This window comes from Sinohyriopsis cumingii, chromosome 10 (assembly GCF_028554795.1).
Source record: "Sinohyriopsis cumingii isolate HCF-2022 chromosome 10, ASM2855479v2, whole genome shotgun sequence".
In the NCBI taxonomy this organism is placed as follows: domain Eukaryota; kingdom Metazoa; phylum Mollusca; class Bivalvia; order Unionida; family Unionidae; genus Sinohyriopsis; species Sinohyriopsis cumingii.
This window is the reverse complement of record NC_142970.1, coordinates 50,569,046-50,713,224: the sequence shown is the minus strand read 5'-3', so window position 1 is coordinate 50,713,224 and position 144,179 is coordinate 50,569,046. Positions and strand designations below refer to the sequence as shown.

Below are 144,179 nucleotides of genomic sequence, written 5' to 3'. Positions count from 1 at the left end.
TGTTGAACTTGTATTTTCCAATGAATGGATAGCTTATATCTCGCACCCGTTTGTTTTTTTTTTTCGTTAAGCCCAATGTAAAAATATTGATGCGTTATGTACTTTGTTGCCATACGAAAACTATGCATGCTTGACTACATGGGTCATAGTCGGACTTTGATGAATTCCCAGAAACAATGTTGTCAGGAAGAGAAGAGCATGCGCATGTTACACGAGTACTGGAATAACGTGATGAGCTATAAATAATATATTTTAAATATTTTTTATTAAAGATGAAAATACTGCAGGTATTTTGAGTTGTTTCAAAATAGAAGAGAAAATACATTTTGAAGCGAATTTGAAATGACATAGTTATATTAAGTAGACTGGATCACAGATCCATGAAAGACTGAAAACTGAAAAGACAGCATCCCAGTTTTGAAAGAGACATAGATTGTTTCTGACGACCTAATTTTGTTTTTGTGTATGTCGCTGGTTTGAAAATGTACATCAAAGAATGCAACATAATACCTTCGTCAGTTCTGCACCGGAATTCCAAAAGTTTTTCATATATTTTGTAACTAAAGCTAAAATAACAACACACTCGGTAACCTTAAAGCATCATTTAAGAGTTTCAGGTATTCCTGAGTCATTGTAATGTTGACGACTTCACGTCTGTGTGGTCCTCTTTGTAAATGTTTACACAAATTGTGTTGTACCAGTCTGTTTTATTTACACAGGGGCGGATTAAAGTCGTCTGCTTGCTTACAATATGAAGGTTATTTTAGCATTCCTAAAATATTGATCGAAATCAAATTCGTCTGGTTGCTTGACTTCGTATGTCACTTGTTTCACATGACCTGGTTATGACAAATCAACAGCGTTATACTCTTGAGGAGCCTTGCTATCAAATGACAGATCTAAACTTCGTTTACTAACCTTGTAATATAAGTGAATAGATTTTATTGATAAGTCTTAATGGGAATTAGCAGTAAAAATTCTTTACACGAGAAATACAAATCCTTATTTTTATTTTTCTCCTTTCTCTCATCTGAAGAAACGTCCGGCGAATTTAAGAAAATACATTTATGCAAATGCCATTTCTTTGTAGCTGGCTGCAATTTACAAATAGTAAAAGTTCATTTATAATCCAATAATACGCAGACTTAATGATTCAGATGTACATCAGGTGTTTAGCAGCGTTAATTAAGCAATTGCTACATTACTTATCCATTGTTCCTATACAATGTTGTCTCGTATTTTGTAAATCATATAGTGTGAAATGCTATATCGGACAAGATTTGGTGCAAGCATTAGCCTACTTTCTCCTGATCCGTGTGCGAAAATGACGCATCCGTTGAAAGATTGACACGCTACAGTAGTGCTAATGATTCACGAAAGATTATAATATGATGAGTTGGATTTAGATATTTAACGTAGCTTTAACAAAATTTCAGTCACATCGTTACGATGTCTGCAGTGTGGCAGTTAATACTGATGTCAAGCGCTGGTGCATCATGCCGCAGACATGTAGCATGATGCCCCACCCAGTCACATTATCCTGACACCAGGCAGACCATTCTTAACACTAACCTCTTAAATGCTGAGCGCTAAGCGAAGCAGCTGTTGGTACCATTTTTATAAGAATTCGGTATGACTCGGTCGGGGTTCTAACCGCGACCTTCCGCATCCGAGGCGGACGCTCTAACCACAAGGCCACCGGAGTGGTATAAGAAAAGTAATTTAAATGAAATTAGAGAACTTGAAATGACTAATGCTGTTGCATATCACACACACACACACACACACACACATAAATTTATACTTTTATTTTTGTGGCTAACAAAATATATGTATATATATGTATATGTACTTTTATTTATATATAATTTGCGATGATAATGTGTGAAATGCTTCAGCTCGATCTTTGTGTGTATAGAACACACTTTGTAAGTTTATTTTGTTAGCCACAAAAATAAAAGTCCTGATTAACAAAACTAAAATTAAATTAAAAAATAATCAATTTCATCAAAACCAATTTGCCATGTATGTATGTATGTATGTATGTATGTATGTATGTCTCTCTCTCCCTCTGTGTGTATATGTATATATATATATATATATATATATATATATATATATATATATATATATATATATATATATATATATATATATATATATATATATATATATAAATAAAGTACCACTTATGCTGAAAAATATGTATCTGTGTATTGAATATTGTTCATATTTGTATGTTTCCAAGTGTTGTCACACATAGTCGTTCATGTTAAATGTGTATGAATCAGTGTGTGACGATACCCGGTTATGTGCATAGTCTTGTATTTTTGTTCTTGTGTATTTTTATATATTATTTTAACATAGCCGATTACAAAATCTGAGGACCCCATGGCTGATGGGTCAACAATGGCCTAATGTGTTATCCTCGTTAACTATAGTTTATTGTTATTATTATTATTATTATTATTATTAGTATTTAGTTTTTTTAATAATGTTTCGGCATTGTCTTCATGATATATGATATTGGTTGCTTGTACATGTCTTGACATATAAAAATTCTGTTTTGAGCTTTTATATTATGCCCTTTTATTTTATCTAGACATATCATTCCTGTTTTATTTCGTTTCTTTTGTTTTTGTTTTCTTCCCGATTTTATTCTCAAAGATAAAAAGACTGCAGGTATTTTGAGTTCAAGCTAAGTAAGGCTTCATTTGATGTCTGGTTCTATGTTTGGATTACTACCCAATGTTAGCCACAATCGGATTGCTTTTGACAAACCTTTCAGTGACAAGAACTCCTGATGCTACTTTCCAGTCAACCAAAGTTTAATTGCTTGATCCATAATTTCAACGTCGTTACTTGTCCATAAGATAAGAAAAAGTTAAAGAGACCATTTCCCCATTCTTGCCCGCAAGTTTTGATCATATGCAACACATATAAATCGCTATTTCCATCAGAATTAAATTCATTTATTACCCTTTTACAGTAATGGATAGTCAGCCAAGTCATAATCAACAGAAGCAAGACAGTCGTTAATTTGGACTAGGTCGCTCTACACCGACTATGGAGCTAAATGTCTTCAATTCGGTGGGAATAAAATGTGTAGGAAAAATACATTTTTTTAACTTACACATACCTGTCCACGAAATTCTTAACAAAATACGGTGCATATGTATACAAAGTTTTTTTTTTCTTAAATAAAATATGTGCCACATTATTGACAGAATTAATAGTAACCTGCAAAGCGTTTTAAAACTTTTATCTTTCAGATAGAAAACAAACGGTTACTTATGATTGTTTCTTCAGGTTGTGAAAACCCTAACTGCCGGTGTATCGCAAGGTTAATGACTTTTCCATTTATCATTAATATTAGCAATATCATCAATAAAATTAGCAATGTATAACTATTTTGTTAACGACACATCACTATATGATTTTGATAATAATTTTAGGATTGTAGCTTATATTGTTTTAATAATAATCTTAGATTGCTATCTTTCAGGGCTAGGGTACGGTGTATCGACAACGCTTCAAAAAGTGTTATTATTCACAAAAAAAACCACCCTTATTATTGTGTTACGAGGATTTTTAAATTGCAGTTTCACATAATTATGAATAGTATTTGCATATTTTCCCCGTTTGTTTGTAAACCCCCTCCCACCGATTTAAAAATCTTACGGACAAAACTTAGTGATTGCATTCATCAATTTACAGTTTTTAACGTGATTGTCGTCATGGTGTCACATACACTGTCAACATTTTCGAATCAAGCGGGAATTTCTTTAGTAATACGTTTACCATATTTGCAAGAGCAGGTATATGTTTCCAAGGAACATATATTTTGTAGTTCATCGTCTTTGACAATTTGAATACTAACGTACAATTCAGTGTTTAAAATTTATGCTGGATTCGTAGGTCATGAGCCTGAATATGCGAGGATATTTTGAACAGTCTTTTCCTGAATATGAAATCGATTTCTTAGCCGAGACTGAGATAATTACGATGAGGTACACCATACCTATTTTATATAATGAACGGGTACCTTGATAGTTGAAGGGTCTAAAGAGCTCGCCGTTACCGATCACTACAAAATTACATCTTTCTGCCTGGGTTCGAGACTCTGGATCGGCTAATGTCAATCTGTGAGAACGTTTTGGTTTTCCCGTATTCTTCCTCCACCAGCTATGCTGTGTTGATTAATGGCGTTAAACACAGACAAACGATCTCTAATTTAAGTAGGTACCACTAGCAATATGTAGGGAAAATTATGAGCTCATGTTAATGTCAGAAGCATTGCATGGCGATGCGCAGGATTATCGACGCATCATGTTTGTTGACATTAACAACAACAACAATCCACCTAATACAATACATGGTAATTTAAACTCTCCAGTGCCCTTCCACTACTGAAACTGTACAATGCCATATGAGAAGAGTTTTCTCCCTTTGTACTCTCAAACTCTGGAATATGAACAATGGCTATGGCAGTACCATTTTATATTTGCATTGCTTTAGACGGGTACGCCAGCAAAACGTAACTAAATTAAAGACAATATTATCTTTGAAAACTAAAAATGCATAGTATTTTTTGTGAGAAGAGAATTGCAAATGGTATTCTTACCTAGGCCATTTTCAGTGATTTTTCGACTAACCTCAAATAGCTTACACAGTGATACAGTCATTGCTAGTTTCAGTGCATAACTGAGTGCACGCCAGAGAGACATTATTTAGAGCATTGCAACTAAATGGATTAGGGGGACTTCAACTTACGAATGTGCTGAATGGCATCAATACTACAAGTGTATTTAAAAATACAGATATTTGCCAGGCTGTCAAATTTATATTCGATTAACGCTGCTTCTCATAACGGTTAAACTTACAGGTAATTGATAATCGATTGGCAACTGATCATCAATCTGATTAAAATCAGACTTCCACTGTCCTAAGTAAAGATCTGACAGCGACCGCTTTGGGGCCATGTTCTGGTGACCTACTTTCTTACTATAATCACTAAATATATCAGCCCGTACGATGAAGTCTTATACCTTCGCGTTTGGGAGACTGAATATTGGTTAACTAAAAGGTCACCAGGACATGACCCCTAAACGGTTGCTGTCAGATCTTCACGTAGGACAGTGGTCATTGATTTTAATCAGATTAATTGATCATCATACTGTCGTTCTACAAATGGTTTTCATATTGCTCAACATTTTCAGTTTCTACTCTCATACCCAGGTGAGTCTCTCTTTCTATCGCCACCGTTCCACCTCTCTTTGGTAATCTCATTTAAATTTATTATGTGATATATCATCTTAGCCTTTATTTTTCCCAGTACAGTACACGAGAAATATAAGATTTATCACACATTTGATTTTCATATTAAATAAACTGTGATTTAGTATTGCGTCTAAGCGTTCATTCTATCATTTAAACGTGAATAATCTCCGAAATAATAAAAACCAACCCCTCCCTAGTTTAATAAATCAGTCCCACAAACCTGTGTAGGTACTGATGGACGATGTTGTGGGTGTGATGTCACCTGTTCATTTAAAATGTGCAATTTTGCTGCATGCAAATCATTCCGGAACAAACCCGCGTACACTTTAGACACATATCGGTAATTGGTAACAGCCATATCAAGCGCGAAATTCAAAATGGCAACAGGACAGATGGTTGTGCTATTCCAGGCGGATTTACAAGTAACCAAACACATGATTTGCTCAGGAAATATAATCTACATATCACCAAAAGAACCCTTTCAGCCAACGGTAGCTGCACAGATATGAGAAATACCGGTAAGTGTATAAAATATACACCGATGTGTGAAGAAAGAATCTGGATGCAGATAATTGCAGCTTTTAATGAATAGGTGATATCAGCCCTTCACCCGAAAATGAATATCATCACGGGTGAAGTGCTGATTCATCGGCCGAACCCCACCCCAACAAATGTAACCTGTATTTTCTATCATTTATACAAAAACAAAATTTATTTTTTGTGAACATTTTCATACAGTCAGAATACCTTAACAAACAATGCGATGGTCTGTCCATAAACGGACAAACAAGACAGTGTCCTTTGTCACAGGGATGTTGCCCTAAAGCTTTCCAATTGTTACACAATTTTATTTTATCTCGAAACTGTCTTTCAGACAAACGTATCAAATATGTATTTTGACATAGTTCAATTGTAATGGTGTTACCAATATGGAGTAAGAAAGTTGTTGTTGTCTTTATAACTTACAACACAAGATGGGTAACAGTGCCAGATACAGAGAATCACCATCATCACCGTGTGCAATAAATGAATCCAATGCGTTCACTACATTTAACAACAATTAGAAAAAGGACAGATTTACAAGTTCGCGCAATACATATCAATTCTAGACTATATAATTGTCAACAGAAGAATGCTAGATTGGGTTCTTCAAACCATGATACGTGCATAGCCTCAGATCGTCGTGTTGTGTACAGTATTCTTACTATTGCGGGTGCAAAGTATTGTAATGCTCGTTTTTCCACATGTCCACCTCCATGTTGATCTACATGTGGAGCCGAGAAGTAAAAAGCCTAAGAGCTTGAAGTAGAAAAGACTATTAAAATCAGATTGTGAATCTCTCCCCAAATGTTCTCAATAAACAGGAAAAAAAAAATCATAGAAAATTAATTTCTGTAATGAGGGATTTAGCTTTTCAGGCTTTACCATAATAAAAAAAAAAACCGATAATCCTCGCACAGAACCCTAATGGTCACCTGAAGTTAAGAACGGTCATAATGAAGCTCGATGCTTTAGGAAAAAGTGGATAGAAAATTGAAGCCCGATAGGATTTGCCACTGAGTCTTACAAATAATATAAAACTGCCAAAATAGTTTAGAAGCACTCAAGAATTTGTATTTCATGCGATTGGAAAGTATAATTAATTGTTCCAATATGTAAAGGTGGAAGGAAATATAAAACTAACTCTAACAATGATTCAGTTATTTCCCTGTTGCCTGTTTTATACAAACTGTTTGAAAATGCTTATTCGATTGATCGACGAGATGGTGTAGTATTATTATATATAACTTCCCTAATACCGAACAACAGGGGTTTCAAAAGGGACTGAGTATAACAGCATCCTTCAATGTGCACAATTTTTTTTTTTATCCACTTTAGAACTAGGGTAAAGAGCTTTTGCTTTTTTCGTAGATAGTCAAAAGGCATTGGACGCTATGAATCAAGCGGGACGTTTCCTCAAACTCGGAAAACAGGGCATCATCAAAGGAAAGATGTTACCTGTAATTTAAGAATCGTACTCAAACAAAGCATTAACCTGATGAACGAATAAAAAGTCCGAACCTTTTCCAATTGAACGGGGCATTCGACAGACAGGTGTTTTATCATTATTCTTATACCTTGTTTACATTAGTAACTTTCTACAAGACTTACATGAGCCAATATTAGGGCTACTTATTGAGTCCACTCCATCTGGAAATCCGGCACTAGCCGATGATATAGCTCTGCTTGCAAACACACCATTTGAATTGCAAAAGATGCTTGATATATGTAACAGATACTTCCTGAAATGGAACTTCACCTTCATTGTTTAGATAATCTGTGTATTACGTTTTATCCAGAATAGACAAACAGCTCTTGAGATGTTTAAGGGTTAAAAAGGCGACCATACTATACCCATTTTAAACGAAATAGATCATGTTGGGATCCTAGTTTGCTCCAATATGAAATGTTTGACAAAAGATGACATTGCTTGTACAAAAGGAGGAACGTTTTGTTATTCTCCTGTAAGGATTGGCCACAGGAAGTTAGAGCCAATCCTCTTACCTAGGTCATTTTATGTAAATCAGTTGCCATACCATCAGCCTTTTATGGCTGTGAAGCTGTTCGAATATCAGACACAAAGACTTAAGGAAAACGCAGTGTATTTCATCATTGTTGCATCAAAGTTCTACAAGGATTTACTCAAATCACACGGGCAGGAATGGGCGAACGTTTACTTGGGATAACGAGAAATGTATCGGAAATCGAGTCAAGGAAAGAAAACGTTTTTGGTCTGTTGTGCAATCGTCCAGAAAATGCAACATCGAAAAGAATATATTATTAGATAATACCTAAATCTATATAGAAAAGAAGTTAGAGAACCGAAAGGTTTTATTCCCGAAATAAAAAAAGTTTTGCATAAATATGATATTTATGAAATTATTGAAAGTTTTGTTAGAGACAATGATAATTCCTGCAAACAATACAATGGAAACACATTATTAAACAGGCTATCCATAAGTATGAAAGCGAGCTCTTTACAAAAAAATGTACCACACTCAAATTTCCTCAAAAGATTAAAAAATGTACCACACTCAAATTTCCTCAAAAGATTAAAAAATGTACCACACTCAAATTTCCTCAAAAGATTAAAAAATGTACCACACTCAAATTTCCTCAAAAGATTAAATAATGTACCACACTCAAATTTCCTCAAAAGATTAAAAAATGTACCACACTCAAATTTCCTCAAAAGATTAAAAAATGTTAATACTTCTCTAAAACCATCAATTGTCGGGCAAACTCTCAAAACAATAAGAGAATTAGAGTTAATTCCCTTGCAAACATTCTGATTATTGTTCCTACTAATACCACACAAGTTTGTAAGTACTGCAGCTATTTTTGCATAGATGTAAGAATCCATGTAGTTATTTGCTGTCAAGGTACTGTGCAACAAAGATAAATTTTCAAGACACATAAATAATTTTGACATTGTTCTTGGTGGGTTCCTTCATAATGGATCAGATGAGGAGTTTATTCAGCATCCCCAGGGTGGGGAATATCCCAACGGTATCGGCTTAGACAGGCCCGAAATACTAAGAAATTGTTTAATTTCTGCTTCAGTGGTATGTGCATCTGTAATGCAAGGATATCTTTTATTTTAATAATAAGATCGATCTTCAAAATTATCAAGATTTTGAAGACATCTATGATCGTAGAAAATTGATAGTCATTTCTTCTTGAACGCTATTTGTGACATAACAGATACTATTAATTACTATGAGCATTAATAATGCCGTGTACAATAATTAAGTATTAGTTTCAGCAGGATTACGCCTTAGCTTACATTGAAAATAGTACTCTCATATGAGAATGCTCAAAAGGATGATGCTCATCTAAAAGACTCTTTTTCACGTTGACCTATGACAGCTATATGTAGGTAATGCATTTGGTTTACTTCCTTAGTTTTCCTTATATTTGTATCCATGTTTCTACGCTTGTATCATTGACTACGAACAGAGGGCTTAAAGACTGCTGCTGCTGCTAACGAACACCATCATCATGAAGACAGAATTAAAAATAACAATAACAAAAGCAATGTCTAAATGAAAGATTTTTATATCTTCTCTGTTTCTCATGGCTGTTAAAATGCGTGTTTAATCCTTTGATTGATGGGTTTAATGTTGAATACGTTTTGTTTCCCACCAAGAAAATACGTGCAAAAGTGTGGATGCCAGGGAAGAGCGGGTCATCGATACTTCCTTATCACGTGAAGTCGCGTTTTTGGACGTTTCGGCAGCCATTTTTCGAGTTTGTCCAAGATATATAACAACTTCAAATAAACGAAAAAATTTCACAGTTTAATTTTTATAACACTTTTTACCTATTGCTGATGTCAATGACCTGTACTAAGCGACAGATACAATTCGAGAGGTACGTCTTAACAGAGGATATCCTGCTTGACAGAAATTATTTAAAAGACAAAATGTTTCGATAAATGCTCGAGGTACGTTGTAACATAGGCTGTCATGTTTGACATGAACTATTTAAAAGACAAAAGGTTTCGATAAATGCTAGAGGTACGTTGTAACAGAGGCTGTCCAATTTGACATAATTTACTTACAAGACAAAAGGTGTCGGTAAATGATAGAGGTACGTTGTAAAAGAGGCTGTCATGTTTGACATGAACTCCTTCAAAAACAGAAGGTGACGATAAATACTAGAGGTACGTTGTAACAGAGGCTGTCCTCTTTGACATAAATTACTTACAAGACAAGAAGTGTCGATAAATGCTAGAGGCACGTTGTAAAGGAGGCTGTCATATTTGACATGAACTCCTTCAAAGGCAAAAGGTGTCGATACATGCTAAAGGTACGTTGTGACAGAGGCTGTCCTGTTTGACAGAAATTACTCGAAAGATAAAAGGTGCCTCTAACTACACTACCCTGCATGTGCTTAGATGTACGGTATCGGGCTAAAGTTTCACATAACATTACCACAGTGAGAGGGTCCGAACACGAAAGGGTAAGCAATTAAAAAGCTTATCATGATTACTGATCTACAACGATCTATGCACACAATTTAGAGCTCTAAAAAGATCACGTTTTTGTTTAGTAAATGTATAATTTTCCTACCACATGCAGAGATATACCTGTCAGATATAGCACAAAATCTTCCATAATATGTTCAACTATTTGGCAATAGAGAGTGACATGCAGAACGTAAAGTAAACCAACCCCCCCCAAAAAAAAAAAATAATAATAAAATTTGATTATATTACACCTGTCGAAAGAGAGCACAGCGGTTTTGTGTATATGTAGTTAAGACTAAAATATCTATCTCACTTTTATTTTGTACTGTGAAATGGACACATATATTAGTTATTATAGTCTGTAGAAAATCAATTGATGAGCTATTAACAGCAATGTTTCTTGTTTTGCACTACCTGTATAAAATTAAATAGAAAATAAAGCGAACAAAGTGCATACCAATCAATTTATTATATCTTTGATTTTAGCTCAAATGAGATTCAACAAAGTGTAAAAAATATTAATACAACTTTACTCGTGAAATTAGGACTAGAATGCGTTGAGTTGTTAAACGAACGTGACACTCCAACATAGATATTCATTCAAACTATTTAATCGATCTTATTCATTGTGAACCAAATGAGTACTTTGATGACATGTTAATACACTGTGAACCAAATGAGTACTTTGATGTCATATGTTAATAAACGTTGAACCAAATGAATACTTTGATGACATATGTTAATACACTGTGAACCAAATGAGTACTTTGATGACATATGGTAACACACTGTGAACCAAATGAGTACTTTGATGACATATGTTAATACACAGTGAACCAAATGAGCACTTCGATGAGATACGGTTATGCGTAGTGTGAACGTAACGAGCACTTTGAGAACTAATTGGATACCTTGCTGTGTTTAAAGTTCTGAATATTGGTGCACTGTAGAACAATATTTCTTATTAATGCATTAAAAAACGTTAGTGCATCTTCTCTAATATCCCACAAGGAACCTCTACACACGTTTTCAGTCGTATCCTTCAATTTAAAAAATGCGAATTTGTATTCAATTTTAGGTATTTTGTTCGTACACTGGAAAATTGCACCTCCAACCACATAGCGGCTTTCATATTGTTGGCCATTCAACGAATCCTTGATTACGGGATTCAGTGAGAAATCACATTGACCGAAATTAAAGGATATGGAAAGTCTGGATGCTGGGATCCTTCAAGAAGTATTTCAAGATGGCGGATTTATAAGCCGCTTTTGTCGCAGTGTGTATCAATACTTCGGTTTCTGGTGCTCAGACGCGTAGTTCAGAACTGTTCCACAACTTTTCATCAGTCGTTGTCGTCACAGCAGCTACTTCTCGCATCCAATGGATCATATTTAAAAGGAAGAAACTGCATCAAATGGTAGGATATGACAAAACACTGCATCCGTAAACTTTGTCCCAGTCGGCCGGGATATCAGTCAGAGAGTAAGCTATGAGAGCCTTGATTTTACGGTTTGTTCTTAGCTCATCAGTAGAATTAATCTCCTTCGCCGCCATATTTTAGATCAGTCATTAACCTATCTTACATTATACACATATACCTTTTCAAATATCCCGAGGTAAAATATTTATAGAAATTATTCACAACTTTTAAAATACCCCTAGGGGTATTTCAGATTATGGAATACTACCGTGCACCTGTTCTCCAGGTATCCATCTACTCAAGATAATGCACCGACAGATAAATCCGCCGTCGTATCAGACTTTGTAAAGATGCACAGCATCCGAACTCCGCCGCATCGCCTATACTACTCCGATTTATCGCCTAGTCAATGTTCGGTTGAATCCAGCTAAAAAAAAATTCGCCGAGGAGCATTTGTACAAAGCACGAATATTCAGAACATTTTAAATACCCTTCCTTCATATATTGTAAGATGGAGAGCTTTGTTCATATGAGTGTCTACTGTGTGCTTGGAGGATTATCCGTACATTTGGGTAAATTTGTTACATGTTTTTTTTTTTTTTTATGCGGGATATATGTGAATCTCCAGTCTATTTGATTCCATTTCGTCCTTCACCTTCAACTAACGGTAAAATGGGATTCAGTTCAATGCAACAATTAGAGAGCTTCTATCCATCCTCGTAAACACCATATTGTAAGAGTTTCATATGTTCCCGATAATTGCAAGAAAACTGCAGATCAGCCAAGACTGGTTCTCCTCACACAGAAACACAAAAAAGCCATTTCTGCATTCTCTGCCAGTTACAACGCCTAATGCCCGTTTGTAGGATGCAGACATTTTTCTGAAAATATCTGTTAAAATTAAGCTTCATGCGTACGTTAGGGGCACCCTTTTCGAACATAAGACATTTCAAGCGTCCTTTCCGTGGGTGGAAATCGACGGTAGAATTGTTCTTGTTCTCGTTTACGTCATTTCCGGCACACGAAAGGTTTTACATGGCGACCAGTATTACTGGTGGAGAAAGAACACGGGAAAATCCTAATAAGAACAATTGACCCACGGGAAGTTACTTGCACATTTTCTTACATACTAACACTGGCCGAGCCCGAGACTTTAACACACTAGGGGCCTCCAATGGTAGAGTAAAACTATGTCTAATTATATCTTACTAAGCGCGGAAATAGTCAAAGTAGACAGTCGTACCTAAAGAATTTGCCCTTGTGCGGTTCCACATGTGCAAATGTTGAGGAACATCTTTCATATATCTCTAAATATATATATTTTTTCTGGTTCATGGACAGGTCACATGATTTGTCTTATTACGTCATTTATTCTATGAACCAGTAGTGGAAATAAAATTTTACATTTACCAGTACATGGCAGAGTTTGAAGACTGTGATTGGGAATGAAAAGTAAAAAATAAATTAAAAAAAAAAAATTAAATTAAATATAACATATTATATATTATACGTTGTAATATAAACGGATATTGCGACTCGTTTCTACTGACAGAGGCACTGGTAATTGCAATAACACCGAGAACAAATTCTAAAAAATAAACAAGGAAACAAAAGAAAAGCGAAAATAAAAGGAAGTCAAAATAACTCCTCCATGTAAATAAATATACTTCTTTTGTCGCGCAAACAATTACATCAGTTTATGGTGTTGCAAGTCTATGATAACAAGCACAATGCTTCATTTCCGCGATAATATCGTTCTATGCTTCATTTCCGCGATAATATCGTTCTATGCTACATTTTCGTCATAACATAAATCTTTACAACACGTTAATGCTTTTTAAATACTTAATCAATGCGAACTAACGCAGTCAGTGCGTCAATGTAAATGAAACACACTTTAAACGAGCACCATAGTGCGAGATTTCCCTTTGCCACTATTTTGTGTGACGCACGTAGTTTAAAACTTTTGATATGTTGCTAGCATACTATACACAAACTTTGTACCATCGGCCACATAACGTTACATTAATTTAACCCTTTAAGTTGCAAACAACGAGGGCCAGGTGTTTATTCGGAACATTCTAAACTTCTGGACTTGTTATAGAACATTTAGGATTATTTATGATTTACTTCACAATACTGTACGTTCTTCTTAAAGTTTCACTTTGTAACTTAGAGAAGTAAATTATTTGTTAATTTTAGAAATTTGACTAAGCTAATTGTTTTTGTATTATATATATATATATATATATATATATATATATATATATATATATATATATATATATATATATATATATATATATATATATACAAACACACACACGCCCTTTAAGACCATGTTTACCGTATTTCCAAGCATCTAAAGACAACATTCGTTGTCAACCTTCGGACTCTTAAATGTGCAAATGTCACAAGAACGTTTTCTAATCATCTAATGGCTACACTTCACGAAACTTGAATAATGTCCCACTTGCATGGTTTTGTCTTGTTTCACATTTGTATGACTCATCAGCAAATCTTTGAAAGGCTATTATGACACTATGCAATACAAAAGACGACCCAAACACCCACTAAAATCAAATTAGTGAAAAGTTATCTCTCAACATATATATGTTAAGAAATTAGGGAGGGTCAATTTTACGAAACTAATTCGTAATGTCGTAAAGTCTCGTGTCTTGTATATTTCATCCTTATATTTCATGTCTGTCGATTCATGCGTCGATTTGTTTACCAGCCTTTTTATGTATATTTACTGATCTATCCATTGGTTGACGATCTACATCCGAATACCTACATGAAACAGTCTGTCGCAATAGTGGACTGGTAAGAAGATACAACAAAACGGGTTGACTAACACAAACATACTCAACGTAGCACCTAATTACAGCTTTAAGGTGATTCATTAATTGTACCGTTCACATCACCTGGTATATAAAACAACCGTAAGTGTATTCTAGTAAGTAAAAATACTCCAGGGGAATCAGACGTGGCATTCTTTCTTTTTTTAGGATTTCATAATGCAATAAAAATAAAAATACATTTCTGTTATACACGATATGATATAGTTGATTGACAGGAACATGAATTACTAACAATTAAATTACCAAATAACTACACGCACGCACGCATGCACGCACGCACATACAGACATTCACACACATGTATATAAATTGTGCAATGTCTATCTTCTTTAAACATAGATGAAAACTGCAAGGTTTGCGGGGTAGTCCTTGATTTGTGTTGGATTAATATACATATGACTGCCTGTTACGTATAGAACAAAACGAACATGACAGTAAACCCATGTCATGACGATATTTCACTATAGGCCAATATATTTGTTTATTTTTATATTTTATATAGAGGTAACAACGTGTCACTCGAAACAAAACCGCCAGACTTCTGTCGACGATTAATTGAACGTCTATTGACTGAACATCCGCCAACAGATAGTGAAACTAGTTTCTCGTCTGAGGTTAGTGCGGATTAAGGTACACATTTTATCCACGCCCGACCAGTTATCATCGCAACGGCCACGGAAATGTGTATTTACCGCCATGTTTTTATATATACATTTTTCCACTTTATCTTTTGTATCAGTTGAGATACATCCATTTGGCCAAACAAAGACCAGTTTAAATGGGCGTAACGTAAGATACATGTTGCTAATCGATACTGGCTTTTCAAATTTTGGGTGATATGAATCTCTACCTATTTTGAAAAACACGAATAAAGAAGGAGAAACCTAAATACCGAAACAAATGATAAGACTCTATATATATATATATATATATATATATATATATATATATATATATATATATATATATATATATATATATATATATATATATATATATATATATATATATATAATAATAATAATAATAATAATAAAACAGAAAATATAAAATATTTGAAATTGTTTTTCTTCTTTAAATAACAAACGATGCTATCTTCAGAAGTAGTGTTCAAGGTGCAGTATAAATGAATAACCCCAAAAAGGTAATCGATAAATTGTTTTGAAGCTTATAGACTATAGCATAGACGTATTTATTTCTAAAAGTGTTCTCGTATTAGTTTTTGCTGGTCTTTAAGCAGATGGCAAAAGTCCAACAGATATAATGTGTAATTAATAATACTGGTTGTGTGATTATTAAATGTTAAGATCTTAAATTGTTTACATTTGCGGTATTATTGACGAACACGGCATAAATGTTCAATATGTTCTGAAGAAAAATGACAATTTAAAAATCAAAGAATTATAACTTATTATGAAAGAAAATTTAGCATACAAATAACGGTAAACAAAAACGTATAATTTTAAGGACAATAAAGTAAAGTGAAACAGGCACCAGTAATACTTTTTAAAGGCGTATAAAAAGCAATATATGAAGACATTATTGATATCACATCTTTAATACACAATAAGCACTGTTCGTTTGATATATTATACAAATATTTATTCTAAATTTTGTCTGGGGGTTGTTTCCTAATTAGTTCTTCAATAATATTCAAAACTACGTTTCCCCTGTTTTCAACAGGTAAGTGTGTGTTTCACGTATGTAAGAAATATGGTTCATCAAATGATCTCTGTTTAGTATTAGTCATAATAAACCAAATCGCTCTCTGTTATAAGACACACACATTGCGTCAGTTGTCAAAGTAGAAGATAACCTTTTTATTGTATTTTTAATGATCTAAATATAGTCAAATCCCCTTATTAATATAAGAGTTGGAGTATCGCCCTGAAGAATGATGTACTCATTTAACAACCTTCTCATATTTCGCTGTACATTTAATATAAGGGAATCAAACTATGCTAGTGTTATTTCTCTCCTTTGCAAGCTTCCGCAGATTTTTCTTTCCTTTGTCAGGTTATCTTGCCTGTATTTTTATTTCAAGTTATAAAACCCCTTTCCTTTTACCTGTATATTTCAGCAATACAAATCTGCATCACCCCAAATTCGCTAAGAACATGCTCTAATGATGTAGAAGAAGCAAGGGATTCCTGGAAATAGCAGAACATATTAAAATGATACGATATAAATAGTGCTTCGAAGAAAACAAATTCAAATCTTCTACGCACACACACACACACACACACAGAGAGAGAGAGAGAGAGAGAGAGAGAGAGAGAGAGAGAGTTCTTGGCTACACAAACGTACCGATGATGAAAAGTCAAGAACCTGATGGCAGGACAAGTCAAAATTGTAATTGCAGATCATTTTGTTCATTCTTTTAATTTTGATTTCGATAACGGCGAACTTGTTAATTTACAAAATGTGAGAATAATATCTTTAATACAAACACACGTTTGCCTAATTGGAACCAAATAATTTTGATCAGGATTCTAGCAAATAAAATCAATAGAGTTCTCACAAAATTACCCACAAGAGCCAAACGGAATATAATTAATAGAGGGAAGATATAAAGTTGGATTACGATTTTTCGAAAAAGGGGAAAATGCAAATAAACTAGCATTGCAACTTGTTCAGATTTCGAAACAGTTTTCGAATGCCATAAAAACATAATTAAGGTACTGAATTCTGCACGTTTTTGCTCGAATCTACGCAATTTTTGTTTTATTTATTTAAAAAACCCAAACAAACAAGAAAATTGGAGGGACTTGTACATCGAAGAATTTGCTGGCAAGGTTTTCCGTTATCTCCCTTTTTTAAAATTTGTTATCAGTGGAACTATATTAACGTAAAGAAAATCGCCAACTTCGACCGAACGTAAGACATTCTGATGTGAACTCATTTAAGTACCACTCAAAACAATCTTGAATTTTTTTTAAAGAATGAGTTTTTAAAAACAAACATCCTGATACCATAATTTAGAGATTTTCTACATCTTTTGTTCAATATAACCTTTTCAGATTTTAACATTTGACTATTTTTCTATGACCAAATGATTACGCTCATTTGGAAGGGTTTGTTTTGCAATATTTACCTATGTTTGTGGTTTTAAAAATAAGTTGTTTGTTTCACTCACCGAAAGATATTACTAAGGTGCTGCTTAACCCTTATAGATGTATGCGTATATAATTCGATCTGAAAGAAATATTATGCTGAACACACACACACACACACACACACACACACACACACACACATATATATATATATATATATATATATATATATATATATATATATATATATATATATCCATCTTAAGGAACTCGTCATAAAAAAATTCCAATTTGTATGCACCTGTTTCAGTTTACAAACCCTGTCTATAGACATATGGTTCTTTAAGAAAAATTCTCTAAAATAAATTTATTAAGTCGATCAATAAAAGTATATATACAAACGAATCGTGTTAATATATCTTGATTCTCTTTGTATGTTTATTTTTTTAACAATATAGCAGCAGGGAAGTTCTATACAGACCAGGTGGCACAGACGAAATTAACCCTTCTAGACAAATAATTTCCGTAGAAGCCTCAGAATTCAAAAATAAAGCCTCCTACGCGAAATAATCCGAAAAATTCCCCCCTAATTTGCATTTTTGGACATAAAAAAAATGGCGGCTTTTTTGGGGGGGGATATTGTAAAATTTATTTGCTGTAATTGACCATAATTTCATTATGGGGGTTGCAATTTTATGAGTAAATCTGATCAAGACCGATTCGATACCTACTACGCGGATCATGAAGATTAATCGTGACAAATCCGTGCGGTGTTGCCTGAGCGTGACTAAAGAAAATTTTAAACTTATTTATGTCCATATCGCCATTGCACCAAGTTTGATGGATATTTCTTAGCGTGTGAGTATCAACGCCATTAAATACCGATAAAATATTACAATTATCTCTAATAACCTTCGGAATTTGCGTATATCGCTGCGTCACGTAAATCACATCGGTGTTCTTGTGTCGGCCGCGCGAGAATATCCTGGCCGGATTAGTTTGCTTATCCAGCATCACATCGTCGAAAACAACAAGATTATTAGTATCGCCATCTAAACTTTCTACTGATGGAGTTTCATTGATATCCGTTATAAATTCTATTGTGCCATCCTCAGTATTATCGCTAAATTCCTTTAGTACCTTATAACATCGCTGATCATCTACGGACGGCGCAACTAAATACAATTTGTCCCATTTTAGCCATCTCATTATCAAATTTAGCAATAACTGAGTTTTTCCAGAACCGGATGGTCCGATGATTATCATTCTAATCGAATTCGGTAGTGCGTCGACGTGTTTTACTTGCTCGCGTTTTTTCGTGGCTGAAAAATCAATTACATTCATGTTATTAGAATATTATGGATTCATATTGTGTTAAGTGTCGCACTCGAACTGCCACGCTAAATCCAATCGAAGTCGTTACGCGCAACAACAGGAATGCAATCAGAGGAGAATGTGCTGTTTGCGGAACAAGTAAATTTAGATTCGTTAAAAAAAAGATAGAACCGGAGGAGACATCACCGCCTCCATTAAAAATCTACCAGGATTGCCTTGGGCGAAATATCCCGGAGAGAAACATTTGCCAGGATACAACTACTGCGGACCCGGTACAAGATTAGATATAAGACTTGACAGTAATAATCAACCAAATCCCGGCGAAGAACCAGTAAACGCTATCGATAACGCATGCTACTATCACGATCTCGCATATCGCAGCGGAGATTTACAACAACGGCATCTCGCTGATATTAAATTAATTCACGCAATAGACGCCGTTCCTAATAAAAATTTCAAAGAGAAATTAGCAACCTGGTTGATAAAGGGAGCAATGAAAGGTAAATTAGTTTTAGGTGCTGGTTAATTTATAATGGAGCAAATATATTATTCTCCGCGAGGATTTTGGAAAGGAAAATCAGCAATTGCCAAACTTGCCAAGGTTGCAAAAGTAAAACAATCCACCGCTGAATCATGGTTATCAAAACAAGCTATTTGGCAAATTTATCTTCCTCCGCCTAAGAAAATACCATATGCGAGTTTCTCCGTCAGTGTCCCTAATGAAGTTCATCAAGCTGATTTAATGTTTCTTCCTCACGATACCGTTAATGGAATCACATACAAATATGTGCTAACTGTTGTTGATATTGCTAGCAGATATAAAGAAGCGGAACCGCTATCAAATAAAACAGCAACGGAAATAGCAAATGCATTTGAGAGAATTTATTCACGATCTCCATTGACATGGCCGAATCTTCTCCAGATTGATCCAGGACGAGAATTTCTTGGTGCAGTTACTGCGTTAATGAAAAAGAATAACGTTAAAATCCGTCGCGGTATTGTAGGTGTTCATCGCAATCAGGCCATCGTTGAAAGATTCAACAAAACACTAGCTGAACGATTATTCGGGTATCAATACGCGAGGGAATTTATCCAAGATAAACGATCTCACGATTGGGTAACAAGATTACCTCACGTGATTAACGCACTAAATAACGAGGTAACACGAACGATATCAATGAAACCCGCAATTGCAATTACAAAAACAAAAATACCACTAAAGCGAAGTTCAATAATTTCGCCTGTGCTGGGTAGCGTCACGGTTAGATATTTATATAAAGAAGGAGAAGCCGAGGGTGGCAGAAAAAGAGCAACCGATCCAAACTGGAGCGTTACAACGCATAAAATATCGGCAGTAACAAGATCATCAGGAAGACCAGCAATTTATTTTCTAGATTCATTAGCACCGCAACGAGGATTTACCAAAGAGGAACTACAAGTAATTCCAAAAGATACTCAATTACCACCATCTTCGTTAATGTGAAATTTAATCCTACCCAACTGAGATAATTTTCTTACTCGAGAAACAGCTAGATAAACTAAATTTGACCAGGAAATTCTATCATCAACAATCCAAACTTGACTATCTACTGTTAATCCCTGTGACGAGTGAATCGTTGCTGCGTATCCGAGTTTCCACGGTGATCTTTCTGCGTTTATCGCATCATTAACAAGATTAATATCAACGAAAATAATATCATTTAAAACCATTATTTTTTCTTCTCCGCACGGTAAAGTAACATTAATATTTTGTTTTCTAGTATCAGCTGGCCTATAGCACAACGGAACCTGCAACGTTGGAAATTTATCACAATGAAGTTTGAATAATATTTCCTGAATAACATCGCGAATAATTTTCCTACTAGCAACAATCAAATGATCAGGACGCCACAAATTTAGAAAATTATCCATCGAAGTTTCATCTATTATTTTTCTCATCACATCACATTGAATTTTATTAGGTTGCAACCGAATTAGTTTTTTAAACTCAGTTAGTAAATTATCATTGGATCTATAATCAGCGTCAATTTCTTCATAATAATCTACAAAATTTCTAAGCCATCCATGAGGAGATTCACCATCAATAGGATCAGGCTGCCCATGATCGCCGCACATTATTACTGCGGTATTTTTTTCTTCTAGCCAACTTAGGAATGATTTTAATAAAACTAAATTTACTGTGCAAATTTCATCAAATATTATAATCTTGTTGATATATTTGTTTCCCATTCGAGCTGGATTCCACAATCCACCGCTGTATTTGAAATAGCTGTGATAAGTACAAGAATTAACGCCACGTTGTTTTATTTCTCGCGCTAATCTGTGAGTTGGAGTTAACACGATCATATCAGAATTTGAAAATAAATTTATTGCTCTTGTTGTTTTACCACTACCGCCAGGACCATTAAGATAAACAAATTTATTTCGTGAAATCGGATCAAATGCAGATGCTGCCGTTGATACTTCATCGTATTGATCTTTGTGAAATTTATCGCAATCTTCGACATCGGCGTCTTCACAATAATCTAGAATATCCTCGTTTTTTATTCTCCAAGTTCCCCAAGACCCATTAGCGATTAAATTTTCTAATCTGCACTGATATTTCTTATCGATATAAAATGAATCAGTTGCAACCCTAACCGCGATATCAGCAAATTTATTTATCATTGACAACAAATTAATACTCACATAAGCGAGCATCGATGATCTTAAATGAGTATACTGCGCTGATTCTCCATCGAGATAAGTAATCACGGTTCCTAATTTTTCTCCATCAATAATAATATTTTCTCTATTGCAAAATATTCCACGCGATACCGTATCGGCAATAATAAAATCCATCTCAGCATCATTGATAAATAATCTAGCGTGTCTGTGCTTATGATCAACTGATCCTCCTTGAGTGAATTTACCAATTATTTTTCTTCCAATATCTTTCGCGTTCTCACAATCTGTGGGTAACCACACTTCAGTTTGTTTCCTATAGGATATAATTGCTTCACTCACTATCAGCGATAGTAACATCGACGAATCCAACATATATCTCAACAGCACTATGGGAACCCATCTTCGCTGAGATAAATGCCGACCAAACCAAATATAGCAAATCCTATGCAAATTCTCAGCAAGTTCGAACGAAGTAACATGAGCGAATCCGGTCATGACAAAATCGGGTAACGGTCCGTTAATTGCCACTCTCGTCATCTCGTTGGTTGGATGGCCGAATTTAGCAAAGTAATCCGCACAATCGCCATATCCGAGGAAACTTCCAGGATAGCACGCGCTCATATCAACTGAAATCATATCTTCGAAATAATATTTGGTATTCCATAATCCTCCATGGCCATATTCGATACAGCTAAGTTGAATATCATTAAGAAACTCATTCTTTGTAGGTTTCCACGAATTTCTTTCTCTAGCAGCATGAGCGGCAACAGACGGAACAGTAAAACAATTTGTCAGCAACTGATTTGGATTTGGTGAATACTTCTCCGCGATATTTTTCATCGCTTCATGCAGTATTTCATTACGGTAAATATCTCCGCGTGGCAAGATAAATTGATCATATCTTTCTTCGCTTGAGAATAACCAAACCGATATTGGATCAGATGCGGCTAATAATTTGATATATCGGAACATTGCATCAGCGCCATCCGTGGAAAATTCCGCGGGATAGAATTTAACAACACGATCCTTCGGGAATATCATCACTGACTGCGACCACGCATGTGAATTATGATCAACGATTTCGATTGGTGTTCCTCGAGAACTATATGGTGAAGAATATAATATTTCACCCGATAGCGTTTTAACCGTAATAGGAAATTTAAGTTTCTTGCTCAGCGCAGCAACATCATCAATCGATGCGCCATCAGCAACTGTCTTTGCCCATGAATTAATTTTATCCAATCTCAATTGGGTCAGACCAGATCCGCGACGAGCATTTTTCATGTGCTCGATGACGCGCTCAGCAACGCAATTTATCATCGGTGATTCTTTCATCGCTGGTAAATTTTTCGCATCAGGATTATTATTCAACCGATAAATTCCATAAACTACAGCACTAGATGGATACGCTCTAGCGTAATAAGGACCATCAATTCCCAATAACAATCCTGGTTTTGAATTTTTATCAAGAACGACGTTTTTCTTACTGCCGCGTACCGGATCTCGTTTATCACGAATAATCCAAGTATCATCCGGCATTTGTGCAATAAATTTTATTCCAAATATAAATCGCTCATCTTTGTGTTCAGATTTTATATGCTCGATTATCTTCTTTGCTCGCTCTAGATTCATCGTAGCATCAATAAAGTTAGTTTTCCACGTCGACCAAGTATGAATCGCTCCATCATCAAAAAATTCCTTCTTTGCACGATCTACTTCAGGAATTATATATTCTGCCTCATCAAGATCAAATAAATCCATTATTATATTTTAGACAAATGTTTAAATTATAATGAATCAATGTTCATGGATAATAGTTGGATCAACAAAATCATGCGATAAATCCTGTAGAGGTGAATATTGCGGCGCTCATATATACGAAGTTCGACGAGGCAATAAAGGACCACAGCGATGTTTAGTTTGCCAAGTTGGAACTCGAGGAAAGACAAGATTGTGTTTCTCTTGTGGAGGAAAGAAATATCGTGAGCTACGGAGATATTATGAAAAGAAATCTTCCTCAGTAATTTCTTGTGAAGAAGATTATATTAATCGTTTCAAAGCAAATTATGATTTAGAAGTATAAAATATTATATATGGAAATGAAATCAACGATTCCTATGAGTGAATATAGATCACATCCTACCATTGATGATTATGAAGCATCCAAGGATGGAAATGTGAGACACATCAGAACGAAGAATCTTGTTGGTAATATTAATATGAATGGATATCTCAAATTCACAATCAGCAAAAATAATAGGCGAAGAAAAACAAATTACTTCGTTCACAGATTTGTGTTCGAATGTTTCCATGGACTCATCAGAGACAATTTGGTTATAGATCATATCGATGGAAATAAACTTAATAATGAATTAACTAATCTTCGAACTGTGACTCAGAGTGAAAATTGTTCCTCGGGTAACACTGGAAAACATCCGAAAGATGCCAAGTCAGTTAAGTCGGTAAATCAAGAAACAAATGAAGAAATTGCATTTGAGTCGATATATGCTGCTGCGAAATTTTATGAAATTACTCCAGTATCGATATGGCGAGTAGCGGAGGGAATAAACCACAGAACATTTTCCTACAATCTCGGTGAGTGGATCAGATTCTTCTATGTTCCAATAATATTTGATGATGATGAAGAATAATTAAATACTACAAAATTAGTATAATGGACGAAGAAATAATAAACGATATTATGGGAGAGATTAATAGTTTGAAAAGAAAAATAGATCTCCCATCGGACCTTGATGTGAATAAAATCAGATCAGAATTCGAAACAATTATTCTAGGGAGACTCGAATATAAATATACTCTGCCGTCAGAATATAAATTAATAAAGAAGATCCAAATCGCGATGTATCAATCACTTGCGACAGTCAGCGATGATCACATCGAGGATTTTGTTAAATTATCAACGCTAGTAGAAAAAGCTAGATTAATTTTATCCGACGCATATGAATCAAGGAAAATCACAAGTTCTCGTGTCAGACAACTGAAAAAACTTGTTGATGAAAAAACAAGAGAATTTTCCAATCTTTGAAATTTTACAAAATAAAAAAAAAGATTTAAATTTCCCTGGATTTTATTTATTTTTTTAATTTTGGCGGGGGTATTTACCTAACGGATTCACGAAATTATATAAATTACTTCGATTTGAGGGGTAAATACCCCAGCGGATTCACGAAATTATATAAATTACTCGATTTGAGGGGTAAATACTCAACAAAAAACATAAAATTACGAAACTTTCTTAATTTTTCTGATTTTTATTAATTTTTTTTTATTATTTACCAAAATAATTTATTTACTGAAATTACACAAATTTATTAATTTTGAGGGGGTAAATACCCCAGCGGATTCACGAAATTATATAAATTACTCGATTTGAGGGGTATTTACCCCAGCGGATTCACGAAATTATATAAATTACTCGATTTGAAGGGTAAATACCCCCGCCAAAATTAAAAAAATAAATAAAATTCAGAAAAAATATCTTTTTTTTTATTTTGTGAAAATTTCCCTGGGTTTTATTTATTTTTTTCGTTTGTTTTTCCCTGGGATACAGATTTAAAAATCAAAAACTTTCGCTTACGATTTTACCAACAAACTAATACTCAGCGTTTCTCCGCGAATATCAAGTAAATTTCCATCTTGATTTGTTAGTTTGAAATTTATTCTTGATAATAATCGATTATGACAGCGTAGGTAAAACGGATTAACCGGCTCCTTTATTATCAAGTAACCAGGAGAGACGTTAGGAGAGAATGTGTATAATACAAATCCCTGCTCCGCTCTTGATATTGCAGGATCAACATTATAGCTACCTTCTACAACATCAGCGTGAAGATAAACAGCAATCACTTCGGTTATATTAACTATCCCAGGAGAAATGTGTCTTCCTTGTCCAATTCCATCATTATCATGCATCAAGACTGATTCTGCTTGTGATTTCTTCTTAACCCACGCGTCGTGTAATTTAGGAAATAACCTATCGACTGTATCAGCGACAAATTTTCTCATCTCATCAACATTGTAGCCGGGAAATTTATAATTTGGCAACGTCCTCTCGGTTAGATTATGTCGTTGCATAAACGCGTTAATAATAAAACCCATACCAAAGACGGCGCTGTTTTGTATATAGCCCGTTGCTAGTTCGTTAATAAGTTCCATATCAGCAGCTAATTTATTTATCCGCTCTGTTGTAATTATAATTTCGTTGCATGAAGCTTGTACGTTAAATACGCAATCTTGGAAATAATGTTCTAACAGTTTCTTTTGTATTTCGTATTCGTTGATAATTTTAACAAATAATATTGTAATACTATCCTCGAACAAATCTAGCATATAAACTGATCCTGATGAAAAATCAAGACTCGCCTTAGTTTGTTCATACTGATCAATATAGTCCAAGTCAAGTCCGTGGAAGTTTTTTTCATTGCTGATAAAGTCGGATTTCTTTGGTTCTGGTGTTGTTATTCTGCCAGGCGGAATATCAGGCCAGCCTAATACTGTCCTAATAGATGAACGGTAAATATCTACCATATACGGCGACGATACTTCAATGATTGATGATAACGTTGGTTCATGTGCTGATATCTTTATTCCTGGATGAGCATCGCCAGTAATATTCGATATTCTAGTGTTGAACTCGCTATTTATCTGTTCAATCTCATAGCTGCCGGTTGGTATACTAACGACAAACCAACTAGGAGTTCCATCGGCGTGTTTCTTATCAGCAACAACAAGTGAATTGTTTGATAATAATTTACCGAATGATTTTGATCTGATATTAGGCCAGCTATTATAAACACGCAATTGTATCAATGCCATTTCCTTGACGCTAATTGGAGTTGGAAAACTAATACTAAATTCTGGATTAGTTGAGCTTAGTGATATTAACGTTGTTGTCGGCGGTGTTGTGTTTGTCACTATCTGGACTAACTCGGACATTATTAATATTTATTTGTTCAATCTCAGAGTAGATGCTGATCATCGAATAAAATTCTATATCGGATATAACTCCATCGTTGAGACTTTCGGAAATCAGCGATGATAACTTCGAATATGCGTCGTTAATTTTAGTTAGTTTATTTTTGTACGATAATAGTTTCTCGCTGGTGCATGAAGATATTTTTCTTGCAATAATATTGAGAACGCCAGCTATCGTTGTTGTTGATGAAATTATTATTGTTGCTACGATCGGCGCGATTGTTGTTACTACGGATAAAACAATACCCGCGCCGGCGATTATTGCTGATGCGGTATAAACAACAACATCAATAATAACTAATCTGCGCTGGTATTTCTTTATTTTTATTTGATATTCGTCTATTTGTTTTTTTAGCGAATCTTGCCATGATCGCGCAAGATTATATCGATAATCTGATGCTGTCATTTATTTAATCTACAATAATAATTACTATATTATTTAGTTTTGTACGGAATATTATCCAACCCGGATAAAAACTCATAAATTGCAAGATATTTGATTTCTCCTGTGATGGTTCTATCTGGTGGTTCTAATGTAAATACCTCCCGAGTATTTTCCTCCATGGAAATAATAAAAATTCCAGGATAATACTCATGAAATGTATTAATTTTGTGAAATTCAGTTGTTACCGTGAATTTTATTTTGGATATGAAATATACTCGATATACGCCAGTAATTGGTGCAATCCAACTCGTAATATTTGATTCGGGTCTCCATATCTTGTTTATCGCTTGTACCACAAATGATATATAACAACCAAGTTTTTCTACATTTTCCACATCCGGTGAGATGACAATACGGGACAATTTTTCAATTTTTGTGTTGATTTCTTGTGTTTTCTCGCTGAGATCATCGTGTGATGTTTTATCGACTTTTTCACCCATTGCGGTATTTATCTTGGTAACATCTGCGAGAATATCATCGTTGATTTTCTTTTGTTTCTTTTGGAGGTTATCGTGTATTGTTTTATCAACTTTCTTAATTGCGATTTGGCGTACTGCGTTGATATCTTCAATGATCTTAGTATTATCTTCAATGATTTTCTTGTGGAGGTCATCGTGTGATGATTTATCGACTTTCTGCTCACGAACTGCGTTAATATCCTCATCGATTTTCTTTGTTTTCTCGTCGTGTGATGATTTATCAACTTTCTGAAGCATTGCGGTATTTATATTTGTAACATCGGCGAGAATGTTATTAACGTCCCTGGTTGTTCTTGTTAGTTTTTCACCAAGATCGTCGTGTGCTGATTTATCGACTTTTTGATTTGCTAATCCACGAACTGTTTCAACGTCGCTGCTAATCTTAGTAATATCTTCGTTTATTTTCTTTGTTTTCTCGTCGTGTGCTGATTTATCGACTTTTTGATTTGCTAATTCACGTACCGCTTCAATATCATCATTGATGGATTTTATTTTCTCGTCGTGCAATGATTTATCAATTTTTTGAATCGCTAATCCACGAACTGCGTTAATATCGGCGAGAATGTTAGTAACATCCCTGGTTGTTCTTGTTAGTTTTTCACCAAGATCATTGTGTGCTGATTTATCGACTTTTTGTTGTGTTAATCCACGAACTGATTCAATGTCCTTACTAACTTTAGTAATATCATCACTGATTTTCTTTGTTTTTTCGTCGTGTAATGATTTATCAACTTTTTGATTTGCTAATACACGAACTGCGTTAATATCCTCATCAATCTTCTTTGTTTTCTCGTCGTGTAATGATTTATCAACTTTTTGATTTGCTAATCCACGAACTACTTCAATGTCCTTACTAATCTTAGTAATATCCTCATCAATCTTCTTTGTTTTTTCGTCGTGTAATGATTTATCAACTTTTTGATTTGCTAATCCACGAACTACTTCAATGTCCTCATCAATCTTCTTTGTTTTCTCGTCGTGCAATGATTTATCAACTTTTTGATTTGCTAATCCACGAACTGCGTTAATATCCTCATCAATCTTCTTTGTTTTCTCGTCGTGCAATGATTTATCAACTTTTTGATTTGCTAATCCACGAACTGCGTTAATATCAGCAAGAATGTTAGTAACATCCCTGGTTGTTCTTGTTAGTTTTTCACCAAGATCATTGTGTGATGATTTATCGACTTTCTGTTGTGTTAATCCACGAACTGCTTCAATGTCCTTACTAACTTTAATAATATCATCACTGATGGATTTTGTTTTCTCATCATATAATAATTTATCGACTTTCTGCTGCGTTAATCCACGAACTGCTTCAATGTCCTTACTAACTTTAGTAATATCATCACTGATGGATTTTGTTTTCTCATCATATAATGATTTATCGATTTTCTGTTCACGTACTGTGTTAATATCTGCGAGAATACCAGTAACGTCCATGGTTGTTTTTGTTAGTTTTTCACTAAGATAATCGTGTGATGATTTATCGACTTTTTGATGAGTTAATCCACGAACCGTTTCAATGTCCTTGTTGATTTGATTGATATTATCATTAATGGATTTTGTTTTCTCGTCGTGTGATGATTTATCAACTTTTTCACTTATTGCAGTATTTATCTTTGTAACATCGGCAAGAATGTTAGTAACGTCCCTGGTTGTTCTTGTTAGTTTTTCACCGAGATCATCGTGTGATGTTTTATCAATTTTTTGGTGCACTAATCCACGGACTGTTTCAATATCTTTGCTGATTTGATCAATATCATCATTGATAGATTTTGTTTTCTCGTCTTTCTGATTCATTAACACACGCATCGTTTCAATATCAGCACTAATTTTCTTTGTTTTATCACTAAGATCGTCGTGTGATGTTTTATCAGCTTTTTGGAATGTTAGTGAACGCACCGCCTCGATATCTTTATTTATCTTGGCAATATCATCGTTGATGGATTTTGTTTTTTCAACAAGATCATCGTAATCATCACTTCCACGTAACGATTCGATGTGTTTATTGATTTTTGCAATATCATCGCTAATTTTCTTTGTTGTCTTGCTAAGATCGTCGTATAACACTTTATCGCCTTTCTTATCCATTGTGGTTTTTATTTCAGAAACGTCAGCGATAATATTAGTAATATCTTCGTTGATCTTTCCTACTTTATCAATGAGGTCATCGTGCAATTCCTGATCAACTTTTTTCTTTGTTAATTGATCTGCGACGAATGAAGTATCAGTTGTTTTCTTTATATTATCATCAACTTTCTTGCTAAGTTGTTTTAAGGTTTCATCGAGTTTTTTAAGATCGTTAGTTAGTTTAGTTAGTTGCTTTGTAAGTTTTTCCTGATCTTCATTGTAGACTGCCTTATCCAACTTTAACAATAATGTCGCTGATAGTTCTTTATCAGATTTTTCTACATCTGCGATATTTGCCTTTGATGGTAAACTTGTGATAATATTAGTAACGTCAGTGATAGATTTTGTTACTGAATCTGATAACTGAGTAAATTGCTTGATGCGTTCGTTATATTCATCTCGGCTAATCATATCAGTTACTTTGACATTGCTAGTTTGTAATCGACCTTCGGTATTTTGAAAAACAGCAATTTCACCAGGATTTATCTCTGCCAACGATAGAAGATTGTTAATGTCTTTCTTGGTTGCAAAATTTGATGTATCGATTTTTTTTTCTTCATCTGTTTCTTCTTTCTTTCTAAAGAGAGATCTACCATAAATGTCAACCATGATATTTATCTACGGTATATTCAAATAAAATTTTGTGATAAGGGCGGGATGATTTTGAAATTGCATCAAGAACGTTAATTGATTCTGGACCGCATATTGGTGGATCGGTTGATGTTTGCGTTGGAAGTGTTGAATACCAAACTGGAAGTTTCAACGAAGAGATATACTTGAAAAATTCGTTTGGTGGTGCTAGTCCATACGAATCAAAGTAAATGATTTCGCGAGGATTAATCGCGTACGCAACCCAGTGAGTGCCAGGACCAGAATTTTTATCGAGATTTATTATTCCTGTCTCGGTAGAATTTGGTTTGTCCGGTAATTGATCTCGCATGAATACTCCTCTGAAAAATCTTATTTTCTTTTTCTTTGCTTCATTGATTAAATCTAAATTCGATGATGGCGTGATGATCTTAGGCCGGATCCGTACATTGGAGGTCGTCCTAGTCTCAGGCCGGATCCGCGATGGTATTTTTTTTTGCCGTATCTTCCTCCGGTAACTTTATCCAATAATTTTTTAACTCCGAATCCAGCCGTTGCTGATAACGCGCCCGTTATCAACGGAGCTAATAAAGGCAATAGGAAAGGAAGGAAGCCACCTACCTTGACCATGTCTTTCACTGCGCCAATGGAGAGAGTTACATGAACACCAGAATTCATTGATCTGGCTTTGGTAAATCGTCCGTGTTGACCTCGTGTCAGTGATAGTTTGTTAGGTCCACCGTGAATCTGATTATTTTTCAAGATTAATTTTAAACCTCTTCGCGCTGTTGTTGCTGCTTGAAGTTTTTTTATCTGACCCGGGGTCAGTGTTACGCTGACGTGTTCGTATGGCATATTAATAATCACTTTATCTAAATTTAGAATTTATCACATATTTTCTACGGGCGCGTCGATGACTCTCATTCTACCACTGATGCCTTCTAGGATCATTGTTCTATCACTAAGAATAACCGCGATGGCTCTTGCCGGTCCTCCAGTGTTAATTCTGGCTTTGAAATGAATATCGACAACCGACTGCTTTACCAAATCAAGATGTTCCAGGGAAAAATAATAGATGGGATAGAGAGTATTAAAATCCAATTGTGATATTTGCAATCCGGTATCAATATTTTGATCGCGACCCATAAAACTTAATAATCGATGATACGCGCGTGCCGTAGAATATTGAGCAAAATTAATAGCTATTTCTTCGGATGGTTCTTGTTGACCGTTTATTCTTAATGATACGTTTGTTGCCCCAAATTGATCAAATATCATGTGACTGTGAGTTTGATCGTATCTATTTGCATTTTGAAGAACAATGAAGATATGCCTGGGAGCTGAAACACCTTGCTGTGACGCAATTCGCCAAGTATATATTCCGTTCATATTAACATCGGAGGAGTCGGTTGTTGTTGTTAGCCAGGACATGATGGATTTTCCTCCTTGATTCATGAATGATAATAATTTTTCTTCTTCGCGAATTGATGGTGTTACTGCTGGCATCCACAAAGTAATTTTAGTTAATGTTACCTTACCAGCATCACCCGCATCTCGCCAAATGGCTCTATCATTACCCGCGGCGTCTCGAATAAAGGAGATTGTATGCTTTGCTCCATAAATAACTTTCCTGAAATGCCGGCAAAATCCAAAAATGTGAGACAACGGAATTGCACAGGAGAAATTATTCTCGGCTCCAACTAACATTTTCTTTCGCGTAGCAAATCCAAGATTATAATTTTCAGTTTGATTAATTATCATATTTTCAACATCAGCAACAGCATTGCCGGCGTTATTATTCGGTCGTCTAACAACAAACGGTTTGAATATAGGTTCATTAGAATTATCCTTAGCAAACATCATGCTAGGACCAGCCGATCTGGTGAAATCATCCGAGTATCTTGCTAGGCCTATGATCGTTGTTGCTACATCAACATTGTCAGTGATTGATTCAATCTCTCTTCCATCAATCATGTAAGTGGCACTCTTGAATAATGCCATGATACCGTTATTGACAAATCCAACGTTAAAATTTGCATCGTAGTTGGTATTATCGGTTTTATTAAGTATCCCAACAACCTCGATATACGCCTCAGACGGAAGAAAATATCTTGTTGTATCGTGAACTTGAATTTCCTTGCGGTTAGGTGTATTTGGTTCAACTACCTCGTACGAGAAATACTGAAAATCTCGCACTGATGTGTCTCTACCCACAGGCTCGTCCATGTCAAACACTTCATTTGACACTTGTGAAAACATTATTACTAATGATATCGTCTAAAACGAAGACCATCTCCTGAAACAAAACTTGTATTTCCAAGATTTGTGTTTGCAATCTCATGCGCCAGATTTGTGTTTGCAATCTCATGAGCTAGATTTGTGTTTGCAATTTCATGTGCTATATTCGTCTTAGCAACTTCCTGCGCCAGATCATTTATTTTCTTATTTGCTGCTTCATTTATGGTTTTGCTAATTTCTGGCGGCATCTCTCTAGTGATAGGTAATCTGACTGGTCTTTTTTTACGTATTAAATTTAATATTTTACTTTTGACAGCGTTGAATCCTTTACTAGCTAAATTACTAATACCAGAAACAGCGGTCTCGCCAATCTTTCCTATTGCTTTTAATCCTAGTTGTTTGATCACTGGACCAATTTTAGGTACTACTCGCGTGACAAGACTTCCAATGATATCGCCAAGTCCGTTGCCGTGAACATATTTATATACTGGCAATCGAGAGTTAACTACGCGGACCGGTGCTGGTCTGCGTTGATGTTTGTGAATAATCATATTATTTCAATTATGTTGTTTTAATCGATAAGCTCGTCAATAAGTTCCTTATAAATATGAGAATCAATTACACCGCCGCGAAATAACCGCTGACAAATATTTGATGCCTCGTTGATTATTTCAGGAGAATTATTTCCAGCTCGTTTTCCTCCGATTAATACTTCAAGACGAGACACGTCGTTGACAACACTGTCGGGACAAACTGAATATCCACTTCCATATCCTTTTCCTGATATTAGTTTTTCTTTTCTTAATTTCTGTTCTTTTTTATATTCTTCAACTTTCTCCATAAAATTTTTAAATCCGTCATCTTTTAAATATATTTCCTCCCCTAAACTACCAAAATAAATTACCGCAGGCCAGATTTCTGGATTAGCATCAACAATTTTATGCGCGCTTTCTCGCAGGTATAAAAGTTTATTTCGTAAGTTATAATTTGCAGCAACGTGCAATCTTGTCTCTCTATCATCGAGTCTGTTGATAGTTCGGGATCTCAAAAACAAATCCGCAGGTACATCTACAAAATCAGATGGTATTTTTGAAGGAAATACGATTTCTTCAGCTAATTCTTGAACTTCCTTGCTTTCTGCGGGTTTGATTTCTTCAAGCGAAGATGGGAACAAACGCGACTCTGAAAATTCTCGTGGTTTGTAATTGACTATCGAATCAATAAAATTGATATATTCAGGATCATCTTTGTTGACCTTTTTGACATCTTTGTGTATATAGTATATCCATTTTATCCACTGTACGCGAGACACATTCTCAGCTTGATGAGGTTTCATTAATTTTTTCCGTCTATTTTTATCATAATTTTCCACAGCAAATTTTATAACTTCATCCGGATTCATTTCCCTTATTCTTGTGATAACCTCATCGGTAAATTTATCAGTACTCAAGAATTTTATTCTTCCTTCTTCGGGGTGCTCTTGTTCCTGCTGCAATTGTTCTTGTGTTTTTTTTTGTAACTCTAGTATTTGTGCTTGTGCTTGTGCTTGTGCTTGTTCTTGACGTAATTGAGTTTGTTCTTGATGAATCTGTTCAAGTTGACCGGGAACAATTCTAGCGTGCTGCTCAATATCTCTTGTCATAGGAATAAGCCCAAGATCTCTAAGTTCCTTATCTTTCGTTTGTTTGCCGTATGCTACTTGTTCGATTACTCCGGTAACTGGACTCAACCACTTTGACGATACTTCACCAATATGATGTTGTTCATCATCGTACTCACGAACTTTTTTCTTAAATAATTGTTTTGTCGGAATAAGCTTCTTTACCGCCGCTAATTGCTCTCGCGCTAATCTAGCCGAGTGAGGCTCTCCAACTGAGTTAGTTTTTTTACTCATCTTATTTTCAACGATATTGTTTTAATGCGAAATAAAATTAGTATCCGCAACCCAAATTCAATTACGGCAAATAAATTTTACAATACCCCCCCCCCCCAAAAAAGCTGCCATTTTTTTTATGTCCAAAAATGCAAATTAGGGGGGAATTTTTCGGATTATTTCGCGTAGGAGGCTTTATTTTTGAATTCTGAGGCTTCTACGGAAATTATTTGTCTAGAAGGGTTAATTTCGTCTGTGCCACCTGGTCTGTAGAACTTCCCTGCTGCTCAATATTGCAGGTAAAATATATAGTAATATAGTATATACTTAATAGTACAAACACTCTGTTACTAAATTAGAGTTACAGAGTTTGAATATAAGCTGAGAGAGAGAGAGAGAGAGAGAGAGAGAGATACTCTGATACATGATATATATCTGTCCTAACTTGAGTCATTTCACCAGTCTAACAACTTATCAAATAGGGAATCTCATTTCGTATGGAATTCTCAAGAGATCTATGAGTCATAAAGCTGTTATACATGTCATACCTCCAATTAAGGTGTTATCGGAAAACCTATGTGAAAACAGGAATGAGATATTCGATGCAAGCAAAGAGTTGAATCATCACGATGACAATAGTGTATGGGATATCCCACGTCCAGTGCCTCAACATTGAAAGAGATAATTTTAAATATCCAATGTACAGTTAATAAACGCAAAAAACTAATACTCAAACCTCGAGTTAACGATACTGTAAAACTACTCTCCCAATTAAAGAATAATAAATGTGACGGTTTAAACAACACCAGAACAAACTCACAGGGAATAAATCCTCTCGTAAAATTGAGATTATAAAGCATCAACGAAACTCATAGGTCAGTCCATTCGAAACGACTACAACGAATCTCAGACTCTCCAACATCCAAAGAAATAGCGACTCTTACATGTCACTAAAATAACCGTAATCCTGATGGTTGCACGGAAAACCCACGAAACTCACTGGACAAATTACTATCCCCTATAATAACCAGCACATGCTAACATTATCAAGTGGACATATCACAGATTCAAAGGTTGCAAAATAAGTTTTCACTGAAGTTCTGTCTTGAAAAATATGTGAACACATGGTCTTAATCTGGTGAACATATAAACCGAAGCTATTAACGGATTGTTCTCCGAGTTTATTTCCTGCGTTTTCTTCAACCAGAGGAGACTACATGCAAAGATGAAGTTACATGAAGTAACTGTTCACGATCTCCTTTTTGCTTACGACTGTTCTCCGAATCACAAAACTCAGTCTGACATGCAACACTGTCTGCACCATTTCTCTTCATGACGTAACAATTGTTCTATCTCACTTTCTTTACCAAGAGGACACACGTGATGCACCAACCTGCACCAGAAACGGCCTTCGCAGAGCCTACAATCAGAGTAAATGTCCACACCTTCATGGCAGTGGAAGGTTCACCGATCTCGGCAGCACAATGGCACGCGCAGTCTACATTGATGACGAAATCAACTCCAGAATTGCTAAAGCATTTGGCTGAATACGCGCAAATGTGTGTGAGCGCAGAGACATAAGTCTACAAACAAAACTGAAAGCCTACAAGTCGTTGTGTTGCGAAAATCTGGGACGTATACAGGCGCCATGCCAAGTAGCTGGGCATTTTCAAATAGGCTGCCTGAGGAAACTGATGAGGATAGTTGGATGTACAGGGTTCCAGATAGTCCAATAAAAAGCCCACAAGCCTGTGCTGATACTAATTGTCATTTTGGGGACTGACATATTCTTTAAAATATGCAATCCAATGCAGATAATCTTGTCCGCACACATCGGTGGATATGTGAGACACTTACCGATATTTATCGCAGCTCTTGATTTACAGTAGAGTGAAGGATCCTTTGATCAATATGTACAGAATACATCCATCAATTCCTACGTTTGAAAAGTTGTAAATGCAACCCTACATACCTTGGAAATTTCGAATTTCGAGGCTATGATACCGAGTTGGTGCGTTCTTTCAAGATAATTCATATGAACTTGCGAAGAGATATGAATAACGGATCCCCTGGGTTATTTCGTAATTATGTTAACGAACGAAAGAGCTATGAAAAGGGATTAGTTTTGTTAATTTTTATATCCAATTTGCAGTGACAAATACCTTGACAATTAATCCACAACTATTTCTGTTACACAGTATGATGTGAACAAATTTATGTAATATACTCGATTGAAAACAGCAATTGATAAATTGTTTGTAGGCGAAGATGCAGAAATTAAAGCATATGCTAATATTGTTTTCTTCACTTTATATAGTTTTATATAAATAAAAAAAAAGCCGTGAAACGGGATTTTTTAAAATTATGTACACGATGTAGATTTTTTATTTTCATACACGACAATGGTCAAGAAATTGATATAATTATTACTAAATGTATATGTAATATATTAAATGAATATTTTCATGTAATGAAAAATAGCAACAATAAAAATGGTAAGATGAATTATGAAGATAATGTCTCGATACCTTGTGAAAAAAAAACATCAAAACATTCGAAGTTTTTCTATTAGCTAAGAAAAACCTATTTCAAATTCATTTTCATGTTGACAAATAAACATTACGAATGTTTTAAGGTCATTTGGATTACAATTGGAAACATGTAAGTAGTTGTGGTGAATGATATATGATAGAAGGCGCTTGGTGATCAACGGGAATTAACATTAAACACGACCCCATGGACTCTGGGAATTTAACATTACGTATGACCCTATGAGGATCAATGGAAATTAACATCATTAGCCTGCGTTTATAGGTATCGTACATTTCTATTATACATGCGCCTGTTTCTTTCAACTTTTGATTCTTTGTTTAACACCATATACTAATAAAGTCTGTATTTTCCGTTTTGAAGTCAATGCCAAGGGCAGTCTCGCATTAAGGATAATGTTCATTATTTTAAAAACATATTTTATGTCCGTTTTATGAAACAATATGGGATGAGACACGTGGTGTCTAACTCAAAAAGACCCCTTCCCAAAACATACAAAAATGATTCAATGATGACATTTATTTTACAAAGATTTCAAGTACAGTCGATAAACAAGTTGAACAATATCGCATATTAAAGGACAATAAACATTTCAGTGGAAAAGAGAATAATTATATAGCCATGTAATTAATTAAATAAGTGATTAATGAGTGTGTGTGTGTGTGTCATTACACAGGTTACAGTCACTTTTGTCCCTTTTTACAAATTTTGTTACTTATAATATAATTGTAAGTACTAGAAACGTCTGGTTTCGTGGATATATTTCTGAACATTATGTAGTATCATATATTTAGTTTATTTTCTTTGTTCGACTTTACCTTTCAATAACAAATCAAGATACACAACGTGTGCGTTAGAAGACAGAGCATAACACTCTTTGGGTATTAAATAAGGGGAAAAAGAGCTGGGCTATTTGGGTATTAAATGAGGGGAAATAGACCTGGGATATTTGGGTATTTAATGAGGGGAAATAGACCTGGGATATTTGGGTATTAAATAAGAGGAAAATAGAGCTGGGATATTTATGTATTAGAAAAGGGGCAATGGAAAGACAGTGCTCGTCATCTTCATTGTCAAAACCACATGCACACGTTAGAGAGTTAATTACATTCACCCTGTAAAAGATCGGATTTGATGGGACTACATCTGAATATGAGTTTCGTATGAGGATATTAAGGTAACGTTTGGTAATATAATACGGCGGTGGCCCGTTAGTTGAATTGAATAAATGATTTTTTCCCTTCAAAATATAAAGATTAGGAGATTTCGGATACATTCAGATACATTCGTGGAAAGAGTCCCAGAGATGAGTCGTACATCGGATCAATCACATTCAATGACAACAAAACTTAAGTCTGGTCCGGATGGGTGTGATGCTTTGGAAGCTACTTAGACGATAGTGAGATGCCTCATATCTCCTTTGTGGAAGAAGTTCGCTTTAGTTAGGTACATGAGTATCTATAATCAGATGCAGTATGCATAACCCCGTCTTCTTCCTTCCTTGTGCAACAGTTTACCAACCAGTTTCTGCATAAAGAGACTCTTATATCAATAAATGAGTACAACTTCCAAAGATTTAAAAAAAATCTGTCTGAACATTAAACAGAGCAGTTATTCCAGACTTGAAAAACGTATTCTGAAATTGGATGTATGACTATTACATATAGTTTGGCCAAAAGTGTTTTGCATAAGGGTTTTTAGTCCATGAGATCTGAGCAGTCATTTGCATAAGGTCGGTCCCTGATAATGTTAGTTCAACGTGTCTATAATTTTTAACAGAAAGCAAATGTCTATTGTCTAAGTAGAATTTCGGACAAGACAAGTAGGTCTGCCTTTTAGCAATACAAATAAGGTCTGTTTTTGAATGACATGAAAAAGATTTTCTTTTTGCGAGGAACATAATGGCTTCAAGTGATTTATTGATTGATATTTGCGGGGCAATGCATTTTCGTTAGTATATTTTTTACCAGTTTGTGACTAATTTAATTGGGTTCAGCATACTTGTTTAGGTCATTACTGGTTATTACATTTATAATCCTGTTTATACACAATGCCATCAGACATAATGGTTTGATTTCTGACTTCAAAATGCTGTAACGGTTTAGCATTATTTATTACTTCTTTGACCGTGATGTACATTTTTTGCAATACTGCTTCTGGGTGCGATTGCAACATTCCCTTTAGACCTTGAATACCTTCGAAATATTTAATATTTTTACCTGCCGAATTTTCTAACAATTTCATATTAGGCGCAAGTTATTAAAAGTAAATTTAAAGCAAAATAATAAAACAAACAAAGAAACACACAAACACGCTATTGTTTGATATAATTCTTATCAGGCTTTCGTTAAGAAAAGCAGCATGCAGACACCTTGCAAAATTTTAATACATGCTGATCATGTTGACATTGTGTAACAGGACACAGTGTAACTCCGAAAAGGAGAAACGATTGCCTTAGACTTGCTACTAAAACGGGAAAAAATATACATATTTTCATGCATCTAATGTTAGAAATTTATATTTTGCGAGACAAACATTATTCCTACACATAACTAACAGATACCAAACTAGTTAGTTATCTCATGGTCACATGACTTACATTTACGAAAACATTCAAATGGACCTATTTTGAGGAGGTCACCGTTCTGTACATTTGAGGTAATGATGCTTCAAAAGATGGAAAACTGAAACAAACTGACACAAGATTAACAAGATCGTCTGATTGTTATAAAGAATAAACGTGCTTGTAAGATTCATCCCGTGCACCGTGTCCTATGTCTGATATCGACATTGTTCAATGTAAAAAGGGTATATAGAACCATGGACCACAAGCGAATTCATCAATTTCTATAACTCTTTCATCTGTGGAAAAGGTACTGTACACTGGAATGTCCATAATCATTATGGGCACATCCAAACGACGTGTAAACCACTTAATACGGTATGTAAATGTTTTTCTCTGGATGAATGTCAAAGACTTCATAAAACTATATACAAGAAGGAAACCATAAAAGACACGATGGACGTATGTCGTACAGTTTTGAAAGCCATACAAAAACAGACGTTGTAGTGCTTACATAATGTGCGGACTTCAAACACACAATGTCAGAATTTACGAACTGAGGGGCAGAAGGTTGTTAATTATAAACATGCCACTTCGATAAACTAAACCATCATTATTTAAATATGTAGACATATATCATTTATACCGATGTCAGCATGTTAGTTTTGTTGTGTGGTCGATGTGCTCATTGTATTGAATACAATTTCTGCTGTGTTGATAATATTGGGTGTACTATAATTATAAATGCTGAATGCATTTATATTCCTTTAGGGAAATATGAAGAAGAAAAACTATAAAATTGGAACTTTTGTCTTGACTGTTAAGCCTCCGTTACGGCTCTCTTTGTTATAATTACTTTATTAAATCCATGACAACATAGCAACAATTGCAACAACCCACAACAACCGTACAACAACATATGAAGGCAGCGTTTCTGAATTATAGGGATATACACTCCGGTAAAAGAATAATCTATAACACATTCATTTATTTTTCCTTTTAATTATGACGAGCACACTGAAACCAATAATCCTACAGGTAATAATAAAACTCCTTCATATAGATTAAAACATCCTATGATAATGAAGCCCAAACGTTAGCGCCATGAGAAAGGTACCTTAAATATCTTCAGACAAAGGCAGATGCAGTCAAGTTTACAATGCAACAAGTATGGTCTCTTCAAAGTTTGAGATTACGTGAAAGTTTTGAAAAAGCAATGCCAGTAATCAAAATATGAATGAATGGATTTTGTAACTCAAATGTCGGAGTATCAATAGTCTATACAAAGAGACAATGCCATTTTAACGCAAAAAGGGTCCAAAAATTGCCGATATAAAACTACTATAGGTTGAGAGTAAATATCAAAATCATCTCAACCATTATTAATTAGTTGTGTATATTAATTAGTTTTGTATATTAATTAGTTTTGTATATATTCCTGCATATTCTTTACAATGATGGATTTTGTCCGAACAGGAATTTTGTCATGCATCTAAAGAAACCTCTGTATTGATAATGCTTGGAGATTTTAATGGTAATACTTTTACCAATAGTATGTGTATATAATTTGTGTCGATTGTAAATTTGCATTATTTGCATCAAACTTAGATCTGTCTAATTTGTGTCAATAGTAAATTTGTATCATTTGGATCGAATAGTAAATTTGTATCATTTGCATCGATAGTAAATCAGCATCATTTGTATTAATAGTAAATCTGTATCATTTGCATCAATGGCGAATTTGTATCATTTGTATCAATAGTAAATATGTATAATTTGTATCAATATTACATTGGCATCACTATTAAATTGTCAAACCTTATATCAAGGTACGAATTTACCAAAGTATTAAATCGACAAATCTGAAGAGGGGTCATTTACGACTGGTCTGGTATGCTCTACATAATCTGAAAGTATTACAGAAATCAAAGTACCATTCCTTTTACCATATTGTCTCTGTCCGAAGCGCATAACCCTACCAACACCAATAATATATCACATGAACCCCATCTTAATAACAATAAAGCCATCAAACACCTATGTTTCACAACAACAACAACGAAAGAAATGGACTAATAGTAAACAAATACATCTGAAGTAAAGCTTGTAGAATTTATTGACTAACCTGACACTGATTTTAATAATGCGATTGTCCATTACAATAATCATGCATCTTGTAAAACCAAAATGAATATGAATACGAGAATCAATCTGCATTCTAATAATATAAAGGCAACAAGAAAATGAAAAGATAAATAAAATGAAAAAAGAAAAAAAGAAAAATAAACAACTGCGCACAGTCTACTTGATTTACAGCGGTGATTTTTTTCTCCAATAATGCGATAGCTGGCGATAAAGACCCAAGCTGACTTTTAAATAACTTGGAGAATATTACACCTAGCAACAGCAAACACTTTCTATCGAGCTATAAAATACATTGAGCAATAAATTGGAACACTAACAAACAATTACGAAATACTCGAAGCCATTAATCATTAGTTTGTAAATATAGCTGATTCTTTTTCGAAAACTAATATCAATACATGATACTCTTGATTCCGAATAATGCTGAAAATAAATCTTAAGTGAATCACACCTGATTAAGTTATAGAAATAATAAATAAATTAGACTCCACGAATTCAACGTGTCTAGATGGCATATACCCAACTTTGGGAGATAGGTAATAATTGCTTAGCTACATCTATATCCCATAGTGTTAATACGTGTATTTCAACATGCACATTCACTCAGAAATTGAAGGAAGCTAGAATGATATATACTCATGGATAGACCATATATATATATATATATATATATATATATATATATATATATATATATATATATATATATATATATATATATATATATATATATATATATATATATATATATCTGTGTGTGTGAATAAATGTAGCATGTATATATGTTCTAGCAAGCTCATGCTGATTTCACTTTGAGAAAAGAAAGCCATCTACCTATATCAAAAGAGAGCTTGTTTCAAAATTGTACTCGCATACCCAAAACCATCTTCGCTATGCAAAGGTCATCTATCCACTTAGTTCCACATTGAATGTTGTCATATGTAGCTAGGCGAAAGAGTGCTTTGAATCAGTGTCATGTTCCGTAACAATCGGAATTATTTAAGCAATGGAAGTTAATCTCAGTAGCAAGCAGAGTCAATTGAGCAATGAAAGTTACTCTGCGTAGCAAATGGAATCAAATGAGCAATGAAAGTTACACTCCGTTGCAAACGGAATGAATTGAACAATGAAAGTTACTCTCAATTGCAAGCGGAATCAATTGAGCAATGAAAGCTACTTTCCGTAGCTAGTGGAATCAAATGTTCAATGAAAGTTACTCTCCATAGCAAGTGGAGTCAACTGAGCAATGGAAGCTACTCTACGTGCAAGCGGAGTCAGTTGAGCAATGAAAGTTACTCTCCATAGCGGAGCGATAGATACTGTTTCAGCTAGCAACACATGTCAATGGTTGATGAGGAGCGATCCTTTGGAAATCTTTACAATCTTTTGTTTCATACATGTTTGTTTTATATATGTGGTTGCAAACATTGCAATGTCCTCGAGTTAAATGTTGTTAACAATTGAAAAGCTTGTGAAAAAGAACTCTGCAAGGAACAGGGTCCTCAATCTAGCATAGTGTACATGGAACAGGGTCCTCAACCTAGCATTGTGTACAAGGAACAGGGTCCTCAATCTAGCATTGTGTACATGGAACAGGGTCCTCAACCTAGCATTGTGTACAAGGAACAGGGTCCTCAATCTAGCATTGTGTACATGGAACATGGTCCTCAATCTAGCATTGTGTACATGGAACAGGGTCCTCAACCTAGCATTGTGTACAAGGAACAGGGTCCTCAATCTAGCATTGTGTACATGGAACAGGGTCCTCAATCTAGCATTGTGTACATTTCTTGAATGTGAAGAACCTCTATCACCATATTGATAAACGAAGAAAAGTCCCAGCATTCAAGCACACTGACCTATCGATAAGCTCCAGTCACGTTACTGAGACAATTAGTAGAAAAATACACCGTTTACACTATTCTCGGGGAAATAACAACTAGGTGCAAATTCATTCAAGTTCTAGAAAATAATATATTTTTTAATCGGCGCTCCAAAATGTCTGCTCTGAATTCTGATGGTTATTGAAGTTAAGCGAATGTCGAACCACTTGCAACATTAATTAACTACATTAAAACAAGGGTAGAAAAATTATTATCAGCTTCCAGGTGACGTTATCAGCGTAATCGGCTGAGTCAAATTAGGCACATGGTGGTTTATTGTAATTTGGAGAGAGAGAGAGAGAGAGAGAGAGAACATAGGTAGGGTGGTAGCATTAAACAGTGAAAATAAATCAGATGAAATAATAAGTGTAGTTATGGAAGATTCCAGTTACCCACCCCACCTGCAACAAACCCAAGGAACCTGTAAATAGTTAGTCTAAAAACGTACACAGTCTGTACATTGAAGGATTCTTTTTAAAACATACTCGTTAAGTTAGTTAACATTTTCTTAAACGTTTGGACCATATCTATTTATATATTTATGTTAGAGGTTTTATACAAGCATGATATAATAACATTTTTACATGCGAGGGATAGTATATTTACGTAAACGTGGATGTATATTTGATACGAGATATAGCGTATTTACGTAACTGTGGGTGTCTATTGGATACAAGGGATAGCGTATTTACATAAACGTGGATGTATAATGGATACAAGGGATAGTGTATTTACGTAAACGTGGATGTCAATTTGATACAAGGGATAGTGTATGTACGTAATTGTGGATGTCTATTGGATACAAGGGATAGTGTATTTACATAAACGTGGATGTATACTGGATACAAGGGATAGTGTATTTACATAAACATGGATGTATAATGGATACAAAGGATAGTGTATTTACATAAACGTGGATGTACAATGGATACAAGGGATAGTGTATTTACGTAAACGTGGACATCTACTTGATTCGACAATGAATTCTCCATTTAACAAATCGGATATCGCCATTTTTCTTCTGGTCGTACATTTGAACAGATGTTTTGCTTAGCGCTTTCTTCTTGTAATTATTCTATTTTGAGTATAATTTTCTCTTGACCAAATCCAGATAGCATACGTATTTTTTTTTGCCACCATTACCTTTTGAGAAATTCTATAATTATAGTATTCGAAAATTTAAAGTAAGAGGAAAAAATGGTTCATCTTAATTGAGACATGAATCTATCCGTATGTTAAAATCATGAATAATCTTGACCATTGGTGCTCATCTCAAGTACTTCTTCTCATGAACTGCACAACATTATCATATCATCTTCATTATCGTCTACTTATATCTCTATATCCTTGTACATCAATATCCCCCCATAATTATGTGAAAATGAATGTCAACATTTCAACATTATCAAACCATGCAATTCGCTTCCAGCTTTGTATTAGTCGGCAAGTTACCACATTGATTGTTTTTGGAACATCATCAGGACCAAACGGCCGAATCCGTTATCAGCTCTTATTTTACATGCAGGTAGGCGCATCGGGTCTATCCAACAAAATTCAATGAGCTTGCAAAATAGGGGTTAGGGAGGGCTGAGAAATGTGAAATTGATTTTTGTGTATATCCTTGAAACACAAAGTTAAATTTATCGCAGTCTTTTAAAAAAAAAGTTAAAGACTTTTTCAATTGGAATGTAAGCAAGGGACGCATCCCAGAGCAATAAGGTTGCCTCATTAAGTCGCCTTTAACTGTACATAGAATGGAGCATCAGCCTATTATATATCACCGATCATGTAATACATTGAGATGGGGAAGGGAACAACAGGACAAATGTGAACCCATCAAATTGAAAAACAACCATTTTATAAATACATTTTCCGAGGTAAATCTGACAGTTTCGAAGCTTCTATTTATTGCGGTTTGAAACTTGCAGTAATAATAACTCAACATAGTACTATACTTATTGGGCTGGAAGGAGGACACACTGCATAAGTCCTTCTGGTCCATTACCTGATTGATTAAATGAACGGCTCTGTGCTTTTCGTCCGGGATTGTGAGTTGGCTGAACTCTCTCGTGTTCATCACGTGCATGGTGTACGTAATGACCAAATTCTGAATCGTGCTGGTTCAGGCAGTCTTTTGCATTACAACTGTGCTTGGTTCGAGACTTTTTCTTTCTGCCACGTCTGGTCGGCGGGCATATTCGGTCTGTTATGAAAGTCTCCCCGCGTCCTCCACCGGCGTACATAACATTCACTTCTTGTGACACCCATCTGACCAAATCCACTGGAATTAAAATGAAACATATATAAATTCAGAGCACGATTGTATTTAAATTTAGCGTTCACTCTGTTGTTCACCCGTCCATTCATCGGGTAATATAAAATAAATCGTCTTTAATTCATCGGACTTTAAGGCTAAGGGAGTTTATGGTATGTACCTGTGCCCGTCATCCGTCGTCCATCAACATTTGTTCTATTTGAATCTACCTAGTACCATTGGACCGATCTCAACCAAATTTGGTGACAGTCTTATTGCACAAAGGCCTGCCATGGGTTCACCAATGATGATGAAGAGCCCTCAAATTTAGCCGCCCTTACTAAAACAGGAAAAAACTCCGCGGAACAGAAGTTGACCAAATTTACTGGAAACCTTATTGGCCTAAAGTCATGTCAGGTTTGTACAAATAATGCCAATCCACGATAAAATATAGCTTCTATTGCTAAATAGCCACTAAACAGGCTTTACCAAATCCAACAAAAACTAAGTATGTAAAAACCTTTAAACGAATGCTACTAAAAAATCTTAATTCCATTGGACGAAATCTGACAACGAAACAGAACTACACGAAGGCCTTTTAAAAGTTATACATATGAGTGATTTGAAAACCGATTCATTTTATATAAATATGGCTGAATATAGATATCTTGTCATAAATAACCAACATATTTGGGAGATATTTCGACGGAAAGCTCTGAGAACCCACACCTCTTGGCAAACTGTTCTAAATTCGAGATTTTAGCTGGTGCGAATCTCAGACACAATTGAACCTCTTTGATTTCGTTTATACCAACCTGAATCTTTTCCCGCAGATACGGACAAAAATAGCTCAACCCCACTCTTTATTACGCGGGATAGCTTGATACTTCTTTCCACAATTTTTACATTTGGGTACCTGAGCATAAAAAGAAATAATCTTATTAGTTATCAACAACAGACATAAGCTTACTTCTTTCTTCTCTTTTCTGTGGAAACTCTGCTAATATCTCCATATTTAATTAGACATCATTGTTTTAGAAGAATCGATTTTATATTTTGAGTGAAATATGTTGTCGCTTAAACCCTTTGAGGAAAAGTCACACACACACACACATATATATTATTAATAATACTGACACCCAGAAGACGGGGCTTAGGATACCGACGCGGCAAAATCAAACAGTTATCTTAAAATTTGAACGGGACGGGTTTTTCCGGGTAGAGTGAAACACAGCCTAATTTCGTATATGCTTACATTTTGAGTCTAAAACGATAGTTCTTACTTTCAACTAATTCATCTTTTAATTAAATTTCTACACTATTAATTCTTTCACCATCGTGATGTGGAATGATTCGCATACCATTTTATGTGCTCGAACTTTACGCCACCACAGGTGATCGCACGGCTTGCAAGCAAATTGCCTGGTTTCGACTCCAATTGCAATCTTTCTGAGAAGATCCTGGGTAACCTTGACCTTCTGAATTGCTTGCAGTTCATCCTAGATTGAAATTAACGTTAACCCTACGAGAAACGCCATTATACGTATATGAAAATTTATTACAGGTATGAGAGCATATAAGATCTATACACAACACGTAAGCTATATGTTGATCAATATGAGTTAGGTTGTAACAGTACACATTTAAAGATCTCGACATGCTTTGAACGAGGGGCCAGAAATGGAAAATATATCATCTGTGGACATTATTAGTATTCCAAGTATCTATTAAGCCGAGCCTAACGTACGTAACTATCAAGGATGCAAAAGTGTTTAAACCAGTGTACTCTCTGTTACAAAACAAAAATTAATCAAGTAAAACTCGATTTCTCTGTTGGTACTTTGACAGACACCACTGATTGACAGCAGACGCTTTCAAACTTGGTCGTTTACACGCACACATGTACTACAAAATAAAAACAAAGCTACAGTTTGATAACACAAGTATATGTATCAAACTTCTTGTTCGAAATATAGCTTTATAAAATCCCAACAATTAAGATGGTGATAGCTCAGCTGAACAAAGACCAAGATCGTCTGATAATTTAATCCATTCGAATTCTTCTGATTTAATCACACATCCAAAATGTGTCAGTTCTAAATGCTATTTATATTGTGGTAAGAAGGTTTGCCACTCAGAGTCTTCATCATTACATTTATATGGACAGGTTTCACATACAATCAAGCTGCTCTAAGACCTTGATGATCAAAGTCTGTATGCTAGGTTTGATCTCAATCTGTTAAGAAATAGAGTACCGGAAGTAAATCGGTTTATAAACAACTTAATGAGGTTGTATTTCAAAGTTTTTGTATTTTTATTGTTCACAAGCACTGTGTTTGGCAATATAAATTATGTTCCTGGTGCCTTTAACAGAATCTCATCAGAAATACTACCTCTGGAATGAGGAGAAGTTCAGACAATGACTCCCCACAGTACAACATTAATATGTGTATATTTGCATTCGTTATCCAATTCTCATTCAAGATGTTTGATAATCAAGTTTAACCAATAACTGTTTGGTAGCAAATGCGTCTAGAGTGTTAAAAATGAAATGTTAGACGATGGATGGAAGGTTATATCATCAACTCATTCTGCTCATTCAAAAGACACGGTTTCACAATGTTTCTGTGTTTACTCGAGCTAAACTCTCGTTCAACGTCTGAGAATTTCTCCAGTATTAGGAAATCATAATATCTTTCTCAAAAACAAAATAAAGTAATATTCTTGTCACAAGAAATTGGGATATCATGACCATTGTTTTGTACTTCATACACGTAGAATGTTCAGCAGACAAACCCCAAGCTATAAGAAAGATGTTAAAAGTCTCAGCTGAGGGAAGACAACTCGATTTGTTTAGTACAAGAGAGCTCACTTGCGCTAATACTACAACAATGGGATTTTTTTTTCTCCTGACAAGTGTCTGTACGTAAGCATTTTGTCTTTCGCGTAACATGAATGATACTATTTGGAAAATGTTCACATAAGGAAACATCTACATTTGTGGTGATCAGTTTGTGATTTTTCTTACACTTTTATTCTTTTTGTTATCGTTATCCGTCTTCATGTCTTATAATAGTCGTATCGCTTTCAAAGCAACGTCAGCACAGAAGTTGCTTCAAATTTTAATCATTAATTAATATGCGCGTACCTGACAGTAAAGGACTGGAATATAAAGACCCTTATAATTAAAATTAATATACATTTTAGTAGATTGTAGGGATATCAATAATGTCCTCATCCTCCTCCCTCTCTCTCTTTCTTTCTCTCTCTCTGTCTCTCATGTTATAAGTCTGCACACTATTTAAAATATAGAGCTCGATGGTGGTGGCTAACACTACCGTTAATATATTACTAGGATTAATGGGAGTGGAGATCGAAATAAAATTACCTCATCCTCTCTATTAAACATTTCCCGCAAGACTTTTGGTTCACCTAAAAGCAGATGGGATAAACTACAGTTTAATGCAGCAGTAGTCAGGTATATAAAGAAATAGAGACATACCACAAACATGCATTTTAACGGATAGTAGCTTACATTACAAGAATTAAAGAAACCCACCGTAGCGTATAATACTTAATATTAAAACTGAGACAAAGAACTTAAGATATGCAAAACATACTCTCTGTCCCTCTGTAAAATCCCAGTTTTTCATTGGATGATATGGTTTACGTCCCTTCATGCATTCTGTTAAGCTCGCTCGACTTTTCACATTGCAATTAAAGTCACGGTCATAAAAATATACAATTAGGTATGGGGGAAAGTTTTTCAGTTTGTGTATAAATATGTAAGTATTATAATACTTACTGTGTGGGTTGGGGTGAAGCTGTCTAGCGTTAGATGCACCTTGGTACAAATCAAGCAAACCCTTGAATTTCAAGATATTTTTAGATTTGGGATACATATTTCACTATGGTAGTCAATTGCAAGTTTATCATGAACAGGTTGGAACGTTTGAAGCAATATTCACGGTAATGATGATAGAATCGTGAAATGTTCTGTTTTATAGCATCTGCGGCGTGTTTTACGCTTTATCTATGTAACGAGATAACCGAGTGGGATTTTCGGATTCACAACAGAACACTTTTGACTATGATATAAATACAATGTTTAATAATGGATGACTTGAATGAGCATTTAATTATGAATATGTGCGTGTATATATAATCCAAATATTGGATTTAATTAGCATAAGAACGCATAGACTTAATGATGAAAAATACAAATAAATTAATTAAGCAAATGCATAGACAAGGGGTGAATGGTTCACAACGATTTGACAATGAAACGATGGCTATAGTTTACTCAGGTAGTAAACAGTGTAACATTTTACTCGTGTAGTAAAATGAATTTACGCAGGTGGTGAAATTATGGTGATAAAAAAGGGACAGATATAGTCCCGAAAGATACAATGGGTTTTACGAACCCCGAAATTAGCCCATGGCTAAAGAATTATATGTAAGGAGATACACTCCGTCATCAGTACACTTTATTTCAGCTCCACGGCTGCTACAGTTCAGCTTCACAGCTGCTGCGGTTAATTCCTGTGGTTGGCTTTACAGCTTGCACCACGTCGACCCCGATCACATAACTTTGAACGCTCGGGTCACTCTGGTCACTCTAGACGCTCTAGATACTTTGGATACTCCAGACAGCTCTACACAGCTCTATACACTCCGGACACTCGGAATACCTCGTACACTCGGAACACTCCGGACATTAGGCACTCCGGACCCCGGCATTAGACCCTCCGGACACTAGACACTCCGGACACGCCGGACATTAGACAGCTGAAAATATATCCCATACCGTGTACTATACATAACACGGGCATATAAGGTAAAACGTAATGACGTCATACACGGTAAGTTATATAGATTACATTATCAGCACAATAATTACAAAATGACAGGTTCAGAAATAAACCTAACCCTGCTCGATAAGAATCCTAGTATATTAAACAGTTCTTTAAAAAAATGTAGCTTTACATTACTAATATAAATCCCTTGCTAAGTAGAAAAGAAGAATATAAATATGTGCATTATACTGCGTAAACCAAAGCTACGTAGCAAACATTAAAAAATAAACGTGGTAAAACAGTAGTTATAACTTATATACTAGAAATTAATAAACTTACATACCTCTACAGCTAAAGATGTGCAAGTCCTTGAAGCAGACTGCTGGCTGACAGGACCATCCGTATTGTAAAGAAATCTACGTACGGTGAGGTATTTATCGCAGACATAGCCTATGCATTGTAGGCATTCAGTTCGTCCAATCGAGAGCACTTCGCACGTGCGGCATGGGATGAACCGAACTCACTATTTCGAAATACGACACAATATACATAAATCACCCTCGGGTATCGTTGTACACAGAAAAACGAAACCCGAGTACATGTATTCAATAAATAAAAGAATTATACAATTCCGTGACAATCACACTGATTTGAATAAAAAAACATAGAAACAAATCGACACCCCCAACCTACCCACCAGGAAACCAATTCTTTATGCCAGAACGCCCGCTGTCAGGTGTAGTTACGGTGCACGCCAGTTTATGCTGCAAATTTGCGTAACTGTAACCTAAACATGGCCATAAGCATTTTGTTGTCGAATTGAAACGGACATCTCTCTTTGTACGGATGAAGCTAAAAATAAATATGAGAGTGCTATTGACCTGTAGTCACTTTTCTTTTGTTAGCTTCGAGAAACTGCTATCCCAAGATTCGGAGCCCATAATCCTCGTGATAGAGTTTTCTTGAGGTGGATTTTGCTTGAAAGCTGAGTTATCATATGTCTCCAGGTCTGTTATCTCGCAATCCAATTAAATGCAGCATAATTGTACTTCATATAAAAGATCGGCATCAGATCTTTATATTTAGTATTTATTCTTTGGGTGGTGCTGGTGGGAGGAGGAGGGGGTCCAAAAGCTAAATGATGAACTGGTTGAATCTTATTCATGCATTTTGGAAAATGAATACGTAAAAAAGCACTTATGTGTTGAAATTGGACACAACATGTTTCGTTTTTGCATTTTAAGTGTAGGGTCCCAATGTAATATAACAATATTCTTCACAAAACGTGCAAACTATGTTTCCAAAGCGAATGCATCTGAGTATATTAACGTTAGAATATCATGATATGTAAACATTTTGGTGTACTAGCATTTTGTTACACAAATATTAATGTTACCCAAGTAACCAACAAGTTCCAACAGACTATCAACTAAATCACAAGGTAAATAGACATCTACAAAAGCCAAATCAAGTAAGTTAAATCAATACGAAAACAAAGCATGCCAATTCACACCTTTAAGGTAAATAAAATTACAATTTTGCTGGAAAAATGTGGCAAGATCAGTTTAATTGCTTGACATCATATTTTGACGGCATGTACGTTATTATGTCATAAAATTTATGATGTCAACATTTTCACCAGAAATAAAGTTAAAAGATATCTGCTTGCCTTTAAATCACATAAAAACGACTTAACATCATAGTTGTTTCCTTACAATTGGTACGTTAGCTTACGTTGTTTAAGGACTGGGGACTTGGTTTTAAGGACTGGGGACCTGGTATTAAGGCACGGGGACCTGGTTTTAAGGCACTGGGAAATGGTTTTAAGGAATGGGAACCTGGTTCTGCGGGATGAAACAGGAGGTCTTGAAAGGATTAACATAACGAAGGACTTGAGTGTTTCTACTGTTGTATGGCTCTCCTTCTTCGAAGAATAAATAAACTCAACGGACTTTATCGTACAGTATTTTATTCTCCAGACAATAAGCCGCGAATTAATCGATATCTAGCACCACAGAGTTCGAGCTGGGCATAAAATACTTTACATTCATGAATTTAATAAATGGTGCAGTGTGAATTGCACGAACTTACTATTTAGAAGTGCGTTCGTTGCTCTCTCTAACTCCCAGTCATGGTGCTGCAGAAACTTGGACACCTCGTTTTCGGTCAGACGACCTCTGCATATTTCCTTTAACATGCAGACATATTATAATGGAGCAAAATCTTTTACAACTAACTAAATCAATCAATTGAAAATTATCAAATCTGCTAGATTTGCACTAAATATTCTGCCACTCTGCTCGTATTGAACCAGTCGAGGTATGCTCAGAGCGCATTGAACCAGTCGAGGTATTCTCAGAGCGCATTGAACCAGTCGAGGTATTCTCAGAGCGCATTGACTACAACATTCAATCTGAATTACAATACAGTTTGAATTACATAACTTTCAGGATCGTTCATCGCTTTAGTACATCTCCTCAACCGATAAATTTCATATAACTATTTTTACTGCCAATATTATGACTGATTATGATTCTGATTCTGAGTATGAGTTTGAGTTTTATACTCAATGAAGCTTGGACAATACAAGTCCCGGTCCTGGACGCATGCCAGCAAACAATACGAGTCCCGATCCGGTTTAGAACATCATGCCAACTGATAATACTAGTCCCGGTCCTGTACCCATGCCAGCTAACAACAGAGTCCCGGTCAGGTTCAGAACATCATGCCAACTGATAATACGAGTCCCGGTCCTGTAAGCATGCCAACTGACAAATACGAGCCCCTGGACCTGTAAGTATGCCAAATGATAATACGAGTCCCGGTCCTGTACGCATGACAAATCAAAACGATTATTTCTTCCAAACACCAACATTACTCTAAAATGATTGCCGATATTTCTGAAGCTTTTCATTTCTGTGAAAAATAATATAAGTTGCTAAATTCACTTGGTAAAGCACATGACTGACGTTAATATAAAATTATCTAGCTAAATATAAGGAAGAACATATGAGCAGTATTAAAGATCTATTGGAACAACGATTATTCAGTTTCCATGATTTAAAGTCTCTCTCTTTCTCTCTCTCTCTCTCTCTCTCTCTCTCTCTCTCTCTCTCTCTCTCTCATGCACAAAAACCCAATAATGTGAATTTTATCTGTTTGAATTTCTTCATTTAGTCTCTAGAATGGGTCTTAAATTTTTAATATTTTTATTCACTCTTTGAAACATAGCCTCGGATTCATTTTAAGCTAACGAAGGAACATGCATCTTTTTAACTTGATCGGATATTAGCTTGTGAAAAGAAAACCAATTTTAAATTTCACGTGAGTGTTTATGCACATGATCGTAAGTGTCCGCTTAGATATGAGAGCTTGAGATGTGGTTCGTATGCTCGTTGACCCATGGACTAAGTACATACAGCTATTGCATTGCTCTTGTAAGTATTCGAAACATAATTCTGTCCATCAAGAGGAGCACTTTATAAATTTTATTCACAAAACGTTATCCCCCCATGAATTTCAAATTAGAAAAATTTCAAATTAGAAACATTTACTTTATGATCATGTCCAATATTTGCTACAGTTTTTTATATACTTCATCTGATCTATTTGGCATCGACTGTTCTTACGATTAACTTTTCTTTTCAATAAATCCGAATAAAAAATTCCCTTACTAAGGCCCCTGTTATCTTCGCCGTATACTAACTTTACCACAACAGTAATTTCTTTCCTGGTATAAGTCTCCGTTGTATCTACTTCAATCTTTGTATAGTCGGTAGTTCGTAGACAAGATTGCTAAGTAATTTCACGATTATGTTATGTATGTATGTATGTATGTATGTATGTATGTATGTATGTATGTATGTATGTATACTTAACTTTTGTCCATGATTGCAGATTGAACTTTAAGATTATGGTCATTTGTAAACAACATGTTGCCAAGGCTAGCTTTTGTTCATGATTGTAAGTTGTAAATAACATGTTGGCATAGCTTTTTGAGTTTAGAATCTTCTAAAAGCAGTCTGCATTAAGATTTGATTGGAAAGTTTCATCATAATGTCTCATATCTAGGTCAAGCGAAAAATGTGTATAAATAGGAATTTGATAAACAAATGATTAATTCCTGCTCAAAGATCAGTATATGGGAATCTTCTCTCATTGTATTTAGTGTTCTACACTCGCTATAAGGTTTACATTTGTCCAAATATAAAACTGGCATTATAATAACGGCTTACGGATAAGAACAGACTTATTGCAGTGAGTTATAAGAGCCTCTGCTCATTTCAATACAACGTGGTCGACTCAAACAGTGATGACATGGAAAGCTACCCAGACATAAAATAAAGGTATACCGAGTTAGAAACAAAGAAAATCATAAATGCAATAATATACTGCATATTACCGACTACTTTGACAATAATAACGGCTTTAAACCTTTCGCATACCAAGATACGCTATAGATCAAATGTGAATAAAGTACTTGAATTGCATTAGACTTTTTTATATAGTTTCTGTGTTGTTAAACAAAAAGGTATAGTATTACATCAATAAGCAAGCGTTCCCAAATACATGATCGCTGATGATTCGTTTGTTTCAATACAATACAAATAAAAGCCAATTAAAAATCTGGTTGACATGAAGATTTTCAGAGCAGTTTGATTCTTCAGATTAACCATTTTCTTTTAAGAAAGCCATAACTACTGGGAAATAAATATAAAGCAATGGATTGAAAATGTAATTAGTATTATAAACCAGTTGTCAAATACATCCATGCAAGAAAACATGTTCGCAATAGGTGCTTGCATCAAATCATCGAGTGTTTCATTTCTAGAATTCCTTATCAAAATGAAATTTAGAAAAAAAATCAACAGAGATAGTGATTGGAACCTTGCAGCAAAACTGATACAGCATCATTGACGATTAAAGTATCTAGCTTTAATGACTCCAGAATGACTAAAAAGAACCGACAAGTGGTTCCAGGTTGCTTTAGGGACCGAATATTTCATATATTTGGGGCACTTGGCATTTCCTTTCTAAAAGGAGACTTTGTTTGCATCTCCAGATAATGAATGTTCTATAAACCAGAACAATAACATTTTTGAAGCTACTTAAAGGCCAGCCTTTCCTTAAAGAGAATACCTGCCACTCCACCCCCACGTCCCAAATAAAATGGTCGGTCCCTTATTCTTTGTGCCTAGTGCCAAGTGAAGGGAAATAAAAAGAAGAGCTAGTACGTTACACATGTACAAAAGAATTTGTTCAAAATTACATTTTGTAATTAAATGTGTGATGGACTGAAATTTGTCTAGCGTTGTATCATATAATAATATTCATCATCTAAATATCTTTGCTGTCCCGAAGAACCGTCCGCCTAAGTAAAGTGTTGTTGGCCTTAATGCAGTTCCGTGCAAACTATTTTGTCCCGCACAGCGGAGCTTTTGATGAAATACTCTGAAATGAGACGGTATAAAATTCCTAGAAACATTCCGACAAAGTAAAACCCAAATTTAAGAACTCCGGATTCTATCTGCAGAAATTATCACAGTGCCTACTCAGTGTATGGCAGATTACACACGTATGTCATCAGATACTTATGTTCCTACAGTGATATTTTGGCGTCAGTAAAATGTATATGCAAAATGACTATCAGAATCATAAGACATAGCAGTTTGTTCAAGGTAATCGAGGGTGGAGTTATAATCCGCTGAGTTGAAACGGATGGGGACTAAATACATAATGAAAATAAATATTAACTAAAAGGGCTTCAGTTATCTTTGCCGTAGACTATAATTTCTACGATAGTGTAATCTTTTCCGGAATACATGTCAGATTTATATACTATTAGTGTCTCGACATGTCACACACATACGCATTATATCTGCATGGACTTTGAAGCGCTGGTTTAATGGTTTATCAAACTGAGTTTCGCACACTGCGACAAATTAAAGTCTCCGTAGTCGAATAATATTTCCATACTCTCTAGGGCACTGATAAAATGCAGTTATTTGACGCTAATAAAGCGGAAAATAAAAATAAAAATATGCATATGAACTGATGAATATACCTTTTATAAATGAATAAACACGTTATGCAATTTCATCGAATTACCCTCAGCTTGCCTTGCTCTCTATTTCTCCTGTGTGTGTATGTGTGTCGGGAATACACGCACACAGACACAAACATGTAACTTTTATCAATGATGATAGATTGTAAAGGTCATTTGTAAGCAACACGTTTTCTTGGAATTGAGTTCAGGACATCGGTATTCCCCTTGGTAATTATATGGTCTGCTTGATTTGTGTCAGGTTCATTGCTAAAATTTAGATAATGAAACCTGACATTGTTAAGAAATTTGATGGAAATATCGTTTTGGAAATCAAACTACACCCTGGTCATCGTGTTTTGTCTTAGGACTTTACATACAGTTATCAAGTGGAAAAAAATATTGATTACTATCTTAACATCAGTCATTCTGGAATCAGTTTTAATTGTATTCAGCTATTATTTGACAGGAATTATTTACTTACATTATTCATTGGAATGTCTCATTAATCTTTGGACCAAAACACTAATTTTGGATTTTGTGAATTTACTTAAAGACATTCTGAATTATATCATTGTAATGCAGCAATGTTATTGATGCGTTGGCACATTCAAGACGATTGGTACATCAGCACATTCAAGACTTGGAAATCATTTCGAATATTCCATACTTCTGGACTTGTGATATAATCTTTTAGGATTAGTTAGGATTCACAGCTCTGTAAGTTCCTTAAATTTTCATTTTATAAATTAGAGAATTACATTATTTGTTGAATTTGGCGTAAAGTGGTGGTTTTGCTTTTTTGTTACTTAAAATCAATACAATTATTGAAATGTTGCAGAAACAGCGTTGTTCTTGCATAAATATTTGTCGTAAGTTGGAACTTTGCAGAGAGAGTTTTATTAAGAGAAGCGCGAAATATGTGGAGTTTTTCAAACCTGAATGGGCGTGTTAATTATGTGGCGACTAAATAAACTTAAGTTCCTGACTGGCTCAGCTAACAAGTGGGGTGGGTGGGTGTTTCCATGCGGAGTTTCGTGTCTTATAAATAAATTACGCCGTAAAATTAGTCAAAGGTTTTGCCTGAGGCGAAGTTCTTGGCTCCGGGGACCGAATGTACTCCTTCGTAACGATTGTCTAGGGATGAGTAGCTGGAAGTCTTTAAGATACACCAGATACAAAAGTAAAGAGACGATTCTGCTAAGTCGGATGCGAGCTTATTTCGCAAGCATAAACACGGTGTTTTAATTTCACACAATTTTTCTTTCATATGCATCTAAAGATAATTATTGGAATTTATTTTGACTTAGCTTCATACAATTTTTCTTTGACATGAGTATGAATATAGTTGCTTGAATTTGTTTTAATCTCATTGTTTCTTTGATACGAGTCTTAAGATAATTGTTCGAATTCATTTGTCTTGAATATTATATAACTCGTGTATTCTAAGAATAATATACATTATATTTTTGTTAGGAATCATGAGATAATTGCTTCAATTTATTCATTTACATGTCACGGAATTGTATAAATCCCTTTATGCATTAAATACACGTACTCAGGTTTCGTTTTGTGTGTACAACGATATCCAAGGTTGATTTATGTATATTGTACAATATTTCGAAACAGTGAGTTTGGTTCATCCTATGCAGCACGTGCGAAATCATTTCGATGCAAAAAAACGATATTCATCAAGCGCAGAAACGATGTAGGGCAACATTGTCTGTGTATAAATGCCTCACCGTAGGACGAAATCTTTACATTACGGATGTGTTGTGATGTGATGTGATTTGGATTTTTAACGTAGCTTTAACAATTTTTCAGTCATATCGCTACGATGTCTGCAAAGTGGCAGTTTATAGTGATGTCTAGCACTGGGGCATCATGTCGTAGACATGTAGCATGATGTCCCACCCAGTCACATTATCCTGACACCGGGCCGACCAGTCCTAACACTAACCTCTTAATGCTGAGCGCCAAGCGAGGCAGCTGTTAGTTACATTACGGAACGTCTTGTCAGTGAGCAGTCTACGTATTGGACTTGCTTCATCAGCTGAAGAGGTATTTGATCGGAGCTGACCATGGTGATCATTGCTGACCGTGGCAGCTGTGGAGCTGACGATGGTGGTCAGGGTTGATGGGGTAACAGATGTAGAGCTGACCATATAAGGCTGTAGTGCTGGCTATAGCGGCTGTGGAGCTGACGATGGAGGTGGCGACGGAGCTGGTTGAACGGCAGGCATGCAGCTGATTGAACAGTGTGTTGCTGGTTGAGTAGCAGGTGATCGGGCGTTGCTGACCGATTGGTGTGCGCTGATTGCTTGATTGACCAAGGAATAGAATGGTGGTCGGTACCGACCTGTAATGCTGACTGCTTCATTGACGAGTGACTGGTAGCCATGTGTTTTGGTGACGGGAGTGTTTTGTGTAACTCCATAATGTAATCTTTTAGCCGTGGGGTAATTTTAGGGTTGTTATACCCAGTGCTTTGGGACTGTAAAGATATTTTGTATGATATTTTGTCGTATTCTTTTCATCATTTTACTATTTGAGTAAAGTACCTCATTGTTCACTATTTGAGTGAATACATCATTTGACTATATGAGTTAAATACATCATTCATACTAATTGTGTAAAACACATAATTCTTTTCGTCTTGTGAAATTAATGTGAATCATTAACCTTTGTCCATGTACTGTGTCAGGTAATTTACTTGTATTCACGTTTATGTTAAATTATTAGGTTCGTGCGGATTGTGTTAATTTGTCAAAAATTTGGATCTTATACACGCACGCATCAATCATAACTCTTTTTTCATTTGAGTCATTCATCAATAAACAAGGTATTTGTATCACCATCAAAAATGTTCTGTTATAAATCCAAAATCCAACCCGGTTATCTTGTTACAATATGTCAAACGAATCAAGTAAGCTAGGAATTGATTATTATTAGGTCTGCATGATATTTATGCCGATGAATTAGTTAGCAAATAATATAGTTCGGACAAGAAGTGAATTTCATCAATTCATTTGCACAAGTAAGATGTGAATTCTTTTATCTGATAACCAATTGCATTCGTAATGGAGTAACAATGGCGGCTTTTTATCATCCACTATATGTGCACGTGTCCGACATATTCAAGATAGGGATTAACAGCTTGCACTGCAGGGGATTAAATGAATGTAGTGAGACCGGTCTATGATAGAGATCAATTAGTGTGCTAAGGAAGTATTTTAGACAATTAAATTCATCTTCCTGTATTATGTTTGTTCATGGAAGGAACTGAGCTAGAATTTATATGGGATAATGCCTTGCAGTGACCTAAAACCACGTTAGCAGTTACTGTCTGTTTTAATTAGGATATGACGATATCTGACGTATTGAGAACGGAGCTGATGTTCTATCCAAGAAGTAAAGACAAACAAAATAATTAAGCTGCATACGTATCTATATAGCTCCATGGGGAGATATAGAAGGAGGACAAACCATCTTGCAGTTAATGACCCATAAGAGGCTGTTTGCAAGAAAGAGAGAGAGAGAGAGAGAGAGAGAGAGAGAGAGAGAGAGAGTTGTTGCATAGGGATTTTGTACAAACAATGCATTAATAGGGGCCGTCCATTTAGTACCAACGCATGGAGGGGGATTGGGGTTAACCCAAATGCATACGCTTGCGTATGGGTGTGTTCTATTGATATTGATAATGTACATACGCATAGAAAACGGGTGGTGGTGAAACCTCGATAATAATTTGTCTACTACGTAACCTGTTCGACTGAATTTAAATTTTAGCGGACATGAGTTAAACTTTTTAAAGTTACGCAGGTTATTTCTTTGATGCAGCCAGAGATTCAACGTCGGTGGACTATCTGTTTTATTAAGACGTTAATATTATTAATTCCTGATCGTTTCTGCGTGAATTAAATATGGGCCGTTCTTTAGAATTAAGGAAAGGTGGGTGCGTCAAGCGTACGTTCGCAGGATATGTGTGTGTGTGTGTGTAAAAAAGTACGCATGTATACAGGGAGGGGGAGGAGTCAAGCTTTACCAGATTTTTGCGTGCGTACTAAATGGATGGCCCCATATGATTTATAATCCGTAGGAGTGACGGTAAACATGCTGTCAGTGTTACTTAGAATATCACCCCAATTTGAACCGATTACTTCCGATTTCGTTTATAGTATATAGCATGTCACTGTGATCAGTAAAGTAAATTCTGATGAGGAGGTCAATAAGATAGCTCTGTGTTTTGGGAACGAATTTCTTCACCCCCTCCACAGTACATATTTATGTTCATTTTTTTCCGTCATGTTGCACTGATGAATAGTCATTTACTTACGCTTCGAGTCCGTTCTTCAAGCCCATTATGGTTGTCGCCCGGTCCTTTCGCCATTATCAAATCATACAACTGCTACAGTATTTTCCGAAAATTGTTTGCTCTGAATTGCACGTTGATAGTACATTTCCGCGCACTGTGTATTGCGAAATTCATTCATCTCAAAACCATTACATGAATGAGCCTCGGGTGATCGAGCTTAGTTTCAATCATACCTGTAGACCTACAGACTGTCATATTGTGTCTACTGATTGAGCACCTCACCATACAGTGGGGGAATAAATATATTCCAATAGTAAACCAACCAAACCCCAACGAAACAAAACAAAAAGAACAGAAAGCAACACAAAACAAGAACATTTATCATATCTGAGAAAAATACCAGAAAAAGCAAAGACCCTAAATAGAGACACGAAACACATAATTTCTGTACAGCAATTTTCCTTTCGATATTTCATTTGTTCAGATATTATAATTTATTCATTCTAGATTGCTAAAGTTTCAGAAGCTTGCGATGTAATAGCACGGTGGAGATGGTTATCCATGGTAACATTCTCCAAAAAAAGGAATTTGAATAACACAATGTAATAAATATGCATTTGCACAGGTGAAGAAATGTACATTTTCTTTATAACAAAAAAAAAAAAAAAAAAAAAAAAAAAAAAAAAAAAAAAAATCCAACGAAGTCAACATATCCTGGTTATAAGCATTTAATAAATAAATACTCATCAGGTGTTAATTGTCACAGATGCATCGGTATCTGAAACCACGAGAAGCTAAACCTACACGAGCTCATTAATCCTTTCGTCTAAAAAATCCCCGATGTTTATCTGCAACATTTGATACCTGACGAGTATCACATGTTTCTCTTTCTTAAAGATATTTCGTAAATATTTTTCGTTCTTAGTATAAAGAAAATTGGTGATTTTATAATAATAGTAATACTACTACTACTATTACTACTACTACTACTAATAATAATTTATAATGACTTGACACCACATAATATTTTCCCCACAAGAACCCCAACACTTCTATGCAGCTCACTGTTTACGTTAGTGCGTGTTTTCAAACTTCAATGAGCAATGTTATGAGCAATACTGTGTTCGATTCGACATAAAAATCAGCTAAGTTATCGTACTTTAACTTAGCTATGAATCAATTAAATGACAGGTGTGAAAAACGTGTCTAAAGGGAGTTTACGTTTCCACCAATTGTTAGTATTCTTTGACAATGTCATACACTATTCGTCCGAACGTTCCCAGTACATCTTCTCCCGTGATCATCATCCCCCATGGCCCGAGTCCCACGCCCGATAGGGTCCGTTCCCCCATGCTTGGTCTTAAGCATGTATTATAAGTCATCTGGATTCTAATTATATGCCACATTCATTCGAAGAGCAGGCTCCATACAGAGTGGCAGAGAGTCCCTTTGACGCTGCATTGAATTTGAGGCCTTCGAACCCGATCTCTATCTTTAGCTGTGGACATAGGGATAAAGCTGAGCGCATACTTTGGCGTGAAACGTCAGATGGGGCGGCTCTGCTTTTACCATGAGCGCGTATATCGCTGACACGGATCAAAGGTGTGGTCAACGTACTTCCGCCACGATCGCGGTGGGCGTTGAAAAGGGTGAATCAATCGTTTGGGATAATATTGTCATCGTTTGTTATTACTGTACAGCAAATTTGCAAAAGTATTTAAAGTTTGTACCCAAGTGGAAGAAGAAGCATTGCATATAATTGGATGCAAACGTAGTCAAGAAATAGTAACATAATTGCCATAATGCGTACAGATTTACACATTTATGCCATCCTGTCTTGTTTACAGACACTATGGTGGATCATGGTTTAATGTAACAATATTGATCCATGCCTTAGAATGAGGGAAAGATACGTTTTACATATGTAACTTCCTTTCATACTACGTCACTTCTCAAATCTTGAGACATTCTTAATTTGTTGCAGCACTTCACCCCGGGTTCGTAAATGTGTTAATAATTTAGTACTCCGTTGCATAAAACCATCTGACGCCGACGAATCTAGATGACCATTAACAGTCCTCCTTACGAACCTAGATTCAAAAGTTACCCTGGTCTAGGGTAATATTATGCTTCAATTTGTAATTATTGATTACTTAGAAATTATATTTAGTTTGCCTGTTCCCCCTCCCTGCAATCTGCAAATTAAGTGTTTGTAAGCCTAATATATGGGTGTCTTTTCAGCGGTTAAAAATAAAGAGTATAAATAGGTTAAAAAGTTTCACAAAAAGTTTACTGATATTCACCCGAGGTATTTACGTTCAATTCCACCACAGTGAATAAAAAATTAAATAGACTTCATAAAGTTGAGATAATTTCAATGATATCTTACAAAATTAAGTTTTAATTTTGTTTATTTTATAAGCAGATCTTTTCAATCCCAACTGCTATTACTCTTACCTAAATCTTAATGATCTATATTTGTGATTGTTCTCGGTGATTTCCTTCTCATCAATATGACATGTTCATCAGGTCAAAACGTTTTCTGTCTTCTCTAGTGTCATATTAGCATTGGTGTCAATTCGTCGAAGACCTTCGTACACGATGTCCGCTGTCCAAGCAGTTTTTAAAATTCTTCAACCATAGAAGAATGATCAACGTTCATTGATAATCACAATCTAATCTAATTACTTTACACCGTGTACAAATTTGTATTCTGTAACATGTGTACATTCAACATTAGGACACACTACTGATAAATCTAGGAAATACAGACTTTCTCAACAAGCAGAATTTCAAAGAAATGTCTGAAAAATATTTATATTTTTGATTTCATAGCATCTTAAGTTATATAACTGACCATAAAGGAAACGATACAAATATACATCAATAAAACAATAGCGATTCACATCAGAAATCTCAGTTTTATATGTAATCAAGCAAATCAAAATAGGAATTACGTTTAATAGACTGTTTCTCTATTATCACACGTTTCGAAATATCTGTGTATGACTGTGATCCCGAATAGTCCGGACTCTTCCGTCTTTTCCATTTAGGGGGGTGCAAAAAAGAAATGTGGGTCACACGAAGCTATATGGGCATAGGCAATTGTTATACAAGAAATTGAAGTTTTCGATCATAATTGACTTTTCTGCTTTACATGTTACGAGTGGATCATTCATATCGATCTGTCTAGAGAGCCTTTATGCAAGTATGATGTGATAACTTCGTGATTACGCACACGGGAGAATGTAAAAGTGGGTGTCTACAAAATTTAGCAATAAATTCTCCAATTAAAAAAATCAGATTTCATTATTTCCATTTGGCTGTTCCTTTGAAGGAATACTTTTCTTAGTGTTTATTCTTGTAATTCTTAGATTTGCAATTTTCTCTTTCTAGTATGGTTTCCGTTAGACCAAATACAGAAAGCATATTTATATTTCTTTCAAAGATTTGCCAATATTGATTTCATCATTAGTCGAACATATTCAAGGATGCATCACAGGGCACGATGGCTGCCTCTAGTAATCGAACATCATCAAGGACGCATCACAGGGTTGGAAGGCTGCCTTCATTAGTCGAAATTAATCAGGACGCATCACAGGGCAGGAAGGCTGTCTCCATTCGTCCAACATAATCAAGGACGCATCACAGGGCAGGAAGGCTGTCTCCATTCGTCCAATATAATCAAGGACGCATCACAGGGCAGGAAGGCTGTCTCCATTCGTCCAATATAATCAAGGACGCATCACAGGGCAGGAAGGCTGTCTCCATTCGTCCAATATAAGCAAGGACGCATCACAGGGCAGGAAGACTGTCTCCATTCGTCCAACATAATCAAGGACGCATCACAGGGAAGGAAGGCTGTCCCCATTAATCAAACAAAATCAAGGGCGCATCAAGGCTGTCCTACATCCCAGAGCCTGCCATGCATATAGTGGGGACAGGGTAGAAGAGGATAAACGTGAAACACACCATTTTAAAATATATTTTCTGAGTAACTCTTGGAGTTCTGATATGTATCTCTGTTGGAATTTGAAAATGGCCGTAAGGATAAACTCGAAATAGCACTACTGTGAGAGAGACACTCCACCAAAGCGGGGCACTTTGTGCTATCAGTCAAGTTTACCTTAAACTGGAACCTAATGAAAGATATTTCGGATTCAAAGAGTGTTACTTTATTTCATTTTCATGCAGATTTTCAAAATCACTTCAACAAATTATAAAACTTTAACTTTCTAAATTTACAATAAATTATATTTAATTGTTGCAAACTGATAATCAATAACTGCATCCTTCGATTGAATATACACAACTTTTAATCCTTATGTAAATCTGTGGATTAACTAGCATAAACATTTTTTAAAATATTTTAACGCAAATATCAAATGTCATCTTTTGGTAAGCACAATGGTGGGTTCGAATTTCAGAAGCACCTAACATACGAATACAAATAAAAAGGAGCCGATAGTTTTCTGTGTCAGAAAAGAGAGACATATGAATGCAAATAAAAAGGATCTAATAGATTTTTGTGTCAGAAAAGAGACAACTACAGTAGATCTAACAGACTGCAGGCATGATTCTGATATCAGCCAGGTCAGTGACCTCCCTCATCCCCGGATCCGCTCCCTTCATCGATATCGTCCTCACTGGGCTGGAAGGAGGACAAGCTACACAAATCCCCTTGGTCCAGGAACGTGTTCACTGTGGACCCTGTGCTCCTGTGTTCCTCACTAGGAATGATTACCTTGGGCTTGTTCTGTCGAGACTTTGGGTGGATACATTTTGGGTCTGCAAGGGTAAGGAAGTGATGAGTTCGCATAATGAATGTCAAAGTATGTTTATCTATTTAAAAGGATAGTCTTAAATAGGACCAGATGCGTACTTTGAATTCAATGATATCCTGGTCAAAGTTTATTATGAAAATTCGATTTCGACATGCAGGGTAATCAAGAAATAAGAGTTTATTACTTCTTTCCTGTCAACATTCATTTGAAACCCAGTCTTCCTTTCATATGCAATCGTATACTCCCTGCTTTTATTGTGATCGCCAAAGTGATGCCTAAATTACATTTTGGACTGTTCGCTAAATATTTCATCAACAGGTCTGGGTCGCCCAGATGCATGTCCACTGATTAGGTGAATGTTACAACTCTTGTTACCCATGGTCATTCTGCTTCAAAGTATATTTAATAGACCAACAAGATATAAGGATATTTTTGAGATTGTTCTTTCATGACCTTTGATAATTTTCATGCCATATTGGAACATTCAATTCGTAGCTGACAATATAATATTATGTTTAATCAAGTGTTCGCTCCATTGATTTCCGAATGAATATTGCTTGTAATCTTTGTTTGTTTTTCCTCCTGCGTAATAACAAGTCTATTAAAAATCCTTCTGAACCAGAGAATCAAAGGGACGTAATTCCGCGGATGAAGAAAACTTAACTCACCCTGACCGCGCCTCCCTGGTTGATTAAATGGACGTCTCTGCGCTGGTCGTCTATTTGTGTAACGTCCGTATACTTGTCCACGGCCGAATCCGGGATAGTGATTTTGCTGGACTCCAGCGTAATCATCATTCCCATCATGCAAGTTGTGGCCACCGTCACAATCATGCTGGTTCAGGCAGTCTGGTGCATCACAACTGTGCTTGGTTCGAGACTTTTGCTTCCTGCCACGTCTGGTTGGCGGGCGTATTCGGTCAGGCAGAGCCATCTCTCCACAGCCTCCCCTGTGTACATAACATTCACTTCTTGTGACACCCATGTGACCAAATCCGCTAGAAAAAAGAAATATATATATATCATATACTGAAAACCTATCCAAATTTATTGATAGTGTTTTACAACCTTTAATGAAATCACTTCCTTCATACATTAAAGATACCACTGATTTCATTAAAAAGTTGAAGTCTATTCCACAACTATCTGATAACTCAACCCTTGTATCATTAGATGTAACATCACTATATACCAACATTCCGCATCAGATGGTATTGAAGCATGTAAATATTTTATTGATAACAAACTTAATAATAGCACACTATCTAGTGAAGATATTTGTAAAATAATAAAACTTATCTTGGAAAACAATTATTTTCAATTCAATAATATGAATTACATACAAATAATGGGTACAGCAATGGGTAGTCCTATGGCTCCTTCATACGCTTCCCTTTTCATGGGTAAATTAGAAAAAGATTTTCTTCAAAACGAAAAGTTTAATCCATCTGTTTGGTTCAGATTTTTAGATGACATATTTATGATCTGGAACCATTCAAATGAAGAACTGAACAAATTTATTGATCGCCTGAATCATTTTCATCCGACAATTAAATTTACTTATACTGCATCAAGTACGCATGTTTCATTTTTAGATGTAAATGTAATAAAAAATGTTGATAACACTATCTCTACAAATATTCATATCACGGAAACTAATATCCACCAATATGTAGAATATTCTTCATGTCATCCCATGTCATGTAAAAACGGTATACCATATAGCCAGGCCAAAAGATACCGACGCATTATTTCAGATGATTGTCAATTACAAAATTCTTTGAATAAATTACGAACTTATTTCCAAAATAGAAATTATCCTACATACATAATTGATTCTGCACTGAACAAAGCCCGTAATCTTACTCAACATGAGGCTTTAAACACAGCAGAATGTAAAATAGAGAGAGATGTAATTCTTTTCACAATACAATATAATCCTTCATTACCTAATATAGGTCGTATAATTAATAAATATTATAGTCTCCTAAATTTATCCAATAAAACTAGCGTCAAATCACTTTTCAAAATTAAACCAGTTCTCGCTTATAGAAGACGCAAGAATTTGCCAGATTTTTTAATCAGAACTAAACAGACAGAAAATAAAACAATACACTTTTCGTCATCTAAATGTAACAGACACCGGTGCTCTCAATGTGCAAACATAAGAGAAAGTACTTCTTTCAGTAGCGCTAATACAAAAGAGGTATTTTCTCTACGCGATAACACTAACTGCATATCAACTGATGTGATTTATTTAATAACCTGTAAAAAATGTAGCATGCAATATGTTGGACAAACACTACAAAAAGTTTCTAAGAGAATGAATAATCATCGCTTTCATATAAAAAATTATAGAGATCCTCAGTTATCCTCTAATATTTCAACACACTTTAACACCAATAATCACTCTCTACTTGATTTTTCTTTCATGCCAATAGATATTGTGCATGGTGACATGAATAGACTCATAAAAGAAACTTACTGGATTCATAAGTTAGATACCCTTTATCCTAATGGACTTAATGCTAATGCACTATATAAAATTGTATAATTTAAATTGATCTATTGTATATCCTTTATAACAATATAATTATATGTATGACTGTTTGTCTCTAGTTTATTTTATTATATATATATATATATATATATATATATATATATATATATATATATATATATATATATATATATATATATATATATAATTAATACAAAATATTCAAGAATTATTGTTCACAGTCCTCAACTGTATGTTGTTTACCAAATTTTACAGAAAGTATTCTGTTGCAAATTTTTTTTAAGGGCATAGAAATGTTGCCCATTTGCCATGAAATATGGACAACGTTACTCAAGCTGAAAATAAATGTAACTGAAAAACCCCTAAGGTGTCGAACAAAATATTACAGAAAAAATGACCACAAAGGCTTCTAAAATTTAAATAAATGAAGGTTTGAAGACCTTTTAATTTTGTATAAAGTGTGACAATAGATAATATGTAACTTTTATCATAATCAACAAGGCAAGTTTGAGAGAAGATCTTTACGAATCTATAGTTCTTTGAGAATCGCTCTGTATTTTACTTTTAAGTGAATGTCAATTAATAACCTCTGGCCCACTTGGTCATCCTGTTAATTTTACTACAAACCTAAATTCTCTTCCACAGTCACACACAAAAATAGCCCAACCCCATTCTTGATTCCTTGGTATAGCATTGTACCTCTTTCCACATTTCTTACATTTGGATACCTAAGCAAAAAAAAAAAAAAAAAAAAAAATATACATTCCTACTGGTTATCAACAACAGACATCAGCAAAATATTTTATCTTTTCTGTGGAAATGCCGCTAATATTTCTCTTTTTTGGTATATATCAGCCACAGTATCTATTTACATTTGATCAAAAATAAGACAACACGTTAACTCGTTTGAAGAAACGCCCTAAAGCTGTAAGTATAAAAGATTCAAAGGTACATAACGCGTGCGTAAATGAGGTCAACATTAAGAATTCTTATGTTTTGACGCTTGGTCATTCGCATTAAAATCTTGATACGTAAGAACCAAATTGTATTTTCATAATATTTCGTGTAACCATGTAGTATGAATTAAAAACGATTGTTCTAACATTTAGGTAGTTCATCTTTCAATTCACTTCATACACTGTTATTTCTTAGCATGATGTTGAAGGATTGCATACCATTTTCCGTGCTGGAACTTTGCGCCACCACGTGTGATCACAAGGTTGACATGCAAACTGCCTGGTTTCTGTTACAATTTCATGTTTTCTAAGAAGATCCCGGATAACCTCGTCCTTCTGAATTTCTTGCAGTTCATTCTAAATTGAAATTAACGTTAACCTTATCATCAATGTATGAAATCTCATGCAGATTTGTTATATATATATATATATATATATATATATATATATATATATATATATATATATATATATATATATATATATATATATATGGGTGGGTGGGTGTTTTCATGTGTGTGTGTGTGTGTGTGGCTATAATCTTAGAACACGAAGATGAGCGACATCTGGACAGGTCACTAGTACTCTGGATGAGTGTACAAGAGTGGACAGAAATGTAAAATATTCCTACTTCAAGTTTCACTGAAGACGACCCCAACGTACGTAACCACGAAGAATGGAAATTGTTCGAAACCACGTTCAAAATAGAACTCCTCCATCATTTGGTGATATAATCACATGTACCAAGTCTGTAAATCTTGTTCGAAACATGATTTTAAAAAAAACAGCATTTAAGATAGCAACAGCTCAACTGAGCAAACAACCAGATCATCTTATAATAGAACCAATTCAAGATCTTTTGAAGGAATCACCAAATTTGCCTGTTCAAAATGCGGCCTCTCTTGTTATTAGAAGCTTTATCAGCAGGAATCCTAATCATCTCATATATATAGAAAAGTTTCACCTAAACTCCTATGCGACCTTGATGATCTAAGCATATCTACTAAGTCTGGTCCCGATCCGTTCAAGACAACATAATACCGGAAATAAAACGGTCTGAAAAAAAACCTAACAAGGGGTGGCGATTATGTTTTACACCGTTATAAAAATTTATTTTTGGGAAAAGAAATTATGATACCAGTAACTTTAATAAAATCTCATCAGCAATACTACCTCAGGGATGGTTAAAGGTTCAGACAACGCGAAACCACTCTGCAACAATAAGCTGTGTACATTTCGTTTTCAATCCAAGTCGACCGAGACTTTGATGATCAAGTCTGAGCCATATCTATTGAGGAAAGAAGAGGTCTAGAGTGATAACAATTAATTGTCAGACGACAGATGGAAGGCCTTATCATAGGACAGATGTAAGGTCATATCATATGATAGGTAGAAGGTCATATCATAAGATCGGTGGAGGGTCATATCATAAGACAGAAGGAAGGTCATGTCATATGACACATATAAGATCGTATCATAGTACAGCTGGAAGGTGGTCATAGAACCGATGGAAGGTCAGTCAAAGAACAGATGGACGGTCATGTCATATGACAGATGCAAGTTCATATCATAGGGCAGATGGAAGGTCATATCATAGGATAAGCGGAAGGTCATATCATAAGACAGAAGGAAGGTCATATCATATGACAGATATAAGATCGTATCATAGTACAGTTGGAAGGTGGTCATAGGACCGACGGAAGGTCAATCAAAGAACAGATGGATGGTCATGTCATATGACAGATAGAAGTTCATATCATAGGACGGATGGAAGGTCATAATAGAGGACATATGGAAGGTCATGTCATAGGACAGATGGAAGGTCATATCATAAGCTCATTTTGCTTAGCCATAAGCCATGGTTTCACAATTTCGCAGATTTCTTACTCAGATTAATATTTCCTTATTTTATCTTATATTCATTTAAATATTTGGATTTATGGCCAGATGTAGAGAGTCTATTAAGGAAACAAATTCAAACTCTTTACAAAGACCTAAGATATACCCTTGATGTTCGCGAAAATAAAAAGTTCAATTGTCTTGTCGGAGCATTTCCAGTCTGTGTTTTGTAAAACTGTTCACATAATAAATGTTTTGAATTTGCGGTGATTAGTCTTTTATTTCTTCCACACTTTTTTTGTTCATTTTGTCGTTGTTGTTATTTTCTGTCCTTATTCCTTTCTGAAATAGTAACATTGCTTACCAATTGGAAACATCGTTCTAATTCAAAGCAAAGCCAGTACAGAAGATGCTTCCAGTGTTTAGCATGATTAATACCTGAATACTTGAAAGTAATGGTGACAATAAAAATAAACTCTTAACTAAACTTATATAAGAGTTTCTATGATGAGGGCATTGCATTAATGCCCACCTTCTCTCTCTCTCTCTCTTTCTTTCTCTCTGTCTCTGCCTCTGTCTCTCTTATGCTATAGGACTGTTAAACATTTAAAAACGGAGCTTGAAAACATTAGCTACCACTATCATTCAAATATTTATAAAACTACTAAGATCAATGATAAAAACAAATTACCTCGTCCTCTCTGTTAAACATTTCCCGCAAGTCTTTTGGGTCACCTAAAATCAGATGGAATAAACTGTAAGCATTTGAGGCAATAGTCAGATATATAAAGAAATGGAAGCATGCCACGAAAAAGCTATCTAAATTGACGGGAGCTTAAATTAGAGGAATTAAAGAAACCCACTGTAGCTTCCTATACTAATAAAACTTAGTGTGCTAATTGAGACAGTGGCTGCACGACAGAGAATTTGCAGCTGAAGATACATGAAACTGCTTCTATTTTCCCATGTAAAATCTGCAGTTTGTGTTTCGAAGATATTTCCTACACCCCTTCATGCATTCTGTTAATACTTGGAATGAATTATATGAAACAAAGGCAATATAGTTCTCACCACGCTCGTTCACTTATATAAGGTTTGGATTTGATGTTGGTGAAAGCTATTTAGTTGTGTATATATTTCCTACATCCCTTGTAAGACTCTGACCTTTGACCTTGTGCGCGACATACATAACACTGGACACTTGTTCTAATGATAATCTCATTCCTGCTTAGCAGAGGCGAACATAAGGTCTTACTTATTCTGTAGAATGCTGTGGCAGTTTGAAGACAAAATAAATGGTTTTAATTTACGGAAGCCATGTTGAGCTTGGCTCATATTTCTGATGTGCGTTCCCCCCCTCCCACATTTTAGATCAAAAACCTTACTTCTGCGTGACAAGCTTCATCCAATCGAACACCATAACAAACCCAGTAACAAATTTAACCGAACAAAGCAAATATACAAGATCCAATCACGACATGAAAACCCATTAAATTATTTTTTTAAATTGAAAATAAAGCATCTTAACCAGGCCTTCTATACAGGCTGTACGAAAATTAGAATTATTTAGTCTTCGCCGTGCATGCTCTTAATACACAAAATACATCTTGGCAACATGTCAATATAAATTCAATAGATCTAAATCACCCTTGTGAGAAACCTTAAGTTTGTTGTTTTGAAAAAGCTGCTTCTTGATCTTTCACAATGAATTATTAAAAATTTCCCTTTACACTATGACACATTTCCCTGATAGAATGAACTGACTGAAGAAGCCATTCGTCTTGTCATGCCTCAGGCAAAGACATCGAACGTCCTGTCATGCCTAAGGCAGAAGACATCGAACTGTCCCGGAACTCACTTTTGCCAACATCGATTCCAATTAGAATACTTCGCTACTTTTCTGCCACACCTACTTATATAGTTTCTTTTTATTACTGAGTAGAAGTCGAAGAAAAAGAGGATGAATATAAAAAAGATAGCAAAGAGGCAAAGTCCAATCTCCTTTCACGATATTGCGAAAAAAGAGTCTAACCCAACCCCTGCTCTCCCTCCCCCCTCTCTCTCTCTCTCTCTCGTCTCTTCAAGTGATGCATAACTAAAATGTCTCCTTTTCGGGGTTTCCTGCCATGGCGCTTTGTATTGCATGAGAGATGGCATGAGAGATGTCATGAGAGATGGCATGAGAGATGTCAAACTACTGCTAACATAGGATGACAACGAAGACAACAGATGCCGTGTATAAACTGCCACAGGGTTCCGTATAAACTGCCACAGGGTTCCGTATAAACTGCCACAGGGTTCCCGTGTAAGCTCAGATAGGGTCAATCACGTTTCTTTGTCTTGTATGCTTTATATCAAATCACATTAATGTTGTAATACTTTATATTAATTCACATTAATGTTGTATTAGTATAGCTATTCAGTAATGTCCCATTCTGAACGTACATAAAGTCATATTATCATCAAACTTGTGCATGTACAGTTGCCAAATATGTGACGCTGGACTACATTTGGTTGCCCAAAAAAAACATTAGAATACCCTTATATAGCGATGCAAATGTCGGCGATTAGCGGTAATTGCGAAGTATAAGGAGGGCCGAGTTCATTAACCAAAAACCATCTCGGATTCAATTTCCCTGACAAGAGAAAAAAAATCCCCCAGATAGGTAGAACTGCAGTTTTAAAGGATAGAGCTGCATATTTGTTACAATCTGGAGTGATTTTCTTTGGATGTAAAACCCAGAAAGCTGCTAATTGAAAGTAAGTTAATGTGCTCAAATAACGGTACCGAATATTTGGAATCTTTATAAACAAAACGAGTAACAATATACGTACTTTTGGTACCATGAAAATGTTGCCTTATGCGCGTTAGATGGTATTTCATTCTTCATAACAGTGTATTAGTCAAATTTATATAGTACAGGCGTGAAATCTTCTGCGGATATAGCGTTGTCGTGATGTGGCTTAGATACGTGATTTGCAAGACGCGAGTTTCATCAGCTTTTTGGGGGGAGGGGGTCATCCTGGTCGGCCGTTGGCTGCAGCTCAGTACTGTTAAGCCAGATAAGGCCGAAGCCGAACATATACGGCACGACAAGACGATGAAACAAACTTCAAACAGCGCCTGTCGAGTACAAGCGAAAGCGAAACGAGCTTCTAAGTTACCTCTTTGAAAGGATATGCGACGAGCAGCATGCGGATAGGACTTACGATAACATCATTGCTGCTGTATGCGAGTACTGGTAATTGGCTGTTAAGTTGCCCAGATTGCTGCCGGTCGACCCCGGCATAGAGTTTTTGGGTGCCGTGACGCAACTCTTGCTACGCACGTTGTGCCTGCAAGACTAGGTAAGTCTGGCAACCCGTGAGCTGGGCATTGTGAAGCGCTCCAACCCGGCAGAAATGATGCCAGGATTAATCTAAAGGCGGGATCTCCCTCTCCCTGTCACAAAAAGAACGTGTTTTAACAAACTCAGACGTCGTTTTAGTTTGCAAGTTTGTGTTTAGCTGTATGCACGTTGCTGTTCACGCTTGTTGGTCAAACTCCATCACACAGTAACATCTGTTGACGCGCAGCCCTAGCCTGATATATAGGTGGAAAATTCTGTAATGGACTAAACAGTGATCGTTATTGCCTCAGCTGGGAATTTATTTAATGGTTACGATTTACTTACCACCTTCCGTCATCACACCCCAGTTCGCTCACTAAACTACGCTCATGGTCGCTCAGCCAAGCCACTAGAACGCATATGGTTCCTGAAGCCGTTGTACATTCGCTGTGTGTTTGTGTACGTGTGTGTGTGCCATTACGCTCCTCCGAAAATTTGATGTCAGTTTGTAAGATATAGCGCTTGGATGCGTCTGCTGCAATATTTTCTAGTTTGGGCTAGTAAAGCCATTTGAAGCCGTCTGTCGGCAAGCACTGAATCATGGACATCCATAGAGGTTGTCGATATTAAAGAAGAATACATAGAATGTTGGCCTTTTTCTGTCACAGTCTGGACACAATGGGTTACTGTCGTTTGCCTGCAATGGCTCACGATAGAGATGACACTATGGATGCCTGTCTTAAAGAACAAAATGCTGGTCATTTTCTGCCGGTGGCTCAAATCTCCTCCAACTAGCCCTCGATGATCTGAATGAAGGTGACGGTATAACACTGGGTCCTTTGGAGACGCCGTCGCAGCCGACCGCTATGTAGCAGAAGCTACACGGACGTAGTTGGAGATTTGTTTTCTGACCAAGCGAGAAAAATATGGTACTGTGACACACCAGGGTGAAGCACTTGACAGCGGACAATCCACAATTTGTATTTATTCTTTAATGAACCCTAGTATGGGTGCATTAGCCTGGACAGCCAGTTGCTCGATCTCATCAACTCGCTATACGGTGGTCGCAGCGTTACGAAAAGAAGCAGTCGATTTAATGCTGTCTACCAGCTTTTTCGTCGTAGGCGTTTTGCAGCCCTTGAACAGCTTTGTACAGCTGTGCCGTTAACACAAGACTGAACCTCAAGCTGTATAACATCCTCTGTTCCTTGCCAAGGACAGCCTATGTTATAGGCGACTGTTATGTATATTTAATTTGCATTGTTTGTTAGTTTGCTTGTTGATTATATACTACGGAAAATTGATAACTGTATTTTGGACTTGACCTTGTCCAGAATCAAGTTCATTTTCTACCTGACCTGAATTATTGATTTTAATTTTGTGAACATGTTTATCTCAATTGAGTCCAGCACTTTGATTATTCCTCATGAAATACCCGGTCAACCCCTTGTTGGCCACATATTATAATTTTAGAAACACACCTTCTAATTATAACTAAGATTGTATCTAATAAACATTTGGAACCTTTCAGAATAAAATTTCCCATAAGGTTTTTTTTAATTTTTATTAGATAATGTTAAAGTGGCCTGAAGACATATAGAGGACAATAATCTTGTTTTTCTAAAAATTATTCACTCGTGCAATAAGATATTGAGGCAGAATCATTGCTGTGTACAGCATTTCATTTGGGCACGGAATTTATGTAATCATGTTATTTAAGTAATTCTTCTCTGGAAATACAAAGTGCTTACCATTTAAAATATTCTTGGAAAGGGATATTAACTGGAAATTATAATTCAAGTAAGGGATACATTCTTGGATTGTATTATCGTGATTCAACAAAAGACTGATGGATTTATTTAATAATACCACTAAAGTTTATTTAGAACTTTAAATATTAAAACTTGTGTTAGAAATTCGAGGATTATTAGGGATTTATTCACGATACCGTAAGTTTGTCTTTTTACATTTTCACTTTGTATTCTAGGGAAGTAAATTATTTTTTGAATTTAACAAAGCTTGTTGCTTCACTCTTTTCAATTACTCATTTTAAGACCATAGAGTCATAATACGCCATATTACTGAAGTATACGTTGAGCCTGCTTTTTTGTCTTCTGGCGCAGTCGTACTAGAATTAGTTTTGCCTTATCGCACTTCAAAGGCGTGCAGTTGCCTGCGTTCTTTTCTTTTAAACCTGGCCACACATTTTTTCTTCCTGTAAGTCAGAACTTCAATATCGCTGTCTTCATAGCCGTGCGTATCGCAAAGCCGATGCCGGAGTCTCAACCATACGACCATGAGTACGAAAACGTCCTGAGGTCAGAACAGGATCCCCAAACTTGCGCTTAGGGGGCGGATATGGCCAGTGGGGCTGGAACCGTCCACTTAATAATGCACCCGAGAGCCGGGGGATAGCTAATGGACTGCAATTGGCTGAAAAGTCCATTCGCCAGTAGCGCGTCCATCACATCATCACATTCAATTTTGTGTTATTTGCCCTCTGCAATGCCAAATTTGTGATATTAAGCATGGTGTTATTGCCCTCTGCAATGCCAAATTTGTGATATTAGGCATGGTGTTGTTATACATGGTTCATAACAGTTTATCCACAACCTCTAACTGGATTTTCTGTGCAGTCTGGCGTTCGGCATTGACCATCTTAAACTGTGTACAGATTCGATGATCTGCCGACGTTCCCTCGACGTACTTCAAACATGGCTGGACTCTACGTCCAAACTTAATCTGTTCCGGATCGACGCCACACTCACAATATTTTTTACCCATAACTCGTCCATTTCTCTTGTTTGAGCCATGTGCATGTGTTTATGCAGTAAAAAAACCCCAGATGCACAGCAAATACAATTTAAGTTAAGTATTATAACGTTGTCAAGGAGCAGTTTTCTTCACGCGGAATTTTACCACCAAAGTTACAGCATATTTGCAAAAGTGATATCTGACTAATGGAGGTCACTGACTGTGATAAGTGTAATTCCATTCAGTGAGAATATACACTGGGCGGAGTCTTTTTAATTCATTAGCTTAATAGCGAAACATTAATTTTATGCTATAATGTTATAATATGGTTTACATTTCAATATCAAATAACGTTTTACTTATTTTTCTTGTTGTTTAAAGTATGTAATGAACAGGTTATGAAAGTGATACTGAACATCATTTGCTTGGATTGTTTTTGGCCGGCCCACAAGCTAGCTTTTTGGCAAGTGCCAAAACAATTCATCCAGGCGTCTATATTTCGGAACGAATTCAATAATCAATACATATCAATTAATATGGATACATTTTTTTTAAAACACATACATAGCATTACAGTTATGTTACATGAAAACTAGCAGAACCGAAAACAAACTCGGGTTTTACACTTTTGATTGAAAAAGAAAGGACACCCATTTCACAAAGTTGTGACTATTAGACAAGGGTTTTCTGAAGAGTCTGGTATGAGACGTCTTTGAATTCGTTTCCTTACACAGGGAGCGTTGTTGTTGTTTTAGGGTTTAACGCCATTTTTCAGCACACGATAGGCTATACATGGCGGCCAGTATTATTGGTGGAGGAAGAACCCAGGAAAACCACCGGAAAGAACCACCGACCCACTGGCAAGATTTCTCACATACCCCCATTGGCTGAATCCGAGACTCGAACCCACGCAGACAGAGGTGAGATGGCAGTGATCCGTAACGGAGAGCGCTTTAGACCACTCGGCCACAGGGAGCGTAACTTAATATTACTATTTAATAATGAGAACTGCGGGATGAAACACGAACGCTTGAAATTAGTACCTTAAAGAACGACTTTACTTCTATTGCAACATGATACCGCTTCCACTTGGAATCAATAAACTCAAGTAGCTTTATCACGAACTACGACCCACATCATCGGAAGTGATGCATTCCGGAAATTTTAAGAAACCATGATAGATTTTTGCTTTGACTGAACGTACGCTTTGCTTTAAATTCTGTATTAATCAAGCCTTTCTGGTCAATGATGATGTGTACCAAAGACACCAGATTATCGGCTAATCAGTTATATTTGTTTGGGTATGGTATGATTTTTAATGTTTCAAACATCTCAAGCAATCATCGGTTGAGGTGTTTGAAGTTATCAGCAGCGATTGAGACAAATATTTAAAAAGCGATCATACTCCGAGAACCTGCAGACTTGGTGTGCAAGGTAGTTTTGTACCAACCTTGTTTAAAGTACGCGTACATTAAATAAACTTAACACCAATCGACAGTTCATTCAAATATGGCAACTCGAATTTACCACAGTGAATCACTTCCTGTGACGTAGGTTGTTGGCTTTGTTTATGGTACCGTTTATTTTCCAGACCAAAAGCCTCAATATTTCAGTGCTAGAAAAACTTGCTGTGAACTTGATTGCTTCTTTATTCGATTTCGAACACCACAGAGTCCAAGTTCTGCAATCAACTGTCAAATAAACGGACAGCAGACTTGATATTTTGAAAAGACTATAGCTTTCTCAATTTGAACAAAACATGGTGCTGGATGAATTGTATAAACTTACTGTTTAGAAATGCGTTGGTGGCTCGGTCTAATTCCCAGTCATGGTGTTGCAGAAGTTCGTACACCTCGTCTTCAGTTAGATGACCCCTGATTAACTCCCTTAACTTGCGGACCTATGAATGAAACAATATTTTTATTTCAAAACTATATCAATCAATCAATCAATTAATCAATAAATAAATTAATCAATAAAAATCAATTAAAACATATCGAATGTGCTAAATATGCTCAAACATTCTGCTTCTCTAATCGTATAAAGCCTAGCCTGATTTTCCAAAACGTTTTGAAGAAAGCAACGTCAATCTCCATTATAATTAATTTTTAATGATAATAATTGCGGTATGTTTCTTCGCTTCAGTCCCAAACTTCAGATGATAAATATCACATGACTAGTTGTACTTCAAGCATCTGATTTTGGGTGTTGTTGAGCTTGATCTTGAGTTTTGTACTTCAAGCGTTTTGAGAATACGAGGCCAGGGCCTCATACGTATGACTCTGGAAACAAACTAGCTGAAACATAATAAAGTTAAAAAAGTTTATTTCCTGTAGCAACAGCCATGTAAAGTTTCGCAAACATAATCGTTTTTCTGTTTTATTTGTTTATCTTGTCCATGTTTTGTATTTCCCTTTGAAAAAGACTCATTAAAGAGTCGAAAGAGCTCATGCAAGTTAGATACTAGTTTCGCACTGTTCGTTGTTAGTCTATTGCATATATATATATATATATATATATATATATATATATATATATATATATATATATATATATATATCCATTTTGTAGTTCATCATTTACATTCTAGATTAGTTTTTACCTTGATATAATTTTTGTTCACCCTTGGAAAAATCTGCTTTGGATTCACTTTAAATTGTAGAATAAACATGTTTTCTTTATTACTTAGATCAGAATTTAGCTTTCTCTTTATGAAAAGATGATTAATTATACATTATGACGTAAAGGTCAATTGAGTAAGGGTAGTGGTGGGGGGGGATCGTAGAGCTATGCTGAGTTTAGTACTTAAAGTTATTTAATCAACTGTTTACGTATTTGACACTGGCTATTATCTGAAACAAATAGATCCAGCTTATTAATTTTATTCTCAAAGATAAATATATCTAAATTCTATCCACTTTATTGTTACGAACAAGCTCATGGACGAATTCAAATTAGAAACACTTGCTTATAGGGTCTGTGAAATACCTGTTACTGTTTTGCAATATATCTTTGCTATATTACGTTAGATTGCCCTTGTAGCATCGATCCTTCTCGTGTTTATATTTTTCTTAATAAAAATATCCGAATACAAATTTTTTCTCCTAAGGCCCATCTTATCTCGGTCGTACAATAATTTTATCAGGACTGTTCTCCTTCCTGGTATCAGTCTCCTGTTTACCTTAATGTTTTTTTAATTTTTTATAGCTACATTAAAAATCCAAATCTCGCGCGCGCGCACACACACACACACACACACACACACACACACTATAAATCTTGAACATGTCAGTAATTTCTTGACTTAGATTGCTGATAAATTCACTATTGTGAATAAATTTCACCAAATGCTACACTCTCTTTCTCTCATCTCTCACTGCAATTAATATTCTACACTCCATATAAGGTTTCCATTTTCAGATAGAAAACTGGCGTTTATAACAATGTCGTGGTTCTGCCCTTACGGGTAATTCAGAATAGCCTTCAAAATTAATTGCATTAGGCTGTAATAGCCTCATCTCGTCTGACTCTATCCTTACCATTACAACGCGGTCGACTGAACTGACCACGACACGTAAAGGTATCCAGACAGAAACCATACACACATAGTCGTTTATAAGTCGAGTCCATTTGCAATCGATATAATGTTCTGCCGTCGCATACTACGCCAGCAGATCAGGATCTATGTTGTTTCCTCTTCTGATTACTTCTATAACACAGCTAAACAGAGATCTAGCGACCCATTATGCGACGGCAGATCTGGTTCTGTGGCAGTCTGCAGTTACATCCGACTTATAAGAAAGTATATACGGTACCTCGTTAAAACGAAGAAAATTATACAATGAAATACATCATATTACTGACAACTCTGACAATGATAGGTGCCTTATACTTTTTAGTACAGTTAGAGGTTATAGCTCAAGTGTGAATTTTAATACAGAAACAGGCTATAGCTCAAGTGTGAATTTTAATACAGAGACGGGCTATAGCTCAAATGTGAATTTTAATATCGAAACAGGTTATATCTCAAGTGTGAATTTTAATACAGACAGGCTATAGCTCAAGTGTGAATTATAATAGAACGAAAGGCTATTGCTTAAGTGTTAGTGTGAATTTTAATACCAAGACAGGCTATAGCTCAAGTGTGAACTTTAATACCGAGACAGGCTATAGCTCAAGTGTGAATTTTAATACAGAGGCAGGCTAATAGCTCAAGGGTGAGTGTGAATTTTTATACCGAGACAGGCTATAGCTCAAGTGTGAATTTTAAATACCGAGACAGCCTATATAGATCAAGTATAAATTTTAATACCGAGACAGGTTATAGCTCAAGTGTATTTAGATTACTTCAGTTGCCACAGACCTTTTCTACATTCTTAAACAAAACAGTATAAAACATTAACATACAAGTGTTATCAATGGAAAGACTGTACCATTTTTGTTGGCTTCAGCACCATACCAAACAAAGCAACAAACTTAGATGAGGTTCTCATAAAGACTCTCAGAGCTGATTTATTTACATGTAGACAATTTTTTTTAAGCAAGAGCTATTGGGAAATAATCAGAAAGCAACAGACTGAAAGTGCAACTAGTATCATAACCTGTTGTTCGATAAATCGTTACAGGAAAGCATCCTTGCAATGGATGCTCGCGTCGTCAGTAGTATATGGGGGCGATATACCGACAATGGGAAAATACATTACAAAACATCCTACGGCACTATACGGATAAGGTTTATCAGATCATCCTGGGGCACTATACGGACAATGGGAATTGACCATGGGGAATATTGGGCCTGTATACGGACAAGGGAAAGTGAAGACGTTGTATAGGGACAATGGGAATGGAACTGGTGAGGTGACGTCACGGTACTGGAGATTGGTAACAATGTTGCTGACCTAAATCGGACGAAAGAGCTGGAAAAAAAAAACATAGAACGCTTGGCGGAGTGGAACTGGCGGGACACAGACATATATAACTCATCCAACACATATATGGCAAAGAGAATAAATGTCTTTTCGAGAAATATGAGTGGCTCTTTAAAGGGCCTTTGGTTTTCTTCTACTAATTTCTTCGTTACCTTCAGCAACTTCTTATTTTCTGTCCTTCATTCTTCTTCTTTTTCTTCCCCTCTTTCTCCTTCTCCTTTTCCTCCTTCTCCTCCTCCGCTTTTTTCCTATTCTCATTCTCCTCTTCTTTTTCTATTTTTTCATTCCGGGTTCTCATTCTTCTTCTATCATCTTCATCCACCTTCTCCTCCTTTTCCTGTTTCAATAACTCTCGTAGTCTTTCCTTCGTCTTTCTCAAATTGTTGATTTCCATTTTCACTCTATGATGGTTATAAGAATAGTGATCATCATTTATTTTGACTAGCATCTCCTCCATCACACCCAAATCGTCTACTGCTTCCTGCAACGGCTTCATTTTATATATTGCATTAGAAGCCATCTTCTTAGATTATTCAATGTTTAATGGCGCGAACGTCGGTTGTCGTTTGAATTTAAGTCGTTTGCGCCTATATGGGCATGCACGACTAGTTTATGCCCCATCTGGGGCTGATCGAATTATTTCGAGGGGGAAGGAATGGTGCCACTTCCTGCAACGCATTAGTGCAATTAAAAAGTGCCATTTGATTAGTCCGATTTTCGAGACATTGATGTATCACGGTACTCCTGGTGAGTGGGAAAGGCCAACACGCACTCACTTATAGTTCTTGTCTGGCAGTGGCAAGGGTATGTCGGACTGAGTGGAAGGGATGCACCTTACATCCAGAATCGATTTTTTGTTCGCCAGTTTCCGAATATTAAATGGCGTCGTCTTGCCGTATTTGTAATTTAGAAAATCATTATTTGTGCTGTTTGTAGAATAAAATAGAGATGACATGATGAATCTTCCTAGTATATTTTAGGGGAATTTATTTAGTCTGATGATATTTGGGGTTCCTACTCTAATCATAAGGTATTCCGCCTTGTGCGGGTTGGGGGGGGGGGCAGGCTGATTGCTGTGTTTTAACCTCATAATTCAAAATTTTTGGGACATATTTCCTAATTATGTAAATTTGATGCCACATTATGTAGCTGGTCCGATGACTATGGGCTTTTAGACACCTTATAGATCTAATATTTAGGTTCTTACTTTAAGTTTTAACAAGTTTATTGATCAAATTGTTGCCGCATTGTTCAGTGGGACCTGATGGCTGGGGTTTAAGCCACCTTACAATGTCTAGATTTATCGTCCAGTTTTGATCGGCGCGCATGTCCAGCGCTTGACGTTATATTTGTCAAGCACGGACGTGAAGGAAATCATCCCTTATACTCACTTCACATATTATCTACTATCCACACAAACGTACGCGAACTCATACAAACCCCAAATATGCTATCCACACATGGGAAGAAGAAAAAACAACCACATATATACTATTCAGATACTGGACGAAGAAAAAACTATTATACTACTATCCACAAACCGCAAATATACTATCAACACACGGGAAAAAGAAAACACCACACTATTTACTTTCCACACAAACATACGCGAACTCATACAAACCCCAAATATACTATCCACACACGGGAAGAGGACAATATCACAATATCTACTATCCACACAAACGTACGCGAACACATGTAAACCCCAATATCTACTATCCACACACGGGAAGAGGAAGAAGAAAAAAACCACACACCACTATCCACACAAACGTACGCGGACGCATACGAAATCCAAAACCTACTATCCACACACGGGAAGAGAAAAAGAACAACCCACACACCCTACTATCCAAAGAAACGTACGCAAACTTACACACACACACACACACAGACACACACACAGACACACACACACACACACACATGTATGCATATATATATATATATATATATATATATATATATATATATATATATATATATATATATATATATATATATATATATATTAGGAAAGGAGTGAGCGTTTATAATCACACTAAAGAAACGTACGCAAACTTACACACACACACACACACACACACACACACACACACACACACACACATTGGTGGCTCCAGTCATTGTCCCAACTGACTATAGCTGCTGAAAGTGCGGAGGCAGTTTGAGTGTCCTCAGCACCGAAATCTTTCGTCTCTGGGATAGTGAAGGTTTCCATCCTTGTTCTATGCCACACTAGGAGATGCTGTGGCCTCCTTATTTCCTCTTCACATTTTTCCGTTTGGGGATATCACGGCTCTTGATACTTGTTGCAGTGGTTGTTTTGGCTGTGGCTGTAGCTGACACTGTACTGGTTGTGGAGGTGTCCTCAATTCAGGCTTGACTTCACAATGAGGCCTTAGCATGAAGTGAGGCAGGATTCTTTCGCCCTTCTCTTTCTTCTTTTTCCTCTCCTCCTCCTCTTGAATTCTTTCACTTTCCTGGGTTGCCTCTATGGTCAGCTCGTCCAGGCAGCGTCTGGCATACTCCAGGTGCATCTGGAGTTCTAGGAGTTTTGATATCCTGCTCATCTTGAATGTTGACGAGTAAGCGATGGGTAGCCAGACTGGCGAACGCTTTCGCTTTATATGAACCATACTGTCACAAAAACAAATATTACATTCCCAGTACGGCTATCAATACACACAGACGTGCGGTTGTGTGCTTGCTGCAAAGATATATGCTTTGTTTAGCAGGAGCCTGTAGTGAACCATCTTCGGATAAAGAAAGAAAGAAGAATAAGAGGGGGAAAAGAAGAACAGGAGTCTGGAACAAAGGAACTGAGGACCAAAGCAACAACAGAAGCCCGCCAAGCTAAAACAAAGAGCAAAGGACTTGGAACAAAGGAATCCCACCAAACAGAGAATAAGGTTAAAAACATTCATTAAACCTGCGGGCATACACTAATCATATGCTGTATTAAACTAATAATAACATTAAACTACTTTTATCTACTCAATTAAACTTCTATTCTTCTTTACTACATAACATAATGTCCCTTTTTTGGCGCCATTATCCTAAAACAAGCGCTAGGTACCATACTAGCGAACACTTTGACCGAGTCCTTGCACCTTTTAAGCACCAAAAATCACTGCAGGATTCTCAGTTATTAGATAACGCCAACTGCTACTTACTAAGCTATCAAATATGAATCAATATTAACTAATCAATATTCTTCCTTTGCCGATTATTCCAAAACAGGTGATAGGCCGCACACTAGCATTAACCTGGAGCATGTCCTTACATATTTCTAAACACAAAGAAAAATACTGTAAGATTCACGGTTATCGGATAATCTAACACCTCTAAATACCACTATTTTCCCAACCTTTCTCTACTAAAAATCTAACCCCTCTCACGCGAAACAAAATCCGAAAACAGGTACTAGGAAACACACTAGTAAACACCTGGGCAGAAACCTAGCAAGTCTGTTAGCTCTTACACACATCTGCATAGATTTTCTGCCATTAGAGGATCTCGGTTTCTTTTAACAAGTTAACCTAACTCTAAACAATCTACTAAAAACAAATCTAATTAATTAAAAATAAAAACATTTTTCATTATTTTACAATAGTAACAAACCAAATACAAAACTATCTCAACAAAATGTCTCAAAAAACTGGACTTAACAAGGCTGCATTTAACCAAAGGCAAAACATAAATAGGAAACAAAACACCATTACAAAACAATTGGCCAAATGTAACCCTCTGTCTCAGGATACCACAAAACCTCAACCCCATTGTCAGGGCACCATTAGTACCTCCCCCAAATAACAATAAGCAATATTAATCATTATAAAAAACAGTCCATCAAGCAATTTGTAGAAAAAAACACTAAAATGCACAATTCTCTACAATTAGGAACAAACATAGCCCCAAAACAACCCCAAATACGATTACCAAAACCAACTGAACTAGAACCAAAGCAAGCACTTCAAAATACTGAAAAACCAAATAGGGCAATTCAAGTAAAAATTGTAAACACAACACCCACCCCAAGAACCCAAAAGTAAGTAATCTGTGATAGTAACACACCTGGCCGATCAGAAATCATAAGCAAAAAAGGAACTAAAACCCAACAAAAATCAAATAACTCAACTAAATCAGACAACCTCCCCACTAAGAACAGCCACAATAAACCAAAAGATCCATCCCCACCTCCCAAGAAACCACACTTATTAAAACCAATTCGAACAAACAGAGTGTCCACCCAAAACCACAAAAACAAGTAATACACAACAACCAAACCCCAGGACCACCAGGGACCCACCTGGAAGCAAAAACACACCTAAATAGAACACCAACACATCTAACAAATTTGACCAACCCCCTATTCAGGAGAAAACCACCGAATAATTAAAATACACAGGGAAAGGAAAGGGCCCCATGAACTCCAAACCTCATATAAGCTCTAACCATATTGGAACCAAAAACACAGGGACAATCCACCCACAAAACCATCAAGACAACAAACCAAAATTCCACTCACTAGAACACACACTATACATCAGCAGCAAGTCCAACCAACTGTTAAACTTAAGCACAAATATCATCATGTCAGACCTACTAAGAGTGCAGCAGGGAAAGTGTAGACTATTAAGGCCAAAAACTAACTACATAATCATCCACTGTAGCACATTCAGTAAAGCAGAAAAACTACTACAAATTGAAAACATGAGGCACATAAAAATTAAAACGGAAAGGCACTACAAGATGCACAAAAAAAAAAAAAAAAAAAAAAACCACACAACCCTGCATCTTCTAAATCAGTACCCCTAAACCAACAAATAAAGCAGATCCCTGTAATGAACCTACCAAAACATCCCCACAAACAAACTTTAAGGGAGTATTAACACTCAAAGGTCACAACAAAGACCTAAACAATGAAATATTATTCAAAAAACAAAATGAAAATGGTACTAAAGTCCAAAAAATCTCTATACTTAAAAATTACAAAGGACAAAACACCTCAAAAGCTGTACTAGAATCCACCGAACCACTAGCACCATTGGTCAAGCTAGGCCCATACGGGGTGATACACAGACTCGAACCCTTTATTAACAAACTTAGCTTTAGCACAACATGGCAACATTGCGGACACTATGCCCTCAAATGTCGATACAAACAAAGATGTCAACACTGTGGCGGCCAACACAAGGGCACATGCCACTCACATAACCAAAATGCCCTAACTCCAGGGACCCTCACCACCCCAAAGTAGCAGAATGTCCCTACACAAGTATAGAAATGGATGATCATTACTCTAACGAACACCAAACATCTTACATACCTTGTAGCCAAAAACATAACAAAAACAAAAGAAAAATATCTCCCCAAACAACCTGAGGCTAGCGAAACACTAAATAGCCAAAATCAAACTATACTAAGCTGAATCCCCACCCCCAAATCACAATTTCCCCACCCCCAAAACACAACAATAACTAACCAATATTCAACAGCCACAAAACCAAAACCAACAACGGAAAAACCTAAACCAAATCAGTATCATATCCACTCTACCTATAACCAAAAATTAAACCCACCACCCAATGATAGTAAAACCACAGTAACATGGCCCACCCTCTTCGACACACTAAAGAAACCATCCGAATTATATAGCAACAACCCACCTGACCTAGCAAACATAATAACAACGAAAACCAAATAATAACTAAGCATTTCAAATCCACACTTGCAATTACTCACCTGACCACCAATTTATCAGAAAAATCTAACACCAACAATGGATAATATAACCAAAAAAGAACTTATAATCTGGCAATTGAACTGTGGGGGATTACCTAAAACTCTCCAAGAGCTACTTTTAAAATTAATAAATCAATCAACAAAACAGCTATCATTTGCCTCCAAGAAACACATCTATCAGAAAACCTAAAACGTTTACCTAAGATCCCAGGGCACTCACCAGGCATATTCAAACACCGTAATAATGGAAAAAGGGGAAGAGGCCTGACGATATGTTTATTAGAAACGTTAACAAACTCAGAAACCCTACTAGTTCCGATTGCCAAATGAACCCAACAACACCCTTGAAATACTTACTATCCTAATAAGTACTGGAACAACTACTATTCAAATTACAAAAGCTGTACTAGAATCCACCGAACCACTAGCACCATTGGTCAAGCTAGGCCCATATGGGGTGATACACAGACTCGAACCCTTTATTAACAAACTTAGCTTTTGCACAACATGGATATATTGTCAACCATAGACACTAAAGATCTAGGAAACTCAGATACCAACATCTTCGACGACAATATAATTAAATCCATTCACAATACAGCTAGTTTCAGCATACCAAAAACTGTAAGATCCCCAACTAAAAAATCAATGCCCTGGTGGAGTGACCTATGCAGCGCAGCACATAAAAAAGAGCACTCAATAAATACAAACACACAGGAAACTCCTTAGACTTCGCCCACTACAAAGATGGGGGAAACAAATCTAAAACACATCATAAAATTAGCCAAAGAAAAACCCTGGCAAACGTTTTGTTCTAAACTAAACCTAAAATCAAATTCCAAATAAGTCTGGGATAAAATAAACTCTATTAGAGGAAAATCAACCTACTCAACTCCTAAACTAATAAGTGCTACCACCAATCAAGAAAAGGCCGATTTGCTTGCCAGTCACTTTTCCGACATGAGCAGCAACTAGAAAAGTGACTCATGTCACTTTTCCGACATGAGCAGCGACAAGATCCATTCAAAACATTTAAGACCAAAGAAATACGACAGAAAACACCTATTTCAAGACAGGGAAACCCGAGATTCGGACTTACACAGCGAACTCACCTTATACGAATGGGAAATAGCGTTATTGGTCAAAGAAAGAAACATCACCTGGAAAAGATCAAATCTGCTATATAATATATAAAAATCTCCCCAGTAATATTACAACAACCATTATTAAGCTACTCAACCAAATCTGGATCAATGGAAAACTACCAAACAGCTGGAAACAAGCCATCATTATTCCCATCCCCAAACCAGACAAAGACCCAAACAACATAAAATCACCAATAATATACGTATGGAAAATATACTCTCAAACAGATTAAAACATCACCTCGAAAGCAACAATCTGCTATCAGCAAACCAATGTGGCTTTCGTAACAAGCGTTCCACCACCGATCAACTACTACGATTAGAAACGGATGTTAAACTTGCATTCAACTCCATGAGAAAAATAAACAGAAACCTCACAGCGGTCTTTCGTGACCTAGAAAAAGCTTTTGGCCTAGTCTGGACAAACGTGTTGATTGCAAAAGTCAACAACTTCGGAATTACTGGACGCATGTTTAACTGGATTGCAAACTTTCTAGCAGGTCGTAAAAGTATAACCAGAGTAGGAAACACCCACTCCAGAGATATCTCCCTTGAAAATGGAACACCACAAGGAAGCGTACTCAGTCCAATATTCTTAAACCTTATGATTAACGACCATGACCTTAATCTAACCTCCACTAACGTTAATATCTCACAACTCGCCGACGACAGCGACATCTGGAGAGCAGAAAACCCCACCAGAAAACCAGTAATTACAGAAATACAAAAAAGTTTAGATAACATAAACATATTAGTAAACAGGCTAATAAACTTAAAAACTAGGGACTAAATAAGATCAGATGTCTTTGACATGCCATAGAGACCCGATCGTTCGGCAAAGATATCTATTTTAATCAAATAAAACTTCGCCTGGAAATAAAACAATAGCTCCATCAATAAAACTATGACAAAATAAACCAAACAACCCTAAAACCCACACATACAGGAACAATAAAATGCAATAACCCTCAATCATTAGTTATCTACTTACTTGTTTTAATTTTTTTAAAAAATTAATTAAAAACAAAATTAAATTTCAAAATTCCTGCATAGCGGGACCTGAGATCAATCTGGAAACAACGGACAGCAGCCTGCCTTTCCGCACTTCTCCCTTGCCACGGACAGACACCAATTGTCAGCACTCAATGCGTGCATAAATGTTTCCAAATAAACACACGAGTGAGTAAGCACAATTCCCACTCATTCCATCAAGAGAAACAGAGTGTATTTCTTAAACATGAGAGTGTGTTGGGTCCATTCCCACTCATGTCAGCCCTCCATTCAGACCGTTAGGAACCTATATGGACCCACGGCCTGAGGCTAAATTAACAGTTCTCCTTGAGCACATAAATGCATGGGGGATGAAGTACTGATTCCTTCCACCAGGAACAATTAACAGGCCGCAGTGTGGTCATAAATCCGAGGTACATGCATTTAATGTGCGCACACCTCGTTAATTCAATAATATATAGATAGACAAAAACATGGAACGAGCGGACCTAAAATAAACACTCACTCATTTTTGCTTACAAGCACTAACTACAAACAAAAACACAGACTATTTGAAAAGCTACGAAAACGAAGTGCTTATAGACACACATCTATTTTTTTAACGTACAGACAAATACAAATACACACACTTTTGGCAATTGACCTAGTTTGTCTTTTTAGAATATTGAGGTAGCCCTGAAAAGGGCTGTATTTTTGTGGATGGGGATGATGGCAATTTTTTTTGTTTTGGGTGGTTGGAGTGCTGAAGTGCTATGATAGACCTGCAATCCGCGGGTCACCATCGGTTTCAAACCAGGAGCCATCGAACGAAAGGCCGATTTCAGCATATATGCTGAACCATGTCCTCGCTGTCAAGAGCCTCCTCGTACACAGAATACATGATTTACGAGTCGTTGGAGAATCGCTTTCGAAAATGGAGTTTCACCGTGACTTTCCCTTTGGTGAATGGAATATTCTGATCCAGATCTCCTTTTATAGCAATGTTGACAGTGTCAAAATACGACTTACTGACGGGCAAATAATGAGGATGCACACATTCTCGGTTAACGTGATAAGTTTTTCCACCTTCCTCGTCAGCGTTTGTGAAGGAATCCACTTTGAAAAGAATGACACGTAGAAACAGTACGGAGGTGTGTCCCACCATGTTACACTCCACAATATCGGTGTACACAAAGATCAAATTGAGTCCTTGGTTCAATTCTACCGGGGGGTCACTTGAAGTGAGATGAATGTCCAAAAGAGGATTGTTGTTGTTGGAGTGGTGACTATTGGAAGGGTAACTGACGTTGGCTCCCGTTGTTTCCGTTAGAAGACTATTTAAGGGAAGGATTGGGAAGAAGGTAACCGAAGCAACAACTCAGTAAAATGGTCCACAATTGCTTATCTCCTTGTTGCAAACTAAAGTTAGCAATGGCAACACCGATGGCACAATATACCACAAAGATTTGCCAGAAAAAGACGATTTGCGTTTAAGGTACATATTCTAAACACCATCCACACAAAGGCTGCTTTTGTAGACCTTGCAGAGAAGAACCGTGTGAAGCAGTGATCACTGCGGTGGTTACCACCGTTACGGTAGATGAGGGCATGATGTTCACTTCATTTTATAGTCGATGACTTGCGAAGCGTCGATCTAAGAATCAAATCTGGGAGGATATCCTTTCCAACGTACTTTGACCTCTCTGACACGACGCGTTCCCACTTTACGGTTCTTCGTTCGAGAATGCTCTCGATGTCGTAGACTTCGTATTCTTTTTTGGTCACGCGTTGTAACTCGGGCAAATACAACACTCCTTTTAATACTTCTCCGTTCATGTCTTCTAATGTATAGACGGCAATATGACGGCCACGCAATCGTCCAGTGACAAGAAACAATTTGGTGGTCCAGTTGGATAAGTAACCTTTGTAGAAAGTGCGTTTTGGTTTTGCCAATGCGAACCCAATCTACTGCTGCCAACACTTCACCTTTCTCTGGGACAGCCACAGTCGCGGACGTACCAAACATGATCTCAAAAACAATCATTTCCTTGTCGGGAGTCACGTTTTGGGGGCCCCTCCGATACTCCGATGCTAAGATTGGTTGTACGCTTGGAACAGGTGCGATGATACGTCGATGCACTTGAGAGTGTGTTGATGCGTAAAATATTTCCACATGCGTTCTTTTAAGGTGCGTTGTAAATGTTCCACTATGCTGGCTCTGGTTTCGGGATTCTCGGTGGTGAAAAAATGAATGTCACGTTTCTTTAATTCTTTTTGGTTTCAACACCAGTTTGAGGGCTCGCACTAACTCACTGCTCAATTTGTAAGTCTACGGCACGACCCAGGTAAATTTGGAAAAGATATTGATGACAGAAAACAAATATTTGTAGCCACGATTGTAGGTGGCGAAATGAGACAACAACTAAATCGGCTTGCTACTGATAATCGCTGCCCTCTACTCGGATGCGACATCTGGAAAATTTTCGTCGAATGGGTTTGTGTAAAGTGTACGTGGCTTGTTCTTGTAACCATCGCTGCACGGGGTTTGCCAGCACGATACCATTTCTGAACTCCTCCGTGACCTGCAGGATGGGCTGGATCGTAAAAAATGTTGGTTTAAACCTTCTCCATTATTTAATAACTCACTCACTCTTAGCTGATACTAATTTGTATGTAGCGAAATGATGGTTTGGAAACGGCTTTACGTGTCCGATGTGCCACGGAATAGACCTCGAGGGTAGTGGTGGTGGTGGGGTGGTAATGGGATGGATTTGATCTTTTCTTTTTTCACTTCTGGCGTCTTTTCTACCTTTTTGACTTCTGTCGAAGGAGGCGTGGACAACATCTTTTTAACCCAAGCTTTAAGTTCTTTTCGTTGGGGAGTGGGGGAAGGGGTCAAAAGAACGCTGAAATCTTACTAGGAATGGGAGCTGCTGACAGTGTTTCAAAGACTTCTCGTACCTCATTTTCCTCAGGCATTCGTGGGGCTGAGTCTGTCATGACCTCTGAAGGTGGCGGTAATGAACTTTTCAACAGGGGTTCAAAATCTTTACGGGTTGGCAGAGCTGTTTATTCTACAGCTTTCTGGTGAAAGAGTTGTAGTCTTTGCAATAGATAACCGTACTTTTTTTCTGTTTCGGACAAATCGTTGCGATCCATCAACGACTGAAATTCGTGTTGTAACTGGGACATCTCTGTCAAATGAGGATTAGGAGGCAAATGCGGTGTCCGTTGTTCTTGCCTACGATGGTATTCCATCCATCGTTTGTAAGGTACTAAAACCAGTTTTCGTCTTTCCATTCGATTTCAATGGTCACGTCTGAGATCTTTTGACTCAGTGGTCTTCTTCTTACCTTCCATGGAAGCATGGGTAAAATTCTTCTCAGGAGCCCCAACGTGAGCCCTACTAATCATTTGACAAGAGTTCCTAACAGGGTTAAAAATCTTCCGTGTTGGACCAACATTTTTTTCTTCTGACGGTCGGGGATTTCCTTTTGAACCATTTGACGAAGAAGGTGAAGATCTTTGGCTAAGCATTTGTTTCTGGTGGTTAGCCAAATGTATCGTGCCTTTCAAAAGGTTAGAACAACATTAGCACACAGTAACCGCTGTCGATAATGCCTTTGACGGCTGTCTGAATGAGTGTTTTTCGCATGGGTGGAGAAGCTTTGGAGAGGACGAACAACATGTTCTTATGTTTGACTAAACGAAGAGGAAGTCCTTTCCTTTTCTTTCCTTTCGGGAGTGAAGAAGGATATTTTCTGGGGGTGTCATCTTCGTCGGTTTCAGGGCACACACCAAAAATGCACTGACATCGATGACTTGGCACACGCCCTTTTATCTTTTTTCTTTACTATCGCGTCGTCAAAAAGATAACGATATGTTTTCCAAAATCCTAAAAGAATCCTCCCCTTTGGTTGCTCCTTTTTTCTTTGGACGACTGTGTCTTTTCTGTGGGTGACTTCCATGCATAGATAAACGCTTTTTCGCATGACGAGACTGTCCTTGTCTTTTTCCTTCTCGTTTTTTGACAGAAGAACGACGATGGTGACGGTGTGCGTTTCTTTGACAGGACATCCTTGGGCGTTCAGGAGCACAAAACACTGATTACCATTCTTTGCCTCAGTTTCTTTTCCCACTGGAATGCGTCGCCACTGGTTGTGTTTACGTCGTATCAACTTGATGACAGGTATCACGCGTCGTGGAAGGGTTCGCAAAGGACTAAATGGGGACAGTTATTGCTTGGACAAATCCAGTAAACTCTGTAACATGCCCGATCTCTCTTGGACTTTGTATTTGGGAGCAGGTACGTTGTGAGCAGCTACCACTGCAGCTACAAAGGAGGAGGGTGTCACCGTGAAGAAGTTCTTGGAGACGCGAGTTTCCATTGTTTCATAAAATGGGGAAGAACAGGTGTCAAATTGGGTTGGCATGCATTTCTAGCAAAAGAGTAGTGGAAGACCCTGAGGCTACTGGAGACTCAGTCGCCGTCGCTGTAGGTCGTAGCCTCTTGCGGAAAGAAGCTGTTTTCTGGGGTCTTTTCTTTTTTCTGGGGACTTTCATTTTTCTGTGGTCTTTTCATTTTCTGTTGCTGTGACCTAGTCTTGACACCACTGCTCTTTTCTTCTTTTTTGGGAGTTGTTCTTTTCTTGGGGAGGACTTTGATGGCATTTAAGAAGAGCAAATGATGAAACCTCCTACATAACCGCTACCTCCAGGTTTCAAAATGATTTGCTTTATTGGTTTGAGTGTTGATGCTGAGATCGGCCAGTTGCGTCAAGGCTGCTTTGTTTCTGCCAAAAAAGCGTTTGATTTGTTGAGGAATGTGAATGATGCCTTGCAGTACTTAACGTGCTTCACCGGAAAACATCGTAAGACTTCTTTGAGAGAAGGCGGCAAAGGTGCTGATAGAGGAACAAATTCTTTCGGGGAAGAAAGAAAATTGACTAAATCTCAATTAAAATCGGTCTCTTCTGGAAGTAAGACTGTTGACTTTGGTAGCCACTGCTATACCATCGATTCTCGTCTCCACTGCCGGTACACCCCAATTCATCGTCTTCTTAGTTTCCGTCATGTTTGAAAACTCCGTCTCATTGATTCACTGCGCACAGACGCTAGCGCATCTATAAAGGGAATGTGACGTAACAGGTAGCTCTCATCGGATTGGAAGACAGAACTCACACTGCGACTAAATTTTGTAACGAGTGTTTGGATTGGTGTAACAAAACTCAATCTATTTTGATCCGTTCTTCCAAAATAAATAACCGCAGTTCAGTTCATTTCATTCCCATCACCTGTTCTCTTCACAAGATGTGCACTAACGATGAATCATCTACTCTCGTATCGTCGATGCTGTTCCCTACGGACTTACCCATGTATGTCAAATCATCATCGACAATCACCCGGATCACTGATACGAACATTTGAAAAAGAAGACTCTGTGTGAAGAGACAAGGCTGTCTGAAGCGAGTTCTCATCTACGACCCAGAAGTCAGAAGAAGTTTGAGGAAGAGAAGAAGACCTATGCGCTGCCATCTGTGTTAACGGAATTATGTTAACATAAAATCATACAGGCCCTATTTAGGGCCACTCACATGCCTCGAAAAGATATTTATTCTCTTTGCCACCCCTGTGTTGTATGAGTTATATATGTCTATGTCCCGCCAGTCCCACCCTGCCAAGCGCTCTAGGTTTTCTCCCGTTCTTTGGTCCGAGTGAGTTTAGCTCCTTGCAACATTGTTACGAATCTTCAGTACCGTGGCGTCACCTCACCTGTTACATTCCTATCGTCGCTATACAACAACTTCACTTTCCTTTGTCCGTATACAGGACCAATATTCCCCACAATCAATTCTCATTGACCGGATAGTTCCCCAGGGTGATCTGAAAAAACTTGTCCGTATAATGCCGCAGAGTGTTTTATAATGTATTTTCCTACCGTCCGTATATCGCCCCCACATACTACTGTCGTCTCGTTGAGGGATGGATTTGTTTAAATCCTTTTCAAAGAGATACGAAGCTCCGTTGCAAAAGTGATAAAGGGCCACTGACAGTTAAATTATCTAGCTTTTATGCAGCCATCGTGACTAAAATATAAACTAATTATTTTTTGTTTTGGTTTAAATGAGAATTAAACTATTTGTCACAGGTTGTTTTAGAGTTTGCAATGTGGGAATTGAATTTCTATTTATTTTTGTTTTTTTAAATCCCAGCCCACTCCCCCGACCAAAAACATTAAATAGTCGTCTCCTTACATTTTGTGTCTAGTGCCAATTAAAGGGAGATTATGAGAAAAGCTTGTACATTTCATGTTTTCGAAGAATATTTTTAAAACGAATTTTTAATAATCCAAGGTGTGCTGTATACATGTGTTTTTTTTTCTTCTTCTAATTTCGTATCGCTGAATAATATGCATTCAATCATTTTGACTCCAGTGAATTCCTGAAGAAATGCCCGTCTCACTAAAACGTGTTGACATTAAACCAGTTTTGTACAAGCCATTTTGTTCGAGGACGGAGGTATTGATGAAAGACTCGGAAATGAGAGGGTAGAGGTTTTAAAAAAATTCATTTGAGTAAAAAATTTCCAATTTGTAAAATTTCTGGATTCCTTACCGAAACTTTTAAAGTGGTTGTGCAGGGTATGGAAGATTGCTTTGAGCAATATGGCTACTGGAAACTGCGATCGGAACATCGGTTGAACATATATCATCTCCAGAAATAAACTCGGAAGTTGTTGTTGGAATAAACATCAGTTATATGTGTTTGAAGATACGTCTCGAGTCAGAATGTTATCATACGTCACGACAGAGAGGGCCGAACTGTTCTGCATGTTATTTTGTCTACATCTGAAGCCATATTTTGACAAGTAAACAAAACTAGTTCCGACTATAGTTCTCAGTGGCGGCCAATTACATTCGAGTTTTCTTTCCCGACATAACGGAAAAGACCGAAGTTGTTCCGATTGTAGACCCTGCCGTATAATTTTGTTTTTACATTCGGAATGTCCAAATTATAGAGGGAAGTTTGTTCACGATAATCGAGGGGGCGGCGGTATATTATCATGAGTTGTAACGGATACAGGCTGTATATATAATGCAAATAGGTAATGCCCCCCAAAAGGCCCCATTTTTCTTTGCTGTAAACTACATTTACCATGACTGTGTGATATCTTCAGTATATATATATATATATATATATATATATATATATATATATATATATATATATATATATATATATATATATATATATATATGTATGTATGTATGTATATATATATATATATATATATATATATATATATATATATATATATATATATATATATATATATATATATATATATATATATATGATAATATTATGTATAAACTTGACCTGGAAGTTTTCTACAAAGTTATACATAGCAATGATACAATGTAGCAATAGCCTGGTGAGTTGACGGCTATACTGTAAATACCATAGCATAGACATAGAGTAGATTCTAATCCAGTTCATGCTGATTTCTTTGTTGTTGTTATTTTTGCGAAATGCCAGAGTTTCTCTCTCTCTCTCTCTCTCTCTCTCTCTCACACACACAAGAAACAGTGTATCGCTTCAGGGAAACCGGTTTAGTAGATGGCTAAATTTTGATAAGGAGACAGTTTGCTACTGGTAAGAAATTTGAATAAAATGCATGGCTCTTCATGCTTATAATGCACTTATTATACTATCTTCCTGTTATTATGACATGAGGTTGTTATCTAGAGTGAAGCCTCTATAAAATCAATATATATATATATATGAAATACATTTAGAAACCAACTATCATCTTCCTGGTATTATGACATCATGTCGTTATCTAGAGTGACGCCTCTATAAAATCAATATCCGCTCTCTCCCCACCCCACCCTCTCTCTCTCTCCGTTTATGTGTACACACACACACACACACAGATACATACATACATGCATATGTATATATATATATATATATATATATATATCAATATATATATATATATATATATATATATATATATATATATATATATATATATATATATATATTTCGAGACAGAAACACCAACAGACGGCTATGTCCCTGTATTGTGGCTGACCGGTAGCGGATTTGTCTGTTCTCTTTTCTCCAGAAGAAACTATTTTTTAATTTAAGAAAAGTATAATGTTGACCATTTTAAATCAAAACGAACACTCCTTCTCTAAACAGAACTCAAGGTAGAAAATAAACCTGAATCAGCAGCCGAATGACATCGATGGACGTGCTATTTTTAATTTAAATGCTGTACAGGGCTTTAGTACAAAACAACGTCTGAATACAAACAGTCGTCCTTAGGAGTGACATTACACTGCTCTACGGTGTTTATTGTTGCACGCAGTACCATCCCAATCTCAAACGATTACTTTCTGTTTCCGTTTATATCATGCCCATGTGATCAATTAAGTCCATTTAGGAAGTCCCAATTATAACCCTGTATTTGTGAACATTATCCCCTACCTCAACACACTCATTCGACTTGTATGCTTTGAATCTTTTCATTTCCATCAAGATACACTGATGAACAGTACTTTACTTACGCTTTGAGTCCGTTCGTCTAAATCACCATCATCGTCACCCGGTCCTTCCGCCATTTATATCAAATCTCGATTACGTTTTACAACTGCTGCACTGCTGCACACATTCCGAAAAATCGTTTGCTCTAAATTGCAAGTAAACAGAACTGTGTGACATTCGGTACGTGTAGGATACGTCGTTGATTTGTAAGAGTCCGACCGTCCTTCAATCTGTTGTTGATTATAATGTCAGATTTCTTGGTTTTATTAAGTGGCGGAGTTGTTGTAGGGTTTAACGCCATTTTTCAGCAAAGGCTATCTATGGCGGCCAGTTAGACCAACAAGTTGTTCTCCAAATTTTGTTTTTGAGGAAGAACCAAGAAAACCCCGGAAGGAACGACCGACCCACGAGAAGCTAATGGCAAACTTTCTCACATACCAACACTGGCCGAACCCGAGACTCGAACCCACGCAGACACAGATGAGATGGCAGTGATCCGTAACGGTGAGCGCTTTAGACCACTCGGCCACTCGGGGCCCTTTTAAGTGGCGGAGGACAACCGGTTAGTCTAACGAGAGTATATAACCCAAGATAGAAGGAAAAGTACAATTCGATCTAAACTCAACATGTTTACTAAAATTGTATTTGATTATCATGTTTTTAGAAATGTTTTCCTTTTCTGTCGCTCGAAACCTTGTCAGGTGAGAATATTGTCCTTGTTTGATTAATATTTTTTGGTGTCGTTAAGTCGATCCCTTTTGTCGAATGAAAAGCACTAACCATGACAACAGTCGTCAAATAAGGAAGTTGAAAAACAAAATGTATTCGATAGTTATTTTATAGGTGAAGAAATGTGTATTTTTTTTCTAAGCCAACAAGCTGATACCATGAAACCACATATTTTAATTGTTGTGAGTGATTTTGGTACATCTTTTTGGGGGGCCCCCAGTGGCCGAGTGGTCAAAAGCGTTACGGATAACTGCCATCTCACCTCTGTCTGTGTGGGTTCGAGTCTCGGATTCGGCTAATGTGGGTGTGTGAGAAAGCTTGCCAATAGCTTCTCGTGGGTCGGTGGTTCTTTTCGGGGTTTTCCCGGGTTCTTCCTCCACCATTAATACTGGCCGCCATGCATAGTCTATCGTTTGCTGAAAAATGACGTTAAACCCTATAACAACAACAACAACATCTTTTTTGCTTATTTCTGCATTCAAGCATGAATACGTGTGAAGTTTATTTCGGTAACGGACTCTGTACCCAAATTTCGATTGATACTTAATTTTGAGTTGCAATCAACAGTAATCAATGTTAAAGTTCTCCATCGTTTTCAGGCGTGTGTATTACTGTGTGAATTAAAATTGCTACCAACACAACTGTATTGCTGTATTTAATCAAGAGGTCTTCTTAAACATGGGGACCGTATGTGGTTACTAAGATACTTTATGAATGACACGGAATATCAAATAAAAACGGTCATGTATATTCAATCACTGACAATTTGCATGATTGATGGTAAGAACTAATTATAAAAACCTACTTTATGTTGTTTTGGTTAATGTTCAGACATCCTTGATGGCGCCACCTCATTCATTACATAAGTGTGTACTAGAGGGTCAACAATACTTTCTAATTTTAAGATATGTTCACCCTGGCGGAGAGAGAGAGAGAGAGAGAGAGAGAGAGAGGCCTCAATATTTAATTACAGGTCTGGACAATATATATATATATATATATATATATATATATATATATATATATATATATATATATATATATATATATATATATATATATATATATATATATATATATATTTATATATGGGCAGATATGCTTCTCAGTGGAAAAGAAAATAGTGATGAAGGTGAGGAAGAAAACAAGAGTACACCAAATTTGTTCTCTTACTGAAATATTGTTCACGGTAGCACGTTAAAATTACAGATAACCGTTACCAACGAAGCTGGTCAGTTAATTTCAACATCAAACTGGCCAATATTATCTCATTTACACCATCGACATATAGAACTTGAATTTCAGAATAAAATTACTATTTTCTATATTGTGTCAACAATGCATGTCAACATTATTTAACCTTGACATTAACTTTACGGCACCGCTTATTTGTTAGTTAGTCATGTTTATATGTATATTATGCAATATAGTTTACCAGTACAGCAGCACATTCCTGGCTATACAATGCCTAGTAAGTTTCGACATCCACTAGAAGGCACACAAATCAAAGATAGGGGCAAAAATGGAATAAACTCCATGAAATTTAAAGACATATTTTACATAAGCAACAGTTTTAACAAGTTTAAAGCTTTCTCAGTTGGATTATCATCGAGGGAAGCAGCTCAGGGCGAAAAGATCGCCTCTGTTAATGGGTTCAGGGAGGAGGGCGCTTAGTGCTTATTCTACATTACCGATTAAACAACGTGTGGAAGGAGGTCAGAAGAAAAGAGATTTAAAGAAATAGTTGTTTATGAGTGAAGTTCGTGGTTTACTTGACATTGAATATTGCTCGAACCCAATAAAATATACCAAAGACTGAAAATGCATTTTCATATTTTTTTTATTTATTTTAATACAATATAACGGTAAGGCTTGCAGAACTGTACGATACAACAGTCACAATGAAAATCAACAAGTGCTCCCTAAGCAAATGACGAAAATATAAATAAAATTGGATCTTTACGAAAAGACATGGATTAAATATCACAAACACGTCATACACAACTTTTAATGAAAATATGAAGAAAAAAAATCTTTTTAATAAACAAAACTTTTGGTTTGAACTTCTGGAATGCCTTATATAAGAATTCCAACAAAAACTGAATCAATAGTTTTATGTGTATGGGGCAAAATCTAAAAGTAGATGTAACAGATTCGAGGTAGGATGCTGATACCAGCCAGTCAGTGACCTCCCTCATCCCCATTTTCACCCTCCTCAGCGATATCGTCCTCACTGGGCTGGAAGGAGGACAAGCTACACAAGTCCCCCTGGTCAAGGAACGTGTCAACGGTGGACCCTGTGCTCCTGTGCGGCATGCTAGCAACGATCACCTTTGGCTTGTTCACTCTAGATATCGGGTGGATACATGTGGGTGCTGCAACTGTAAGGTGGTTATCACGAAACAACGAGTTCCGATATTGAATGTTTATAGAAGTCAGTCTATTTTAAGGGATAGTCGATATGCAGAAGCATACAACTCAAAGATGTAATTTAGATTATGTTATAATGTTCAGTTATTATTATTATTATTATTATTATTATTCGATCTTCCAGGAAATGAGAAAATATTACGGCTTTCTTCTTTACATTCCTTTGGAATCTGCATGTTCTCTTGATCTGTAATTATCAACTTCTGCATTGTGTCCCCTTTTTGGAGTTTTTGATATATTTTTATTTTCATCAATAAGGTTCGAGTCTCCAGAAGCGCGTCTAGTGCCACTTGGCTAGGAAAATGATGTAATCCTCAACACTGATAACTGTATTTCAAACTATCTTTACTAGATACAAGAATAAACTCTTCATGGCCTTTTATAATTTTATAGCAAATGAATAAAGTGATGTACAGTAACGTTAGCAGACTCCAAAAATGTTGTTTAATCAAGCACTTATTTTACAACGACTCTTTGTTTTAATCATTGGTTTACTTCTTTTTTTAAAAATCAGATGATATAACGGAGGTAACTAACCAGGAATGCAGAAAACCTTACTCACCCCGCCCGGGACTTCCAGGTTGATTAACTGGGCGTCTTTGCTGTGGCCGTCTATTGGCGTTATAATCGTTGGCCTGTCCGTGAACGTAGATGAGGTTTTGATTTGGTTGGATTTCCACGTAATAATCATGGCCATTATGTAAGTTTTGACCAATGTCCGAATCATAATGGCTCGGACAGTCAGGTGCATTGCAACTGTGCCTGGTTCGAGACTTCTGTTTCCTGCCACGTCTGTCTGGCGGGCGTATTCGGTTAGGGAGAGCTAACCGTCCACATCCTCCTCTTTTTTTGTAACATGTACTTTTTGTGACATTCATTTGACCAAAACCACTGGAAAGAGAATAAAACAATAACACACTTATACATACATACATACATACATACATACATACATACATACATACATACATACATACATACATACACACACACACACACCCACCCACCCATCCATCCGTCCGTCCGTCCGTACCTACATACGGATTCAAACAATATTCAGGCTTTTGTGTTGACTGTGCCGCTGACCGTCCGTTCTGCTAATAATACAACAACTGGTCTTTAGCTCATGTGTCCAAAAGGGCAAGTGAACTTATGGTATGGTCACCCAGAAACACTGTTTCATTTTTAATTGCTTCTTGAACATCAATGAACCACTGCCAAGCACATTTTCATACATTATTATGTCATATAGACCAAGTCTGAACAGAATCTGAGCAAACTGAATGAAAAGCATATAAAGACCAATTAGTATTTAACAAATAATGCCAATCTGTGATCAAAATATGGCGTTCGTTGCCAAGAATAGAAAATCCTTCAAATTCCGCGTTCGCTGCACTGAACAGAACAACTTTCCAATTACTCCTTTTATAAATTCATTTCAACTGGTTTTGGTTAAATGTTACAAAAAGCATTCTGGTATAGGAGCCTTCCAAGTTGCACGATTGGTGCCGATTAGCAATCGAATAGGGCGCTTACCAAACCTTAAAAGAACTTCAACAGCTAAATAGAATAAGGGAATTTATAAAAAAAATGTAAAAAAAATTGGTTGTAATGGATTTTACTTTTATGCAAATTATGATCTGCAATGGTACGTGAACGCTGTTGCTAAAGAAAAGAAAACATGAGGAAGCCTTCTTGTTTAAAGTACTGCTGTGGAGTATTTGTCAGTTTTGACGGATATCACTCTGCAATACAGGTCTTTTTCAAATGATATCGAAAGTGTTTAAACAGAGCCACCGTTACTTACGAAACGAAATAACTTAAACGACCTCATGTTAAAGTCCGCTCAGTAGAATTTGACGAAATTTTATTAAACGCTTCCTGGTGTGAGGTTTTTCAAGTTTATACAAATGGCGCCCAATTACCATCGAAACTGGCCAAGTTACAAAACAAATCAAAACAAAAATCTTTCAAATAACTTTTTAGAAACCGGTCAACAGAAACATTACCAAATCTGAAATAAGCAAATCAGCATGAAGGTCTTTCAAATTTGTTCAGCAGACGCTGATGCAACATCAAACATGGATCCCGTTACAAATAATACACAAACCTTAAAATGACGTCAAAAACTAATCAATAGAATTTGGCCAATTTTGGAAAGAAGCTAATTGGTCTGAATATCTTTTAAGTTTTAAGCAATGATGCGGATATTCTGTACAGAATGGCTGGTGTTACTATAATTAGAAAAGAGACCGTTAAAATACTTCTTCTAAGACACACTCAACATTCTTTAAGCAAACATGAGAGAATCCATTCTGGTTTCAAGACCTGTCAAATTTTGAACAAATTATGCTGATTTGTAGTCATTATGTACCGGAATATATCAGAAAAACGACATAACATTTTTCGGCATTAGGTAACATACTTTGAAAAAATGCGAAAGAAAGCTCCCTAATAACCCATACTTCCTTGGAAGCGGCCCTTGGATTTCGCATTTAAGTAGACGTTAACAGGCGAGATTCTCAGACCCGCTTGGTCATCTTGTTCCAGTATCTACCAACCTAAATTCTCTTCCGCAGCTACACTCAAAAATAGCCCAACCCCACTCCTGATCCTTCGGGATTGCATCGTACTTGATTCGACATTTTCGGCATTTGGATACCTGAGCGAGGGAAAGAGTTAATCTTAGTTATCAACAACAAATACAAGCTTGTTACTTAGCTTTTCTGTTGAAATTTGGCTAATGTCTCCTTTTTAGTGTTCATTAGACACCAGACTTGAAGGATCTTAACTGTATATTTATTTTTAAACAAATGCTTAAATTTCACCTCTTTTGAGCCAAGGCCTAATCAATGAAAGTGTAAAGAATTCAAAAATGCATGAAGCCTAAATAAATGATAATTACGTCATGAATCTGTATATTTATTTTTGCCGTTTGCTAATGTAGATTAAAAGATTGACATGTAAATATAAATTTATACTTTTCAAATGACTCTGCGTGGCCTAGTGGTTAGAGCGTCCTCCCTGGATGCGGGAGGTCTTGGGTTCGAACCCCGGCCGATTCATACCAAAGACTTATACAAATGGTACTTACAGCTGCCTCGCTAGGCGCTCAGCATTAAGTGGTTAGTGTTTGGATTGGTTGGCCTGGTGTAAGGATAATGTGACTGGGTGGGACATATGATACATGTCTGTGGCACGATGGCCCAGTGCTAGACATCATTTCAAACTGCCACACTGCAGACATCGTAACGATATGACTGGAAACTTGTTAAAGCAACGTTAAAAATCTTAATCGCACACACAAATCACACTCACATGACTTTGCTAATCTTTAGCTAATACACCTTTGTAATTCAGTTTGATTTTTTTTTTACAAGCATGACATTGTACACAAACATACCGTTTTCCTTGCTGGAACTTTACGCCACCACACGTTATCACACGGCTGACAGGCGAACTGCCTGATTTCGGTCGAAATCGCCAGCTTTCTGAGAAGATCCCGGATAACGTCATCCTTAAGAATTGCTTGCAGTTCATTCTAAATTGAAATGAACGTAAACCTTTTCAGTAGCTATGTCACAAATAGACTTTCATTTCCAAGACGTACCAACATATACCAAAAGCTATGCGCAAATTTCAGAAGAATAGTATTTAAAAATAACGATGGACTTGGGGCAGAACACATAGATGATGCAATATCTGTAAAGGTCATTAGAAAGTAGAATACAGGGAAACCAATGGAAAAACATTGCGTGTGGAACGGATTCCCATTTCGCATATTACTGAAGACGAACCTAACGTATGTAAATAAGAAGAATGCAAAGGTTTAGGAAACAGTTTTGTAATTTCCCTTCATAAAATAAAAATGAACCAATCTAACATTGCTCCTTTCATTGTGAAGAATAAATAATGAAAATCATCGGAGGCCGTGATCAATACCTATTTCGACAAAAAGGCCTCTAGTGTGGTAGCAATAATTCCAAAAAACGACTGAAGGAAGGCCATATGACAGGTTTTTTTTTCCGTCTTAACCAAAGGTCATGGTTCGCTATGTCGAGGAATTTGTCTCAAACTGAGACTTCGTCTTACTGTGCTCTTAATTACATTGTCTTACATGCTGGGAATTTTGACCAGAGGCAAAAATGATATAAGGGAAATAAATTTAAACTTGAAACAAAATCGCTTGTAACTCCATTATTTTTATTCTAAGGATAAGAAGGTTCTCCGATATCCTAGAAAAAATTGAAAATAAAATAAAATTCTTTTCAGTAAAATTCGAGGTACTGTGACTATGGTTGAGTACGTAACGTCTGTAGAATGTTATGAAAACAAGATGCAAAGTAAGAGATATTAAAAGCTCTCAACCAAATGAAGAAACATAAAACTGTTTAATGAAAGCAGGGTCATGTGACCAAAACTTGAAACAGTGTAAAACTTTGTCCTGAGAAATCTCTCAACGTAACTACTGTATTTGATGTAAGAATGAATCCATACATATAAAATTTAGATGTTACAATTAAAAACAAGTCAACTGCCTTCTGATCAGTATTTCTCTTCTTCTATACCATTATTATTTGTTTATTGTTTTATAATTTTTTTTATCATAGTTATATCGCTTCTCCATAGTAAACAGCAACTTAATTACAAAGGAAAATCAGCATATGATTGCTTTAGATTAAAACATTGATCAACACCTAAAAATAATTTTGAGAATGGAAAACCCCTATTAATTGAATCCTTTGAATCCTTTCTCCCCCCCCCCCCACCTCTATCATAATACAGGTCTGCAAAACATATAAAATGCGAAGATGAAGTTTGTTAGCTAACGCTTCCTTTCGCATGTTTCTAGAATTACTAAAGAAAATTACCTGATCCTCTCTACCAAGTATATCCCGCAAGTCTTGAGGATTACCTAAAATCAGACGGGATGAGCTGTGTAAGTGCTTGAAGAAAGCGAAATCTGACAAAATATCCAGCATATAAAGATGGAACAACATATCTATAAAAAGCACTCAGAACTGGAGGAGATTAAATTGGAAGAATTAATGAAAATTCAAAATAGAAACGAGGGGTTCGTAATGTAGAAAGTTGTAAATGAAGATAGATATTACAATAATGTTTTCTCTGTATGAAATCCGATGCTTTCGTTTTCTTGTATTTCCTACACATTTGAATGAATTCTGTTGCTACTTGGAATGAATCATCATGAAATAAGGACAGTTTATTCTAAATTACACCTTTTGACCGTAGAGTCAAATCCACATTTATTGAAGATTTGCATTTAGATTTTGGTGAACTTTTTCATTGTTATTTTTCTTATATATTATCTAAGCCCATTGATGATATATGTTCATGGTTCAGTATAACGCAAAGCCAACCCATCCTACAACTTACTCGCTCACCTTTGACTCAGTTAAAGTCACAAGGTATGCAGCCATTCGTTGAGTTTGTGCTGAACGTGGAGGCCATTGCCGTCTTGCTTAAATGATCATGTCTTTAATGCTTAGCAGAATGGAGAAATGGGTATTACTATTTTTTCCGGAGGTGGCAGCTTCAAGCTAATATAACCGATTTCAGGATGATTGCGGTATTTGGTGATAGTTTGTAGAAGCAGTACCGGCCTTCGGCAGATTGGACCGATTTGGCCAAATCGGGCCCAGCGATCACAGGGACCCGCGCTTTAGTAATTTTAAAAAATTTATCGATAAAGAGAAAGTAATTTTTAAAGCAATGGAAGAAAATTATAACTTTAATATCATATAAAACTTGTTTAAATGTTTATTTAGAAATGTCATGCTCACGGGGAAGACCGCGTGTAAACGCAGGGGGTCCAGCCAAAATGATCCAATGCCACCCCCACCCCCCGTTTGCTAAGACCATTCCTGTGCAGAAGCAACGTTTTTCGTTTTGTCTGGGCTTTTGTTTCTGGTGTGGCTTTTTGTCACCAAAACGTACGACTGTTGTCTTTGGACTTAGTGCATTTACTTGCACACGTCAAGAAACCCATGAACAAAAATAATTAAACACACACATACAATCTGCAGAGTCCATTCATCCTCAATATTTTCTTTTACAGAGATCTGAAGCACATGTCACACACTAGAAAAGAACATGCAGTTCAAGATGTGATTGAAGCCTTTGATTAAAAATTGTTGCAATTTTAGGAAAGGTGAGTCCAGAAAAATAGGTTATTCCACCGTCGCCCATGGTCTACAAGTAACTGCAACTAAGTTTCAAGCGGTTATAGGTTAACATAGCCATGTATCGGACTTTGCACAAAAAGTAATTATCAAATTAGAAATTCAGCTGTTAAGACATTTATTCATAAGTCTTGTGTTATGGAGGCACTCGGACTCACGTTTGAAGCCTAATGGTGTCTTCTTCGCCGACTAGTCCTTAGCATAATATGGAAAAAATGATGGTATATTCAAACATGGTGTGCCATGGGGCAGATTGGTATGAAAACTTGAGTACGTAAATATCACACGCCCAGACATAGAGCCAGGAGAGGAACATGAATGTTTATTTTCTCTTCTAGATTATCAGTGTCTGAAAATGGACAAATCTGTAAGTGTAAGTAATGCTGAAGCAATATGAGACATCAGTATGCCACATTAATATACCACATCAATATGCCACATCAGCTGTGTAAGATAGGATACATCCAACATCCTTGAATTCCGGAAAAGGGAATTTGTAGTGAAGAAGTCATAACAAAAGTTGAAAAAATATACATCAGACTGAAAGAGACTAAATGAAAGGAATATGCATAAACAGCCCATCTTTCCTTGCTTGATGTACTTTGTCGACAAGGCCCAAACTGCAAATATGAGATCAATATTCCAACACTTTTGTGGATTTTGGGCACATTTATTGTGCATGTCCTTTGAGTAGGCTCAGATTGTAACAGCCAGCTGCAGGTTCGCCATGAAAAAGGTATATACAAGGACCATCTTAAACCATGAAAAAGGTATATACAAGGACCATCTTAAACCATGAAAAAGGTATATACAAGGAGCATCTTAAACAATATTCACAATAATAATGACAGTGTAGTGATCACTTCCGGTGCAACGGATGTCATTATCCCATATTGGCCCTCCCAAGGAGAATGGCATGCAAGTTGACAACTTCAGATGAAAAATTAGACATCAAAAACTCCGACTTACTGTACCTAAATGTTCATCAAATGTGTGAGAGCTGTTAACAAAACATGAGCGCTCTGTTTTAGAACAAAAAATGTATAACTTTCCTTGCACACGAATTCTTATTTATCTTGACCCAACTGTGAAGCAGTATGAGAATCCTTTCAACAGAATTAGAGCTAATAACAAGCATAATACATGGCCCGGGATGACCTATGGTTGTATTTTACGTTTCATGGTCCAACAGAGATGACAAGTGAAGTTGTTTACAACAAGTGATACACTTCAATGCCACATGCGTTTCATGGCATCAACGTCAGAACAAAGGTCGACCTAGTAAATGAAATTCCAAGACCTGAATGCAAAATTTAAATTATAACGTATACATTCATATACCACAATGCTCCTCATACGCAAATTACATCTTGGTGGCAAGCATTTGCAAACTCTAGATGTATAAATAACCCCGGGTAGACCCGTTACCAAGTTTAAACACCACCACCATCAGTAGCAACAACAACAGCGACAACAATGATGCATCTTGATCTTTTACGATGCATTAGTTTCTCTGAAAGAATCAAATGAGCAAGAAAGCATTTATTCCTTTTGCGCCTCGTGGTGAAGACAATCAACTTTCACTCATCTCTTAAGACTCAGATTTCCAACACCGATTCTAGTCGGGTCACCTTGCTGCTCTTTTGTTTAGCAGAATTCATTTTAGAAATAATTAAATAGAGAGATACAGACTCAACAAAGGGAAAATCGTCAAAAATGGCGGCGAACTCAGTCACACATTAAATGATGCTTCATACAAAATAACCATCTCAAAAACGTTATGACACACGTATGTAAGGTTTTACAAAAATACATTTAAAGAAAGTTTCTTGTTAAGTTCGTGCTTGGTCCCCCCCCCCCCAAGCAAAAAAACAAAAAAACAAAAACAAAACAAAAACAAACAAACAAACAAAACAACCTTGGGAATGTTTCGGCCCAGAACAGTCTCATCGTGTCAGTCGAATCGCCGTAATGAACTTTGTTATCGAATGAGGTATGCACACAAAATCATTTGGTAAACAAAGAACATCTATATGGAATGGATGATACTGAGGCATTCCTGTTTGTTTTGATGATTTTTCATTGACAGGCCTGAACCATGTTCCGATTGCACCGATTTACGTGTCATGAGAACATTGGTCCAGTTTCAAAATTGCAGTGAAATATTCTCCTGCTTTCTTTTCCATTTGACCCCAAATGAAGAAAATCTATACTACAAGATAATGACGTACTTTCATTTGTCACTGTTTATTATTACGCAGAAGACGATGACGAAACGAGGTGAAAAGGTAAATCTAATGCTCGTTTAACGATAATGCAGATTAAGTGATAATGTGGCACTCTTTCTGTCTCTGTTGACACAATTTCCACACACGTAATATTTCCACCAGGACTGCAGATTTTCTCGTTTTGCCGTATAAAAATCCATGATATTTAATACAATCTTCCCACACGAGGCACAAATGTGCCTGTTAGTAATAGTATAGTCGGACCCATTGGGGACAGTGACAATCCCAGTCAAAAAGGTCGTGAGACCCTTTGGGGACAAAATTTATAGGGACAATGGAAATCCCAGTCAAAAAGGTCGTGGGACCTTTTGGAGACAATGGGACTTACCATTAATATAGAGACAATAGGAATGGAACAGATGAGGTGACGTCACGGTACTGAAGATTAGTAACAATGTTGCAACAATGTTGGAAGTGGCTGACCTTAATTTGAACCAAAGAGCGGGGACAAAACCTAGAACACTTGGCAGTCTATAGACATTTATAACACATGCAACATACAGATAGAGATTGATGAACATGAAACACATATATGGGCAAAGAGAATAAATAGACTTTCGAGGCATATGAGTGGCCCTGAAAAGAGCCTTTGTTTTTATTTGTTAACATCATTCCGTTAACAAAGAGGGCATCTCATACGTCTTCTTCTCTTCCTCAAATTTCGTCTGACTTCTGAACCGTAGATGAGAACTCCCTTCAAACAGCCTTGCATCTATACATACATTCTTCTTTTCCAAAAGCTCGTATCGGTGATCTGGATAATTGTCCATGATGATTTTACATACATGGGTAAGTCATGACTTGACATACATGGCTAAGTCCGTGCGAAACAGCATCGACAATACGAGGGTAGATGATTTAACTTTAGTCCACATCTTTTGAGAACAGGTGAAGGGAATGCAGTGAACTGCGACTATTTATAGTGGAAGAGCGGATCGAAACGGCTTGAGGTCTATCACCAATCCTGACACGCGCTACAAAATTCAGCCGCAGTGTGGAGTCTGTCTTCTAATCCGAAGAGAGCGACCTGTGACGTTACATTCCCTATATAGATTCGCTAGCGTATGTACTCATTGAATCCATGCGACAAAGTTTTCAAACATAATGGAAACTAAGAAGACGAAGAATTGGGGTGCACCGGCAGTGACGACGAGAAGCGATGGTATAGCAGTGGCTACCAAAGTCAACACAGTCTTACTTCCAAAAGAGACCGATTTTAATCGGAATTTAGTCGATTTTCTTTCTTCTTCCCAAGAATTTTTTTCAGTACAAGTACCATCTCCACCTTCTCCTTCTATACCACAAGTCGAGGATTTTAAACAAAGACAGAAAGAAGAATTTGAGAGAATTTCACAACAGCAGAAAGAAGCAGAACAAGCTTTTTTCATTCAGCAGCAACAGCGAGAAGAAGAAGAAACAAGAAGGAAACAACAGGAAGAATCTGCAGAGAACAAACAGGGTCTAAGAGTGAGAGAGGACAGTGAAAGTCAAACGGTAGCGGTACCATTAGATATTTTGGCAGAGTTAAGGAGTCTGAAACATGTATCAGACTTCTATATTACGACCCAAGAGAAAAAGACCTTACCGAGCCAAAGAATCCGACCCTGTTATTACGCCTGAGATACCACCCCTAGTGATTTCTATCAAATCATTGACAGGAGCCAATCCAGAAGTAGGCCTTGGCCGTGGCAAAGGCTTTAGGCAATTAAAGCTGATTATACCCCATTCCCGAGATTGTTTTTTTTTAAAAAAAACAAATGCAGAACGGTCCTTTTCAGGTCCACTCAATTTACTCGAAAAGAGGTAGTATTCATTTTGCCAAAATCAATTAAAACTCAAAATCTCTTTTTCTTCTCTATGATGTAAGTGTGTGAATGCGTGAGTGTAGGTCCATATTCTAAAACATCAAAACCAAGAGATACCTAAATATTCTGCCTGGTCTATTCTTGTACAAATTTTACAATCCAATTCACAACAAAACACTTTCAAAAGTTCATGACTTCTTCTGTGTATTTGTTCACTCACTCTTAATTTTAGTGTCTTCACTTTCACCCGTTTTTCCTCTTATTCCTCACTTTTTCCTCGTGTTCTTTCCTTTCTTTTTTCTCTTTCTAGATATGTCTGGGTTCTTCCTTTTGGGCGGGTACCACTTGTCCCTGTTCGGAACCACTCTCTTCCTCCTGTTTTTTTTTTAAAGGCATTCTGAAGATCAATGTCCGTTCTCTTGACAATGATAACAGGTATTTTGACTTTTGTCTCTTCTGACACCAGTGTTGCCTTTTTGACAGTCTGGACACTCTGTAGCCCAATGCCCTTTCGTCTTACAGAGATATCAAGTATCTTGACTTTTATCTCGAAAAGAGGGAGAGTAGTACGTCGGCTTGTCTGAAAAAAACTTTCGCATGACACTTCGCAAAGCTCTGATCATAAGTTCAATATGTGTGGGCTCTTCCATCGTTCTGGACGGTTTGACAGTGAAACGAATACTGGAAGGGAAGGTATATATATCGATCCATGGCGTTCAAAATGTAGTCATTTTAACTTTTTGCAGTCACGATTAAACGATCGCATCATTTCTTGGAGAAAGAAGAAGAAAGTATACGACATAAACGTGAGTTTTTGTCTCACGACAGTGATTTTAAAGATGACATGAGTGAGCCAGAATCCAGACCCAGAGAGTTGCACTCAATCGAAGTTCACCACTGCCGCCAGTATAACCTCAAAAGTAGTATCACGTTTGAGAGACGGAAAAACGCTCCTCTAAATAATTTAGAACTACGGCTTACACGTACACATTAAGTTTAAAAATTTCAAATCCAAAGTACTATTTGAGAAAGCAGAGGGGTTCATCACCGAGGTGTGGGGTTCTTTGTTAAGCACAATTAAACGACAATGTGAGGCCAAAGAAAACGATCGCTTGAGGCTTTCCATTCATCACGACAGTTTGAAGTCCTCTGTTTGGGTCGAGCTTAGCAGCTCAGCAGAACTGACACCTTCTAAAGTCATCGACAAGATTCAACACGTGCAACAATCCAAGGACAGGTTTCACATACATCAACGATGGAAAAGCGACACTGTTCATGACTCAAGTGTTTCTGCCCAAAGGGGCCGGACTACACAAAAAAGTGTTATTGGTGGACGATCTTCGCAGCACCAAAAGAGCCTCGTTCAATTAACAACACTCAAGACTAGATGTGTTCATCCCGTGCCATCGTTGCCGAATGACACGGCATAATGGAAACGGTCATGGGCGAACATCCAAAAATCGAACCGAGCCTAACAACAAAGAAAAACAGAACTCCTTTTACAGCAAGCGGGGCTATCCAAAGACCCACCCTGTGGCATTCCTGAAATGCAAAAAGTGCAAGACGTCTTGGCTCCACGCTACACCTTGAAAGTACACCCTCAAGAAGTGCGCTGACTTTTGTTGTTTCGAGGCAAATATTTCACATACGTAAAATACGTTCACATCTATCATCACGATGAACATTTCGATGTCATTCCCAGTATCACTCCTTCCTGTAATACGGTTATTATTGTCAGAAATGTGACTATTGGTATAACAATCGAGAACACCACAAGCAGATCGAAATGTGAGGAATGTTTGGCCCCTAAACCCTGTCTGGACAAAGAACAATAATGAGTGCATTGTCCTGCTTGTCAGCGCCCTTTTGTCAACCCTGTCTGTTACCAACAACATCTAGAAACGCAAAGTTTACAGCAGAAATGTGCTTGCCAACTCCTGAGATTGCGCCCTACTTGTAGACAAGGCATACATACCAATAATGCAAAGGCACACGTATGTCCACGAAAGAAACAATGTCACATTTGTCACCAAATCGGGGACATGGAACACAAATGTTACATTAAAAAATACCATTCCATACATCAAGAGGTGGAATATGACCAGAAGAAAAGCAACTTCATCTTTTTCGATTTCAAATGCATGCAAGAGACCGGCATTCACATTCCTAATTTCTGCGTGGCTCATCGAGCGTGCGATACGTGCATCCTGAAGTCTATCTTAGTCATTACCATCACTGCAGCAAGATTCAAGGAGGATGTGACAAAACATTTCGGGGACCGAACACGCTAGCCGATTCGCCCAAAGGATCTTACCGTACCGAACGAGAAGCTTTTTACGCTTTACACCATACTCACGCCTCGAACCCCTTCGACCTTCAGTATTGTCGTTCCGACGAGGATATTTTACTGCGTTGCTGTGGAAAATTTTGAGAACTGTTCATGGAACACGGAGGGATTGATTCTTTGAATGAAAACTGTACCTTTGCCAAAGCATGTTCCTTAGTGTACCGCCAACGGTTCATGACTCATCCGTACGACGATACCACTCAAACCCCACACGCATCTTTACTCGTGGATTTGAAACCCCATGCCCCCGATTATTTGAGATTTCGAACCCGTATCTATCACCATTGGTGCCAAGACGTAGGGCCTGTTGTTTACACGTCCTCGTCGTCGACTTAACCAAAAAAATCTATAAAACCTCTGTCACTTTGGGTCTGTGTCACACAGCGTCAGCATCTCGTCCCTTCAGTCTCATCTTCCCATGAACTTGATTCGTGCCTTGTCCAGCATCAGCCGCGAACACAAATCCACAAATACGTACTCTTGTCTTAGAAGCCAGTCTCAAAGACGTTTTACGATGGTTTACGATGACAGCACGTCAATTACTGCAAGGCATCATTCACAATATTCATCAAACCAAACGCTTTTTTGGCAGAAACAAAATAGCCTTGACGCAGCTGGCTGATTCCCTCATTGATATTCAAAATAAAAAGCAAAATGTTTTGAAACCTGGAGGTAGCGGTTCTCTAGGAGGTGTCATCATTCGCTCCCTCTTAAAATAGGATCTTTATGTCCCCAAAGTTTTCCCCAAGACAAAAGCGACTCACACAAAAGCCAAACGAACCCCCCCAAAAAGAAATGACTCTCTCTTTGTTTAGCCAGACATTGGAACATGTTGTCTGTCCTGTCCAAAGCTCCTTGACTTATGCGAAAACAACTCATTCAAATAGCCTCCAAAGACGTTGTCGATACCGTGTGTGAATGTTGCCTGAATATATTGAAAGGAACGATACCTTTGTTTATACGTCAGAATGACGGCTTAGCCAAGCATCGAAACGTTCTTGGCCAAACGGTCAAAATGAAAATACCCATTCGTCAAAAGAAAAAAGACGTTGGTACAACGCGGAGGAATTTTGCCCATGTTGTTAGGACCCTTGCTGAAAGAAATATTGTGAACAATGATGCGAGGCCTCATGAAAGCAAGATAAAAAGGGACCAAGATGATGAAAGTGGCCTTTTGGGTCCTAAAATCTCAGACGTGACCTTTGGAAACTGATGGAAGGAGGAAACCTGGCTTTAATGCCATACAAACGACGGATGGAATTCCATCGTTTGCAAGAACACCAAACCCCACAGTTGCTTCCCAATCTTTATTTGCCGATATGCCCCACGTACAAGACGAATTGCAATCGTTCATGGATTACAACTATTTGTTTGAAACAAAAAAATCGCATTTGGGTAGCCCTCTACTTTCCTAAAGAGGGTTGTGATTAATTATTATATTACTATTATTATTATTATTATTATTATTATTATTATTATTATTAGTTGTAGTAGTAGTAGTAGTAGTAAATAAAATGGGTAAATGTTGTTTCAAAATACATTACTCCACCCACCCATCCACCCCCACTCATACACACACCTGCTGAAATGATAACAAAATTAATAGAGCTCGTAACAACATCAGGATTTACACATTAGATTGAAAAAGAAAAGGTCAATAAATTACAAAAAAAAAACACTACCCTTCCCGCGACATTTCACAAAATTATGAATGGCAAAGAAGAATTTTCTGACGATTTTCGTATGTCACGTTACTGTGATTGTTTCCTTACTCTTGAAGCGTAACTTTCGTTGTCTAAAATAGAATTCTGGTTCTATGAGATGAAACGTAAGCTCTTGAAAGGTTTTCTTAAAGAATAGCTTGGCTATTTCTACTACTGTGCGATTCCCCTTCCATGAGGAATCAACAAGTTAGCTTGATTTATCGTGCTACACTTTATTCTAGCGATTCGCTTTCTTTCGCAATTTGTGGAAGCTAGCAGGTTTGAAATTTTGAAAACGGCATAGATCCCTCAATTTCAAAAAATGAAACTTAACTGTATACACTTACTGCTGAGAATTGCTGTGGTGGTTCTGTTTAAGTCCCAGTCATGGTGTTCCAAAATCCTGCTTACCTCTTCTTCGGTTAGACGACCTTTGCATAATTCCCTTAACATGCGGACCTATGAATGGAACAATATCTTTGATGTATCATTAAACCAACTAGCCAAGTAACAAAAAAAAAAAATTAAAAAAAATACAAAAATAACTAAGCCAACCAACCAATCAAACATCATTAAACCAACTAGCCAATTAACAAAAAAAGCAACTTACTAAACCAACCAACCAATCAAATATCATTAAACTGACTAGCTAAGTAACTAAAAAACAACCCCCTAAACCAACAACAAAAAAAAACAACTAACTAAACCAACCAAACACCCAACCAATCAATCCATTAGATTTTATGAAATTAGCTAAATATGTACTAAACATGCTGCCTCTCACCTTACCTCAAGCCAAGTACAATATTCTCAAACGTGTGGAGTACGAATTTCTGTCTCATGTATAAGGAAGTATGAATAATACAAGTTTCAGAATTTTCTTCGCTCGAGTACACTTCATCATTTGATAAATTTCACATACCATATTGTAGTGAAGTATCATTTGACTTTGGGCTTTTTAGCTTGAGCTCGAGTTTGTTCTTCTCCACGAAGTAATGAGAATACGAGGCCATGTCTCGTACGTATGATAACTGTAAAGGATTATTTATTCGTACACCATCATTACTCTTCACCGATCGTTGATTATTCCGTAGCTTTTAATTTCTGCGAGAAGCCATTTAACTTGCTAAATTCACTGGCATTATATTCTATAAGCCACCATCGTACCCCTCCCCCCAACTTACTAAAGTCACTGAAAATATCTTGTATACCACCCATTTTATCCTCCTCCTCTGCGTTTTGAATGAGAAGTTCGTTAGCAGTACCTCAAAAATAAAAACCACAAAAAACTCTAAAACAAAGCAAAACAAATTAAGCCCCCCCCCCCCCGAAAACCATTAATCAGACAACAAATAAAAAGAAAACAAATACAGAGATAATCATGGTCGGATTTTCCACAAATTGAGAAATCTGCTTTGTACGCATTATGCGGATTCAGTATATGTTTCATTCATTGCTTTAAGTATCTGAAACAGGTTTTAAATTGTATTCCCAAACTTCTATTTATCTAACATGTGTTCGCTTCTTATTCCCAAGAAGTTCATTTATGAATTTAAAACAAAAATACATTTACTTGATGACTTGTCAAACATTTGTTACTTTACTCCAGCTGGTCTTTTTAACACGAACCCTTCTTGCGGTTGTCGTTTTTTCCCCTCAAAAATACGAATACAAATTTCCCTTTCTAGGGCCTCTGTTATCTTGGTTGTACAATAAATTTATAACGATAGTGTTATCTTTCCTTGTATTAGTCTCATGTTTACCCAGTACAAATTTTGTACATGTCAATAGTTTGTTGACCAGATTGTTAATAAATTTCACCAATGTTATAAAATGTCACCAAATGTTACAATCTTTCCCTCATCTTTCACTGTAATTAGCATTCTGCACTCGATATAAGGTTTACATTTGCCCAAATATAAAACTGGCGTTATAACAAGGGTGCGAATCGGAAGTAGCAGATAATTAAGGAAAAATTTCATAATTAATTGCATCGATTTGTAATAGCCTTAGGATGTCTACCTCTATCTTTACCATTACAACGAAGTCGACTCAAATGGCGATAAAAAAAATATTAATAAAAGCTAGTAGAATCCTTAGCTTGTTTTGGCTCTGGAAAAAATATATGAATTTCATAATTCAAGAGACGGAGTAATAATAACGATAAGGTAGATGTGTGTGTGTGTTTGTGTGTGTGTGTGTGTGTGTAGTTTGGATTTTTAACGTGCTTTAACAATTTTTCAGTCATATTGCTACGATGTCTGCATTGTGACAGTTTATAACGATATTTTACACTGGGGCAGCCAATGGTGGTAAAACATTACAAATGATATATTTACACATATTTTATATGGATATGATCCACCTGAAACTTCTAAGCTATTACGCTACTGATTACTGAAAATGAATGGTTATGAATATAAAGAAATTAGATAACTATCACAATAACTAATGTTGCTCCTGTAGTATTAGTATTAGTAAAGTGAAACCATATACATGCACTCGCTTTTGAGTCGATTCCAGCTGTAAACAATATAGACCCGATCTTTTGTCTCATAATGCATTACCAGATCATTGTCTATGTCTTTTCTACTAATTACTCCAAGCAAAGTGCATCGAACCAGAACTGCCGGCCGAGTATACGACAGCGAATCGGGCTCGTGGAGTATACCGTTCCACCTGACTTATAAGCGAGTATATTTGTTGTTGTGGCGTTTAATGCCATTTCTCAGCACACGATAGGCTATGCATGGCGGCCAGTATTAATGGTGGAGAAAGAACCCGGGAAAACCCCGGAAAGAACCACCGACCCACGAGAAGCTACTGACAAGCTTTCTCACATACCCACATTGGCAGAATCCTAGACTCGAACCCACGCAGACAGAGGTGAGATGGCAGTGATCCGTAACGGAGAGCGCTTTAGACCACTCGGCCACTCCGGGCCCCATAAGCGAGTATAAAGAGTACCGTGTCAGAAGAAAGAAAATTATTAATGAAATGAAATAAAGTATATTACCGTCAACTCTGACAATGATAGCGTCACGACCATATGGCCCTAAACTAAGTAACATAACGAAGCGAACACAACAAGTTTCGTAAAATCAACAAATAAATTTATTTTTCTAAGTTACAAAGGGAAAATTTAAACCCCAAACATTCCTAAATGTTCTATCATAAGTCCAGAAAAATAGAGCATACCGAATGAATTCTAATATTGAATATCACAATGAACCAATAATCTTGAACAGGCTTATGTACCAACGGTGTTGATGTATCACAATAACAAAATCCAGAATGTCTTTGAATGAATTCACAATAATTCCGAAGTAGCATTTTTGACCAAAATGTCAATGAGCACTTTATTATTCTAACAAATAATTTTTAAACAAATGATTCCTCTCAAATTATACCTAAACGCAAGAAAAAGTCTGATTATAGATCTTTAAAGACTGATATTAGAAACAAGCTTAGACAATTGTGTTTACCTCAAGTTTATAAAAGAACGTAAGTCACAATAAACTGACCATGATTAAGGTCACAGTTTCTTTCCAGAACATTCTATGTTTTGCAAAAGAGAAACCTTACACAAGCGTTCGCTTTTGAGTCGACATTTGAACTCAGATATCAATAAAAACGAATTTATAACTTACATACATGACAAAAATCAAATAGAGCATAATTATTCTACCCTCAGTCACAGACAAAGGTCAGTCACAATTTAAATTGAATATACATATCAATATGTGCCTTGTACTGCCTTAATACCTAGACAAGCGGTAGATCAAGTGTGAATACTGCACCTCAATCGCTACATAAAAAATCCTCGCAATCGATGATCGTGTCATCTCATCGAGTGTTACAGTTAAGTCCTTTTCAAAGAAATGCTCGTGTCGTCTCATCGAGTGTTGCATTTGATTAAGTCCTTTTCAAAGAGATGTTGTTTGGAGTCTAGTGAAAACATTTTAAGGGGTATTGACAATTAAACTATCTAGCTTGTATGTATCCATCCTGAACAAAAAGGAGCTGACAACTTGTTATAAACGACTATATGTACCGACGATTTAATTTCCTGGGGGCGACTAGGATTTTCTTTCGTGCCAGGATATTATTTTTCTTTCACTTCCGGACTATTATTTTTTCTTAAACTAATATCATTGATATGATAGGTCCTTTTTCTTTAAAAGGGACATAAACTAACTTTTTTTAGAGGTCGGAATGTTGGAATATAGTTACTTTCTCAACATCCCCCACCGCCGAAAATTAAATGGTCAGTAGTTTATTCTGTGTGCCTAGTGCCAAGTGAAGGGAGATTAAGATATTGTAGGTTCATATTTTTCGTTTTGAAATCCAGTGCGTACTGTACTGAAATTGTTCTCATTTTGAAACTAAGAATAATATTCATTGAATCAATTCAACATCTTTGCAGTCCCGATGAACTTCGGCCTAATTAAAATGTTGCTGACCGTGAAGCAGTTCTAAACAACCTATTTTGTCCGATGAGGGGAGGTTCCGATGAAAGACTGAAATTAAGCTTCCCAAATGTATTCCAATAGTGTAAGTCATGCCCCGGATTTAAAAGTTCTTAATTATTAATGTCGTTGTGCAAGGGATGGAAGATTGCATCGAGTCAAACTTTACACGGCAGTTTCTACAGGAATTTGATTATGTTTCAACTAGTTTATTTCAACTTGGCTCATCAATTTCTAGGTCAATACAAATATTTTCCAGCATCAGCAACAAGTTGAAATAAACTAGTTGAAACATAATAAAGTTAAAGGTTTAATTCCTGTAGAAACAGCCATGTAAAGTTTTGCAAACATAACCGTTTTTCTGTTTTATTTGTTTGTCTTGTCTATGTTTTGTTATGGCCTTTAAAAAAGACTCATTAAAGAGTCGAATTCGCTCAGGCTAGTTACATACTAGTTTCACACTGTTCGTTGTCAGTTTATTGCATTGGAGGTCTGACGGTACTAATTCAGTTCCCATAGTAAACCTATGCAAACACCGAGATGTTAAAAATTCAATAACTTTAAATTTGTGAGAGCTAATGATCAAACCTATATTTATAAGTATAGATGCATCCTAGATAACAGCTTCTATGTAGAGAAAAAGTATATGAGCCGCTGCATTTTCTGGTCCTACATGAATATGAAATATGTGCTTTCATTTCCGCACCAAATGGGTCAGGTGCTAATTTCAGTAATGAATGTTCCAAACTCAAGACTGTTAAAAGACTGAAATTCCATAAAAAAAAACAAAAAAAAAAAAAAACAAAACAATATCTCTAGGGTAAGCTCTCAAAAGCTTTTTTTCCATTTTTGCAATTTTTACTAAAATCTATCTTTTATTATTAACCAGTCCTGGTCAGCCAAACCCATATATATATATTATATTTTATCTTCCCCCATTTCCAGACTGGCTCCCATTTTTCCATACAATTAGTAAAGTGTGTCTTGGAAGTGTCTCTTTAATAATGGGTATATAACATTGTGATTTGCCCATAGCGTTTACTTTCTAATAAAATAGGAATATAACGAAAAACATATCCATATGGACTGTTGAATCTACATTTTTGAATGCATAAATTCGTTACACGATTTCATATTCCCGTTTTCCCTGTTTTCTTTCTCTTATGGGGAAAAATATGTGGACATTTTTAGAATCAGAGAGAAAAAAATAATACGATTCGAATGACCTTGAACCTCAACATACTCAAAGAAAACTACGAGAACCAGAGTCGTGTAAACCTGACATGAACATTTTATACGATACCAGTGATGAAAAGTAGAAAAAGCCACGCGAGTCGGCAGATATACGGTAAATACCTTGACTATAATAAAGACATATTGTGTATTTCATTTTATGCTGATTTCTTTTTTGTAGGCATTGTTGTTTTTATTGTCATTGCTTAAATCTATAACAAGGGTTGAAGAAAAACCCCATTAAGAATATTAAAATGCCTGAATGCATATCTGTCTGTCTGTCTGTGTCTCTGTCTCAGGATAAACCTACATACAAACTGATCAGCATCCTCACTTACGAACACCACTTGGGGGATTAAAAAAAAACACACACACACAACAAACAAAAATGACCTCACAGATTCCAAAGATATTATTACGTTCATTCCCTCATTCCTGCTACGATCAGTTTCTATCTATCTATCTATCTATCTATCTATCTATCTATCTATCTATCTATCTATCTATCTATCTATCTATGTATCTATCTATCTATCTATCTATCTATCTATCTATCTATCTATCTGTGTGTGTGTGGTATGGAACGTATGCCAGATGAACAGTACATGCGCGTATACATGTGTGTGTGTGTTTTATATATGCATATATAACAAGTAGGACAACTACACAAAGAATTCTCACATGTAATTCTGCGTAGAACTGTACACATGCACGTCGTATCTTCAACTTACATACGGGTTAGTAGAAGGCTAAATTTAGATAAGGAGATACATTTTAATACTGGTAAGTAGTTTGAATATAATGCATAGCACTTACACTGATTCATTCGGTCTTCCTTTATTCTTATCATGCACTTTTTAAAAAAAAATTATCTTCCTGGTATTATGGTATTAAGCCTTTATCTAGAATGTCGCCTTCTCTTTCTGTCAATTTCTCTCTGTCTCTCTCTGTCTCTGCCTCTCTCTCTCTCTCTTCTTCTTATTCTCTCTCGGTCTGTCTCTCTGTATGTCTCTCTGTATGTCTCTCTCTCTGTATGTCTCTCTCTGTCTCTGTCTGTCTGTCTGTCTGTCTGTCTGTCTGTCTCTCTCTCTCTCTCTCTCTCTCTCTATATATATATATATATATATGTATATATATATATATATATATATATATATATATATATATATATATATATATATATATATATATATATATATATATGCAACAGATTTAGATAAAGAGACCAATAAATGGCTAGACACGTGAGCAGTGTCAGATTGGGGGTGGGGTCAGAGATGTATGGCCATCACCTTTTTTCAGAGCAAAATATTTGTTTTAAAATCAAATATCTAAGAAACATAATTTGAGCATTTTAAGCACAAAAAACACCACTTCTCACAACAGTGACATCGATGGACATGTTCATTGTATGTTAAATAATGCACATGGATTCAGTACAAACAGCATCTGCATGTAAACACTCGTCCTTAGGGGCGACATTAGACTATAGAGGTCCAAAATCATAACCCAGTGTTTGCGAATATCCCTCGCCACTCTCACATTTAGGTGATTTTTATGCTTTGACTCGTTTAATTTCCACCAAGTTGCGAGAATTCCTTTACTTACGCTTTGAGTCCGTTCTTTAAGGTCACCATTATCGTCACCCAGTCCTTCCGCCATTTAAATCAGATCACGATTACATTGTGCAATGCTGCACAGTCTTTTCCGAAAATAGTTGCACTCAATAGCAAGTACATAGTACTGTGTGGTATCAAGTACGCGAAGTATGAATCAAATATGTGTAAGAATTGGATCTTTCTCATATCTGCAGCTGTAAGCAAAGCCTAATTTATGTTGTTTAGTGTTCATTTTTAGGCATTCTTGATGGCCCCTTCTCATTGATTACATCAATGTTTACTAGAACTAAACAGTATTGACGTTTTAAGATTTGTTCAACGAGAGAGAGAGAGAGAGAGAGAGAGAGAGAGAGAGAGAGAGAAATGGAAATAGGCCAAGATATGGAAATAAAGTTATCAATAACATATAGAAACACATATATATTCCTGAATGGACAAAGAATGCAGTTCCATAATTGATATCGCCCCTGTGTACATGTGATTTGTCTCCCCCATATATTTCATTACCTCAGTATCAACTATATTTATAGATCACTGCATTTGTATAGGAACATACGAATCAGTTGCTTTTTTTTTCTTCTGAGCAATCCTGCACGACTTTAGGAGTACAGTATTAATCAGAAGAAACGAGGTGCTATTTTGCGATACAAACGAGGTGATAGTTTGCGATACAATGAAGTAACCCTTTTATGATATACTCATTTGCTTGTCAACTGAAGGCTGAATAATAAACAGAACACACTACAAGAAACAAAGTAATTGAATCTATCTTGGATTCCAAAGTAATCACACAACTATACGTTCAACAATACACACTAACAATCTTAATACGCACATAGAAGCGCCCAGCGAGTTTGGTCGCGCACATAGCCATTCATTGTGGTCTACTTAAAATTGAAATATAGAGTCATATTGGGAGTGAATGCAGATTGAAACAACTTTTCCAGTTGGTCTGGAATGGATGAATTTTTTTTCCCTGTCTATCCAACTCAATTCTGCTTTAGTATTTGTCATGGAATCGATTTTATTTGCGGGTACAATTCCGTAAATTGTACATGTGATTGGAGCAGTGAAGGGCTGGCCTTGATGCAACTGTGTTTCTATTCTGTTATTGCTTGTCTGGAATCATAATGTGGGGAAGAAGTGAATTATTTTAATTGAAATTCTCAGAACTACGTAGGATTAATATTGTTTGCTATGGAATATCACATTTATATAGTTCTGAGCGCCGGAAGGTTACAGATTTATGTTAGAGACATAGTCAAAATTACAGTACAACTGTGTGCGGTGGATCGTCTTTTGGAGCCCGTGTAATGAGGATTTGCAAAAATAACTAAGAAAGTACACTTGAAGAAAAGTAAAGATGAAAACGTTCAGCATATTTATTACTATTGTTATTACCAACTAAAGAAGACTCGTGTTCATGCCGTGTTACCTGCATGCTGTTTGTTTGAAAGACTCCAGCTATTTATATGACTTGCATGACTTCTATCACTATTATAAATCCAAACATTGTATCCAAAATGTTAAATGTCGACAATTGCATAGCAGCTGCGGTGTGACAGTCCATTTAGCCAGTGGAAATTAGACTTTGTCGTCTTTGCTTTATGGCTCTGAGGCTTTTTTATTTTTTTTAATTTTTTTTTTTACCAGAACCTGCTTTCTTCAGTTGCATTTTTGTCGAATTTGGTGTTTTGATCTTCTTGTGAAATGGAATGTTTCTGAGGCAGACTGGAATGCCCTTGACGGTAATATGCTTTTCTATGCTATTTTGTATAGACCCTTAAGAGGACAGGTCATAGTCTGAACCATTCGATTTGCGAATGAACATTTCTACTAAATAACTGTTAAAATGACCAGAATGGTATTTGCAATACTGCGTGCCTCACGTTTGTTGTGGTTCATTCGCTGCCACGCTTGAAGATTTCTTTTGTGGCTCAGTAAGCTCAACCACATCGTCAGTGTTGACATCTCTACCTTCAAATGGACAAACAGTTTCCTTATTTCATCCACAAACCAATCTAATAAATTAAAAGCTACTGCGTGTGCTACACGAGCGTACAATCAAAAGTAGTTTATAACACACGATACTATTTTTAGACACACGTGTCGTGCAGTATGAAGCTGTGCAGTATGGAAACATATTAAATGATTCTGACAGTATGACGTTAACAGAGTAAAATGAGCATATAATAAACTAAATTTTGTCACATTTTTTTTCCGAGTCTTATACTGATTACAGCAAAATTGTGGAGAACAAAAGATATGAAGAAAGAAACTTCATTTTCCCAAAATGATTCAAACGTCAGCGAAGTTCAGATTTTGAATAATTTGGCCAGGTAACTTCTAATATCACACACACACACACACACACACACACACGCACACGCACACACACGCTTGTTTGCTTGCTGATATTTCTCTTGTACTAGTTACAGAAACATAAATCAAGACACATACAAATATGAATACAACATAGACTTTCAGTTAATAATTAATTCATTGTTTGTGGTTATGTAGAGATGCAGGGTTCATAGAGTCCACCCTGAATGTACTTAAGCTTGACTTCGCAAATAGGTCACCGCGTCCATCATTTATGCATAATAAACTAAACGATGTCCTGTCAGTGCCTACATTTGGTAAATTTTACTGATTGGAGGTTAGCGTGGAAATTTAAATTGGAAAGAAATGTGTGCACTCCTATAACGGGAGCGGAACTTTATCTGTTAGAGTAGATATCTCTTTTAACCCACACCACTAAACAAAGAAGTTCTAACTAATTCCTAAAAATATAATAAAAACATTTCATTAAATATTTTAATTTTGTGATCTGAATTAACATTTTAAAATTTATTTACATGTTAGCATTAATGCATACTGCATTTCTATAATTATTAATTATATTGCTTTATGTGTGAAATTGAAATATTTCAGTTTGATACCAAAAAAAGCTGTAAATATAATGTTGGATGTGCTTGCATTATTTATTTATTACAACGTATTGAACCATACGAATCTGGTAAATACCGAAATAAGTCATTGTGTGAGTCACTGATATTTTGATATTGTATAACCTATCCAGCCATAGATCACTGATGACAAATCAATGTTTAAAATGCGATTACTCGTCACTATGAATGACGGTCATACAATTGCGAACCATTAAGTTTGGAGAGTCGTCATCATGTGTATGTATAAGGTACACAATATCGCTAAATATAGATTTTCTGGAAAGATCGAATCAAATTTTGGAAAATATAGCTTTCGTTATCACGTGGTAGGTAAGCAATCTTAAAGAAACTAATGCAAACCTTTGACACACATCCATAATAAAATGTCACAAAATAAATGCCATTTTTATGAATTCGGTTAAAATATCTAAAACGAAAGAGGAGGTAAATTTATCAACAGGCTGGTACCTGCATATATTTTTCCCTCCCAACGTCCATAGCTGTAGTCTGGTTCCCTACTTCGTATGCTCCTTGCGTTACACTCCGCTATACGAATGCACTTCACAGCGTCATCTAAACTATTCTCGTTACAATAAATTCCTTGATCAATTTTACACAGATATTGATATCTCGTTGTACATGACACGTTAGACTTCGCCAAACATTAGGATCAAAATAGCAACCCTACAAACATGCATACATGCATACATACATACATACGTACGTACGTACGTACGTACATACATACATACATACATGAACTTTATATCTTACCGAAGTTGGCGCTACTTCCAAATTTCGACATTGAGAAATATAGGTAAACAAACTAAACACAGAAGAATGATTTTGCAGTTTATTCATTTATGTATTAATCCATCATGAATTATGTTTTCTTTAAATTGCTTTGTTTATCCTAAAGAGGTTGCATGCAAAGGGTCGGTTTGTGCCAAGATGCTAGGAAGATGCTGGCTATTTTCTGATTGTATGCCTGCAAATTACGGACATCACAAACTATTTTGAGTGTCCTCGTGCATGAAAAGAGCAGTCGGAATTAATATATTTTCATGGGGCCTTTTTACAGAATTTAATTTATTATGTCAAGTATTGACCAGTTTTTTTTGTTATGTTCAATGAAATATGAACTGAAAACAAAATGCATACAGTTCGCATAGCGTTTTTTATATAACATTTTATATGTAACTAGATTTTTAAGAAATAGTCTTTCATTCATTACGTAGTTATTAATCTTTTCTTTCTTTTTGTATTATGATTTCGAGCGAGTTAATCAGACAGACCCTATTAGCTTATTTGAATAAACCAGAAAAGCATATTTCGGCAATGGAGTCTAGTGGTATATTTCAGACGATCCACTGAGCATCAAGACGAAAAACGTGTAGAAGATGACTGTTTTGTTAACATCGACAGCGAGGCAAGCATACTAGTAATTGCAGTCCCTGTATCCGATAATCAACAAAATGGTTATTATCATACTACTAAGTACACTGTCAAACATTTATTTGATTTTCACTGACTGTAAACCAGAGCCACGAATGCTCATATTCCGTATCTGTGCTCGGAGTTGCCGGCGGATTTCCGTTTCAGCCAAATGGTGCCTCATTCAGCTATGCTAATTATTGTATCTTCAACAGTCATCGAGTGGAGTTTGTTAGTTGCAGTGAGACTGCTTTCTGCCGTCAGGAGAAGTTCTGAATTAACACGTATTCGCGAATGTAGCCATGACGACATTATTTTATCAGTGCTGCTAGTTAGGACGCGTAATATTTATATGGCTTCAACAACAATTCCGATTAGTGTACCAATAATAGTTGCCGCAGTCGTGATTATTGTTACACCAACGCTAACGGTAGCTACCGCGACGTTTCCGCAAATTGTGTCAACGACCACACACATACACCTGTATTTCACGAACAGCGCGGTTCTCTTATCAATTTTATCTCGTAGCTTTTGTTCTTCTTTAGATCATTTTCTTGCTTCGGTAACATTAAGGGTCTATCCAGGATCTTCTATTAATATTGTAATCGCAAGGTATAATAGCTTGACAGGCTGATCATGACCAGATGAAACATCCGCATTGTTTTACTTTTACAAATGTCATATAATGATAGCAAATCTTTGCCTGAGGAATATTTAAGTCTCCGGCGATTGTACGTTCTGCGGGCCTGGTACTGCATTTATACATCTCTCACTGTATGATCCGATATGTTAGGAGTATTTACCAATTAATACATGGCATAGAAACGCATTTCCGATGTGAGGTCATTGATGACATGCAATAAGTTGCAGATGAATGACGATAGCACCGATGACATCCTGATCACCACGCAAAGACTTTCTCACTCAGATCCTTTACCTCAAACAAAAAGAACATTAAATTCACACACCCCATACAGAACCGAGATGTCACTCTTAACCGTACTCCCTTCTTACACAAACATGTCATGACCATATGCGAGGCTACATATCTGGGGCTGAGGCGCAACAGCTACATTTCTTTCAGCTAAAGCTATTAACGTACGTGTGTTCCTTAGTACTTTCAATACTGGACTATTGTAGCTCACTTCTGTCTGGTTCGTCTCAGTGTCTATCACAGAATATTCAAAAAGTTAAAAACACACCTATTCGGATTATCTTTAGATGAGGAAGAACTGAGCAAATCCCCATCTGCTCTGTAACCCCCAATTGCTACTTGTCCTACCCAGAATCAAACACAAAATCTATTCACCAAGCCACATTTAGTTGATAGGCTTCTGTCAAAGATACATATCTGACATCACCCATTGTAATCCCATCTAGAAACTTACGCTCCTCTTTTCGCACTCATATTTTTATGGGTCACGCTATTAAAACATAACCATACATACAACGTTCTTTTGTGTTCCAGGGCTTAGCTATATGGAACTAATTGTCCATCGATCTCAGTCACAAGGACATGGTGATCTCATTAAAGAGATCTCTTAAAACTAAAAAATTAACTACTCAGGTATCTATAATATCGGTATGATTCTTTGACGACTATTTGAAAAATGTTTTACTACCTCTTTACTTTCCTCGCATTCGACTGAAACAATTGCTCGATAATCTTGTAAATCACCATGACATTTAAGCAGCAATGTGAAGTTGACATTGTTGTTTATCGCTAGCTACCTTTGTATATAGTACGTGCACTGCGGTTTCACGTATATGTTTACAGATAATCCTGGCTCCTGTGGAGAAACTTTAACATTACACGCATGACAGTTTTTCCCATACCGTTTTGTAGTGGTACCCCACACTCTCGCTAGACCAAGCTAATTTGTGAAATCCATGTCAATTACAACTCCAAATGAGCCCCTAGCATGTCAAACGATACACTGGAAGGCCTACAGGTTATTCAGGTCAAATACATCTCAAAGATGTGTGTGTGTGTGTGCCGCGTACATGTAATTGACATATGCCTTACGTCTTCAGTTGGACTTTTATTTATCACATATAACCAACTCATACATCGATCTCTCCTCAATTATTTGAAAAATATTATTTTTACGTGAGTCGGAGTCGAACCGGTAAACTGTTCATCAATATATAGGATTAACTAACTCGGCAATCACCCACACGTACGAAGCAGATGAGAAAAACCGTCTTACTGTAAGTTAAGAGGTTCATGAGAAACTTGCGCGCGCACTTTCCCTATAATAAGCCAATATGAGAGCTATGCCAGTTTGAATTACTATTTCATGACTTATTATACACATATCCATATATAGTCTCGAGTAATTGTAAGCATATAGTCTTGGAATAATAATGTTGGGTCCCGCATATATTTGCTATCCCGCCAGACAATAATTCGAGCAGTTGTCATATTGGGGAGTATAGATTTCTCTGGCCATTGCATATGGTCAAGAAGTTATAATCCCGCTTTTTGGCTCGCCAAAAGAATACATTTCTTCACTGAATCGATTTTCCCTTGACATTTAAAGGACAAGCGAAGAACAGAATTGTATATATCCTTATCCAGGAGCAATTTCCCTTGTTATACTGAGAAGTTAAACATGGACCTAAGTAGTCTATGAAAATGTTGATCGGTCTACAGCTCTGCACAATTGTTGATCCGTCTACAAGCACTGCAAAAATTTTCATCAATCTACACTCATATTCAAATTTTGTGTCTGTAATACATTTCCACACTCGTTTCCAAAGATTGTGCCCACGCCAGCAGCATGTATGTACTCGCACTGCATCTACTTATGTACTTACCACGTAGAAGGACGTGTATGTAGTAGTATGATAATACCAGTTTTCTTGGTTACTGGTCCAGGTCACAGTCCCCTACTCCTACCGTGACTTTCCTCTTACAGGGGCATTATAGATACATTTCATGCACAGGTATGTGTGCGTGATATGTGAGTAATGTCGTTGGGTAGAAGGCTGTGACCTAGAGTAGTAATGAAAATCTAAAACCCATATTACTATACTACTGCTTTGCTTACTTTCCATGGTTATGTTTTACAAAACATATGCAATTATTAATCCACTGAATACAATGTAAATTTGTCTAAATCATATTTAAACTTCTATTTTGTCTTTATTCATACAGGGTATTATCTTTTCAAAGCTGATGAATATGGTAGAATACCGAAACACTGATTATGGCTGCATGGGCCTAACATAAAGAATTATGAGTTTTTTAAAATAGCAGATAATTCAAGTAATAACTCTAGCAACAAGAGCACAAAAAGGACAAAAAACGAAACACCGAAAGAAAGAAAGAAACAAAGAAACAAAGAAAGAAACGAAGACAGAAGCAAAGAAAGAAAAAAATAGTTTACAGCGGACATTATGTTTTGTTGACGAAAACGCAAAGAATAACAGAAAATTTTATTTGAAATAAAACCCAGTCAGATTAACGTATAGGCTGAGTTAAAGTTCACTGCAATTATCAAAGGAGAACGACATTAAGTTATTTGTTTGAAAATATTTAGCCGAATCCTTGTCAATATTATAGAAAACATGATGAAGTTCACAGCAAAATTCATTTACAGTGAACGAAGTTTCACATAGCTTCTTTGCTATAAGTTTGTTTTACCCGGTGAGCGTCTGTACAGTAAAAAATATATGATATTATTTACAATTCGAAAAACAATAAAGTATTTTTAAACTCTAGAACACTCATCTGTTATAACGCAACGCCATCAAAGTCAGAATCAATATTATAGACTATCATCATCATGTTAAAGAAAGTTACACCGTAAATTCGCGCTTACGAAACAGAGAGAAAACAAAATCAGAATTAGATATGGTAGTTTCTAAGCCCCACATCCGGTCAAGTGGAGAAAGCTTCGAAACGCAGTTAAAATGTTTGTTTGGAAAGAATTAAAGGAAACAAATTGTGACGAGCCAAGAATGATTTATAACAACAAAAGACTAAGAAGCACAGTACCTTTTACAAGTCCTGTAAAACAATTTAACGCTTTACTTAAACAACATGATCTCCAAATATTTACAGAGCTAGCAATTACTACACTGACACATTCATCCACATTGATTCTCTTCTACCGTCAGCTGTCATATAGAACACACTGGAGCAGAGCCATTGTTGTAGACGAGGAGGAGATGGGTTGGTACCTACTGGTTGGTACCTGCTGGACCGTGCAGAATCAGATCATTCTACTACTACAAAGGAAGTCAACGACTATCTGCGAATACGGTACCACACGGTGCAGAAAATGGTACACGTACTCCTCCCTTCGATGTCTAGGATTAAAGGTAGAAGGGCCGTTGTTAACTTGTTTTCTAGGGAACCTGCTCAAAGTAACCAGACGGAGCGGATGGCAGGAGTGCAAAAAGTCGGGAGAAGAGGACTTTATGATGACAGTGAAATCATCGACATCCACGTACGATGACTGTAAATTCCCACAAAAAGACTGTATGGGAGATATCCCCAAGAGCAGAACTCTCCAGCAACAAGCTACTCGAAATTGCCTGTATGTATGGTGTTTTCCATTTGTCTTTTTGAACACCCCTTGCGATCATAACTGTTTGAATTACAGATCTTTTTGAGTCACTGTCTAAACACAGCATTGAAATGATGGAAAAATGTTTGAGAACGGTAACTTTTACTCACGGATTGACTTATATTTTTCGGAAATATTTATGTATACTATCTACATTAAATTCCAAAATTGATTGTATTAAGTTAGTTGGTGAACTATAGATCATTGCAATTAAAACATGTGGCTTACACGTAATTGGCCAAAGGGTATAACCCAAGTTAGACAACTGGGCGGAATTTGATATAAAATACAGCACTGGCATTTCAGTTTATCATCCCTTGCCGCCTTGCGCCACTGGTAATGTCATTCTCAAATATGGTCTCCACCGGATATTGTGTAACACCTAACAATGAATTCGTAAGCGCGCCATACGCACAACCAGTTTTAATTCGTCGCAAATGGCCAAAAGATTGAAAGCAACGTTAATTCGAATTCTGTCAGATTAAACTGACAAAAGATCGTTTCATATACAAATCATTAAACGTCTTTGATAACTCCACTTCACCATATGACAGTGATGAATCTATGATCAGATATGGAGTACAGTGTAACATTATATTTTGACAGAACGAATTAAACTGGACGGTGTGGATGGTAGCAGCTTGAATTTGAATATCTTATCAGCATTTACTAGATCAAAGTGCACCATCGTTAGCAAAACCAGCATTTAGAGTTCATGTCTGCTTTTAAATATGAAACATGTTATCTACATGTGAAATGCCTATATAAGCAAATAGAAACTCAAATTTATATTGTCAAATGCTTTAGCATTTTAAATTAATAAATGTCTGGCAGAAACACAAACGAGCAACAAAAAAAAGAACCAAAAAAAAAAAAAATCCAAAAAAAAGGGCTATAACTGTAACCTGGAAAAATCTTGTGTCAAATATGTAATTTAGTTAAAATTAGCCCACTATCTAAGATAAATGTTAATCTCAGGCTCGGCTAACGTGGGTACCTGAGAAAGCTTGTCAGTAGCTTCTTGTGGATCGGTGGTTCTTTCTGGGGTTTTCTAGGGTTCTTCCTCCACCAGTCATACTGGCCGCCATGTATAGCCTATCATGTGCTGAAAAATAGTGTTAACCCTACAATAAAAACAACAGCAACATAAATGTTACAGAAAATTGTGAATCTGATTAGTAATCCAGTTTCGTCTTTTAACCTAGCTACGCCTGATTACCTGACGGAAAATTGAAATCTTGCCTCACGAAATTGTTACCCAGTTGATAGCGAAGCAAACGGATTTCTGTTTGGATTATATAAAGAATAACAGACACGGCGTTTTGTTTTAGGTTGCAAATTATTACGAGAATAGAAAGATTTATAATTGTTAGAAAGATATATAAACTAACACATTCAATTTAGAACTGGGTAGAAAAGTTAGCGTGGTGATCGTTTCAGGTGAAATGGGTGTACATGTCTATTGTTTCAGGTGGAATGTTTGTAGCATGCCTATCATTTTGGTGGAATGTGTGAAGCATGACTATCGTTTCTGATGGAATGGGTGTGGCATGGCTATCGCTTCTGGTGGAATGGGTGTAGCTGCTGCTGTTTTAGGTATGCATATGTAACGTTAATTGTGATCTCTCTAGCTTTTATTGGATCCTGTACAACGTTTCGTGGGTTTCTCAGTAAAACTTTCTTAGACAAAGTAGATCTACAACAAATTTATAAAAGCACGATTATATAGCGACTTATGCAATTGGTACGGTAACAATATTTATAGAATGATAAGAGAGGCAATAAGGAATAATTAAGTTAGCCACGAAAACTTAAATGTAATATCTAATAAATATAACATATGACAGGAGGTAAAGAAAGCGACTGCTTAGAAGAACCAAACGTAAACAGAAAGCAATGATTTATAAGATATTGATGCAACATTACATTGTGAGAGAAGCATACCTCGAGAAAAATGATTTCTTTTGCAAAATGACGTCTTATTTCTAAAGACGGTAAACTATCCCTCCGATTACAGAGACTACACATTGTCGATGGTTACTGCATTATTGACAAGGATTTGAAGAATATCGTATATCATTACATCATCAAGAAGAATGAAATAAATCTTGTTTTGATTTCTGAATATTTGTACAGTATTGAAATCTGCGCAAGATAAAGTCACAGAAGGTATGACTACTTATAACAGCTGCGCAGAAACTACTTAAGAAGAATCTCAAACGTTCTAGTCACTCCATCAAATTATTACATATTGTACATAACCAATTACAACTAAACATTAATGTGATTCAGTACTTACATAACTATACTAATGTCTACTAAATCTGATATGGTTTGTTAATGTTTTGAAACCCAAACATTATTACATATGAATAACACCAAAAGTTACTTTAATCATTATTAGATACACTAATGTTTGCTAGTGCTCCCCACCCCCATCTGTTAAAACTATTTTTCATGATGATTTTATTTGATACTGCGGTAATGGTCATTTCATGAAATAACAGAGGGGTTTAATACACACAGATTAGACATGAACACCAAAGAGGAAGATGGTCAAGTTATGCGCTTTCACGACTGCTTGCAAAGTGGGTGGGATACTAATTCGAAAGATATTAAAAAACGGAGACAATAGAACAAAACAACAATCACCTCCTTTGAACAGATTTGTAATGTAAGAGTCACTAAAATGCAAAATGTTCATAAATATATTATAGAAAAAGAGTAAAATTCTTGCAGATGTATAAAACATATTCATGTAGTGATTTAAACGTTATCTAATGCAAGAGAAAGAGCAGGAAAAATGTGAAAGGTTCAACTTTATTTTCAGCAAAATGAATGGATGATAAACGCAGAGATAGACAATTCAATTGCGACACCTAATGTATATACCATGTATGAAATGTATTCTTATTTTACAATCCAAACCTGAACAGTTAAACATTATTTAAACAACAATGTGAAAATAACAACAATCACTTGATTGCATATTTACGAATTATTTTACCAACAGTATAAATAGCTATAACAATAAATTTGTTGCAAACGTTAATACTTTATTATAGTATAACAGTTAATGAAAGACTGTGACGACAAGGTATGGGTGCACATTACCTGAATAATTTTAGATGATGGGTTTGCTATCTATTATTTTACTCACCTGGATCTATTTACCTCTACAGGTGTTTAAAACACGCCAGTAATCATGAAAACGACTTAAGAATTGTTTATCATTGATTTGAACTCTCCAACACCCGCCCCAATTAAATTATGGGATTTTCCAACTATCAAAAAGAAGATGGGATAAAATAATCTTAAAGAATATGAAAGAATATTTTAATCGAGCAGTAGTCAATATCGTCAGCACTCTGCTAGGTGCCATTAACTAATTAGATTAAGGGAAGATAAAGAAAGAAAACGTTAGAAGACATACATCATTTCAGAACAAAAGTTTACAACGCAAACAGATACAAAAACTGAAATAGATAAATTTTTGTCGTACTAGTTTAAAGAATTCATACGGATAACACAGAACCTGATGCAGATAATTCCGGTGTGTTTAGTAGATTCTGAACACTGACAAAGGAATCGATAAATACAAAAAAGAAGCCTGGTACTCAAAGTCAAAGTTCTCCCTGGATTGGTACTGCTTTGAATCTGCATTGTACTAGAAGGAATCTGGGGTAAAATAAATGACAAAGATCAGGTTTTAATAGCAATGATAGAAACAGGCTATATAACTATAATCGGATTCCCAGATTAAAAAGTACTGTTAGACGTTTAACGTCTGAATCTACAACTCCGAAATTAATTAACATGTATCGATTTAACTATGGCCCGTCACGTTTTGTTTAATACAAGTTACACACAGTGTATACTTTAAATCAAAATGTAAATAAAAAAATAAGGCTTACACATACATGCTTTTCCAACTCGAATAATAAACATTTAATTACATAATTTATATTGATTGTACCACTGGATAAGCAACAAACCTTCTGAAAACTCTGATCTTCAGGAAAAAAAAAGAAATCGAAGATATTTGTAGTGCAAGCGAAACACGTGCATACTGTCTTGACGATATGATTGTTCTAAAAAATTTGGATTAAAACACCAAAAAGTAAGTAACTGGCGGTAGTATCACCACATTTTTATCATTAGACAAACGATGGCAACGACATCAGTAATGACTGGAGGTGCAGGAGCCACTTGTGTCGCATTTACAAGAACTATTTATTGGTCGAATGATTTGATTATGATCGAGCTGATGGGATAGAACTTGATAAAAATAAAGAATAGAAAAAGAAAACTGGCGAGTACAAAGTGAACCTCACGCTTGGATTTACTACAACGAGCTTAGCGGGTGCATCGATTCTGCGTAGAAGAGAGCAGAGGCTGATCCATAGACGGTTTCAATCCAGCGATGGAAACTATTCAGTTACCATTAAAATGCCTGCCTAGCATGATTTGTTTTAAGGGTTTCCAGCTGACGCAAAAGTGTACGGTAGTTTCAATTTCTCTGATGAAGAACAAAAGCAAATAAATATTAATATTGTGACTATTAACGAATTCTTTGCCGATCATTGTTGCATCTAGAATGATCTGGGAAGTACACCTAATGATAGATTACATAGCAGTGGCCTTAACTAGTAGATAATTTTGTATCATGTATGCAAATATATAACCGCTACTGGATTATTTCAATAGCTTACTCAAGTCGTGATGTCATTGCATTGAACGTCTCTCTCTCCCCAACCAATTATTTGTCATTATCATGCTATCATGTTGAATATGTTGCAATACTTGTGTCATGTTGGGAGAGGACTGAACTGAATCATGTTTTAAATAAATAGAACTTCACACAATAATGTTGTGGTTGAACAATGTGTGAAAAACTGTTTGCTAGTCTGATATGCGTTGAACTAATTGTTTAACCTGAAGATAAAACTAAATTAAAAGGCACAACATCAAAGATCAATAAGTAATTAGTCCATTTAAAAAAAAGATGACTACAGTACCAGTGAGTAATACGGACAACATAAGACAGGTTGATTGATCTCAATTGCAATTGAATTACTAACATACAAAAAAGCAGTGTTAGAAAAATCGTATGTACTCGCTTATAAGTCGAGTGTATCTGCAGAGAGCAAAGATCGTGATCTGCCGTAGCATAATGCGCCCGCAGATAAGATTATATGGTTTTCGTTCTACTGATTACTCTTAACAAACAGGACAGACCCAGTGCTGCCGGCGCATTATGCGACGGCAGATCTGTGTCTGTGGAATTTGTAGTTAGGCTCGTCAAATAAACGAGTACAGACGGTATGTGTCGCTTTCCTCGTATACGAGTTAAAAGACAACGTTGTTCTTGTCATGTAGTTATTTAAGGTGTCTTTCACTTTTAAAAAACAACAGAAACAAAGGTAGATACCGTGATTCAGCCATAAACTGTCCCTTTATTATGGGAAATATTTTCAGTGTATAATTTAGGTTATTTGTAAGGCAACTTATCATGCATTGAAGCACAACCAATTAATTGTAGAGGGACGTCTACATTACATACATGTTAGGAACAAGCTCAGCACTGAAACCTATTTTTGAACGAGAGGTACTAAAACCGCACACATAAATTGTACATAACATTAAAATAGCGATATATTTGAAGAACCTCCTAATATAATTGTAAGAGGTGCCAAAAATGGTGGAAAAACAAAGTTCGTGCTTGGTTTGATAGAAACCTAGTATAAGTTCTTCATTGGCTGTTGTCAGTATCTGTCCCACAATTTTGTACAAGAAAACATACAGTGGGAAATGGTTATTCAAAGATATGGAGGGTGTTATTTATGACGATTCTAATGATAAAGATTCAGTGTTTACAGGGGTATTGTGCTTCTGATAAAACACAGTCATAACATAGCGGATAAAAACACGTGATACAGGAAACCTTCATATGTTTGGGTGACGTTGAAGAAGAATGGAAGACGGAAAAACTCTAATCTATATGACACTTGTATTAAAGTCTCCTTTCCGTTGTAAAACTTGTTTAGAACACTCCCGTAAATTATTGTCTGCACACAGCATTTAATTTCGAAATAATTATTTTTACGATCTTAATAATTAATGATATTCGTAGTTTGAAAGCTGACATGACGTCAAATGTCATGAATGATGGAATGGGGATAAATAATTAATACCATGGTAAATAGATAAATCAAGATGGTAACAAGCATGAATAGACCCGATTCGCACATCAGTGATTAAGTCTCAGCTTTAATCTTTCACGTACTCCCTCGTTGTTTTTCCTCACAATTTACCTATAATCGCTGAATGTTACTTTACCACCAAACGATTCGTCAGTAGGACCATTCAATAACTGAAATTTTATTAACTCAAAATCCCATATCGTTCACCATATATTCTTATATTAACATATATTTACAATGTTTGTATCGTGTCGCCAAAAGAACATTGTATAGCATTGGCTTTCGTTCTAATTCGTTGCCTCCTACATTGTACGTCTTGAAAGACTCGCGGTACTAATTCAGTTCCTATAGTAAACCAATGCAAACACCATGATATTAAAAATTCAATAACTTAAAATTTTTGAGTGCTCATGATCAAAACTATATTTATCAGTATAGATGAAACCTCGATGTCATCTTCTGTGTAGAGGAAAGGATATGAGCTGCGGCATTTTCTGGATCTGCATGTGTTTGAAACATGTGCTTTCAATTCCTTGCCAAAGGGTCAGGTACTAATTTTAGTAATGAGTGTTCAAAACTCATGACTGTTGAAGGACTGAAATTCCATCAACAAAACAATGTCTCTCTTTTTTCACTTACAACTAGGATAATCTCTCAAAAGATTCTTTTTACTACAACATGACTTACATTATTAACCAATCATGGTCAGCCTAACCCATATATACTCTATTTTATGTTCACCCATTTCCAGGTTGATTCCCATTTTTCCATGCCATTAGTACCGTGTGTCCTATATCCACCCTTGATTTTCTTGACAGCCCTAGGAATAGTAGTTCAACACATAAGTATGCAATGTGCATAGTTCTGCTTGTCAAAGATTACATTAGTGAATATTACATTATATTGCAAGTTCATCTTCACCTAAAGACCTATGGTGCATTTCAGGCAACATTTAAATATTTGAGCTTTATTTAAGAAAATCAGAAAAAATATTAAATAAAGCTGTCTAATAAGAATCATCATTTTAATATCACCATTTATCGCTCTTGAATTTAATGCTGAAATATATTGCCAACCTTGTCATATTATGTAATTAATGAGTAAAAGGTCAAGGTGACCATCTGTATGTACATGTATTATTACAGAAAAAGAGATTCAAAAAACAAACATTTCACTTTCACTTACAACTAGGATAAGCTTTTAAAAGATTATTTTTCTAACAACATAACTTACATTATCAACCAATCATGGTCAGCCTAACCCATATATATTATATGTTATGTTCACCCATTTCCAGGTTGGTTCCCATTTTTCCATACCATTAGTACCGTGTGTCCTGAAATCTCCAGCAAATATGTTTAGACTAACCAAGCAAGGACAAATCAGTGCGATTCAAGCTGTACACGAGGCAGATGTAGCCTATTTATAAGTTGATGCAAATGAGCAAATTTTAACTTTTTCAACATTTCTTATCGTTTCCATAAATATTACAATACTATGTGAATAAAATGATTCGCAATTGTTCTAAAATTTTAATAACCTAGTGTTTAAGTTTCTCATCATCAGTGTGCGTAAATTAAATCTCCGAAGAAAACTTTCGAAAAAGGACGCTTTTGTAATATTCAGTTACCAGTGTTTTTGAAGAAAGAACGATTCCTATTGTTAAATTCTTCTGTTATTACGTGATCAGCGCTGAACAAACAGAGGCTATATTTTGTCTTGTTCGAAGGCAAATTTACGCTACTCGTGCATCTATTTCTTCAACAAACGCGTCAGATGTGATTTGATTTCTCCAAAGCGTTAGCGTACAGGGCACAATTCTGTATCCGGTAGGTGAAAGTATTCATTTTATTCGTTCCTTATTCCCAGAACTGTGTAAGAAGTCTTAGCCCTATTCATTTACACTTCTTTTGAAATAAAATTTAATAAATTTAAAAACAATTATTTGTGTACTTATTATTACGCGTCAGTTACCAATGAAAAACAATAATGTCTCATTTTAACGACTGTATAACATTTAAATGTTAGGGGAGTTGAAGACACAGTCACCTTGACTAATGAACGAATAGGGACTTAAGATGGTTAACCCCAGAATGAAGTCAATAATAAAATTATAAATTATCTAGTTAATTAATGCAAAAGGAACAAGTAATTTAACGAGGGTATTAGTTTTTAAAATACTGGAGTGTGTTGCTAGTTACGTGGTAAATGATCAGTTTTCTAGGATCCAGTCTGAACAATATTCTGTAATAAAGCTGATGCAAAACACGTTGATAGCGTTGCATGACAATACAACATTTCACCTCTCCTTTTTGAATCTGTACTGGGAATTCATGTAGTTTAAATATATATATATATATATATATATATATATATATATATATATATATATATATATATATATATATATCAGGCTAGCTAGATACTTGTTTCGCACTGTTCGTTGCACAGCTTCTAGTTACTACATGGACGCAAAAAGACGATATTTGGCTTTCTGTGTTTCTGACGACGAAATAGTAATTCTCATCCATATACACAGGCATTCTGGGTTCTTATGAAAGAAATCACAAGTATGTAGGATTAATTATAATTATAGAGAATTCTCAATATACACATGTAGATAGATGATAATTAATTATTAGGTAGTAATGAGAGTGTGTCTGCTACACACGAGTGCATATATCACCGATTCAGTAGCATCATTTTTTGGTGCAGAGTTCTTAGTCGTGATGTAATATGGGCTACTGTATGTATGCAAGGCGTTTAACGGTGGACCTGGGTTCCAATCTCCATAGAATACGAATTAAAATTGTCTAACCTGTATGATAGTATTATTTGTATATAATATTAATTTTACCTACTTTTCTCAAGCATTCTTCTATATAATCCAGGGATAGCACTTTCCCTTGTGTCTGGAGTATATTTATAATTCTCTCTCTCTCTCTCTCTCTCTCTCTCTCTCTCTCTATATATATATATATATATATATATATATATATATATATATATATATATATATACACACACACACACATTTAGTGGAGGATAAAATAAAACAATTCATTTTCAAGTCATGTATTCTCATTTTAAAACCATGGCATTTGTTGACACAGTAAGTATTTTTACTTTTGTTGGGCAAAGTGAGAGGCGGTATTTGGATGTATGTCAATTTCCGTTTAGGTTCGTAGTAGGGATTCGCATTATAACGCACGACAGTGTAAAGAAAACACGAATAACAATGAAAATACGAAACTTCTGTTGTCTTCGATTTAGTTAAAGTAAGTTATTTTTGACAAAAGTAAAGGAAAACCACATAATATATGTAATGGTTAGCTTAAAAGAGCTAGTTCTTTCTTCAAGGTTTGTGTATTTTATACTGTTTCATCTTCAAAATGTAAAATAAATTTTATTTCCTTTCACAAACATGCTGATGGCAAAATAGGCTCCATGTAAAAAAAAGTGAAGATAAAAGTACTAAGAATATGTATCATAAAAAAGGATCGTTCAATGAAACTGGTGAAATGAAATTTAAAATTATAGCGGTATTTAAAATTACAGCGATACACCATTTAAGACGTTTTGCCTAAAGATTTCTATTGTACTCCAAAGGTTACGCCAAACTCGATAAGCGTGAAGTATAATCGTGGTAAAATGTATTGTGTTAGCATTTAATTATGAGGCGCCGTAGCGGACAAAAGCTGGTCCAATGAGAAAGTTGCAGTTGCAATTTTGATGTCGTTTGTCGAGAAATCCAATATCACGTGTTGGATCAAATTAAATGTCCTTAAAGTTCCATTTTCTAGATCGAGATTTCAGATTTTATGTTAAATTATATAGTGGTGGTTTAAAGTTTTATTTCCTATATCGACGTTTTACAATGTATATTTTAAATTACACAGTGGTGGTTGAAATTTCAATATCATGTTGCTAATCCCTAATTCGTACGTTTTATGCAAATGTTTGTGGTGAAGGTTCCATTTCATATGGCGGGTATTTAGATTTCATCTGTTGAATTTCCCAACAACGAGAAGCAGCCTCCTTGCTTAAAAATAACGCGGTCCCTTCACGAAAGCGACCTCTAGCGAAGAAATTCGTAGTAATTCTGGACTGTGAATGGTAACTTTCAAACTGTAAATGCATGAAATGTACTGGCGCCTCATAATTGATTACATGAATGATGTATCTTAATAATCGATATTATTTTGAATTGTTAAAGTTGACATTGTATAATGTTACTTTCAACTCCAACACATCATTTCACGACATAAAAATAACAATTCTGACTAGCACAATAAATTATCCAATCATCGCTGTGTAATTCAACATATACAATATGAAAACTAAACATGCGAAATAGAACTTTCAGCACAATCAATGTGATTCAACATGTTAAATTTAAACACTTGACATATGACATTAAAATTCAACAACCGCCGTATAATTCAACAGATACAATCTAAAATCTCGACGTAAAAATGGAACTTTAAGGGCAAGCAATTTTGATACAACACGTGAAATTGGAAATCTGGACATATGACATTAAAATTTCTACGGCAATGTTCTGATTGGACCAGCTTTTGTCCTCTAAGGCGCCTCATAGACAGGCATTTTTGATACAACACATGAAATTGGAATTCTGGACATATGACATTAAAATTTCAACGGCAGCGTTCTAAATGTTCCAGCTTTTGTCCGCTACGGCGCCTCATATTTAATCACAGATGAATTGTCACAAAATGTGTTCATTTCATGTAAGTATATTCAAAAGTTTCCGCTAGCGCAGAAGATTTATAACAGGCAAAGTGACAACAATTGTGTTCAATTCACGTTATTATACTATGACGTGAAAAATTCGAACGTTTCCGCTAGCGCAGAAGATTCAAGACATGAGGAGTGTTACACATGTATTCATTTCCACGTTGATATACTACGCCGTGAAGTGTCCGTGCGTTCTCCCACGCGGAGAAAATACCTCATGGTTAATTGTACGTGACTGTGAAACCGCAGGAACATAAATCCTCGTCAACATATCTAGCAATATTGGCTGCAAATTTTATAATGTGGCGAAAACAAATTTGTAGCTACTTTAAGGCTGTTTCTTGGTGTTTAAGACAAGGTGACTGTATATAGATATATTCGTTTTCCTTTGGAATATAAGCTATTGTTTATACCTCAACGATGACAATACTTTTAGATTTTAAAATGAACATTATTAGCGTAAACATTCCTGGAATAATGTCGTTTCACTTTGATAACGTAATGTAGCATCAAAGAACGAAAAATCACGAAGGGTACAAGAATGGTTGAGATATCCATTTTCAAGTATCCACAAATTTATTAAGAAATACACGTACAATAGCAAGAAAAAGCAGCTGTCGATCGGGAGTTGGAATAATCCCGAGTATATATACAAGGGTTTTGTTTTTATTTTTAAAAACAAATATTTGGTCCCTCTCCAATGAAATATTTATTTTAACATTTTTGTTTCCTCTATGTCTGTTCAAAGGACGAAGAAATGACCAAATAAGGGAGAGACAGAAGACTAAGAGAGACACGAGGAAAAGGAGGAAAAATATGAAAAGAAATTATGTACGTTTAACTTTCTTACAGTGTTAAGTGTCTGAGTTAAGAGCGAGACTGGGATGATACAGAAAACCTCTGAAAACGCTATCCTCAGTCACGTGATTCCGCAAGGAGTCCATTA

At 36.2% G+C, this 144,179-nt stretch overlaps 2 protein-coding genes across 3 annotated transcripts; both read right to left on the bottom strand.

Annotated features, from left to right (window-relative positions):
• Positions 1 to 65,092: 65,092 nt before the first annotated feature.
• Positions 65,093 to 98,665, bottom strand: LOC149790136 (shiftless antiviral inhibitor of ribosomal frameshifting protein homolog). The gene is made up of 7 exons (XM_089972117.1): positions 98,508 to 98,665; positions 78,904 to 79,015; positions 71,724 to 71,767; positions 69,413 to 69,550; positions 68,865 to 68,965; positions 66,386 to 66,714; positions 65,093 to 65,721 (listed from the first exon to the last, which is right to left on the bottom strand). Exons 1-7 carry the CDS (start codon positions 98,559 to 98,561, stop codon positions 65,528 to 65,530), a joined length of 972 nt encoding a protein of 323 aa, XP_089828243.1. The 5' UTR covers positions 98,562 to 98,665; the 3' UTR covers positions 65,093 to 65,527.
• A 2,370-nt stretch (positions 98,666 to 101,035) lies between these two features.
• On the bottom strand, positions 101,036 to 123,421 carry LOC149790135 (shiftless antiviral inhibitor of ribosomal frameshifting protein homolog). Of its 2 annotated transcripts, none has more exons than XM_089972115.1 (7): positions 123,300 to 123,421; positions 116,337 to 116,448; positions 106,515 to 106,558; positions 105,047 to 105,184; positions 104,205 to 104,305; positions 102,206 to 102,534; positions 101,036 to 101,594 (listed from the first exon to the last, which is right to left on the bottom strand). In XM_089972115.1, the coding sequence occupies exons 1-7, from the start codon at positions 123,351 to 123,353 to the stop codon at positions 101,395 to 101,397; spliced, it is 978 nt and encodes a 325-aa protein (XP_089828241.1). In that variant the 5' UTR covers positions 123,354 to 123,421; the 3' UTR covers positions 101,036 to 101,394. The 2 variants fall into 2 exon arrangements, with proteins under 2 accessions (XP_089828241.1, XP_089828242.1); XM_089972116.1 differs by having other exon boundaries at positions 101,036 to 101,588.
• Positions 123,422 to 144,179: the final 20,758 nt, after the last annotated feature.

Bases quoted from the DNA above. Each gene is read 5' to 3' on its own strand.
- LOC149790136 (XM_089972117.1), bottom strand. From the start codon at position 98,561: ATGGCGGAAGGACCGGGTGACGATGATGGTGATTTAGACGAACGGACT. The intron at 71,768-78,903 runs GTAAGTTTATAC...ATCTGATTTTAG, and splicing joins CACCAACGCATTTCTAAACA to GTGACCCAAAAGACTTGCGG. The intron at 68,966-69,412 runs GTATGCAATCCT...TTTTTTGCTTAG, and splicing joins AAGTTCCAGCACGGAAAATG to GTATCCAAATGTAAGAAATG.
- LOC149790135 (XM_089972115.1), bottom strand. From the start codon at position 123,353: ATGGCGGAAGGACTGGGTGACGATAATGGTGACCTTAAAGAACGGACT. The intron at 105,185-106,514 runs GTAATTTTCTTT...ATTTCAATTTAG, and splicing joins TACTTGGTAGAGAGGATCAG to AATGAACTGCAAGCAATTCT. The intron at 102,535-104,204 runs GTTGGTAGATAC...TTCTCTTTCCAG, and splicing joins AGCTGCGGAAGAGAATTTAG to TGGTTTTGGTCAAATGAATG.